The sequence below is a fragment of the Chiloscyllium plagiosum genome, unplaced genomic scaffold, assembly GCF_037043375.1.
Source record: "Chiloscyllium plagiosum isolate Xiang-an unplaced genomic scaffold, Cpla_swu_hap1 HiC_scaffold_11, whole genome shotgun sequence".
Classification (NCBI taxonomy): Eukaryota; Metazoa; Chordata; class Chondrichthyes; order Orectolobiformes; family Hemiscylliidae; genus Chiloscyllium; species Chiloscyllium plagiosum.
The window spans coordinates 28,178,523-28,300,418 of record NW_028270149.1 but is presented as its reverse complement, the minus strand read 5'-3'; the positions used below and the strand labels follow the sequence as shown (position 1 = coordinate 28,300,418).

General features: G+C 40.7%; 1 protein-coding gene across 3 annotated transcripts; it reads left to right on the top strand.

Annotated features, from left to right (window-relative positions):
- The first annotated feature begins 1,053 nt into the window (after window positions 1-1,053).
- Window positions 1,054-64,987, top strand: chrdl2 (chordin-like 2). Of its 3 annotated transcripts, none has more exons than XM_087991932.1 (13): window positions 1,054-1,494; window positions 1,816-2,072; window positions 2,697-2,857; window positions 4,949-5,061; window positions 6,424-6,520; window positions 15,885-16,030; window positions 26,887-26,980; window positions 30,440-30,507; window positions 42,541-42,715; window positions 47,343-47,537; window positions 50,470-50,652; window positions 59,378-59,476; window positions 64,325-64,987. In XM_087991932.1, the coding sequence occupies exons 3-13, from the start codon at window positions 2,752-2,754 to the stop codon at window positions 64,453-64,455; spliced, it is 1,407 nt and encodes a 468-aa protein (XP_087848058.1). In that variant the 5' UTR covers window positions 1,054-1,494; window positions 1,816-2,072; window positions 2,697-2,751; the 3' UTR covers window positions 64,456-64,987. The 3 variants fall into 3 exon arrangements, with proteins under 3 accessions (XP_087848058.1, XP_043560899.1, XP_043560900.1); XM_043704965.2 differs by having other exon boundaries at window positions 1,055-1,494; window positions 1,816-2,075; XM_043704964.2 differs by lacking the exon at window positions 1,816-2,072.
- The last annotated feature ends 56,909 nt before the right edge of the window (window positions 64,988-121,896 follow it).

Here is a 121,896-nt window from a genome sequence, read left to right as displayed (position 1 = left end):
ACCGGAGTTTCCAGGATTCAAGAAGCATTGAAAACAAAGCCTTTGACAGCATGTCTCTAAAAGTGACTGACGGTGTGCAACGTTTGGGAAAATTATTTGTTTCAATGGACCTCATTCTATTTACTAACCAGCTAGCAAATTGCAAAAGTCTGTTGTTAAATATATTCTTTTTCTGAAATTTACGTCCGGTAATGGGATTGTTGGTGCGTTCGGAAGTGACTCTGCCTCCCTCGCTTTCCCCGCAATGCTGACAAACTATTTAATACAGAGCCATGCCACAATTAGTCGAGTAGAATCGCTTTATTTTGTGCATGTCACAAATGAAATGGCTTTTGTCCAAGGCAGATAATGTTCGCAGAAACTGAGAACACAGTGGATTCCGTGTGAGGGGGGCCAGCAAAGACACAGGAGTTGTTGTTTCTTATTGCAGGCAACTCCGGGTACTAACCCCAACTTGCATCTGTTTCCTTATCCAGCTTAAATAACAGTTCTTAATGGCTTGACCAAAGTACGCTACACTGCATTTTGTTTTAAACAATTTATCATAAATTCCATTACCACTCTCCTAAGACGTGTTTTAGAACTTGCAATTTCGCTGGCTAACATTCTTTTATTCTCCGGGGTTCTCTGACACCAATTTAGCGTTCTGACGGTCAGTATTGAGTTGCACCAAGTTTGCCAAAGGACTGCAAGTTACTGCCTTCCTGGTGTGTGATGCGCCCTCACTGAGCATCCAATACGTGCCCAAGGCGTCTTGGTTGTTTGAAATCTCCGACTCAGATCACATATGCGAAGGAGGTTTGAAATAAGGGGGGAGGGGTGGGTGTGGGTGGAGAAGAAGGGAGAATCCCGTTAAAAGTCAGCCACCAGTTCCCCAAATGATTGATCCGCTCCAAATGGTTGTGCTGTGACCACGCTGTGTACAGCGGCGCTGGATCCACGCGGCCCACGCTGCAGACCCTGAGGCTGTCATAGGGGCAGCAGCCAGTGGGGGTCGCTGCTGAGTTACTCTGATCCCCTGCAGCAGATTGGAGCTCGGCCACCTGAGGGATTTCAGGAACGATAAGTTACACTTGGCAGAAAATGAAAGTGTGAACATTAAACACTGGGGCAGTGTCTGGTCATTAGACTGTCAGAGAGGCTTGGGGATATGACTTCATTGTCTGCATGTGTGCTGCCCAGAAATTCACACACGCACAGTCCTACACACAAGGTGCTCAATTTTCTGTTTGTTTTGTGTTAAGGGGTGGATTTTGAAGAAGACAATCGCTGATCTACCAAACTAGTTGGAACTGCACAGTTGAACTGATTCTTTGATCCGAGCTGCTGTGCCCCTGAGCAACTCGGGCATACCCCAGACCGTTTGAAAAACCTGCCGTCAGCCAGTACGGAGGACAGTGCATTGTATGAACGCGCTGTGTAACTGGACCGACTTCCCGGGCAGAAAGGGGACCAATAATAAGCGCCTAAACACTGCAGCGTCAACAGCTGCCGGTAAGTCATTCCTTCGTGTTAAAGGGATAAGGGTGCTCCGAGTTAAAATCATTATACTTGATTGTCAGTCTTGGAAACAAACTCGAACTCATGTGTAAACTCATTTGGTATTGTAATACAGTAGTTGGAGCTGTGATTGGTTAAAAAACCGTTTTCTTGACCAATATTCCAATATAGTTATTCCGAGGTACGAACGTTGGACAGTTATTCGTTACATGTGCATGCATGGCCATCATGTACTTTACCAGTATGTCACTTGTAGTCTTAGTATTGAGAAACTTGAGTTTCGAGTAGAAGTGATTTATTTCAAACCTTCGTCAGCTTTCGCCAGCAACATACCAAGAGTGTTGCCAGAAAATACTGGATGACATCTCCAGTAACTCAGGCGAAGTTGCATCAGGAATTAAAGGTCCTCACTCGTCCACTGGAAACAGACTTCAAAAATAGAATGGTCTTGTGCTAGTCAAGCCGATCAGTCAGAGAGTGATGGAAAATAGCAACTGCCCAATTAAAGAACTGGGATATCACATCTGAAAGAAAAACTGAACTATAGTCAATCAATCGGACAGGTTTTGAAGAAGGTAATTTTTAAAAAAATTTAAAACTGAATGAGTGCCAATTAATCCTGACGGGAAATCCTGCCTGAATATTATAGATAGCCACTGACAGTTGAACGTGTAAATGGGTATTAAAGTGATCTCACTTGGACGGTCAACAGTGAGTGTGTTTTTAAACGCAACACTGTCTCAACAGAGTCATTGTCAGGAATTACATTGAAAAGACATGGAATGCCTATTTCCTGACAAAATACTAATGCGTGAAATCCAAGGACGGTCTGCGCTGAGAGAGGGGTGCGATCATGTCTTTAACTTATTGTCGGATCAGTAGTTTGATGTTTTAACAGTCCAGTCAGAAGCAGAGCGTCCGCTTTTAAATATACCTTGAAACTTTCCAGCCCAGGATGGGGGAGGGGAGGGGAGGGGGGGAGCACGCCTTGAAGTGCCTGAGCGTAGGGACGTGTGTTTTAAAATATGCCGTGATTTATTTTGGAAGGGGAAAGTCAGGCGTGTTGGTGGAATTTGTTGCGCAGTCTGGCTGTATCTTCCGACCAAATTAAACAAAAGAGGAAGGAAGGGGGCTGCACCGCCGCGTTAATTCAAGTGACGTTTCCCCTTTTTTTTTTCCGCCGTTCAAAAACACAGCGCCCGTTTTGCTGAGCAGTTTCCGTGGAGACCTGGCCCCGAACTGTGCGGAAGGATGAGAGCGAGCTGGAGACTGACGGGCAGAGAAGGGGTCCGCCTGGTCCTTTACTGCGCGCTCATGTTGCTCAAGGTGGACGCGGGCAAACCCGAGCAGGGCAAGCGTAAGTGGGCAACTCGGTGCCCTGCTTAAAAGCAAATTACTGCGGATGCTGGAATCTGAAACCAAACGGGAAAATGCTGGAAAATCTCAGCAGGTCTGGCAGCATCTGGAAGGAGAGAAAAGAGCTGACGTTTCGAGTCTAAGTGACCCTTTGTCTGAGCTTTAACAAAGGGTCTGTTAGACTCGAAACGTCAGCTCTTATCTCTCCTTACAGATGCTGCCAGACCTGCTGAGATTTTCCAGCATTTTCTCTTTTGGTTTCGGTGCCCTGCTTCATCCCTTCACCGGGGAGGGATAGCAACTTCACTCCAACAGCAACAACACACAAGCACATGCAGGCGTGTCCTCGAAGCTGGGTTCATGTCCAGCGCACAGAACTCACCACCAACCGCGAACGGTTTATTTATTATTTCAAGGATTCCCATTTGTTATTCTTCCATCCTGCTCGGAGCCGGGCAGGCGGCTCCCAGAGCTACAGCACAGCGGAGAAGCTAATTGCTCATGTTGAACCCGGCCCCTGAGCCCTTTCCATCTGGGGGACGGGCTGCTCGACCCAAATAACCCGAACCCCATGCAAATGCCGCTCAAGCAATGTTCTTCAGCTCCTCCACAACCGCAGCTCCCTGCTCCTAATCTAACCCGGCCCTCTCCATCATCTCCTTCCAGAAACAAGGCTATCGATCCTAGTGGCCCGCCAAGGAATGAACTATTGCCCTTTCCAATCCTTGAGCCAAGCCTGGCGATTCTGCTGTGGGGCAAAACATGGACAATTGCCGCCCGGCTTATCTTCATTGACCGCTGAGCTCTATCACCGAAAGTGCAGAGCCGCCCAATTTCAATCACAGGTCACCTTTCTAGCCACAAACTACCATTGCTACTTTGCTTTATCACATGACCCTGCTTTAAACTGAGAACCCCGCCTGCGGTTTCCCATCACTGTGCACCCAGACCTGAATGATGGCTTTACCGGCTTTACCCAGGAGCACTGATTAACTTTCACTTCAATCTGACCCGGAGCCGATATAGTTTACTGCTAGCTCCGACCTCCATCTGAAAGAATCGCTGTAGTTCCTGCCAACCCTCTCCTCTACCGCGTGTTACACTAACTCTAACCCGAAACTAATGTCAAGAATTCTCCCTGTTCAAAGCCATTGCAGAATTTTGACGTTTGACACACAAGTGCCACTCAGTGTGAACGTGTTTTTTTTTGGGGGGGGGGGGGGGGGGGAGAAGGATGGTGTTCCAACATTGAAATCAGCAGATAAAGCTGGAAGTGTGCGGACTCTGACACGCTCTCTTCCTTTGAGAGCCAGTCTCGTCTAAGGGCTGAGTTGGACTGTACCAGTTTGTGGAAACAACCGGCCTTGGGTCAGGGCGGAGTGTTCGAAAAGCGGAATACTGCGGATGCCGTGTTTGTCGGGATTCCGCTCGGGTCTAACAGCGCTGGTTAGCTCCAGCTAACGTGTCCAGTCTGCAAATATAACTGCAATAATCGGCTGCTGATCGCTCAAAAACGGGGAAAACGAACTCCATTCCGGGGCAACTGAGCGGAGTCCATTGCATGTTCCCTAGCTGTGTGCGAGTTCCTATCCCTCCTTCATTTCAGATTTTTTTTTAAAAAAAAAGGTTATTTACGACAGAAAACATTCTAATCTTGTCCAATCGCTCGGGTAACCAAGGCCGGGCACTTCAATGTCTGGGCAGTTCAATGCTTCATCACACCTGCCTGGGCTGCCACATTTCACATTTGTATGACTTGGATATGTGTGTGGTTACAATGATGTGGAGGTGCCGGTGTTGGACTGGGGTGTACAACGTTAAAAACGGCACAACACCTGGTTATGATCCCAACAGGTTTATTTGGAAGCACTAGTTTTCGAAGCGCTGCTCCTGATGAGAGAGTGCTTCCAAATAAACCTGTTGAGACTATAACCTGGAGTTGTGTGGTTTTTAACTGCGTGTGGTTAGACACTAGATTCAGTCTGTGGAGATATCTCAGGCTGCTACCTTGTCATTCGACCTCTGTTAAATGAAAGGCAGCTATCACCAGGTCGGCTTGCTCACATTCCCGTTGTTGCATTTCCTTGAACAGAGTCCGACGCCTTTTGCGTGTTCCAGGATAAGAAGTATCGCTTGGGTGAGAGATGGCACCCTTACCTGGAGCCCTATGGATTCGTGTATTGTATAACCTGTCTCTGTTTGGAGGTATATTGGCATCATCATTTTCTTCTTTCAGTGTTTGCGATCCTGGGCGTAAATGTGTAAACCCAAGTGTGTAGAAAGTGTGTACGGCCAAACAGAACCATACTTGAGCTCTGTTGTGATAGAAATCCCGTGATCGTTACAAGCTTGGCGGTAACAGACAGCGTCCGAGTGCAGCTGCTGTTCAAACAGCGAAATGATACGGAGATACAATTCCGGCATATGTTGGTAGACTCGCTTTTAAAAATTGGAGTACCGAGAATCGTAACCCAAAACCTGGCCTCACCTCTTGACTGTGATCGCTTTTGGCGAAGTTAGAATTGATGGAACAGTGTTCGGAGCTCGATAGAGAGGTACTCCCCCCTCTCCCCCCTGTGTTCAAGGGTTCGGTAGGGTCAGTGATGAGGTGGAGGGGAAGGGTCAGTGATGAGGTGGAGGGGTAGGGTCAGTGATGGGCTGGAGGGGTAGGGTCATTGATGGGCTGGAGGGGTAGGGTCAGTGATGGGCTGGATGGGTAGGGGCAGTGATGGGATGGAGGGGTAGGGTGAGTGATGGGCTGGATGGGTAGGGGCAGTGATGGGATGGAGGGGTAGGGTGAGTGATGAGGTGGAGGGGTAGGGTCAGTGGTGAGGTGGAAGGATAGGGTCAGTGTTGGGATGGAGGGGTAGGGTCAGTGATGAGGTGGAGGGGTAGGGTCAGTGATGAGGTGGAGGGGTAGGGTCAGTGTTGGGAAGGAGGGGAAGGGTCAGTGATGAGGTGGAGGGGTAGGGTCAGTGATTAGGTGGAGGGGTAGGGTCAGTTATGAGGTGGAGGGGAAGGGTCAGTGATGAGGTGGAAGGGTACAGTCAGTGTTGGAATGGAGGGGTAGGGTTAGTGATGAGGTGGAGGGGAAGGGTCAGTGATGAAGTGGAAGGGTAGGGTCAGTGTTGGGATGGAGGGGTAGGGTCAGTGATGAGGAGGAGGGGAACGTTCTCCTCAGCAGTTTATCACTGCATCGGGAAATGCACTGCACAAACTTCATCGTGGTTAACTTTTCAAAGTTGACCATAAACAACAAAGTGAATGAGTCAGAGATGAAAATATTTACAGATAAGATGCGCTTTGAAAAAAAAATCAATTAGAAATGACCATATAAACGCTGCACTGGAGAAAGGTCCAGTTTTTAGAGGTTATATAGAGTCTTAGATGTAGCAAAATAAGATTACAAAATGGGTTTTTAATGACTGTGGGATGAGCACATTACTTCCTAACAATGATTCCTTGATGATAGTATAATGTAGATAGCCCAGCTCAAAGCTGTGTAAACTCTCTTCGGTGTAATGTCTGAATTTGTATTTATGACTGACAAAGGATTTAAATTTCCAGAATGGACACGTGGCCTGCAATCGAGTGAAATGCCCAAATATTCACTGCTCCAGCCCAGTGACAGTCCCACAGCAGTGCTGTCCTCACTGCGTGCCAGGTAAGGACACCGTCTGCCTCTTCTTCAGCATCTACTCGGTCAGAGGTGTTGGCGATTGCGGCAAGTAGTCTGATCCCTTATTTGATTTCATTTTATGGAATTTAGTTGGTGAGAGTTTGCCAATAACTTCCACAAGGAAACACTGGGTTTATTAGTTTCTCTTTTTTAAAAAAATCTGCTACACAAATTGAAGATGAACTAAGTCAAGCTGCAAACAGTTTCTGATGTATTTGATATGAAAGACTGCCTACATCCCTGGTCTGTCAGGGCATTAACAGCCTGATCTCTAGCCTCAGAATTTACATTGCAAGTTTTGACTGGTGCAAATGTACCACCAAAATTGAATTATTGTGTGTAGGTACATTTTCTCACACTTAGAATTTGCCTCCACCCATTGAACAATCTGGATTCTGTTAAAATGTTCGATGAACTGGTATAAATAACTACCTACTATATTCGTGCATTGAACATTTCAATTTTTGCTTCATTTTGACAGCAATCAAGCAAGGTCTAATGTGCAGCCTGAAAACTGCACAGATAGGTGCTAGTCCATATAGGCTAAAGTAAAATATAGCACGTATAATTAGCGCAGCATGGTGTCTCAGTGGTTAGCACTGTTGCCTCACATCACTAGGGTCCCAGGTTCGATTCCAGCCTCGTGCGACTGTCTGTGTGGAGTTTGCATATTCTCCCCGTGTCTGCGTGGGTATCCTTTGAGTGCTCCGGTTTCCTCCCACAGTCCAAAGATGTGCAGGTCAGGTGAATTGGTCATGCTGAATTGCCCATAGCGTGGTAAAAACAATGACCGCAGATGCTGGAAATCAGATTCTGGATTAGTGGTGCTGGAAGAGCACAGCAGTTCCTGGATGCTGCCTGAACTGCTGTGCTCTTCCAGCACCACTAATCCAGAATAGCGTGAGGTGCATTAGTCAGAGTGGAAATGGGTCTGGGTGGGTTACTCTTCGGAGGGTCGGTGAGGACTGGTTGGGCCGAAGGACCTTTTTCCACAATGTAGGGAATCTAATATAATCTAATCTAAATTGGATAATATATGAAGCACTTCCTTCCTTTCCTTCTCCATCGATTAAAAAAAAACTGCCGAAAATTATAGTTGCCTAGGAAAGTTTATCAGGTCGAATTTCTCATAGGTGAGCTAGCATTGTCATCTGAATTTTACTTCTTTAACTTTAATAAAAGGAACCAGGATATAGAGTTTTGAACATATCCCCCTGTGGCTGGCTTTTTATATGATCACAGAAAGACTGGACATTACTTAAACGAATGTAGAAAAATATTTCTGACTGTAGAATAACATTCAGTACGGCTATGGAAGGCATATTAGGAAATGAACACTCTCTTCTGACCAAGGTATCAGTTAAATTACCACTACCAGAAGATTCACCAAAGCCATATCAGAATGTCTCTTTGCAAAATCTACATTCACTAGCCCTATTATTTGTAGCTGGGTAAGTAGAGAATTTTGATTGGTACACCCATCTATCAAAGGATGAAAATCATTGCTGATAGATTGCTCATTATTCCGGTGGGTTTTTTTTTGAAGTAGGACATGAGTCAGTATTAAATACCTTTTTACAATTATTTAGTTAATCTGTCAGAAGATACGCATCATCAATACATTGTACACTGGGCTCCAAGCATATTGCTTTCCACAAACACAGTTACACATGTATATATAGACACATGTAAAGACACATAAGTTTCAACAAGTATTACTGATGGACATCAACCCTCCACCTCCTGAACTGTGTCCAAGTCCAGCACAAACTGATGCACTGAAAGTCAGTTCTGTCGAATGTTTCTCAGGATTTATTTTGGATGAGTTTCCATTGTTGCATTCACTGCTCAAGGTTGCTTCAGAATTAACTAAAATTGGGACAGACTACTTCTCTGTTTAAAAGAGCTCCTTGTTGCTGTATAACTTGGGGAACAATTTCTAGCAAGAATGTATAGAAAAGTAAAAACAAAAATCCAGAAGTTGCTGATGAACTCATAAGCTCCTGTGTAAGCTTTGCAAAAATAATATCTGCACTGCCCTGGCTTGCCATATGAATGTATTCAGTGATACAATGTTAAAACATTTGCATTGTAGATCAGGACTAAATTCCTTTGAACAGCCAGTTAAGTCTCAAACACCAACAGAAAACTAACTTTACAGGTATGAAATATCGCTACTTCAAATTTAATAAAATAAAAACTTCTTAAAACTAATCTCTTAATATAATCTCCCTTTAGATTATCAAATGAGGTACAGAAAACATCGAATTCACAATTCTAAATTATTTTTTCTGATTCTGACTCTTCACTGATTGGATAAATAGATATATTAGAATAAAATGGATGCTGAAACTATGAGACAAACAGAAAATGCTGGAAGTATTCCACAGTGTGGTGGCATTCCCTACAGAGAGGGAAACAGGTCATACTTTGGGTGAGAGCTCTTGTATAATTTTGATTGCCAATTTATATCATGAATTATGGTGCAATTTGATGGCTAGAAAAGTTCCAATACTTAAAAAAAATGTACAGGCTTATGAACATGAAACATATGACAGTACAGATAACAGAACAATGACGAAAACCATACAAGACTTTCTGCCACGATATCTCTAAATAAACAAGTATTTTAAGACGTATTGTATAAAATGTGCATGTTACAAAAGAAAACATCAATTATATCACACATCAAAGTTTATAAAAGAGTCACATTTATATATTATAACTTGTTGTAATGCAATTTTTTTCTTTTACTATAGCCATAGCTGTCTATATTATGATAGATTATAACACCGCTGATTGGGTACATTAACATGGCCTGTTAATATATGAAAATTTGTAACATCAATCCTAATGTGAAAACATGAATAGCAGAGTGAGATTGACAGATGTAATTTCCCAACTTATATTCAAAAACTTTCATTAGCTTTATATTTTTACCAATTCTTGGTGTTTCCAAAGTTTTCTGTTCCAGTTTTGAGGACAGATGGTGAAACAGGACAAGTTTTAAAGCAGATTTGAAGGTGTTGTTTGGTTGGTGGTCATTATTCTCATAATGGTAAAAAATTGCAAATTTCCAGTCTCCATGAACAGCCTAAATTAATAGCCTCTTTTGAAATTAATAATATGACCTATTAGATGTTTTCAGATGACAGCAAGTTTAATAGCTCCTTTGGAAAGAATGAAGTGGTGGTAAAATAGAGGTAACATAACTGAAAGCTTCTGCAGTACCTTTTCAAAATAATCTCAAATAGTGGCTCAGTTTTCAAACATACTCAGTATATCTGTGTATAGTGTTACAAAAGATATGAGTTTTATCTTTGAAGATTTAAAATATTTAAATTGTTTTTTTAAAAAAATCACATCGTAGAGAAGCAGTGTGTTCAAAAGGTAATCACAACAAACATCCATAAATGTAATATACTACACTATCCAGGCTTGTGGCTTTTGAGAGCCACATGCTGTTAATTAGCATAAATTCTTTGGGTGATCTGTGGTGCAAGCAAACAATTTAGGGCATAATACGTACTAGATAGTCAAGGCTTTCATATTTCTGCAGGGCAGGAAGTGTGAAGCTTGACAATACATCATATATTGCTTTATTCTGGTGCAAAATACTTATGATTTTTTATTAAATGCAGTATAATATATTAGTAATTAATAATGTGCTATATCATCAAAAATGGCATCATGTTTCGTAAGATTGCTTTATTTAAAAAGCTTAAATTCTTTTGGAACATTCTTCTGCTAAAGAGGCAATATTACCGGAAAATAATGTGGGCATGATGGATTGCCAGGGGGATCAAGGGATTATGAAGTGGGCAGGAAAGTGGAGTTGAGGTCCAAGATCAGCCATGATCATACTGAATGACAGAGCTAGCAGAACAGATCATATGAGGTAAAAACAATGACCTGCAGATGCTGGAAACCAGATTCTGGATTAGTGGTGCTGGAAGAGCACAGCAGTTCAGGCAGCATCCAAGGAGCTTCGAAATCGACGTTTCGGGCAAAAGCCCTTCATCAGGAATAAAGGCAGTGAGCATGGAGCATGGAGAGATAAGCTAGAGGAGGGTGGGGGTGGCCCACCCCCACCATCCTCTAGCTTATCTCTCCATGCTCCAGGCTCACTGCATTTATTCCTGATGAAGGGCTTTTGCCTGAAACGTCGATTTCGAAGCTCGTTGGATGCTGCCTGAACTGCTGTGCTCTTCCAGCACCACTAATCCAGAACAGATCATATGGCCTACTCTAGCTCCCTCTCTTGAGTTCATGCCCTCTAAATCCAAGAACAGAAGTGTGTTTGAATCAGCATGCTAAATACAATCAGTAGTCCACTAAATACAGTATCTACTCCCCACCCGTTCCTTACCGGCAATTATACCAGTGGTGAGAATAGCATTGAGCCACTTGTCTACCCGTTGCCAATTAAGGTACTTAAGTGGGAAGTTGATACCAACTTAAGAGTCTCATCCTGCCACGACTGCCATTTGACTGGCCATAAGAGAAGCCCCCAGCAAATGATCAGTTTGGCTGGCATGGAAGGGCAGTCATTCTTTAACCTGGCCCATTAGAGGGTTCCCAAGTTGTAACACTGTACGTTGCCCTCTTCTCATTGCCTCGCAAATTGCAACCCAAACCCCTCATTGACTTCCAAATACTTTCAAAGCTCCTACCCAGCTTGATTTACCTCATCAAGTGCAGAGCTTGCAGTAACAATTGTCTCCAATGTTCTACTCAGACAACAGAGCTGTCAGCCTCTAATCAAGGCCTTCTAGTCTAAGAGACAGAAAACTAGTTTCTACCCTGACTGCAGGTGTGACAGTATTTCCTTGGGCTATCCCCAAGGCCCTAACCTGTTAATCAAAATGGCAGAGAAACACAGCATCATAATTTATTTGCATGTGTGTAACTGCATATACCATGGAAATACATTGGTTGAACTGCAGGTACATGACACCATGTTAGGCTATGGTGATGATAGAGACTAAACTCAGAGAACAGGAAGATTGGGAACTTTCTATTATTGGATACAAGAAACAGATTGGAATAAAAAGAGGGTGGCAGTAAGAAACTATTATAGCCATGTAGAGGGGTGATGTAGTTGAGGAATCAAAAACAGAATTGATTTGCTTGCAATTAAAGGAGTAAAGAAGTCCTATTAGGCTACTGAATAGAGAATATGAACATCAAATTACAGAAAAATGCAAGAACTATTTAGCTGTAATGGAGGGCTTTAATTATTCCAGTATAAAGTAGGATAGTAACAGGTCATAGAATCATAGAGATGTACAGCACAGAAATACACCCTTTGGTCCAACTTGTCCATGCCAACCAGATATCCTAACCTAATCTAGTTCCATTTGCCAGCACTTGGCCCATCGAAACCCTTCCTCTTCATGTACCCATCCAGATGCCTTTTAAATGCTGTAATTGTACCAGCCTCCACCACTTGCTCTGGCAGCAATTTCCATACATGCACCACTCTCTGCGTGAAAACATTGCCTTTTAAGTCCCCTTTATATCTTTCCCCTCTCACACTAAACCTATGCCCTCTAGGTCTGAACTTCACCATTCCAGGAAAAGACTTTGCCTATTTACCCCAACCATGTCCCTCATGATTTGATAAACCTCTATAAAGGTTGACCCTCAGCCTGTGATGCTGCAGGGAAAACAGCCCCAGCCTCTCCCTATAGCTCAAATCCTCCAACCCTGGCAACATCCTTGTAAATCTTTTCTGAACCCTTTCAAATTTCACAACATCTTTCCAATAGGAAGGAGACCAGAATTGCACACAATATTCCAAAAGTAGCCGAACCAATGTCCTGTACAGCCGCAACATGACCTCCCAACTCCTATATGCAATGCCCTGTCCAATAGAGGAAAGCATACGAAATGCCTTCTTCACTATCCTATCTACCTGCGACTCCACTTTCAAGGAGCAATGATGTAGCAAGTGATTAGGATCCACAATAAAATATTTAGTATAATACTACCTCTATTTTTACTGCTACACTTCTCCACTTCTTCTCCACTGAAGACAAATGTAAAGGATTTATTGTTTCTCCAGTTTCAGTTTGAAAGACTGATTTATTGAATCTGCCTTTGCACTCTCATTGTACACTAAGAAGAAGATGTTGTTAGCAGTAAAACAGGAGGTAGTGTTATATTAAATAAATATTTAGTATGCAATGAGAGTACAAAGGCAGATTCAATCAATCAATCTTTCAAACTGAAACTGGAGAAACAACTGAAGAAGAAAGAATTTGCAGCATTACATAGAGAGACAGGGGCATGTAGGATTAGCGGAGTCACTCTTACAGTGGCCAGGCACAGATTTGATCAATTGTAACATTCTAAAAGGAGGAAGATTTCTTCAAAATGTGCATTACAGATATGTTGCCAATCCCATGAGGAAAGAAAGAGTGCTAAATGTGATTAAGACAATGGAGTGGATGAAGCATATTTCCAATGATTGACTATTTAGAAATAGTGATCCTAATATCATCAGATTTTGAATACTTATGAAAGAGAACAAAGAATTAAAAGTGCAAATCTTAACTAGTTAATTTCTGTGAATTAAAATGAGATCTAGCCCAGGTTTAATAGAGTCAAACTTTGGCATGCAGAACAGTATGAACAATGGGAAGCCTTCAAGGAAGAAATGTCTGATACAGTTGCAAAGTACTGTAGATGCTGGAAATTTGTAATGAAGTCAGAAAATATTGGAAATACTCATTGGATCAAGCAGTATCTGTGGAGAGAGAATCAATGTTTCAGGCTGACAATTACCCTTCATGAGAATGTCTCTGTTTTTATTGTCAGAATAGACATAAGCCTGCAAGTGGGAGAGGGATAACAGCTAAAAGCAGAGCTCCATGTATGATTAAAAATATAGAGATGAAAATGGAGTGATCAAAAAGGTTTATGACATTTTTGAGGTTGCTGGAAAATAAAAAAAGTAGACCTAGAAAAGAATAAGATGAGCAAAGGGGAAATGTAAGAAAGTGTAAACAAAAAAGGAGTCCAGATGTTGATTGTACACGTATGATCATTAAAAAGGTAGTCAGAGTCAAGGTAGGGCCAAGTAAGAGACAAAAAGGATTTCAAGTGAAGCAAAGAGTATGGCTGAGGTATTAAATAAATACCTTGCATCTGTCTTAAACAGCAGGATATTGCCAATGTAGCAGTAAAGGTGGATATTCTATCCATATTGGATATGATTAATTTTTCTAAAAGTAGGAACATAAAAGAATGGCAGCAACCAAAACAGAAAACTTATCCTGTCAAGTTACTGGTTATTGAATAAGTAAAGGTAGAAATGGAAGTTCTAGCCACAATCTTCCAATCATTCCTAGATTTGGTAATAGACCTAGAGGATTGCAGAATTTCAAATATGACACATTGGTTTATAAAATAATGGGTGATTAATCCAATAATTCCAAACCTGACAGCCTCATCTTGGTGGTGTGGGGAAAATGATATTAAGAAAATTGTCTGTACACAAATGCAAATCAGCACAGATTTGTTAAAGGTAAATCATTTTTAAAATAAACTTAATTGAATTCCTTAACAAAGAAATGTTGATTGAGAGATAACTGACTTTCCAAAAAGTATACTTAATATTACTTAAGCTTTATACAAGTTTAGTGATGGTAAAACACATTTACAAAATTGGCAAATATGCAGGAGAGGGAATGATATGGAGAATTAGGGACTTCAGGTGTTTGGGGAAGCTGTACTTCTGAAAGCAGAGAAGATTAAGAATAGCTTTAGAATCCCTATAATGTGGAAGCAGGCTATTTGACCCATCAATTCCACACAATTCTCCAAACAGTGTCCCACCTACCCTATCCCTGTATTCCATATGACTAATCCACCTAACTTACACATCTTTGGACTGTGGAATAAACCAGAGCATCCAGAGTAAAGTCAGGCAGACTAGTTGCCCAAGGGTGGGATTAAACCTGGTCCCTGGCACTGTGAGGCAGCAGAGCTAACCACTGAGCCACCATGCTGCCCTTTGATAGAGGACATTAAAAGTTGCAGGACTTTGATACAGAAACGCAGAAAATTATTTTCAAAGCATTAGAAAAGTCAGTAAGGCACAGATCTAAGGTAATAGAGAGAAAAATTAGAAGGGCTAAGATTTTAAAAAATATACCTATTTTCCCTGGTTCGGAATGCCTGGTTGGAATGGATTGAAGTAGATTTAATAATGACATTCCAAAGCCAGAACAGAAGAATGGGAGTTTTACCAAACAGCAGAGGGGCCCAATGGCCTCTTTGTGTTGTATCGTTCTGTAAGTCTGAACTGTTTTTAATGTAACATGAAAAGAATAGCGTGACGATTGAATCCAGAATAACATATGCTGTTGAGTCAACCTCTGTTTAAGTCTTGCTGCAAAGCTAGTAAAACCGTCACAAAGCGAATTAAGTAGAATAAATGTTGATTTTATAGTACTCTCGGTTTTAGGGGAGCGTGGATGTGTTTACATGTACTATTTTCGATGTCTATGTTTATTTGTTATCGAGGGCAGTATCTTGGTATCCATGTGTGGACGCCTGGCCCCAGGAGCTAGCTGAATGCACGTCACACAACAATCGTTTTGGCTTCTTGTAACTCGCCTGATTAGAAACACATTCCCTCAGTCCCCATATCTCTATCGCTACTTTAATAACTGGGCAGTGCACCGTGCAGCGAAGATACAGCACGAACTTCTCCAGTCACCTCCTGTCCGCCATGTATTCAGCGTATTGCAACGTCTGGCGGCGAATTCTGCTTATTGCAGCTCCTCGTCCATCTTCCCCCACCCCCTTTCCCGTCCCCCACAACCCCCCCCCCCCTAAAAAAAGCAAGATACCCCCGAGACTGTTCTACGATTTGTAAATAACAACGTGACCAGCGTTCTTCGAATTCTATCCTAAACTGAGATAGCAATCGGCCAGAAAAAAAGATGATGAATAAATTATAGATTAGATTAGATTCCCTACAGTATAGCTGCTGAAGGAAGCAATATGTCAAGTAAGTAGAGACTGTACTTAGTGATTGGTAAGTGTAAACTATGCATTGGTGTAGGTAAAGTCTAACATTACAATGTCCAAACTTCAAAAGTAATTCATTTTCTGTAAAACGCTGTGGTACAGCCTAAAGTCGCGAAAGGTGCTATATAAATGCAGGTTCTCTCACCTTTTAACATGCATCTGGCGCATTGTGCAGGTGCATTTTTTTTACATTCTGAACACAGTTGATAACATGAAGTATATATTCACTGCTATTTTCACTCCACTCGAAATGGCTTTCTGTAGACATTTGCTATTTTAAATGCCATTCCTCCCCTCTCCAATGCAGATGAGCATCATATTCCAGCAGCTGCTAAAATCGTTGGGAAATCCTGTGAATACAACGGCACCAGCTATCAGCATGGAGAGATGTTCGTGGCTGAGGGGCTATTTCTGTCTCGGCACCCAAACCAGTGTGCCCAATGCAGCTGTTCGGTAGGTACACAGTCTGCCAAGGACCATTAACAAAAACATGCCATACAAACCTTCAACCTCCTGGCCAGAGAGCTAACATTTCATGTAATTTCAAACATTTTTAAAGCCACATATAGGGTATTGTTAAGATTCATTCACAGGATGGGCACCTCACTGGCTACAGGTCAGTTTTTTTTTTTAACTGCCCATCGCTAATGGGCCTGGAGAAGGTGGTGAGGAGTTGCTTTAGTGAATGCTGCAGTTCTTGGGGTGAGTGAGTAAGGACAGCGATGGTGCTGTTAGGCAGATAGCTGCTGGGTTTTGGCCCAGTAATAGTGAAGGAATTGAGAGATAGTACCAAGTCAGGATGGTGTGTGGCTTGGAGAGGATGGTTTTCCAGCCATGGCATTCTAGGTGACTCTGGCAGTATCTGTGGAGTTTATACCATAAGACCATAAGAAATAGGAATGGTAGTAAGACCATTCGGCCCATCGCGTCCACTCCGCCATTCAATCATGGATGATGAGCACTTCAACGCCACTTACCCACACTCTCCCCATACCCCTTAACTCCTTGCGAGATTAAGAATTTATCAATTTCTGCCTTGACATTTAATGTCCCGGCCTCCACTGCGCTCTGTGGCATTGAATTCCACAGGCCCACCACTCTCTGGCTGAAGAAATGTCTCCTCATTTCCATTCTAAACTGACCCTCTCTAATTCTAAGGCTGTGCCCACAAGTCCTAGTATCTCCACCTGATGGAAACACCTTTAAGCCATGCATTATCTTGCAAGTTTCGATTAAATCTCCCCTCAACATTCTAAACTCTAATGAATACAATCCCAGGATCCTCAGCCATTCATCATATGTTAGGCCTACCATTCCAGGGATCAACCGTGTGAATCTCCGCTGAACACGCTCCAGTGCCAGTGTGTCCTCCCTGAGGTATGGGGCCCAAAACTGGTCAGAGTACTCTAAATGGGGCCTAATTAGAGCTTTATAAAGTCTCAGTAGCACATCACCACTTTTACATTCTAACCCTCAAGATAAATGACAACATTACATTTGCTTTCTTAATCACAGACTCAACCTGCAAGTCAACCTTTACAGAATCCTAGACTAGCACTCCCAGAAATTCCTTTGTACTTTGGCTTTATGAATTTTCTCACCGTTTATAAAATAGTCCACACCCATGTTCTTTTTTCCAAAGTGCAAGACCTCACATTTGCTCACATTGAAATTCATCAGCCATTTCTTGGACCATTCTCTTAAACTGGCTAAATCTTTCTGCAGCCTCCCCACCTCCTCAGAACTACCTGCCTGTCCACCTAACTTCATATAATTGGCAAACTTCATCAGAATGCCTCCAGTCTCTTCATTGAGATCATTTATATATAAAGTGAACAGCTGTGACCCCAACGCTGAACCCTGCGGGATACCGCTTATCTGCCATTCTGAAAAAGAACCTTTTATCCCAACTCTCTGCCTTCTGTCAGACAGCCAATCATCAATCCATGCCAGTAGCTCACCTTGAACACGAAGGGCCCTCACCTTACTCAGCAGTCTCCCGTGAGGGCCTTTTGGAAGTCTAGATAGATAACATCCACTGGGTTTCCCTGGTCTAACCTACTTGTTACCTCTTCAAAGAATTCTTACAGGTTTGTCAGGCATGACCTCCCCTTACTAAATCCATGCTGACTTGTTCTAATTCGACCCTGCACTTCCAAGATTTAGAAACCTCATCCTTAAAGATGGATTCTAGAATTGTATCTGCAGCGGAGATTAGGCTAATTGGCCTATAATTTTCCATCTTTAGTCTTGAACCTTTCTTGAACAAGGGGTTTACCACAGCGATTTTCCAAACATCTGGGACTTTCCCTGACTCCAGTAATTTTTGAAAGATTATAACCAACGCCTCTGCCATTTCTTCAGCCACCTCCCTCAGAAACCTAGGATGTAGCCCATCCAGGCCAGGAGACCTATCATTTTTTAGCCCTTTTAGCTTTCCAAGTACTTTCTCCTTTGTAATGGCCACCATGCTCAACTTTGCCCCTTGACTCTCCTTAATTGTTGGGATATTACTTATGCCTTCCACTGTGAAGACTGACACAAAGTATTTGTTTAGTTCTTCAGCTATTTCCTTATCTCCCATCACTAACCTTCCTGCATCAGTTTGGAGAGGTCCTACTTTTACCTCTCATTTGTTTCTTATGTATTGAAAGAAAGTTTTACTATCATTTCTAATATTACTGGCTAGCTTACCTTCATATTTGATTCTCCTTCTCCTTATTTCTCTTTGTTATCCTCTGTTTGTTTTATAGTCTTCCCAATCTTCTGACTTCCCAGTGCTCTTGGCCACTTTATAGGCTCTCTCTTTTTCTTTGATACATTTCCTGGGTTCCTTCGTCAGCCATGGTTGTCTAGTCACCCCCCACCACCGGGTAATCTTTCTTTTCTTTGGGGTGTTCCTCTGTATGGTGTCCTTAATTACACCAGAAAGTTCTGCCATTGTTGATCTACTGTCTGCCCCACTAGGCTCTGCTTCTAGTTGATTTTTGTCAGTTCCTCTTTCATGCCCCTGTAATTACCTTTATTTACCTGTAACACTATTACATCCGATTTTGCCTTCTCTCTTTTGAACTGCAGACTGAACTCTACCATATTATGATCGCTGCCTCCTAAGTGTTCCCTGACTTTAAGATCTTTTGTAAAGTCTGGCTCATTACACATAACTAAATCCAGAACAGTCTGCTCCCTTGTGGGCTCCATCACAAGCTGTTCCAAAAAGCCATCCTGTAAGCATTCCATGAATTCCTCTTTCTATGGATCCACCGGCAACATAATTCACCCAGTTCATTTGCATATTGGAGTCCCCCATGATCACCGTAATCTTGCCTTTCTGACACACCCTATCTATTTCCTGGTAAATCTTGCACCCCTGGTCCTGACCACTGCTGGGAGGTCTATACATAACTCCCATTATGTTTGTTTTGCCTTTGTGGTTCCTCAACTCCTCCCACACAGACTCCACATCACCTGACCCAATGTCATTTAGTGCCATAGATTTAAATTCACTCTTAACTAACAGAGCAACCCCTCTCCCTCTGCCCACCTTCCTGTCTTTTCGATAAGTTGTAAATCCTTGGATATTTAACTGCCAGTCCTGAACTCCCTGCAACCATGTCTCTGTGATGCCTACCACATCATATTCATTTATGATGATTTGTACTGTTAATTCATCTCCTTTGTTACGAATGTTTTGAGCATTCAGGCAAAGCACCTTAATGCTAATTTTCTTATCCTCATGATTTCCATCACCTCTACCTAAGTTATCCTTCCTTTTTGCTTCATTCCTAAGTTCGTCTGCCTCGAACTTAAACCTCACACACATGCTAACCTGCTGCTTATCTATCTACTTGATTCCATAGTCCCTGTTGCTTTCCTTTTCCCTTCCCCCCTGACTCAAGTTTAAAGTCCGAGTGACCACCCCATTTATCCTTTTTGCCAGAACACTGGTTCCAGATCGGTTCAGGTGGAGACCATCCCAATGGTACAGATTACCCCGGTTCCAAAACTGATGCCAGTAGCCCATGAAAGGGAATCCCTCTTTCCCACACCAATCTCTTAGCCATGTGTTTACTTCCCTAATATTCTTATCCCTATGCCAATTTGCACATGGCTCGGACAGTAATCCAGAGATTATGACTCTGGAGGACCTGTTCTTCAATTTCCTTCCTAGTGCTTGATACTCCCCACACAGGTCCTCTATACTAGTTTTGCCTATGTTGTTATTGCCAATGTGGACCACAACAACTGGATCCTTCCCCTCCCACTCCAGTATCCTTTCAAGCCATTCAGAGATGTCCTGCATCCTGGCACCGGGCAGGCAACACACCATGTGGGACTCCCGATCTGGCTCACAAGGGATACTATCTGTCCCTCTAATTATAGAATCCCCTATAACAACTACTTGTCGTTTTGCTCCCCCCCCCCCCTCCTTGAATGGCCTTCTGCACCATGGTGCCATGGTCAGCTGGCTCATCCTATCCACAGCTCTTTTCCTCATCCACACAAGGAACAAAAATCTCATATCTGTTGGACAAAGTCGAGGGCTAAGGCTCCTCCACTCCTGAACTCTCCACTCCACGTCTCTGTGATGCCTACCACATCATAATCATTTATGATGATTTGTGCTGTTAATTCATCTCCTTTGTTACGAATGCTTTGAGCATTCAGGTAAAGCACCTTAATGCTAATTTTCTAATCCTCATGATTTCCATGAGGATAAGAAAATTAGCATTAAGATGCTTTACCTGAATGCTCGAAGCATTCGTAACAAAGGAGAATAACAAGATGGCAGAGTACTGGGTCAATGGAAAGATTCTTGGTAGTGTGGATGTGTAGAGGGATCTTGGAGTCCATGAGCAAAGATCCCTGAAAGTTGCCACCCAGGTGGATAGTGTTGTTAAGAAGGAATATGGTGTGTTAGGTTTCATTGGTAGAGGGATTGAGTTCTGGAACCGCAATATCATGCTGCAACTATACAAAACACTAGTGCGGCCACACTTGGAATATTGTGTATAGTTCTGGTCACCCCATTACAGGAAGGATGTGAAGGCATTGGAAAAGGTGCAGAGGAGATTTACTAGGATGTTGCCAGGTCTGGAGGGAAGGTCTTATGAGGAAAGGCTGAGAGACTTGGGTCTGTTCTCATTGGAAAGAAGAAGGCTAAGGGGGGATTTGATAGAGACATACAAGATGATCAGAGGATTAGATAGGGTAGACAGTGAAAGACTTTTTCCTAAGATGATGATGTCAGCTTGTACGAGAGGGCATAACTACAAATTGAGGGGTGATAGCTTTAAGACAGATGTCAGAGGCAAGGTCTTTACGCAGAGAGTGGTAAGGGCGTGGAATGCCCTACCTGCTAAGGTCAACTCAGCCACATTAGGGAGATTTAAACAATCCTTAGATAAGCACATGGATGAGTTTGGGATAGTGTAGGGGGACAAGCTGAGAATAGTTCACAAGGTTATTGAGGGCCGAAGGGCCTGTTCTGTGCTGTATTGTTCGATGTTCTATAACTCAAAATCCCCCTACCTGCCTCACTTACAGTCCCACCCTGTTCCTGATCACTGACTGAATTTGAATTACCTAATCTACCGGGTGTGACTGCCTCCTGAAACAAAGTGTCTAGGGAATTCTGTCCCTCTCAAATGTGCCACAGTGCTTGAAACTCAGATTCCAGATCATCAGTTCTGATCCGGAGTTCTTCCAGCAACCAACAGTTGCTGCAGATGAGGTCACTGTCATTCACAATGGGATCAGCCAGCTCCCACATCATACAGCTGCAGCACATCACTTTTCCAGCCATCTCTACTTATTTAATTAATTTATACAAATTTATGAGTTAAACAATTGTTAGTACTTCCCTATGGTCTTGTTCAACTAACCAACCAATAGTAAACATTTAATCAATCACACGAAACACAAGAAATATCAGTTGAAAGTTAATGTTTCGAGTCCAGTTACCCTTCTCCAGAAGGTTGACACTGGTTTCTCTCCACAGATGCTGCCAGACCTGCTGAGTTTCTGCAGCAATTTATTTTTGCTATTGACCATCAGCATTCGCAGTTTTTGTTGTTTTATTATCTTTCTTGGCGGTGCAAGTTGCCGGTTTGCATTTGGAGAAGCCTAGGCAATTTATTGCAGTGACCTTAGTCATAAAGTACACGTCCAACAAAATAGTAAATTAGATCAGAATGATGAGCTTTATCCAGCTAACAGCACTACGACCAGTAAACGAAAGCACACACAGACACACACACACACAGTACTTTCTTAGTTCATAGGTCGATTGTCCTTCAAGTCAAAATATTACAAATAAGCCTGGCAGCTGTGCCTTTAAAGCATACCTGGCTGAGTTCACCCTCGGTAATTACATTGAAAAAACAACCATCTGAGTCTTGAACAACTGCGTCCCTTGTAGCTTTCCATAGCTTGAACTAACGGGATGTGAGTCTAGATAATGATTTTGTAAAACAAAATCGCATGAAAGCCTTACAGAAACTGCTGAATAGGCGGATTTCACTCGCAGGCTGAGCAATCCCTTGCAGCATTTTTTTTTTGACATGTCGAATGTTCGAGTCCCAGTACTATTCCCACAGTGAGGAGCCAAAACACACGTCGGCTTGTGGAAATTTATTTGCGAGATTGTTTTTCACTCGCTGTAGCGTCGGGAATGCCAAATTGATGGCGCCAAATTAATAGAAACATTTCATCTTCGCCAAGCTCTTAGGGCGGACATCACACAGTGCTCTCTTTTTATATTTACTTTTGCTCGAGAAAAATGAGGGTCTAAATTAACTCTGTTTACACCCAGACAAGCAATAGCGATCTAAAAGTACCTGGTGGGAGTTGATTTAATGAATAATCTTACCTTTTGGAAACGCAGAACATTTAACTGTTGTAGTGCCTGTTCATAGATTTTGCTTCAAATATACTATGTCTATGGTAATGTATCTTCTCGGATACCATTAATAGCACAACTTTAAAAATAGGCAAATAATATATATTTTAAATAAAAGGTTATTCTTAGAAAAAATGTTGGAACACTAGTATGTTCAGATTGGCTGGAAGATATGTTTTCCAACATCTCTGAGAATATGCTCTTCAGCAGACTGCATCTCTGTTTTGCTTAAGGTCAAACACTGCTTAAAAACACAGAACACAAATCCAGTTTCCGCACAGAAGTGTTACTCTTGTAAAAATTGAGAGGTTAAATACAACAATACATTTCTATGTGCTTGATGATAATCCAGTCATTTGAAAAACCCTCACTGTTTTGTGGCCCACGTGTACAATATTGTTTAATGGACTGTCAGTCAGTAAACAGAGTTGTGATTTCAGTTCACAATTACTTAATGAGTAACTAAAGCAGAATTTCTCATTAGTCCAAATAAAATCTAACACATTCTCTTCGATGAAACAATAGTCAAGTAGTATACTGGGAGCTGTCAATAATGGATTACAGATAATATTCTGCAGGCATGTTTGTCCTGGAATCTTCTTCATCCTTTCTTGAACTCTTACTGCAAGCACATCTCCTACACATCACTCCATTGACATGCTGATGTGTGAGCAGACTATTTCAATGTGGGAAGCCCATACCAACCCTTATATTCACTTCATTTGTGTCATTTTTACGCTTTGGAAACCAGTTATCTGATTCCTGATATCTTGCTTATTTTAGTGGTAGGGTGTAAAATTTCTAATTACTTCATTTTGTTTGGTGGGTGGGTGAATTAATTCTGTTAGGCCTGCTAGCAGTAACCTGGCAAATCAGAACCTGTCTGTGTTTTTTTTTGTGCCTCTTAAGTAGATTAATGGCTCCACAACGAATAAAGACTAGATATAAGTCTAGTTCTAGAAGGTGGATGTTGGGGTCTCTTGTGAAGGAGTAAAGCCCCTACCTTTAGACTAGGAAGCCCACTTTCCCCTGCCACCGCAGGAACTGTAAAACCTGTGCCCACACCTCCTCCCTCACCTCTATCCAAGGCCCTAAAGGAGCCTTCCACATCCATCAATGTTTTACCTGCACATCCACTCATATCATTTATTGTATCCGTTGCTCCCGATGCGGTCTCCTCTACATTGGGGAGACTGGGCGCCTCCTAGCAGAGCGCTTTAGGGAACATCTCCGAGACACCCACACCAATCAACCAAACCGCCCCGTGGCCCAACATTTCAACTCCCCTCCCACTCTGCCGAGGACATGGAGGTCCTGGGCCTCCTTCACCGCCGCTCCCTCACCACCAGACGCCTGGAGGAAGAACGCCTCATCTTCCGCCTTGGAACACTTCAACCCCAGGGCATCAATGTGGACTTCAACAGCTTCCTCATTTCCCCTTCCCCCACCTCAAGCTAGTTTCAAACTTCCAGCTCCGCACTGTCCCCTTCGCTTGTCTGGACTTGTCCGACCTGCCTAACTCCTTTTCCACCTATCCACTCCACCCTCTCCTCCCTGACCTATCACCTTCATCTCCTCCCCCACTCACCTATTGTACTCTATGCTACTTTCTCCCCACCCCCACCCTCCTCTAGCTTATCTCTCCACATTTCAGGCTCTCTGCCTTTATTCCTGATGAAGGGCTTTTGCCCGAAACATCGATTTTGCTGCTCGTCGGATGCTGCCTGAATTGCTGTGCTCTTCCAGCACCACTGATCCAGAGCCCAGATTCAGGTCCCACCTAATGATGTGTAATAATATCTCTGGATCGGTTGGTTAGGAAGTGGGCAGTTGTGGCAAACTCGTCTGAGCAGCACACTTGCAAAGCTCAATTTGCTGAGAAGCCATTTTTAGATTTTGACAGAATAATTTGTAAATATATGACAACTGAACTAAAACATTTCCTGTTATGCACATGATTGAGTTCTATATTTTGAATTTAGAAACAAAGTCCTGTTAAAGTGTGCATGATCTGGGTGAACAGATTGCATTGAAATCATATTTAAAAGTATTTATTACTAACCTCTAGGCTTTATTTTACTTGTTCTAACTTAAAAGACCCAGAATTTGACATATCTGTGTTTTCACTTGGGAATTTACACCACGAGACAACCTCTCTTACCAGCAGAAATAATAAATAAATAATTGCAGCAAAATCCGTGTTGAAATGATCCTCAGCCAGAATAAATAGACAGATTCATTGAATTGACTCTAGCTCACTGGGAGATATAATTGGTTACTACCTCATTATTTAAACTGCCCCAGCAGAGAGATTAAGATAACGTATAGTGAAAATAAATTAACAGAACTACAAATGCAAAGTAACTGTAACCAATTGTACATTTTTATGTAAATTAAAGCAGTAAGGCAGAAGAAATTTTTTTAAAAATTGTTTCAGTTTACTTCATTTTTGCTCAGCTTAGTAATTTTTTAATGTCAGTGCCAAAAAACAATTTAAGGAAATATCTGTTCATTTCAAGGTCACAGATCTCTGGAATATGATCAGGAACAGGACCCTTAGATGATTTATTTTCTCCACCACATTTGCAGGAAGAATAAGACCTGGACTGTTCTAGAACAGAAACCAACTACATTAACGGAGAGCAAAATCTAATCTAGGACCTTCTGGACTTGTATGGTTCAATAATAAAGATGTTGCCTTTACCCATCAGTGTATGAAGGGATTTTTTTAAAAAAACCCTCTTTTTTGTCATTTATGAGGGGTGGAAATAATTGTTGAAAAATAGAGAGCCAAACCTTCCATGACTTTCTTTTAATATGAGGAGATTTGATTGGAGCATGCTGGGCCGAATGACCTGATGGTGTGCTGTAAATAGTTTTTAATTATTTTGTCTGTCAAGTGCTGATAAACAATGAATATGGATTGGCATTTCTAAATATACAACTCTTCAACAATTTATAAATCACTCTGTCAAGTATTTAATGTGACAAACCACAACTCACAGAATGCTAAGACAAATGCTTCAACACATAATAAGGCAGAAAAAAAGTACCAAGAGAACTTTTTAAATTATGTAATGAACTACCAAAAAGTTGGTATACTAGTCAACATATTGCATAATATATAAGTCATGTAATTCCAATATGAGGGCTCTTTTGGTACAGTGGTAGTGTCCATATGCTTGGGTTCAAATCTCATCTACTCCAGAATTGTGCCATAACATATTTGAACATGTTGATTAAAAGTTTTTAAATTTTAAATTTACTATTTCAAAAAATGAACACAATACCATGTTTATGTATTTTATTTTTATGCATTTTATAATAGACGATTCTGACCTACAATATTTCTGGTTAATCACTCATGAGGAATACAAATACTAAACTACCAGATTATCTGATTGGTCAGTTACTTTTCTCTCCATCAATGAAAGTGTGACATAATTAATTTTCTTGGTACAAACCAAAGACTGAAATCCATTAGGCCAATTTTGGCAGAAAGAAAACTACATCTGTATTTTGAAATTAATTAACACGCTGTAATATTTTAATAATTTTGTAGTATAATCATAATCAATAGTATTTGCCAGTACTACAGAATGCCATGTGGCCCATCACACCTATTCTGATGTTTTGAAAAAGTGACCACTTAGGCCCAATTCTCTATTTCCCTGTAACTGTATTTTATTATCTTACATTGGAGTTGTAATTACTTCATTAGTGTAACCTTAAATGTATAGTACTGATATAAAAAGCTTTTATGAATAATACCAAATGATAATTTAATCACACCACACCTCTAAACAGGTTACTCACACACATACTTGTTATGTAATAATTCAGTTTTGTAGCTTATTTCTCTACTTCTGGCTTCTCTCCATATCGTCTAACTTTGCTAGATTTATGAAGGATGTTTTTAAGATTTTGACTGGCATAAAGACTGACATTTTTTTTGCCTTTTCTTTATCGTGAAGGATTTGATATCCAGGTTAACCCACACTCTTAGCACTGTACCCCTGTGCTCTAGAACATTTTGTTTTTATCATATCTGCTTTTATTGGTGTATTAAGGATCACATTCTTCAATTTTGTATACTTATAATTAGGCTCAATAATTCAAATTCAGCTTTCTTCTTTGTATTATGTGATTCATGTGCTATAATTCTGTGCGATTTTCTGTGAAAGTTGCAATTCAATGGTTTTCCAGATGTAGCAAAAAGAAGTATATTTAAATATTGAAATCTGGTTCATTTGGATTCAATGAACCAGTACACATGATGTTCATTAATACTAATGACAGTGAGTCAGTGTTTTAATAAAGTGTTTGTGTTGGAAATATGTTTTCATAAGATTGCAGGAATGCTCCTGTGGACTTGAAATGTTAATGGTTTCTTTTCTTTGATGTGAAGGAAGGAAATGTGTACTGTGGCTTGAGGACATGCCCAAAGCTGACCTGTCCATTCCCAATAACTGTTCCTGATTCTTGCTGCCAAGTTTGCAGAGGTAATTTAAAAGTCAATCTTTACATGCTTCTGAACACACACAGATAATATATAAATACTTAGTTCATTTTGTACTCAATTCAGAATGCAGCATTTGTTCAACTTTTGACATCTTGAGTCAGTGTCAAGCAGTTTCAGATCAGGTATGACATGTACCAGATGTGGAGTTATGTTCCCTCTACTTTGCCAGAACAGTCCTCAAGAGTAAATCTCAGTAAACCCAAATCCTCAAAATAAACAAATCTTTTTACGAATGTTAGCTCCCTGACTGAGATCAGTAGTTTAGTCCAAATTATTATCAAATTATGAGCAATTTGGAGTTGTAGATTTCTGCTCACCAGGAATGGACTTAAGATTAATCTCATTTCATGTCTTCCTTCATTTGATGTTCAAAGGGACATTATTATCAAAAAGTGTTTGTAATTAAAAAAAAATACATTTGAAGAACAGAAGCTACAATGTCACAAATCAAAACTATATCATAAGAATCTTGTGGTGGACCCCACTAGGGAACAAACAATACTGGATGTAGTGTTGTGCAATGAGGCAGACTTGACAAGGGAAATTAAGGTGAAGGAACATTTAGGAGGCAGTGATCATAATATGATTGAATTTACTGTGCAATGTGAGAGGGAGAAGATAGAATCAGAGGTAACAGCATTGCAGCTGAATAAAGGCAACGACAGAGGCAAGAGGGAGGACCTGGGTAGAATTTACTGGGAGAGGAGCCTAGCAGGAAATACACTGGAACAGCAATGGCAGTAGTTTCTGGGAGTAATTCAAGAGACACAGAGATTCATCCTTAGGAAGAAGAAGCATGACAGGGAGGATGAGGCAACCGTGGCTGACGAGGGAAGCCAGGGATAGCATAAAAGCAAAAGAGAGTGCATATAATGTGGAGAAGGGCAGTGGGAAACCAGAGGTTTGGGAAGCTTACAAAGACCAACAAAAAAAGAAATAAGGAGGGAGGAGATTAAATATGAGGGTAAGCTAGCCAGTAATATAAAGGAAGACCTTAAGAGTTTCTTTAAATACACAAAGAGCAAACGAGAGGCAAAAGTGCACATTGGGTTGCTGGAAAATGGTGTTGAAGAGTTAGTGTTAGGGAACAAAGAAATGGTTGAGAAACTGAATAATTCCATGTCAGTCTTCACAGTGGAAGACAAATAATATTCCAAAAATTCAAGAGAGTGAGTGGGCAGAACTGAATATGGTGACCATCATCAAGGAGAAGGTGCTAGAAAAATTGAAAGTGGATAAATAACCTGGACCAGATGGACTACCCCAGAGTTCTAAGGGAGATAGCTGAAGGGATAGTGGAGACATTAGTGGTGATCTTTCAGGAATTGCTAGAATCAGGGAGGGTCCCAAAGGACTGGAAAATCACTAACTTGACACCCCTGTTTAAAAAAGGAGTAAGGCATAAGACGGAAAATTGTAGACTGATTAGCATAACCTCGGTCGTGGGTAAGATCCTGGAATCCATTGTGAGGGATGAGATTTCTGAATACTTGGAAGTGCATGGTAAAATAGGGTAAAGTCAGTATGGTTTTGTCAAGGGGAGGTCATGCCTGACAAATCTGCTAGAATTCCTTGAGGAAGTAGCAACCAGCTTAGACCAAGGAGAGCCAATGGATGTTATCTACCTGGACTTCCAGAAGGCCTTTGACAAGGAGGCTACTGAGTAAGATAAGGGCCCATAGTGTCAGAGTCAAGGTGCTAGCATGGATAGAAGCTTGGCTGTCTGGCAGAAGGCAGAGAATGGGGACAAAAGGGTCTTTCTCAGGATGGCAGCCGATGACTAGTGGTGTTCTGCAAGGCTCCGTGTTGGGACCACAACTTTTCACTTTATACATTAACAATCTAGATGAAGGAACTGAGGGCATTCTGTTTCCAGATGATACAAAGATAGTTAGGGGGACAGGTATAATTGAGGAGGTAGGGAGGCTGCAGAAGGATTTGGACTGGTTAGGAGAGTGGGCAAAGAAGTAGCAGATAGAGTACAGTGTTGGAAAATGTGAGGTCATGCACTTTGGTAGGAGGAATAGAGGCATGAACTATTTTCTAAATGGGGAGAAAATTCAAAAGCCTGAAGCGCAAAGAGACTTGGGAGTTCTAGTCAAGGATTTTCTTAAGGTAAACTTGCAGCATGAGTCATTAGGAAGGAAGGCAAATGCAATGATGTCATTTATTTTGAGAGGACTTGAATGTACTTTTGAGGCTCTGGTCAAACCACATTTGGAGTATTGTGTGCAGTTTTGGGCCCCATACCTCTGCAAGGATGTATTGGCACTGGAGTGTGTTCAGTGGAGGTTAATGAGAATGGTTCCAGGAATGAAAAGCTTAACATATGAGGAATGTTTGAGGATTCTGGGCTATACTTGATGGAGTTTAAAAGGATGAGGGGGTAATCTAATTGAAGCTTACAAAACACTGAATAGCCCAGACAGAGTAGATGTTGGGAAGATGCTTTCATTGGTAGGAGAGGCTAGAACCCAAGGGCACAGCCTTAGAGTAAATGGAAGACCTTTTAAAATGGAGATAAGGAGAAACTTCTTCAGCCAGAGAGTGGTGAATCTATGGAATTCATTGCCACAGAAGGCTATGATGGCCAGGTCATAGAGTATATTTAAGGCTGAGATAGGGAGTTTCTTGATTGTCAAGGGGATCAAGGGTTACAGGGAGAAAGCGGGAGAATGGGGTTGAGAAACGTATCAGCCATGGTTGTATGGCTAAGCAGACTCGATGGGCTGAATGGCCTAATTTCTGCTTATGGTCTTAACATAAGAAATAGGAGCAGGAATTAGTCCTTTGTTCTTTCAAGCCTGCTCCACCATTCAATAAGATCGTAACTGATCTGATTATGGTCTTAATTGCCCTTTCCTGTCTGATCCTGTCCGGATCACAACAAAATCTGCCTAACCCTTCCTTGAATTTATGCAATGATCAATCTTCCAGTATCCACTGAGGAAAAAAAAAAATCCAATTACCCACTGACTGAAGAAATTGCTCCTTTTCTTCATAATTTGAAGCACCCTTATTTTCAAACACTGCAACTGATACTAGGTATCCCTAAATATGGAAACATCCTCACAGCCTCTACCCTGTCAATGTTATGTGTGCTACACTTAAAATGAACAGAAAAAGAGAGCTCTTGTCCATCTTCAAAAAAGTTTGGCAAAGACTTTTCCACAACCAAACTGGATCTGTAGGAAATATTTCTTATTAGTTTATTTGCTAAATATACAAATCGGGTAGCTGAAAATTTACAAAGGGCATTATAATAAAGTATTGGTGTCTAAAATATTTAATGAATTTTTCATCCAATGGTACTCATTGCTTCTGTCTGTTGAATGCTTTCCTTACAAGGCGGGACCATTTCCAGAAGAAATATGGTAACTAATGTTTACCCAAATATTCTAGTATGTTTCCCATTTCTGAACGTGTACATTGTTGACAGGAGAAGGAGACTCGTCGTGGGACACAGCAGGTGCAGAAATATTTCGGCCACCATCCAACAGGGAAGCAGTAAGTAACTGAATACAATTCCTAATATAATACTGGAGATGATGTTTCAAAATATGTTGAAATTAGGCGAGCAGGCTTTATTTCCTATGAAGCAGTACAAAAAACACGCAAAAGTCAGACATACAACTTTTTATTTTATTTAGCTACACCATAGTTTCACCTTCCAAGTCATTTATCTGAATAATTTGACAAACAAATGTAGTAAGCAGCCTACATAGAATGTCTTTGCATTGAATCAATGGCAAATTTTCTATTGATTTTTTTTTGTCTGGTTTTGATGTCACATGAAAATATTTTCACCATATTGTATCTGTTCTTGATTATCTCATTGACAATGTTTTTGGATTATTCTATGGTATATTGTGATTAATTGCTTTAATCCTCATGATTATAACCCATCAGCACAGCCACCATGCTCTTTGTCTACATATGTGAATATTTTGTAACTTCTTCCTACTAATCCAACCTTATCCCTCTTTGAACTTTTAACAACCCAAACTGGAAACATGTGTTGGGTACATTTCAGAACAGGTCACATCACCTCCTTCTTTCCTCCACTTCACCCTAAAGACACAGTCCTAAAATATAACAATCTTACAAAACAAATATAGGCAATATTTTACCATCATTCAATGACAACAAAAATGTTTTGCCAGCTGATTGTATTGTCCACACATTGATAGCCCAATAGATAAAAGTTTATTTTGTGCAATAACTCATTTCTATAGCACTCCTCAGATAAAATCACTTAAAAAGTATTTATAATGAGGGAGCCTGAAGCTTGTTGAGGAAGGGCCAGAAATTCTAGGGTTGAAGCAACATGGTTGAAGGCAAGGAATGTTCGAAAGTATTTGAAAGTAAGGTAGGAGATGACAGGTATTCAGGAACTACACAGTTCCAAGATCACTCCAGGGGCAAAATGAAGGGACTGGGCATAAATCATGGTACCAGTGAAGGGCACTAACAGTATAATGAGGTGACCAAAATATGGTGGAACAAAATTATGAAAGTGAAAGTGAACACTCAATATTCAATTACCTGCGTAGAAAGGACAAGTGGGATATATGGAACTTTGTTCCAGTGATGATTCTGCATATTTTGTAATTTATGCAGGGTAAAGTTTGTATAGAACAATGTTTAAAGGGTAAGTTGCAGGGTAGTAATGGTAAGGCTTAAGATTTTGCCAGAAGTAAATTGAAATGGCACAGGGAGGCTATGTTACAAAGGTGAATGAAGCAGTTTTATCAATGGAACTGCAAATGTAGATTCACGCAGTATGCCATGTTTGCATAGCACCAGATTTACCTGAGGCCACAGTTAGGGAGGTTAATGAAGTTGAGATTAGAGGGTTAGAGGAATGTGTTTCCAAAGAAAATTGTTTTTAGTTGATTGGTAGAAGACATTTTAATTTATTGTAAGCACAATTAACAAGATATAGAAGCAGTTTTGGAGTTGATCCAGAAAGCGAAAAGGTAAAGATGGATGTGAGCATAAATGTAAAATCTGATCTAGTGATGATCAAACATGATTAAATAGCGATGATTACACATGATATGATTGAAGAATAGAATATAATAATCTTGAAGAGGAGGAATCAAGGATATAGAGATGAGGCAGACCAGAGTGTGTATCTCAGCATAGGAAATAGAATAATCCAGAGATATTCTTGGATGTAAGTGAAATAAAGGGGAAACTGGTTTAAGGACAAGGATTAAGGACAATAGAATTGTTGAAAGTCTCAATTTTTAGAAGATAAATTGCAGAGCTGAGGAGACACAGATAATCACATGCAATAATTGGTTGACAGAAATTGTGTAGGAGAGACAGAGGAAAAGGGGAAACAGAAGAAAATCAGAATCAATAATGTGCGACAGGCAAATTGAAAAGGAGCGGGGGCTTGAATAATTGTGAAATTTAGAATAAAACTGATTGTAATTTAAACATACTGACAGCGAATGAACAGGTTAATAATGAATGAAAGATTAACAGATTTTGACAGACAGTGAAAGTAAGTGCAAAAAAAAGAACATTCTGTCAATACTCAACAGTTTTAGGAACATCTGTAGAACAGAGTTAAAGGCCCAAATTTTCAAAGAGTGTTGCAGACTCCACAGACCTTTAAAAATGTGGGGGAATCCCAAATCTGTAAATCTCAATTTAATTTCCAATGAATTCCATTTTTTTCCTGTTGGGAAAAGGCACGACTCCCGTGTGAGAGAAATTTGAACTCAGCAGGACCATTTGAATGAGGTGCAGAGTTTAAACAGACCTAATTTTCACCAACGTGAGGGGTGTAAGAGGGCATGGTGGTGAGTCAGGGTGCATGAATTGACATTGGAGCATGCATTTGGCATGGGGAGTAAGTAGGGTATGATAGAAGGTGTGGCATGAGCATTAGAGGGCCTGAAATTTCACCTGGCAATTGGACATATTTAAATCCATTTAAACAGTCTGTCTTGGCACTTGGAAAACCATGTGATCTAGTTTGATCTGTTTCTGGGAAGGTAGGCACAGCTCTATACTGCATACAGTTATTCAGGACGAAAGATCTCAGCATTTGGAGGAGTTTCTCCTGAAGCGAGTGCAGTGAGCAGGACTTGCACTGCCCATCTCAGGAGTAAATATTCAGGCTAGTGTTTCAGGTCATTTACCTATCATTAAACCCTGACCTGAAATGTTAGCTATGTTTGCGCCTCCAGATGCTGCCTGACCTGTTCACCAGAATTGTATTTTATTCAGATTTCCAACATTTGTTGTATGTTGCTTTTGTGTTAATAGCCTTCTGTATTTTCCCTCAATATTAAATATACTTTTCTGCATATTTTCTCATGTTGAAACTGGATTTTCTTTGCAACAAGATTAATCCAATCAAAATCTCCAAGTGATACAGAACAGTATTTGAGCTCCTAGCATTTTAAACTTAATAGTAGAAAATAATATTGAAATAACTAGGTTCCTTCATCTTGATTTTTAATTTTAAACAGAATCAAGCATTTGACTCAAAAGTGCAATAGCTGAAACTAATAAACAACGAAAAGGAGAAAAATGGAGACAGCGTCTGAACTTATTCAAGTTGAAGTCAGACAGACGTGCCAGTGCACCAAATTTAGAAGTAATGTAAGAATTGTTCAAACAGAAACTGTTCAAGCTCAGGTCAAGATTTTATTAAATCAAACATACTTTTGGCAGAATGCTTTGCGAACAAAAAAAAATCAAAATCTTTCATAAACAACGCTATGCGTACATGAATGTTCTGGTCTTACATCCCAGCACAAGTCACTGGGAAAACACAGTTTTAAACTAATGTTTACAAAATGAACAAATGATATTGAAATAAATTTAAACACTTGAAACACCAGCTTTCTGGCACGTTCTTAGTTTTGCACTGAACAGTTTAATGCTAAAAAGGGAAAGATTCGGTGAGTGCACAATTTTTTTTAACTGAGAAAGCTATGATAGTCACCAAGAAATCAAACTTAAATTTAGAATAAATGATTTTTAGCCAAATAGTGTGACTATGGAACTCACCATCACAGGCAGTACTTGTTGTGAATAGTTAAGATATATGTAAAGGAACAAAAAAAAGCAGTTGCTGGAGAAATTCAGCATATCTGTCAGCATCTGTGGGTAGAAAGCTGAGTTAACATTCCACGTCTGTTGATCCTTCATCAGAATCTAATCAGATCTAATCTAGTCAAATCCTAACATGATGCCATCTTGTACCAGTTCATAGTTTGACCCTTTCCCCTTTCAACAGCCATGCCAGTTTAACAATAGCCACTAGCTCCTAAGGACACAGGAGAAAAAAATAAAATCTTATTACGATCAAGTTCCTTTTTGCAGACTAAAGTCTTTTGAGAAAAAAACACTGTCACTCATTAAAAGGAATGTTGGCAGTTGTTGACGGATTTTCCACTTTTTGACAAGTCAAAACAGTTCTTGACAGTTTTTAATATTTCTTGATGATTGTTGACACTTCTTGATAGGACAGGGATTTTACAGGTTTGACCATTACAAGGAGTATATAATCTGTTGTACAGTTAACAATCTCAAAGAGTACTTGGATAGCCTCCCCACAACATCTAACATAGAGGTTCAATGTAATCTATGACCATATCTGCAGAGGTACTTCTGCTCAGCAAACAAGGTGCTCTTGCTTTCCAAAGCAAAGACATCTGTTTTTACCTGGTCTAATCGCCACATTCCAATTTTCAGACAGCAGGTATTCCAAAATCTGATTTGAGTGTAGGCAGCTGATCATTTAAATGGCCAGTTCCCTCTGTGACCCACGCATGCATTAACCACAGCCCATGTCCAATGCCATTCTAAATCCCATCCGTGAAAATGGGAAATGCCTGTTTTGATGGCCAGACATAGGATTTCCAGTGTCTTTCACATTGACCTTGTATGTTCTGATATATGTGTAAGTGCAAAGAAGCTGACTCTACTGAGCTCTGAAATGCTTAGGGCAGGCCATTCAAGTTTTGTCAGTAATACACCAGTCAGAAAGGAAATACACATTTTTATTGATGTATTGAGGCATATTAGCTGAGATACATAGAACACGTTATATTTTTGACACAATAGGCGGAAATTGGACTTTATTGCACGATTCTATTGGAGTAAAATTCATGTGATGAGAGTTAATTTTTAGAACCAAAATCTATTGCTCCTTAAAAGTCTGACAAAATATTGAATTGGATCTTTTTGTGGATACCCTGGTGGTCTCCTCAAACAGACATTAGGCTGCTTATAAATGTAACTGAGGGTCCACCATCTTTTTTGAGCTCTCTTTTGGGAAATTATCCAGCAATGAGTGAGGCAAGAGCTGTGCTTGATCTGCTTAAAATTCCCAAGTGGATGCTAACTTGTTTTAAGAAGCATTCAAAAATCACTCATGTGGAATAGGGAGGGGTGGAGTGTTTATCCTACTTCCCAGCCCCTGCAAGGCCACTGGAGTTCAGGCCCTTTGGAAAAATACTTTGCTCAGCCCAAACAGATTTGAACAGATCTAAATGCAAAGTTTCTTTTCCCTGCAGAGGCCTGAACTTAGCATGTCTACAGGTCCATTAGGGTCTGCATGGGCCAAACAAGAGTTTTTCCAAAGGCTCTGAATCGACCAATAGGATTAAGTATATCCGAAAACTAAAAATATTATTTAGGCCAAAAAACAAAAGGATTCCCAATGTGTTGCCATCTTTTTCTAACAGATAGAAGCATCATTAACTCACTCAAATAATAACAACCTGGATTTTATGGCGAGAGTGAAGAAGCAATGCCTAGTTTGCTGTAAGAGAAAACCTATCACAAAGGTTTAAGAAACTCTATCCTATTGATCTCTTCCATCCTTCGAATCTTTCCCCACCTGTAAAGGTTAGGTAGTGACCAGGTATAGCGAGATAATTAAAATACTCATAGTAGGCAAAACATAAACAAAATGATAGGAATTATAATTCCCTTTTTAATGACTTTACAGAACACAAATTGAAGATTGTGACATGCACATGGGAATATGGTAAACAGTGGAATATAATAATAACACTTAAAATGCCAAATATTTAGAAGTTATTTTTGTCTTTTATTTTATCCATGTAAGTAGTATTCTACATTGTTCATTTAAAAATGTTCTTCTGAGCGAAAGGGACTCCACACTGATAAAAAAAAAAAGTTGTCAACATCACAGAGGTAGTTTAGCAACAATTTTGACCTAGTATGTTGATAAAACCTCTCACATGTTCTTAACAAGATATATCGACAGCGGTTATTACAGCAAGAATATATGAGAAAAGTTCACATTAAATCAGAAACATTCCATAGGCTGCATCTATAAAGACAACAAAAGCCCACCTTATGTAGGAGCAGGATATTACTCACTGTGCCTTCAGATTTCTGATGTGTGGAGATGCTAGAAGTTGCTGTCAGTTTCAAAGAGTTCTAATGCCATGCGCTGAGTACTTACACTGGCAAATTCCTGGCCATTATATTAATGAGGCCCAATTTCATCATCCAAAAATTGTGTTAAGGTAATTACAACGTACCAACCTTTGACTTTGATTTATATTAGCATTATGCAGTTACTATTACATTTTGTGGTTAGACATTATTACATTACGTAATTGCAAATTGACTAAAAATGTTTTGTTAAATTTTCATACGGTGGAAATACATTTTCAATTCAAAACCTGAATTCAAATTGACATCTATTTGTGTTCCTATTGTCATTTAGTAGTATTATCTAATGTGGGACAGAAAGTAAACCAAACAACTATGGATGTTGGAAATCTGAATCAAAACAGAAATAGGTAGAGAAACTCAATGCATCTGGTAGCATCTGTGGAGAGACAGCCGAGTTAAGGTTTCAGGTCCAATGACCCTTTTTCAGAATTGTTTGTAACTGATTGTAGCATTTCGTTTTCTGCTTGGGAACCCTGCAAATTCTAGGATCAATATTGAGTTCAATAATTATAGGGCCTGAGTATCTTCTTCCACGTCCTTCCCCCAACCCTGAAACACCAGGCCTTGTCATCATGTGGGCTGCTGCCACAACCAACCCATTGTTTGATAATAATGATCCCCATTCGCACCTATTCATTGTCCCACGCTGACCTTTACCCAGTCCTTTGTCTGCACAACTGTTGTTCTCTCTCTCTGGGATCCAGCTCCACCTGTCATTTACTTCTACTCCCTTTCCCCACCCCATCTTCAGCATTTATACCAACCTTTACCTAACTACAGATAGCTCTGGAGAAGCATTATTGGACTTGAACTGTTAACTTTAATTTCTCACTGTAGATGTTCCTAGACATGCTGAATTTCTCCAACAATTTCTAATTTTGGGACAAAAACCTTGTTGTTGATTTTCTTTAGCTAAATGTCTTGTTAAAATTACTGCCTGTGCTGAGTTCAGATGACCATGTTACCCTGCAATGTCTACATTCTAACTCCATGGTTTATTTGTATTCATTCATGAACTGTGGTCTTCACAAGCTGCACTATCTTTTATTTTCATTCAGAGGATGTGGGCATCACTGGCTTGGCCAGCAATTATTGTCCATCCCTAAGGCAGCTAAAGTCAACCACATTGCTGTGGTTCTGGAGTCACATGTAGGCTAGACCAGATAAGAATGGCAGTTTCCATCCCTAAAGGATATCAGTGAACCAAATGGCTTTTCCCAAAAATCTACAATGGTCTCATGATTATCATTAATGGGAATATGTTGCTGGAAAAGCGCAGCAGGTCAGGCAGCATCTAGGGAACAGGAGAATCGACGTTTCGGGCATTAGCCCTTCTTCCTTGTGCCTGCTAATGCCCGAAACGTCGATTCTCCTGTTCCCTAGATGCTGCCTGACCTGCTGCGCTTTTCCAGCAACACATTTCCATCTCTGATCTCCAGCATCTGCAGACCCCACTTTCTCCTCATGATTATCATTAGACACTTAATCCCAGATTTTTATTGGATTCATCTGTTATAATAGGATTTGAACATTACTCTTTGGATTATTAATCCAGTGATAAAACCACTAAGCCATTGCCTCCCCATTGCCCTTGAGAAGGTAGTGATGACCTGCTTTTTGAGTAGACACAGTCTATTGGTGTTATACAGTTAGAGAGGGAGTTCCAGGATTTTGACCCAGTGATACTCAAGGAATTCCAACTCAGTATGATGACTGGCTTGGAAATTAACTTGCAGGTGATGGTGTTCCCATGTATCTGCTGTTCTTGTTTTTCTTGATGGTAATGCTCATGGTTTTGGAAGATGCTGTCGAAGGAGACTTGATATAAGATTTAGGACCAGAAGTAGGCCACTCAGCCCATTGAGTCTGCTCTGCCGTTCGATGAGATTATGACTCGTCTGATAATCCTTAATTCCACCTTTCTGCTCTTTCCGGAGAACCCTTGATTCTCTTACAGTTTAAAAATCTGTCTAACTGAGCCTTGAATATAATTAATGACCCAATCTCTATAGCCCTCTGCAGCAAAGAATTCCATAGTTTCCTTATTTTCTTGGAGAAGGAATTCCACCTTATTTCCATCATAAATGGGTGACCCTTTACTCTGAGATTATGCCCTCTGGTCCTGGACAAGGAGAAGCCAACATTTCTATATCTACCCTAAGAAATTTCTCTGTTTCAATAAAGTCATTCTTCTAAACTCCAGTAATGCAGTCCAATCTGATCAATATTTTTCATAGGACAATCCCTCATACCCAGGATCATACAGTGAACCTTCTCTGGACTGTATATCTTTCAATGTCTGCATATTTTTCCTTAGAAAAGTACACCAGAACTGTATACAGGATTCTAGGTCTTGCCTAACTAGCGTTTGAATAGTTTTAGCAAAATTTCCAAATTTTTATACTCTATTCCCTTTGAAATAAAAGGGCAACACTCCATTGGTCTTCCTTGTGCCTGCTGAATTTAAATGCCAGTTTTTAAAAATGATTTATGCACAAGAACTTCCAAATCCCTTCTTCAAATCTCTATTTGAATAATATTTAACTCCTGTATTACTCCTGCCAAAGTACCTTACATTTTCCAACTTTATATTCCAGTTGCAAAGGTTTTGCCTATTTGCTTAAGCTGTCTCTATCTCTTGCAATCTCTTGTGACATCCTCACCGCTCTCTTCCCACCTATTTTTGTGCCGAGTACAAACTTGGTTGTATTGTATCCACTTTTCTCATCCAAGTTAATAATATACATGTACATAATTGTGGCCTCAATGTTGATTTCTGTTGCACTCCAGTAGTTACAGGTTGCCATCCTGAAAATATCCCCTCACCCACCCCGCAACGTATGCCAACTCATTTTCTTCTTTTAGTTGGTGAATCCTGTATCCATGCTGATATACCATCTCCATCACTGTGAGCACCATATTATCAAGTAACCTGACAGAAATCCAAATATATTACATCCACTGCTTCCCCTTTATTTATCTTGCTTGTCACCTCCAATTCTAAGAATTTTTTGGCATGATTTTCCCTTTGTGAAGCCATGCTGGCTCTGCTTGTACATCTAAATGCTCTGCTATGACATTCTTTAAAATAAACTCTTAACATTTCCCAATAACAGATGTTAAGCCAACTGGCCTATTTAGTTAATTTATTTTAAAAAACTTTCCTTTTTAAACAAAGGTATTATATTGGAAGTTGTCCAATCCTGTGGTAGCTTTCCAGAATCTGAGGTTTCTTGAAAAATTGCTACCAATATATCCATGATTTCTGTAGCTATGTTTAAAATATGGGATGCATTCCACTAAGTCCAAGGGTTTTATTCATCTTTAGCCCCATTATTTTCCCACCCACTCTTTCTCTGGTGATAGTTATTGTATTTATTTCCTTTTCTCCTTTTGTCCTTTCATTATTTATCATTTTGGAATCTTATTAGTGTACTCTATTATGAAGACTGATGCTTATTGCACTGAAGTGTTTGTTCAACTCCACTGCCTTTCCTTGTTCTACATTGTTATTTCCCCAGACACGTTCTTCAAGGGGACTATATTTACTTTTTCCTGTCTCTTGCTTTTTATACATTTAGAGAGGCTCTTGCTGTCTGTTTGGATATTATTTGTTGGATTTCTGCAGGGTACCTTGTAAATGAACAAGCTACTGAGTGCAGGTGGCAAAAGGGATGAATGTTTGTTGATTTAGCATCAATCAGGCTGGCTGTTTTGTCATTGATGGTGTCAAGTTTCTTGAATGTTACTGGAGCTGCACTGATCCAGGCAAGTGGGGAGCATTTCATCCCACTGCTGATTCAGAGTCATAGAATCATAGTGATGTACAGCATTGAAATAGACCCTTCAGTCCAACTTGTCCATGCCGATCAGGTATCCCAACCTAATCTAGTTCCATTTGCCAGCACTTGGCCCTCTAAACCCTTCCAATTCATATACTCATCCAGATGCCTTTTAAAAGTTGCAATTGTACCAGCCTCCAGCACTTCCTCTGGCAGCTCATTCCATGCACGCACCACCTTCTGTGTGAAAATGTTGGCTCTTAGGTCCCTTTTATATCTCGCCCCTCTCACCCGAAACCTAAGCTCTCTAGTTCTGGAATCCCCAACCCCAAGGAAAAGACCTTTTCCATTCATCCTATCCATGCCCCTCATGATTTTATAATTTGGAGATGCCGGTGTTGGACTGGGGTGTACAAAGTTAAAAAATCACACAACACCAGGTTATAGTCCAACGGGTTTAATTGGAAGTACACTAGCTTTCGGAGCGACGCTCCTTCATCAGGTGATAGTATAAACCTCTATAATTGATTTTATAAACCTCTATAAGGTCACCCCTCAACCTATGATGCTCCAGGGAAAACAGCCCCAGCCTATTCAACCTCTCTGTATAGCTCATATCCTCCAACTCTGACAACATTGTTGTAAATCGTTTCTGAACCCTTTCAAGTTTCACAACATCCTTCCAGTAGGAAGGAGGCAAAATTGCACACAATATTCCAAAAGTGGCCTAAGCAACATCCTGTATACCCACAACATGACCTCCCAACCCTTATACTCAATGCCCTAACCAATAAAGGAAAGCATACCAAATACCTTCTTCACTATACTATCTACCTGCAACTTTCAAGGAGCTTTCAAGTGAACTAGCGCTCCAAGGTCTCTTTGTTTAGCAACACTCCCAAGGACCTTACCATTAAGTGTATACGTCCTGCTAAGATTTACTTTTCCAAAATGCAGCACCTCACAATTATCTAAATTAAACTCCATCTGCCACTCCTCAGCCCAATGGCCCATCTGATCAAGATCCTGTTGTAATCTGAGGTAACCCTCTTCACTGTCCACTACACCTGTAACTTTGGTATCATCTGCAAACTCACTAACTATACCTCTAATATTCATATCCAAATCATTTATTTAAATGATGAAAAGTAGTAGACCCAGCACCAATCCTTGTGGCACTCCAATGGTCACAGGCCTTCAGTCTGAAAAACAACCCTCCACCACCACCCTCTGTCTTCTTCCTTCAAGCAGTTCTGTATCCAAATGGCTAGTTTTTCCTGTATTCCATGTGATCTAACCTTGCTAACTGTCCCCCATGGAGAACCTTTTTGAACGCCTTGCCATATAGCTCACATCCACTGCTCTGCCCTCATCAGTCATCTTGCTGGTGGAGGAAAGGCTTTGGGTAACATGGAGTGAGATATCCACTGCAGGATTCCTATGTTTTGTAGCCACAACATTGATATAGCTCAACCAGTTCAGTTTCTGATTAAGGGTGGCTCCAGGATAATTATAGTGGGAGTTTCAGTGATAACAATTCTATTAAATGTTATGGGATTATGGTTCGATTCTCTCTTCTTGGAGATGCTCAATGTGTCTTACATGTCTTAAATACTACTTGTCAGTTTATTCAGCCCAAACCTGGATACAGTCCAGGTCTTGCTGCATTTGGTCTGGATTGCTCCAGTATTCAAAGAGGCACAAACAGTGCTGAACATTTTACAATTATCAGCGAGCATCCCAATTCTACCCTTGTGATGGAGGGAAGGTCAGTGATGAAGCAGCTGAAGCTGTTTGGGTGTAGGACACTGCACTGAAGAACTCCTGCAGAGCTCTACTAGAGCTGAGATTGACCTCAATCAACCACAGCCATTATACTTTGTGATAAGTATGACTCAACTAGTGGAGAGGATTTCCCCTGATTCCCCTTAACCCTTGTTTTACGAGGGCTCCATGATGCCACTCAGTCAAAAGTGAGGCTTTGATGTCACATTCATGCCATATTTCAGCAAAATCTCATGATCAGTAGAAGCAGAAAACACATGTCACAAAAAACTTGAAATAGTAACACTTGCCAGGTAACACACGGCCAGTCATTGGCCATTGAAAATCCATTGTGCAAAGAGCATGATTTTGAGGGAATATTGTAATGTTGAAAACTTAATAATGATACTAGGAAGAAATTGTTGCTTCACACTTGGAGCAGAATGTAATATGTAAAATCAGAACACTTTATTTGGTGTTTCAGGACAACATGCACATTTGAATTAATGGCATTCTAACTTTGTTCAAATAGAGACATTCATACCAGCGGACTCAATACGAATCATGGGGAGGTTCTGCAAGCTCTATTGCCAATTTACCCAGAATTTCCAACTCGAGGATTCATCAAGGCTTGCTAACAGATCCGCAACAAGGGTCTGGTACTATTGTGCAAATAGTGATTGACAATAAGCACAGACATGGCAGAGGTAATAAAATTTCACAAGTTAAGTGCTAAGCAATTGTTTTTGCATTATTGATGTTTTTAATTGAAGTCAACATATGTTGGTAAGTGAGAAACAACTAAAAGGACCATCAATGCTAATTCTATTAATTATATGATTCAGTCTTAATACTTCAACATTAGCAATGTAAGATCCTGAGGAGGAAGATGAAAAAAGTGTCCAACTTCATAAAAAGATATTAGCAAGCTCTTTCCAAACCCTATAGGATATTCAGGAAACCTTCAAAAAGAGAATGACATGGTCCCTATGGTAAACCCAAACCCTGCACACTAAATAGCACAAGGCCGTTAGTGCTCACTGGAAAACAGTTTAGTAATTGTAATCTAAATGCTGAAATATGGCATGAGTGTGATGGCCACTGCTTTTCAGCCATTGCATTACACACTCCATCCCCTTGTTGGACCTTGCAAAAGTCAAAGCTTTTCAAGAGGTGTTGGGACTTTAATACCACCTCTGGGACCCTGACTTTTAATTCTCACCCATACCGAGTGCCTATGCCATAAACCTTTTGAAAATGTTTGCTTTTTGTAGCTGTGTCATGTTTCTCCATTGGATAAATTGTTTTGAGCTTGATCATATTCGAAACATAGGAGCAGGAGTAGGTCATTAACCTCCTCGAGCTTTCTGTGCTATTCTAGGTCATGGCTCAGCACCTACCTCAAGGCCATATTCCCGTGCTATTGCCACATCCCTTGATGTCATAAGTAATGTGAAATATTTCAAGCACAGCCTTGATTATAATGATTGCTCTATGATTAATGTTCACTTACCATTAGGCTGTTAACTAAATCTGACTCATTGTTCATTATTAAATTTAATCTTGCTGACCACCCTGCATCGAAGGCCTGCTCACTTATTCTCTTTGCACTTTCTCACTTAACATCTGTCTGTATGCTGACAGCATTCATGCCTTACCATGCCATGCCTGCCTGCCTGAGGGCTATCAGTACTGCCATATTGACATGTTCTTTTGCGCAGATGCACAGACAGACTGCTTATTCTGTTTGTCAGTAAGGATCTATCCAGCAGAGCCTTGCTGTTGTACAGTACACTGAGATGTCAATCTAACACCCACTGCATTTGCCAGTTGCCTGCACAGCAAACACATTGCATGTTTATTCAACTAAATGGCTATATTGCAAAGTGAGTGAGGACTAGTCCTCAGTCTAGTCAAGTGGAGGATTTAGTCAATAGTGGTCCTGCCACTGTCAGTCATGGGCACAGTCCGCACAGAGTCCAGGGGTGTGGCCACTTGGGTCAGTCATGGTCAGGAGGCCGGTCTGACCACAGTTTGGGGAGTGGGCGATGGTTAGTCCTGTAAAGCCATCACGAGTTGTCAGGCGAAATCACATACCATCAGTCAGGGAGCGGCAAGGCAATGGTCTGTGGCTAAATTACTTGTTGACGTTGGTCAGAGGTCTGCAGTAAAGACTGTTAGGACAACTATGGGTCTGTGCATTGTTGTTGAGGAAGATACAAAGGTGGGCTGCAAAGGCAAATGTGGTTCACTGACTAAAAGAGGGTGGGAAAGTCAAGTTTGGGATTTGAAAAACAGAGGCATGTGTTGAGCTTGAGACAAGGATGGTGACAGTGGGAAAGCTTAAGGTAGAATTGGGGGGGAGTGGGGTGGAACAGCATTGGAGGGCATGGTAGGTCCATGAGAGGGGAATTAATGGCAGTAACCATCATTATATCAACAACCAGGTTTGGCATCATTATAATGTAATGGGGGCTCAGTTGAGGGTCAATTGGAAGCAAAGATCAAAGTGGTGGGTCTCCACATGGGATGAATGGATGGAAATGGGCTGTCAGGGTCATGCTAGTTAAAAGGGAAAATGGTAGCATCGAGTGTGTTGGAAGGGTGCCTGGCAACAAGCTCAGCCCAGTACTGATGGGGTCTACCGCAAGTTGCATTCCCTACCATCATTTGTCATTCTCTAGATGCTAGCAATAACTGGAAAATGTCTGACACAACACCAGAGTGGGCAGAGTTGCTGTCAATTTGAAAGGGAAAAGTGCAGGATCCATATCCACTGCATGCTAGGACATTGAAGGGGAAAATACTTGAAGCAGCTATTTGCAAGCTTTAGTTTATTTAATTTCCAAGCATTCCTCACCTATTTGCAATGCACAGAGTGAATGTACTTAGGTTCAAATGCTGGTCAAAGATAATTTGTACCATGTCATTGGTGCTTGCAAAATTAACATTGGTATCACAAGGATGCACCAGTTAGTGGCAATGACTTAAAACGAGACGACTGCTGTCCAAAAGGTTAAACTGCTGAAACCTTCAAAGGTGCTGTGGGAGGAGGGGAACATCACTTCATCATATGTCATGTAAGTATGACAGTGGACTTTACTGAACGTAATAACAAATTGAATGATTGATGTAGGTCTAGAATGGGAAAAGCATCAGACAGCAGGCACTCCCTTTCTAATATGATGTGTTGGTCATTCAGCTGGCATGGCACCTTCAACCAGGTTTGCATACATGCTATGACCAAGGCTGTGGTGGGACAGATGATAGGGCTGCTGAAGATACTGTTTGAACCAGTCTTGGGGGTTCTCTAATGTATATTTTACATAGTGTGCTGCAACATCCTGATGTGTTTTGCTCTTGGAACACAATTGGAGTAGGCAACAAGGTGATGCGCAAATGCTGAGGAGCTGGGAGAATGGAAGCAGGTTTCTGAGGAGGGCGATGAGGATATTGGGAAGGAGGAAGTCTTCTTATCCACGACAGTGTTCAGCATGCGAAATGGTCACCATCAATGCCAGTATTTGGTTTGCATTGTGGGGTTGAACTGCAGCCTGTATTCATTCTGTTTGTGTTTGAATTTGCTATCTGTAAATAAAAACTTATGTATGGGGTTATCCACTTGTTTGCCATATGATGGTTCCTTATTGGACAATGACAAGCTGCAAATCTGCATTGGGAATTAGGGACAGAGTATGATGACCTTGAGAGGGTATTTAGGTGGGATGTAGCTACAGTATGCTGTGGTGGCTAATCAGAGACTAGAGTGAGAGAATGGGGTTGTATGTCTGAGGGAGTGTTAGCCTATGTGCTATGAGCAGTGGCTGGTGTGCCCTTACATTGCTGGTGAGGAAGCAATGGCAGATTACCATTGGGTGCACAGTGGCCTTTTAAAGATGGTACTGGTACTGGTACCAGGAATACTGGTCTTTCAGCAATTTGGTTGAGTAGTGATTTGTTCTGGGAACAGAGCATGGTAAGATGGGCCTCAAGGTGGGCAAAAGGGCAGTATAGGGGCAGGATAGCAAATGAAATGAGTCTGGTAAGATCTGGTGGGAAACCTCAGTGGGCCCTGTGGCAAAAAAAATCCTCCAAACGTTCAAGAAAACAAACACTTACCCAAAAAAGTAAGATTCAGCTTTTTGTTTATTTGATTGATGTCTTGTAAAGCTAATTGATTCTCAATCTGTGTCAATTCTTTCTACCTGTTAAAAACAATATAAATCAATTTATTATGTTTGGTCGACTGATTCAGGACTTGTGTCAGCTAACTCTTGGGGTCTAGTTATGTCAGAACTATATTGAATACAGTTCAGACTGCCAACTACTAATGGAATGGAGCCACATTAATATATGCCCTTGTTTGTCAACAATGCCCTTGTTTGTAAAATTAATTCAGAGATCATTGTCACTTATTCATGGTTTATATATGTCATTGATGAGGCTGGTATCAATTGTCTACTCCAGTTGAAGAGGTGATGGTGAGTCACATTCTTGAACCACTGCAGTCAATGTGGTCTAAGTACACTCACTGTAGCTGTTAGGGTTATATCTGTCACTGAAAGACTAAAATAATGCAGTCATTGTAATTATCCTATTCTGAAGAAAACTATATGATTTGTTTCTGGCCAGCCATATGTCTGACATGCACAGAAACACATTAGCATGTTTAATAGACTCCAAACCAAACTACTGAAAAATCAATATGTGGAATTTCCTCTTGCTTGATAATGCTCGCTCCCCCATGGTGACACATTTATTGGGATTTAGATGCAGGTTGGCATGGAACCAAGGTATGTGCAAAGGTATTACTGAAATTTAACTGGCTGAAACCATGCAATTTACTGGCACAATTTATTCACATTGAATGTAAGTCAACTTTTACATTGTTTTGTCAACTAAATCTACATGACCAGTTAAGCACTGACTAGCAAAATCCTACTAATTGAATCAAACAGACTGGGATTAGGCAGAATTTCACCCATTTACCTCAAATTTAAAACTTTAATCTTTGCATTTACTCCTATTTTTGATTATAGTAATGTTTGCCTGTGAAAAAGTAGAGGACAGAGTTGCAGTAAGAATAATCCCTATAAATTATGAGCAGTCAGATCTCCAAAATGTGGGAAAAATCTACTGGCTTGAATAATTGAATCACATTAATTTTAGAGTGTATATTTAATTTGAAAATATACCAGGAAATACAGAAAATTATTTTATTGTGCAGATGCCAATGTTAATGCAAATTAACATTTAGTTAGAAACTTATAGAGCACCGTGTAAGACAATCAATTGCTATTCAGAAGATTAAGCTTCTTTTTCTTGCATCCTCAGTTTGTGTTTCAAATGGGAAAACCTACTCTCATGGAGAATCCTGGCATCCAGTCTTGCGTCTATTTGGACTAATGGAATGTGTGCTGTGTACTTGTAACATAAGCAAACAGGAGTGTAAGAAGATCCATTGTCCAGATCCCTACCCATGTAAATACCCACAGAAAATCAACGGAAAATGTTGCAAAGTTTGTCCAGGTAGAGATGTTTTCATCTAAGCTCTAATTGAAAGCTAATCATGTTTAGAAATTTGGAGAGGATTAGATTTGACAGTCTTGTATTATAGCAATACAGCTCAAATAAATAAATAGTTGCTTTGAATTTGCACATTGTCTCTTAAGACAATTTTTAAAATCTCAAGACTGCAATAGCTCTTTTCAATTGAAACTAACAATTCCATTTTATTATGTTTTTAATTCCCGTTCTTCTGCCTCTTGTATAACTCTAGATCATGCTAGTGTGTATTTTCATGGCTTTAGTAGTTAATGTTATTTTGTGAATGTATACAGAGAGTGTCAGAAAGCAATTTCTAAGGATGGCATCAAAACATTCTGTCCTTAAATAACATTTTTACATGTTATTTCCAAAATAACTTGCTGATTATTCATTGGGAAGGAAATCCTAAATGACAAAGTGAGGACTGCAGATGCTGGAGATCAGAGTCGAGAGTGTGGTGTTGGAAAAGTACAGCTGGTCAGGCATAAGCCCTTCATCAGTTCATCACCACACCCCATCTGTTCCTACGCTACATCGATGACTGTATTAGCACCACCTCGTGCTCCCATGAGGAGGTTGAACAGTTCATCAACTTAACTAACACCTTCCACCCCGACCTCAAATTCACCTGGACCATCTCGGAAACCTCCTTCCCCTTCCTGATCCTCTTCATCACCATCTCTGGCGATCGAGTAATCACAGACATATACTACAAGCCCACCAACTCCCACAGCTACCTAGACTACACCTCCTCCCACCCTACCTCCTGTAGAAACGCCATCCCTTATTCTCAATTCCTCCGCCTCCATTGCATATGTTCCCAGGATGACCTATTCCACCTCAAAAAGTCCCAGATGGCCTCCTTCTTCCACGATCGCAACTTGCCTTCCCACATGGTTGACGATGCCCTCCAGTGCATCTCCTCCACTTCATGCACCGCTGCCCTTGAACCCCACCCTTCCCAATGGAGCAAGGACAGAACCCCCCTGGTCCTCACCTTCCACTCCACAAACCTCCGTATACAACGCACCATGCTCCGCCACTTCTGCCACCTCCAAACAGACCCCACCACCAGAGACATATTTTCCTCCCCACCCCTATCAGGATTCCGTAAAGACTATACCGTCCATGACTCCCTCATCAGGTCCATACCCGCCACCCGCCCACACCCTACTTCTGACACCTTTCCCTGCGACCGCAGGAAGTGCAAAACCTGTGCTCGCACCACTCCCTCACCTCCATCCAAGGCCCCAAGGGATCCTTCCACATCCATCAGAAATTTACCTGTACCTCTACCAATGTCATCTACTGCATCTGTTGCACCGATGTGGTCTCCTCTACATTGGGGAGGCAGGATACCTTCTTGCGGATCATTTGAGAGAACACCTCTGGGACACCCGCACACACCAACCTCACCGCCCCGTGGTTGAACACTTCAACTCCCCCACTCACTCCATCAAGACCGTGCAGGTCCTGGGCCTCCTCCACCGCCAAACTGTTACCACCTGACACCTGGAGGAGGAATGCCTTGGGATCCTGTAACCACACGGGATAAATGTGGATTTAAACAGCTTCCTCATTTCCCCTTCCCCAACGTTATCTCAGTCCCAAGCCTCCAACTCGGCACCACCCTCCGGACCTGTCCATCACTCCCCCCTCTGACCAATCACCTTCTCCCTCACCTTCATCCAACTATCGCTTTCTGAGCTACCTTCCCCCAAACTCCACCCCCTCCTATTTATCTCTCAGCCCTGATCCACAAGTCTCTTTTCTGATGAAGGGCTTATGCCCGAAATGTCGATTCTCCTGCTCCTCGGATGCTGCCTGACCTGCTGTGCTTTTTCAGTACCACAGTCTTGTGTCTAATGGTAGAGCCCTACTAATAGGAATTTCCAGAATTTTCATAATCTGTTGCCTTAGTGTAACTGAATACATTTTACTTATCAACTGAGTCACCAACGATCTACTGTAACTGGTGACAGATATCAGTGCGGGATGCCTTAACTATTTGCTATCTCTTTTAATAACTTTGATGAAAGTACTGACAATGTAATAGCTAAATTTGCAGGTGACCCAGAAATAGGTACTGAAACAAATTGTGAGGAAGATACAAAGAATCTAGAATGGGATATTGATAGATTCAGTGAGTAGGAAGAATATTGGCAAAAGGGATATAATGTGAGAAAATTTGAGGTTACCCACTTTGGCAAGAACAGAAAGTCTGAAGATGTAAATATAGGGAAGCCTTGCTGCATCTATACCAGGCACTACTGAGACTGCACTAATATACTGTGTGACGTTGTGGACTCCTTACATAAGGAATTGCATTAGAAGCGGTTCAGAAAAGATTCCCTAGTCTGACCTCTGGGACGCAGGAGTTATCTTCTGAGAACAAGCAGATCAGACTATACTCAACGGAGTTTAGAAAAATAAGTGGTGATGTTATTGAAAAGTATAAAACTCTGAGGGAAGATTTTGAGAGAATGTTTCATCCTCTGGAGGAATCTAGGACTAGGAAATATGGTTAAAGATAAGGGATATCCCATTTAAGAGGAGGATTTTTGTTTCTCAGTGCATAGTTAGTCTTTGGAATTCTCATCCACAGAGAGTACTGGAGGCTAGCTATTGAATGTGCTCAAGGCTAAGATAGTTAGATTTTTGATTGACATGGGAATTAGGTTATGGGCAATAGGCATGAAAGTCATGTTAAGCACAATCAGATCAGCACTGATTGTGGAGCAGTTTTGATGGATGGAATAGTCTATACTTGCTCATCTGATCTAACGTCATTTGGATAACGCTACTAATTTCAATCAAGTAGCATTTAGGATTTAGCTGTCAGATATTTTTCAGGGAAAATAAAACTAGGGCTGACAGCCAATGCTATAATTAAAGACACATTTTCATTCCACAGCACCAGAAGTACCAGACTTTTCACAAGATGGCAGTAAGGAAGTAGGATGCGATGAAGAGACTGTTCTCGTTTATGAATCACTCTTGACCCAGGAAACAGATTCTCAGAAAAACAGCAAGAAAATTGCTATAGAGATTGATAATCTTCCAGATGTAGAAATCCATGTCTGGCCTCTAGTAAAAGGTGAGTTTTATGCACCACAATGTTAATAATTGTTACTTGTGCTAAAATATTGCCTTCACTCTTATTCAATTCATTTTATCTAGTTATCTGCTTATTTACCCATCTGTCTGAAGCCACTGGATACGGCAAAGACTTTGGACTCCAAGAATATTCCAGTAATAGTACTTATGAGACGTACACCTGAACTTGCCACACCCCTAGCCAGGATATTCCAGTAAAGCTAGAACACTGGCATCAATTCAGTAATATAGGAAATCGCCAAGCTATGTCCTGTGATAAAAAGCAGGCCAGATCCAACCATGCAAATTACAGGCCTACTCTTGATTATCATTAAAGGGACATTTAAGTGGAAGGTGCCATAAATTTTGTGATCAAGCAACACCTTATCAGTAATAACCTTCTCCCTAATGCTCAGTTTAGGTTTTGCCAGGGTCATGACAGGCATTAGAGTCTTAGGTCATACTTGGACAAAAGAACTTAACTCCAGAGGTGAGGTGAGAATGACCACCCTTGACATTAACACCACATTTGACTGAGTGTAGCACCAGGAATTCCTAGCAAAACTAGAGTCAATGGTAATTAGGGGAAATTAATTATCACTGGTTGGAGTCATACCTGACAATAGGAAGATGTTTCTGGTTGTTGGAGATGGGTCATCTCAACTCCAGGACATCTCTGCAGGAGTTCCTCAGGGCAGTTTCTTAGGCCCAACTATCTTCATCTACTTTGTGAATGACCTTCTCTCCATCATAAAGTCAGAAGTGGAGATTTTTGCTGATGATTGCTCAATATTCAGCATCTTTCATTTCTTCTTAGATACTGAAGCAGTCCATGTGTAAATGCAGCAAGCCCTGGACAATATCTAGATTTGGGCTGACAAGTGACAAGTATCATTTGTTCCACGCTAAATCTCAAAGCCAGATGAAAGGTATCCCAGGCTGTTGGGTGAGCAGAAAATAGCAGGGCATTGGCATTAGCATTCAATCCCTCTCTGGCTGCAAGAGAGGTACTAGAGGGTTGAAGGACAGCCAATGTGCTATTGTTACTCATGAAGGGAGAAAGAGATAAACTAGGAGACTACAGGCCAGTCTGTTTAATCTCAGTGATAAAGAAACTATTGGAAACAATTCTGAGGGACAGAGTTAATCTGCACTTGGAAAGCCGGGATTAAGCTAGAATAAATAACATGATTTTGTTAAGGGGAGATATGTTTGACTAACTTGACAGAAATTTTCAGTGAGGTAACCAGATGTCTAGATCAGGGTAGTACATATACTGCAGTCTAATTACACTACAGCAAGTCTTTTGATAAGGCCCTGCATGGGAGATTGATAGCAATGGAAAGAGCTCATGGGAACCAAGAAAATTTGGAAAATTCTATACAAAATTTGCTAAGTGGCAGGAAGCAGGGAGTGATGGTTGAGGGATATTTTTGAAACTGGAAGCCTGTATCCAGTGGAGTCCCACAGGGATCAGTTTTTAGACCCTTGCTATTTGTGGTATATATAAATGATTTAGATATGAATGTAGGAGGGTTGATCGGTAGGTTCACAGATGATACAAAAATTGGGGGGGGGGTGTAAATTGGGAGGAGGATAGCCTTAGATTACAGGAGATTACAATAGGTTGGTAAAATAGGCTGATAGTGGTAAATGGAATTCATTCTCAATAAGTGTGAGGTGATGTACTTGGGCAGGGCAAACAAGGCAAGATGATCATGATGTCCCTTAGAGAGAGAAGACTGAGGGCGGGGAGGCATGATTGAGATGTATAAAATTAAGATGGGCATAGATGGGGGACAGGATGAAACTTTTCCCATTGGTGGAGGGACCAGGAGGCATAGACGTAAGGTAAGGGGTAGGAGGTTTCGAGTGGATGTGAGGGTGCTGGGTTTCTGGAATTCACTACCTGTAAAGATGATAAAGATATAAACCCTTATACCAGAGGTATTGAGATGTAAACTTGCAATCAAGCAACACCTTATCAGCAATAACTTTTTCCCTAATGCTCAGTTTGGGTTTTGCCAAGGCCATGTCAGGCATTAGAGTCTTAGTTCATACTTGGACAAAAGAACTTAACTCCAGAGGTGAGGTGAGAATGACCGCCCTTGACATTAACACCACATTTGACTGAGTGTAGCACCAGGAATTCCTAGCAAAACTAGAGTCAATGGTAATTAGGGGAAATTAATTATCACTGGTTGGAGTCATACCTTACAATAGGCATACAAAACTATGGGCCATTAGAATATTTAGGTGGTTAGTTTTGACTTGGGCAAACCTGATGTGCCATCAGCAAGTAACCCCTCTATCTCCCCAAAGTCTGTCCTTCATCTACAAGATATAAGTTAGGATTGTGATTGAATATTGCTCACTTACATGGAAGTGTGCAGCTCCAATAACACTCAAGAAGCTTGATACCATCCAGGACAAAGCAGCCTGTTTGATTGGCACCACATCCACAAAGATTGACTCCAAGTGGTGTCTAAATTTAGCAAATAAATTGGCTAAATATTACACGTGAGGCCTGATGGTAGTGGTTGGGGAGGGGGTGGAATAATAGCTTTTGAGGGACAAGAACAGGCTGGAAGATTTCGATAAAATGTAGAAGAACACTCCTCCTTCCCCTGGCCCCACAGAAGTCTCCTGATGAAGGGCTTTTGCCCAAAACGTCGATTTTCTTGCTCCTCAGATACTGCCTGGCCTACTGTGCTTTTCTAGCACCACTCTAATCTTGACAGAAAGCTGATCCAGGCAAGTGAATGAAAATGTATTGCTTTCAAAGGTAAGTGCTCAGAGAATGCAAAGCACATGTCAGTACTATTTACCTGAGCATTACAAGGTTTAACTGGTAATGTTTAAGAGGATGGCAATAAGAAGCTTGGCTACCTTCATTATACAAAAAGTGAAATAGGCATAAAATGTACTTAGGGGTAAAAACAATGACTGCAGATGCTGGAAACCAGATTCTGGATTAGTGGTGCTGGAAGAGCACAGCAGTTCAGGCAGCATCCAAGGAGCTTCGAAAGTAACAGAGGTTAGCAAGCAATGTTCCATGGTTGGTGACAATTTATATTCATAACTTAATTTTTGGAATCAAAAGCACAATTTCTAAATCTGAAGATAACACCAGATTCAGGGTGGGATGCATTGTTAGCGGAAAACCAATGAAGTTTTACAAAAGTGTAAACAAATGTGAGCTTATATCTATTGGGAGAAATGAATAGGTTGAGTCTGTTTCCCTTGAAAATAGAAACCTGCTAGATGACCTTAAGGGAGGTCTTTGAAAATATGAATTGGATAGACACAAAAAGAATGTTTCCACTTAAAGGGAAGAGCAAAACTGAGGGGAGCTATCAACATACAATAGTCATCAAGAAACCAAAAAGGAAATAGAATGTGGAGGTCACTACCACAGAGAGTGGTTAAAGCTCATGGTATAATGAATTTAAGGGGAATCTAGATAAATTGGTCAGAAGTAATAAAGAAGGAGAAACTTACAAGTAAAATCAATTGGCAAGAGCTTCTTTAAATATATAAAAAGAAAGAGAGAAGCCAAGGTGAACATAGGTCCCTTAGAGGATGAAGGTGGGGAAATAATAATGGGGAACCATGAAATGACTGAGGAGTAAAATGAATAATTTGCATCAGCAGTCACTTTAGAATACACTAATAACATTCCAAAATTAGTAAATATTCAAGGGACAAAAGGAGGGGAGGAAATAAATACAATAGCTATCACTGGAGAAAAAGTGCCAGGGAAACGAATGGGGTGAAAGACTGATACAGTCCTTGGACCTGATGGGATGCATCCTTGGATATTGAAGGAAGTAGCTAAAGAGATAGTGGATGCTCTGGTAGCAATCTTCCAGGGATCCATTGATACTAAAAGAGTCCCAGAGGACTTGAAATCTGCTGATGTACACCTTCATTTAAAAAGGGAAGGAGACAAAAAAAAAAACAGATAATTTTAGATCAGTTAGCTTAATGTCCATTACTAGGAAAATGTTAGCGTTTATTTTATAGGATTTAATAATAGAGCATTTAGTATTTTATAATATGATCAAGCAAAATCAGCATGGTTTCATGAAGTGGAAATCATGCCTGACAAATTTGCTCAAATTCTTTGAGGCGTTAACAAGCAGAATAGATAAAGGGGTAGCAGTGGATGTCATATATTTGGAGTTTTAGAAGGTGTTTAGTAAGGGACCATACATTAGTCTACTTACTAAGATAAGTGCCTATAGTTTTAGAGGTAGTATGTTAGCATGGATTGAGAATTGGCTAATAGAAGACAGAAACTTGGGATACAACTATAAGACCATAGGAGGAAAAGTAAATCATTCAGTCCTGCTGAAATAGACATATTTTTAAATCAGTAAGGAATCCAGGGTTATAGGCAAAAGGGAGGAAAATGGAATTGAGGATTGTCAGATCACCCATGATCTCATTGAATGGTGGAGCAGACTCAATGGACTCAACAGGCTGCATCTACTCCTGTGTCTTATGGTCCTATGGACTTATAAGAAGATGGAAAATGGATAAGTTGGATGAGTGAAGAGAGGAGGAGCTTGGAGTGAGCATAAGTGCCAGCATGGACTGGTTGGGATTTTTTACAGGTTTCTGCGCTGTAATCCACTACCAAAATATAAAGGTTTGTTTGTTGCTTGAATTTGACAATTTGCTAACTTCCTGCTGGCCATTTCTTGAGCCTTTTAGCATCTGCAACTCCAGCTGTCCTCCAAAAAAAACCTTACTTGCTGTCACCTAACAGTTCCTCCAAGAAATAAACTGACAATCTGGAACAAAGTCACATTTTTCCTCAATATTTTGTTGGCTAAATGTTAACGAGGTCTGAATTTAAAAGGGATTTGGGAAACTTGAATGATTTGTTGGTCAGGCTCCATTGAGGTAGAAGCTTAGAAAAATAGGAGCAAGAGTAGGCCATTCAGCCCTTTGAGCCTGCTCACCCATTCTGTATTATCATGGCCGATCATCTGACTTCGTACTCTTTTCCCATTTCTGACCAGTATTGTTTGATTCCTATATATATCGCCTCCGTGAAAATGTTTTTTCTCCTCCATTTAATGTTTTGACCTCATTCACTTTCAATGGCAGAGGATTCCACAGGCTCACCACTCTCTGAGTGAAGAAATTTCTCCTCATCTCAGCCCTAAATGGCTTACCTCATACCCTGAGACAGTAGCCCTGGTACTGGATTCCCCAGTCATGGGAACATCCTTCCTGAGTTTACCCTGTTTAGTCATGTTAGAATTTTTTTCACTTCTGTGAGATCCTCCCTCACTCTTCTGAATATAGTCCTAACCAAAACAGTCACTCTTCATTGGTCAGAGCTGCCATCTCAGGTATTAGCCTGGTAAACCTCCATTGCACTCCCTCCATAGCCAGAACACCCTTTCTTCGATAAGGAAACCAAAACTGTACATAGTACTCCAAGTGTGGTCTCACCAAGGCCCTGTAGAATTGCAGCAAAATATCCCTGCTCCACGTTTGAATCTTCTTGCTATGAAAGCCAACATACCATTTGCCTTCTTCACTCCCTGTTGCACCTGTGTGCTTACTTTCAATGACTGGTATAGCATGCAGCTAATGGTCTTCCTGTTTGGCATCCAACTCAATTTCTTTACTCAATAACAGTGAAATACTCAGAGGTGAACAGATCATAATATCATTAAAAAAGTAAAGAATGATCAGACAGTTTGTGTCAGGAAAAGATACATTAGAGGCTAGATATTGTCAGGTGACAAGTATACAAGAACATTTCTTGTCAAGTTTCCCTTTTTTATAATTCCAAAACAACTTGCCATCATTTGAGCTTTATACAGAGTTATTGATTAACAAAGCAGATAAATCTGATATCAACAAATGAACTGAGATTCCTGTAGATAGCTCCAGATCATGAAAGAGACATTGCAGTTTAATGTGGGACTATCAAAGATTAAAATTGGCAGTTCCTGGAATAAAATGCATCTTTGAAAAATTGAAGGAATAAAATGTTGCTATTGTATTGTAGAGAATGGAAGATGAAGTGATTCAATTGTTGCTGTGGGGAAATTAGAGGTTGTGACCACTGGAACTGTGAGTTTGGAAGAAAATTGGTGAATATAGATTGAAAGTATCGACTAAAGATTGATAATCAGAGGAATCATCAACAAAGAAAAGATACATAATAGGAGAGAAAATAGAGAATGGATGGTAGAAGATATACCTCTCCCAGCCCCAGTAGTAAAACAAAAAGATGCAGAGGAACTACAGTAAGAGTGATCTAAGAATGTTTTTCATGAATATAAACATTGATATATGACTATATGATGGTTACATACCTAATACTGAAGAGCCAAAACCTTTCAAATATAGCCATTTGTTAATACTGAATTTGAGTATTACTGAAAAAAAGCATAATATGTTAAAGTTTTTCATTTTGCTGTCATCAAGACAATTCATAGGAATACAAATGTAAAAGGGAACAATCAGTTTATTCTATATGAGAATAGCATATTGATGTTTGACCTGCCTCTCAACATTTAACAAAGCCTTCCGTCATATACACATTGTTTTCAAAAAACCTTCAGTCATAAAACCCACTCAAAGATTTGAAGTTCTCTCAAGTTTTAGGTTTGTTATAAAAATAAACAAACTTCCCTTCAGTAATGACATCAAAGGTAGCTAGTCCTTCAGCAGCTTCTTTAATCTCGAGGGTGTGGTGCTGGAAAAGCACAGCAGGTCAGGCAGCATCCAAGGAGCAGGAAAATTGATGTTTCGGGCAAAAGCCCTCCATCAGGAATTTCAACTCTAATCTCCAGCATTTGCAGTCCTCACTTACACCTAGCTTCCTTAATCGGTTAATCCAAATGTGAATTCAGCCAACTCTTGTTGATATGAAACCTCTTGTAGTTTTTCGAATTCCAGCTAAGCATTCATAGTGAATACAGCTGTAATAAATGGTTTTGGGAATTGTCAACAATAAACTGTAATGAAACCACAGGAACAGATGGTCAAGATTAAGTTGTAACCAGATAGTTTGACAAGTGAAATAGTCCGACAGCCATTGTTTTAAAATCTGGTTCATAGCTTCTGCCTGAATTTCCCTTTAATTTGTAAAGATCTAGGGATTTAAATAACTTTAGAGCCTTGCATCAAAGAGTTTCATGACCACTCCATAAATTTATGACTTCCATACTGTTGGTTAAATTCCTTGAAATAGTGACAACTTTCGCTGTTTGAACTCAGCATTAAATTCTGCTGAGTTTACCTGCCTTGCTAAGCCTGGTTTTTGTTTGTGTGATTCTCTACTTGCTCACTTCCTACTGCTGGTGAAAATGAACCTGTTTGAAATGATCGGGACTTATGTATCCAGCCACTTGTAAAGGTCTCCGGAGTGTAGTGTCAGATTGGCAATGGTCTTCCAAATTATACTTCCACCTTTCACACCAAAATGCACTGAAAACCATTTTAGGTTGACTTGAGAATTGTTAAACTTAACATGGCATTTTGCACTTGTGAGATAAAAAGACATTAGTAGTTTAAGTTCAGACTATGTATGAAAATATGTAATCCTGAAGATTCCTCGCAGTGATATGCAACTGTTTTATTCCTGTAATTATAGCCAGACTATAAGAACCAGCGGATTGTACCAGCCAGAGAGAGTAATGCAATGCTCTTAGTCCAACAAGTATGCACTCAAATTATTTTTATGACCTCCTGAACAGCATCTCTGCAAAGAAAAGTGTTTGAAACGAACTCTTTCAACATACATAAATTTTCTTTTATAGTCTTGTTAAACCTTGGTAGTGAAAGATGGTGACATGCAATAAAGATATCATTCCACATTGTACCACCCTTTGGATAAGTTGCTAAATTAGTCATGTTAGTGGCAAACCTTGACATGTATCCTTAAAATAGATTTTTATCACTGTAATCAGGCTTAGTTAAGACTGTTTGATTCTGTACAATTTCCAATTTGCTTGAAATAGAACAGAAGATTACCTTCTGTTTTATTAGCCTTTAATGCAAAGTGCAAATTGAGAGCTGTTGTAGCTATGTTATACACCTTCTGCATTAACGATTTGTAAAACATGTCACCAAATGTGTAATCAAAGCACTCTGCTACAGAATGGAGTATTTATTTACATTGTTCCACAAGAGTTAATTTTGCATTAGAATGTACATGTGTTTCTCAGGAATTGAGCTTTACATTTGTTGAATGATGTATTTTATAACTGGAACTCAATGATTTCTAGTTCCACAGTTGAATCGGAGTATATGGTGGATTTGAGTAGGTTTGTGATTCAAAGGCTCAGTCATGTACCCAAATTCTACCTTGGCATCTCATAGAAATTGAGTTCAGTTAAGAATCTGGAATTGAAAGCTGGGCTTAGTGATGGGAATCATGACGCTACCATTGATTATTGTAAGAAAATACATGCTGTTCATGAATGTCCTTAAGGAAGGAAATCTGCCATTCCTTCCCAATCTCGCCTTTGTGTGACTCAAGATCTAACAGCAATATAGTTGAGTTTTTACTGTACTCTAAGATTCTGTAGGAAGCCAGTCAGCTCAAGGACAAGATGGATTGACCGCAAATCTAACATACATCCCATGAAATTATAAAAATAAATCAAAAGCAATTTTGAAAAGTAGATTTGTTTACATATTAACTCAGAAGTTAGAATCTTTAATATAGCATTCATTGTTTTCCATGGCAGGTGTTCTACACCATTTTCACGTGGAAAAAATATCAAGAAGAGACTTTGAAAAACAAGTTAACCTTGGATCTTTTAAACCACTCACACGGACTACTCAGAGTAAGTAATAACAGCTCAGGGCCTGCAATACACAACAACAATGGAATAAATAAATTATTTTCCTGCATGTGTCACACAAGAGAAGCAAAGTGGGATTGTGAAAAGAGACTGGCAGCTAATGTTAAAGGCAAAGTATTCTACAGAATCATAGAGATATACAGCATGGAAACAGACCCTTCAGTCCAACTCGTCCATGCCAACCAGATATCCTAAATAAATCTTGTCCCATTTGCCAACATATCACTCTAAACCCTTTCTATTCATATACCCATCCAGCCTTTTAAATGTTGTAATTGTATCAGCCTCCACAACTTCCACTGGCAGCTCATTCCATACATGCACCACCCTCTGCTTGAAAGATTTGCCCGTTAGATCCCTTTTAAATCTTATCATTCTCACCTTATACCTAGTTTTGGATTCCCGCACACTGGGGAAAAGACCTTGTCTATTTACCCTATCCTTGCCCATCATGATTTTATTAACCTCTATAAGGTCACCCCTCAGCCCCCGATGCTCAAGGGTATACAGCCCCAGTCTATTCAGCCTCTCCTTATAACTAAAACCCTCCAAGCCTGGCAATATCCTTGTAAATCTTTTCTTGTAGACAGAGATATAATGGTAAAAGGAGAGTAAAACTGATTAAGGACCAAATGGGGATTTAAATATGTTGTCATGAAGCTTGGCTTAGGTATTAAATAAATATTTTGTATTTGTCTTTACCAAGGAAGTGGATGCTACTCAGGCCTTGGTGATGGAGGAAGGACTTCAGTCACTGAAGGGTTCAAAATTGATAAGGAGGAGGTATTGGATAAGCTGTTGATGCTTAAGTTGACAAGGCCAGATGAGCTATATCCAAGGATATTGAAGGAAGTGTGAAAATTGTGGAGGCACAGCCATAATTTTGAAATGTTTATCAGAATCATGGGTTGGGAGATGGGCTCGTTCTGGAGTACTGGAGAATTGCAAACATTGTGTTGTTATTCAAAAAAGGGCAGAATGGTAAGGCTAGAAATTACAGACCACTAACTTTGGAAGTGGAAAATCTTCCAGAAACAATAATATAGGGTAAAATTAATGCCTCATGGACAACTTTGGAATAATTAAAAATAACCATCATGGATTTCTTAAAGGAAAGCTTGTTTAACCAACTTTCTTGGGTTTTTGAAGAGACAACTAAGAGTGTTGATGAGGGGGAATGCTGTTGACAGCATGTACATGAAAATGCAAAATGCATTTGGTACAGTGCCACACAACAGATTTGTGCCAAAGTTAGAAGTCATGGAATAAAAGTTATGGTAGCAACCTGGTGCAAAATTCGCTGAATGATAGGAAACAGAAACTAGTGGTTAATGAATATTTTTCATTCTTAGTAGAGTTAGCCATGGGATTAGAATTAAGACCCTTGATTTACCAATGGTTACTTTTGGTGTACAGGGGCAAAATTCAAAGTTTTTGGATGATATACAACATGGAAGCATTGTAAACTGTGAGGAGAACAGTGTAAAGTTCAAAAGGAGCAGGCACTTAGATGGCAGATGAAATACAATAGGTAAAAGTGTGAGATAAGATATTTTGGTAGCAAGAACATTGAAATACATTAAAAGAAAAGATACTATAAAGGTCATGCTGGAGCCAGATCTGGGTTTATAATGGCATAAGTCATTAAAAATAGCAGGTTAGATGGAGAGCAATTAGAAAAAGCATACAGTATCCTAAGTTTAAGTGTAAGAGCAAAGAGCTTAAGCTGAACTTTTTTAAGATACCAATTAGACCTCAGCTAGTGTATTTTGTACAGTTCAGCAAAGATATGAACACATTGGAGACAGTGCAGAAGAGGTTGACAAGAATAATTTCAAGAATGACAAATTTGAGTTATGAGGAATGATTGGAAAAGTTGGGACTGTTTATCTTGGAGAGGAGAAAAGTAAGAGGAGATTTGACAGAAGTCTTCAAAACCAATAGGGGTCAGAGTGGATAGGGCATATCTGTACCCACTCAAACCAGCTGAGAATGAGACAGCATACATTTAAAGTGAGTTGCAAATAAGGAAATATTATATGAGGAAATATGAGGTGAGGAAATACTTTTTCATACAGCGAGCAGGTAAGGTCTGAAGGTGTTGCATGCAAGTATAGCGGAGGCAGGTTCAATTGAGGGATTCAAAAGGGTATTGGATGATTATTTGAATAGAAACAATGTAATACAAAAAAAATGCAGAATGGCACTAAATCATGATGCTCATTCAGGGAGCAGGTACAGACACAATGGACCAAATGGCCTACTTCTGATTCATAATAATTCTATGGTACTATTGTGACAGGATTATGTTTTTTGATTTCCCAACACAGTCATCCGTATGGCTGTTCGTGAGTTGTCCATTTGTTTCTACAGTGTGATATATGAATGTGTATTGTGGACTGTAAACAATTCTGGAAAATCATATTAGGTTCTTGCATTCATCAACAAAAAAGTTGGACTCCATTATGTTGGCTTTCAAAAAAAGTGGTGGAGGGATCACTTTCCCTCCAACTCTTCATCTAAGTAATGAAGGTGGACTGTAAATTGCTGAAGTCCAGCACTGCCTGCCAACTAGAAACTGCTCTGTTTATGCCCACTGTCTATAGCTAATCCTCTATCTATGCTAATGTACAACCATCTCCATACATCCTGACCTTGCCTATTAAAAGATGCTGCAGCATCTTATTGAATGCCTTTTGGAATTCCTGATATACTACATCTACTTATTTGTTCTCCTTAATCTAACTTATTAGATGTGGACAAAAGAACTGAGGGCATTGTTACTAAGTTTGCAGATGACACAAAGATCACTCCAGGGACAGGTAGTGTTGATAAAAAGGGGAGGCTACAAAGGACTTGGACAGGCTGGAGAGTGGGCAAAGAAGTAGTAGATAGAATACAATGTGAGAAAGCATGAGGCTGTACATTTTGGTAGGAAGAATAGAGGTGTTGACTATATTTTAAAATGGGGAAAGGAGATTCCCAAGCATTTTCCGAACAATTGATATAGGGCTAGTTGGCCTGTAGTTCTCTATTTCCCTTCTCTCTTGAAAATGAATCTTTCAGTGTTGCTGTGGCAAACTGGCACTCCTCTCTCAAAAACATATGGGTGGATCTACAGCAAATGGACTGCCATGGTTCAAGAAGGCAACTCACCACGACCTTCTCATGAGCAACTAGGAATGGCCAAAAATTTCTGGCTTAGTCAGCAACGCCCACATCCCATAAATCAATAAAATATTGCCAACTTCCAATCTGATAAGAACATTCCCAAACCTAGGAATTTTGAAAAATCATAGCTAGTGGATTCACTATCACTGCAGCTCTATCTTTTACATACATGTAGCCCTTTGTGTCCAGGGATTTGTCAGTATTTAGCCCCTTCATTTCCTTCAAACTGTTTGACTCTATGCCAATTGCCACATGATTCAGATAACAATCCAGAGATTATGAAACAAACACATAAATTGTTGGGGAAACTCAGAAGGCATGGGAGCATCTATGGAGAGAAAACAGAGTTAGTGTTTTGGATCCAATGATGCTTCTTCAGAACTAATGGTACCTAGGAGGAGGTGATATATTTGATGAAGACTTAGGGTGGGACAGGATGGTAAAGGAGTAAGTGATAGGTGGGGACAGATCCCAGAGGGAAAGAAAGGCAGTTAGGCAGACAAAGGAACAGATATTGATAAGCCACGTGGAAAGAAAGGCTGATAATGAAGACCAAAAGTAGGTGAAATTAGATTGTCTGCGCTGAAAGCAGCGCATGAGATGACAGGACCTACGGTAGGAAACAAACATGGAATAGGGTATTGACGCCCTAAATTTATTGAACTCAGTGTTGAGTCCTGAAGGCTGCAGAGTCCCCAAGCAGAAAATGAGATATTGTTCTTTGAGCTTACACTGTATCTTGCTGGAGCAGTGTGACAGGCTCGAGACAGAAATGTTGACCCAGGAATTTAATGGTGTGTTGAAGTGGCAGGCAACTGGAAGCTCAGGGTGGTGTTTGCAGATAGAATGCAGGTGTTCAGCAAAGTGATTGCCCAGTCTGCATTCTGTCTTACCCAGTGTAGAGAAAACCACAATATGAACAGCTCCAGAGATTATGCTTGATGTTCTCCAATTTAATTTGCATCCTAACTCCTCAATTTCTCTGAATACATTATGAATTGTATTGATATTTGGCTTTCTGCTTGGGTCACAATTAGATCTTCCTCTTGCCACTGAAAACTCCTCTCCAACTGAAAGGAGATCTCATGGCATTGGACAGGCCACACAATCTTTGAAGTTTCTAGCTATGGCTGAGAGTCTGAGAACAGACTGTTATCAGCAAAGAACTGCATCAATTCAACCTGACTACAATACCCCCATCACTATCATATTCCTCTTTATTGCACCCACTTGAATGACGTTCTACATCGTGGTCCATGGCAAGTCTGTTTATCCTTCTAGCAGTCCTTCTCCTTGTCCACATATGTAGCAGAATTCTTGTACTTCTCAAACAATGTCAGGGCTAAGGCTACACCATCACTACATGCTGGTTTCCCATAGTGCCTGACTTCCAATCACCTCTCCTGTTCCAGACCGTTGACCACCTCTAAAGTTTTGCCTCATTTAATGGGCCTGTGTCTCCTGGAACACATAATCCTCCCTCTTCCTGATGCCTTGTAATATCCGTAACTTAGACTGTAGCTTAGCAACTCAGAGCTAAAGTTATGCAAATTTCAGGCATTCATTGTAGATGTAATTGTCTGAGACTGCAGTGTATATTCACTGAATGTTGCAGGAAAATACTGCATGTTATTCATTCCTCAAACACATATTTTCTAGGTCGATGGAAAATTTTTAAAGAGGGAGAAGCTCGAATCAGCCAGTTTTGTATGGACCAAGAGTGCAAAACAGAGTTGGAAGACTTGCTTAAGGTTTTACAGCTGAACAAGCCAGAAAAGGAGCACTGCTGAAGTGGGGAAGCTCGCGAGGTGGGGAGGTGGGGGGATAGTGTTGTCTGTGGTGAGGTACCATAATGTTAGAAGGGAAAATTCAGTTCATTGAAAACTGGTCTGTAGCTGGACTGCAGTGGGACTCTGGTGATGATTGAGAGCACCCCAAAACCAAAATGTATACAACAGAAAAATGAATAAAGAAAAATCACTGTGTTAGCTTTCTTTATTACAAGGAAGAGAGAGAAAAAAAAGTGCCTTCAGAGGCAATAAAGAATGGAGAGTGGTCCTAATGTGTATTTATTTGTATTATAAAACACTATTGAAATTACTTACATGATCTTAATTCTTAGGATGCAATTAGTCTGTCAATGTGTGAATAATATTCAAGTCACACATAATGCATACTTTGGTTTTATGTAAAATTTCTTTCTTCATCATATAAATCTGCGGAATATGTTGACATTACCCTTGAAGGTATTTGTACTTTATTTATGTACTGACAGTTCATTTTTCTTGAAACTAATAAAGTATAGCCAGTTGTATAACATTTTATTCCTTTGTCATCTATTTTCTAATGTCTATGGATTAACGGGAAACTGAATTTATCTTTATCTCCACACAATTATATATAAATGTCTCATGCATTCTTTTTTGTATCATTTTTAAAGCCAAAGCAGAAACAACCTGTAATGGATACTTAAAGATACATTCTGTTCCCAGGTCACCAATAATGTGTATCTTAGCATTTACGATGAAAGAATGAAGCTGTTCTTAGTACTGTTACTGTTCCCACAACTACATGCAATTCAGTGATGGTAGGGCTCATTAACAGCGCTATCAAGCAACTTACTTCGTACTAATCTGCTCACCGATTCTGTTTGGCCACTCACCTCAAGACCTCATTATAACCTTTGTTCAAGAATGGACAAAAGAGCTGAACTTCAGAAGTAAGCTGACTGTTGCTTTTAATATCAAGGCTGCATTTTACCGAATCTGAAATCAAGGGGCCCTCGCACAACTAGAGTGCTAAATTGCCCTGTTGCAACTATGGATGTGTAGGTTAGGTGGATTAGACATGGGAAATAGAGGGTTATGGTGATAGGGTAAGGGGCTGGGACTGGGTGGCATGCTATTCAGAGGGTCAGTGCAGACTCGATTGTCGAATGGCCTACTTCCGCACTATAGGGTTCTCTGATTCTAGAATCAATGAAAATCACAGCTGGTGGGATTCACACCTACCACAAAGGAAGATGGTTATGGTTGTTGAAGATCAGTCAGATTGGCTCCAGGACATCACTTCAGGTGTTCCTTAAGGCTTCAGAACACATCCATTGGTAAATTCTTAAACCAACAAACAGAAATTCAAGTGTTCCTGCCTGCAGTATGAGGCAAAGAGTTGACTGCTAGAGTAAAGCAAAAATGTTAGATATGATGCTGACAAGATCTTTAAGGGCAGCAGATCAACCATTACAATGTGAATTTGTAGATCAATAGCTAATATTTTGCCTAAGGGGGGAAAATAGCGAACTATATGTAACAATGCTCAAGAGCTTAAAATAGTTTGATGGAGATGAATAATGAACTGTATATTAAGTTACGGCTTTCCCATCACCAAATCACTGTGACCTTTTCTTCAAGCATTAAATGCCACCAGTAAAAACACCTGTGTTTACATGCAAAACCTATTATGGGCACTGCAAACTATCAAAAGTGATGGTGAGGGTAGGGCAAAAGGGAAGGAGCTAAATCAAAATGGAGTTGGAAGGAAACTAAAGCACTACCTACCCTTTGGTACACACCTCCCTCTAAAGGCATTGAGAGCATTTATGGATACTGCCTCCTCCCTCTACAAGGACATCCAGGCATGAACATTGCCACAGAAAAGGGGCAGACATTCAGTAGATTTACCCCCTCCATAGCCCGCTGTCTGGACCTGTTTATTTCCAGTTTGGCCAGGCCCAGGTGCAGACTCACAAGGAAGTCATCTGATCTGCCCATGTCCCAGTTGTCCAAAGATCAGGAGTGTCGGGTTGAAGTGCAACCAAATACACAATAAAAAAATGTTTCAAATAACTGAAAAGGGGTGCAATTGCCTACAACCAACATAAACATGTTTCACAGATTCCATAGCATTATAAAGTACACAGCTGGATTGGGAGTCCATAAACTGCTGGCATCTGGGAGGGTGTGCTTTATTTTTGGTTTTATATACTCCAAAGTGCTATCATGCACAAGCAAATGACTTTCCCACCACCAAAATCACCAGGACTTTTTTTCCTTTTAACTATCACCAGTGATCACCAATGTAGCCAGTCCAGTATTTACAAGCAAAGTCCATTATGGGAAATTCGGTGTCTGGTGTATTTATTTATTTTATCAGCTATTTCTAATCAATCTGTACAGTGATTTTGTCACACACCTCTGGACTTGAACCCTGGTCTCCTGGCTCAATTACTAGAACTGCACCATAAGAGTCCTCATCAGTATCTACTTTATAACATTCTCAGGTGATGAACTGCAACCTGGCAGGCAATTGCCTGTCATCAAGCTTACTCAACAAGCTACACAAGGAGATTAATTAGTGATTCCCCCCAACCAAAAAGGTGTTATCCATACAATCCCTACAGTATAGGGACAGGCCATTCAGCCCAATCAGTCCACACCAACCCTCTGAAGACCATCCCATCCAGAATCATTCCCCTACCTTATTCCTGTTACCCCTGCATTTCCCCATGGCTAACATACCTAACCTGCACATACCTGAACACTATGGGTAATTTAGCATGGCCAGTCCACCTAACTTGCATATCTTTGGAGCATGGGAGGAAACCAGAGTACCCAATGGAAACAGGAAGAACGTGCAAACTCCAACAGACAGTAGTGGAAGGGTGGAATCGAACCCAGGTTCCTGGCACTGTTAGCCACCATGCCACCCTGTCACACTGACAAAGGTGCGGAGCATCACTGTTCAACTTGTAAAAACAATGGTTCATTGTCTGATTAACCATGTCCTTTACTGAATGGTGCAAATGTGTAATATTCATCCAAGAACTAAACTCAATAGAGAAAGTTATGGCTTGTCATTTCAAGCATAAATATCCTTTTAGCTATGTAATATTGGGAGTTATTGTCAATCAACACTACTTAAAATTATTCACAAGTTTAAAGTCTGATTTCTTCAAATTTTAACTGTTAGAACTGTTCCTGGATCAAAATCACGAAGTTTTCTCTCCAGCAGCATTGTGGGTGTTCTGACACTATATGGACTGAAGCAGCTCATCACCATCACCTTCTCAAGGGCAACTAGGGATAGGCAATAAACGTTGTCCCATAAATTAATACAATTAAGGATGATAGCTTCAACAGGCTGACACCTCATTTTCAGGTATGCCTGGTATTTCCATTGATCTAAACTTCATTAGCCAATATTCAATCAAAATGCAGTCTATTTGACCTGACCTGAGTCCAGTTGGAAATAGAGGTTCAGGTCATTCACCTAGGACAGTGCACCATTTAAACTCTCCCCTTTGCAATTATAAAAAGTTGTGGTAATTCAAGCAGCATTGCTGACTTGAGAGACTTGCAACAGCAAGAATGACGACTTATACCTTCTAGCTGCGTATAGAAATAACAATCAGAAGATATCCAGTGCTGATCTCACTTACAGTCAGATGAAAAATATTGGCCCTCAATATCTTCATGAAAAGTGCTGGTCAAATTGTGGTTATGTTTGCTGCAATAATTTAAATCAGACTTATCACAAAAATGAATATGACAGCACTGTCATGAAAATGAAAATGTACTGTTTTTTCATACAATTTAGATAAGAACTGAACACATTTTCCAGAAAAGAGTTCCAATTTAATGAGAAGATATGAAGGGATAGAATGTTCTGCTTCTGCACATATCTCACATGTAACCTTATTGGTTAGAGGCTCTTAAAAACTATTTGTTTGTTGCCAACTATTTGATTTGCTTTCCGCTACTTTGACCCTTTAGGCTCTTTGTTGAGGATTTACAACACCTTTGGAAGTGATCTCTAATATTTCCAACACAATCTCATGGGCAGCTAGTCAAATGTAATAGTTTTTAGAGATAAAATAGCCCAGATCTCAAATTTATGATGCTAGTATGTTTGTTGTCCACTCTACCTTCTGTGACTCCTAGTTATACTTTCCACAGTTCCTTTCCCTCATTGTTCTATCAACTATTTTCAAGGATAAACTTTGCCCTTTTTGTTATGCTGTTTTGAAAATCCTTGTGACCTCGAATGAACTTCGGTATGTTGATTTTCATGTCTCCTGCCTCTGCCTGTCCACTACCATCATCTGTAGTCCTAAGAACAACAGAAATGCATTCCATCCAGAGGGGCATGTGCTAAGAGGTTAATGTTTCATGTTCAGGCAAATTTAAAAGAAGGATGCATTCTGCCAATTGGCAGTAAGGAGCTGAACTTAATAAGATACAGTTGCATGATATACAGGTTACAGAGCTGTACAAACTATGGGTTCAGCTTAGAGGGGCTTGTCTTCATTGACACTTTCTGCCTTGTCAGAGTCAAAAAGTCTGGCACAAGCACAGCAGGTCAGGTAGCATCAGAACAGCAGAAGAGTTCATGTTTCAGGCATAAGCCCTTCATCAGGAATGATCATACCTGATGAAGGGCTTATGCCTGAAATGTCGACTCTCCTACTCTTCGGATGTTGCCTGACCTACTGTGCTTTTCCAGTGCCACACTTTTCGGCTCTGACTCTCCAGCATCTGCAGTCCTCACTTTCTCTCACCTTCTGCCTTGTGCTCCACAGCTGGTGGCTACGAATGTCCAGATATCTGGAGCCCAAATTGCTTTCAGAGTGTAACATATTGTTGTAATCATAAGGGGAATGTGTGCTGCAGCTTTTCACACATTGCAGTAAGAATGCAGGTAGCCACAATTCGCAGTCACAATTTCGAAAGCATGCAGCCTTGGGAACACATGGTGGAACTAGAAAATAAATATTAAGAGGCAGGGGTGATCCCCAGATTCCATGTAAGAAAGCCAAGTTTAATTGAAAACAGAAACTACTTGTGTGAGAAATGGCATGGACATTTTACATTCCACCACAACATTGTTCAGCTTATTGAAGCAATCTTGTTCAACCCTAAAAGGAGACAAAGTACCTTGGATTTTTCATCCAGGGTGGAAACCCAGGGTCGAGATTATTTCTGCAATCCTGACTAGCCTCTGGGGATTATGGTCAATAATGATTAATGGTCAAGGGGGATGTTTGCCGTCCAAATTAAGAATGCCAAAAAGGCTCTTGAAGCCTTCCAACTTGAAAGAAGTAGCAGGCTGCAATTGAAAATGAGTAAGAGAGGGAGAACGTCAACATGGATGTCTCTCCCCCAATGTTACCATTCCCGCTTTAACCATCTCCCATCGCCTCTAGTTCAATTAATTTTCATGCCAGTGGTGTTGATTGATAATAATTACCACTTATTACAATGTTAAATGGTACTTATGCTTGAAATTACAAAGCAGAACCATCTGTTTTGAATCTAGTTTTGGTTCTACCAGGGCCACTCAGCTCCTAACTTCATTATGGCCTTGGTTCCAACCTGGACAGAAGAGTTGAATGCCAGAGGTGAGATTAGACTGACAGCTCTTGTCATCAAGAATGCATTCAAACAAGTGTGGCATCAAAGAGCTCTAGCAAAACTGGAATCAATGGGTTATTAGGGGCCAAATTCTCCGCAGTTTGGAGTCATACCTGACACACAGGAAGATGTTTGCGGTTATTGGAGGTCAGTCATCTCAGCTCCAGGACATTTCTGCAAGAGTTTCCCAGGTTAATGGCATAGGGCTAACCATCTGCAGCTGCATCATCAATGACCTTCCCTCCATCATAATGTCAGAAGTGGGGTTGTTCGCCTATGATTGCATAATGTTCAACACCACTCACGACTCCTCAGATACTGAAGCAGTCCATGATTGGGACAATATTCAGGTTTGGACTGACAAGTGGAAGTAACATTCACTCTACACAAATACCAGGCTATGACCATCACCAATTAGAAACAATCTAACTACTGCCCCTTGACATTCAATGGTATTTCCATCATTTAATTCTCCATTCTCACATCCTTGGGGTTACCATTCACCAAAAACTCAAATGGACCCCCATATAAACACATTGACTATGAGGACAGGTCAGAGGGTAGAATACAGTGGAGAGTAACTCACTGATTCCTGATGAAGGGTATTCACCCAAAACGTTGACTCTCCTACTCCACGGATGCTGCCTGACCTGCTGTGCTTTTCCAGGACCATACTCTCGACTCTAATCTCAAGCATATGCAGTCCTCACTGTAGCCTAGAGTAACACACTTGCTGACTCCCTAAAGCTTGTCTTTCACTCTATGAGGCACAAGTCAGGAGTTTATGGAATACTCCCCACTTGCCTAGATGGGTGCAGCTCCAAAAACACTCAAGAAGCTTAATGCCATCAGGACATAGCAGCCCGCTTGATTGGCACTCCATCCACAAGCATCTACTCCATCCCTCACTGACATTCAGGAGCAATGGTGTGTACAATCAACAAAATACACTTCAGAAATTCACCAAAGATCCTCAGATAGCACCTTGAAACCCATGACCACTATCCACCTCGAAGGACAAGGGAACACACCACCTGCAAGTTCCCCTCCAACCCACCCACCATCCTGACTTGGAAATATATCACCGTTCTTGGGTGGCATGGTGGCACAGTGGTTAGCACTGCTGCCTCACAGTGCCATGGACCTGGGTTCAATTCCCGCCTCGGGCAACTGTCTGTGTGGAGTTTGCACATTCTCCCCGTGTCTGCGTGGGTTTCCTCCGGGTGCTCCGGTTCCCTCTCACAGTCCAAAGATGTACAGGTTAGGTGAATTGGCCGTGCTAAATTGCCTGTAGTGTTAGGTGAAGGGGAATGAGTCTGGGTGAGTTGCTCTTCGGAGGGTCAGTGTGGACTTGTTGGGCCGAAGAGCCTGTTTCCACACAGTAAGTAATCTAATCTAATCTTTCACTATTGCTGAGTCAAAATCCTGGAATTACCTCCCTAACAGCATTGTCGGTCAACCTACAGTGGTTCAAGAAGGCAGTTCACCACCATCTTCTGAAGGGCAACTTTGGGATGGCCAATAAATGCTAGCCAGTCAGCAAGGCCTACATCCCAGAAATGAATAAAAAGTCTACATCTGACCTGCTGCATAAATACAGAAACATCACACTATTCAATTCATGTCAATGGTTATCCAAATGATGAAATGTCACTTACACAAAATTAATGGTACAGCAGTCCATCTTGGACAACAGCCTTTGTATATTTAATCAAGCAATCACATATCATCCAAAGTTTCTTATGGTCTTGTTAATTTGATGCATTTGACACTTTATTTTTATTTCAGTCCATAAAATCAGGGTCCTGTTTAAAAAACATAGTACATAGAACAATACAGCGCAGAACAGGCCTTTCGGCCCTCGATATTGCGCCAATCTGTGAACTACTCTAAGCTCATCTCGCTATACTATCCCATCATCATCCATGTGCTTATCCAAGGATTGTTTAAATCTCCCTGATGTAGTTGAGTTAACTACATTGGCAGGTAGGGCATTCCACGCCCTTACCACTCTCTGCGTAAAGAACCTGCCTCTGATATCTGTCTTAAATCTATCATCCTTCAATTTGTAGTTATGCCCCCTCATACAAGCTGACATCATCATCCTTGGAAAAGGACTTTCATTGTCTACCCTATCTAATCCTCTGATCATCTTGTATGTCTCTATCAAATCCCCTCTTAGCCTTCTTCTTTCCATTGAGAACAGACCCAAGTCTCTCAGCCTTTCCTCATAAGACCTTCCCTCCAGACCAGACAACATCCTGGTAAATCTCCTCTGCACCTTTTCCAATGCTTCCACATCCTTCCTGTAATGGGGTGACCAGAACTGTACACAATATTCCAAGTGCGGCTGCACTAATGTTTTGTATAGTCGCAGCATTACATTATGACTCCAGAACTGAATCCCTTTACCAATAAAACCTAACACACCATATGCTTTCTTAACAGCACTATCCATCTGGGTGGCAACTCTCAGGGTTCTATGTACATGAACTCCAAGGTCACTCTGCACACCCACACTACAAGAATCCTTCCATTGACCCAGTACTCTGCCTTCCTGTTATTCTTCCCAAAGTGCATCACCTCACATTTAGCTGCATTGAACTCCATTTGCCACCTCTCAGCCCAATTCTGCAGTTTTTCCAAGTTTCCCTGCAACATTCTTCCACACTGTCCACTACTCCACCGACTTTAGTGTCATCTGCAAACTTACTAACTCATCCAGCTATGCCTGCATCTAAGTCATGTATAAAAATGACAAACAGCAGTGGTCCCAAAACGGATCCTTGTGTCACACCACTCGTAACTGGACTCCAGGCTGAATATTTTCCATCAACCACCACTCACTGCCTTCTTACAGAAAGCCAGTTTCTAATCCAAACTGCTAAATCACCCTCAATCCCATGCCTCCAAATTTTTTCCAACAGCCTACCATGTGGAATCTTATCAAAGGCTTTACTGAAGTTCATGCACACCACGTCGACTGCCCTACCCTCATCCACATGCTTAGTCACCTTCTCAAAAAACTCAGTGAGGTTTGTGAGACATGACCTGCCCTTGACGAAACCATATTGATTATCTGAAATCAAATTGTTGCTTGCTAGATGATTATAAATCCTATCTCTTATTTATCCTATCCAAAACTTATCCTACAACAGACGTAAGGCTCACTGGTCTATGATTATCTGGGTCATCTCTACTGCCCTTCTTGAACAAGGTCACAACATTTGCAATCCTCCAGTCCTCTGGTACTAAACCTGTAAACAATGACGACTCAAATACCAAAGCCAGAGGTTCCTCCCTAGCTTCCCAGAGAATCCTCAGATAAATCCCATCTGGCCCAGGGGACTTGTCTACTTTCACTCCTTCTAGAATTGATAACACCTCTTCCTTACTAACCTCGATCCTTTCTAGCATAATATTTCATATCTTATTCTTCTTCTGAGTGAAAACCAATGAGAAATATTTGTTTAGCACCTCTCTGAACTCCACAGGCTCTACACACAATTTCCCACTTCTGTCTTTGACCGTCCCTATTCTTACTCTGGTCATCCTTTTCTTCCTCACCTCCCTATAGAAAGTTTTAGGGTTCTCCTTTGTTCTACCTGCTAAAGACTGCTCGTGTCCTCTCTTTGCTCTTCTTAACTCTCTCTTTAAATCCTTCATAGCTAATCTGTAACTCTCCATCGCCTCATCTGAACCATCTTGCCTCATCAACACATGCCTCCTTCTTCTTAACGAGAGATGCAATTTCTGCAGTAAACCTCAGTTCTCTTATCTTATCACTACCTCCCTGCCTGACAGTGACACACCCATCAAGGACACACAATACCTATTCTTTAAACCAGCTCCACATTTCGACTGTCCACATCCCCTGCATTTTGCTACCTCATTCTATGCCTCCTAAGTCTTGCCTAATCGCATTATAATTGCCCTTGCCCCATCAATAACTCTTGCCCTGTGGCATGTACTGAATTATGGTCACTGTCTCCAAAGTGCTCACCTACAACTAAATCAAACACCTAGCCTGCTTCATTACCCAAGCACCAGATCCAGCGCGGCCTCCCCTTTTGTTGGCCCTTCGACACACTGTGCCAGAAAACCCTCCTGTACACATTGGACAAAAACCTGATTCTTCTGATGTACTAAAGTTGCAGCATTTCCAGTCAATGTTGGGGAAGTTAAAGTCCCCCATAATGACCACCCTGTTCTTTTCACTGCTACTCAGAATAATTTTGCCAATCCTCTCCTCCACCTCCCTGGAACTCTGTGAAGGCCTATAGAGTCATAGAGTCATAGAGATGTACAGCATGGAAACAGATCCTTTGGTCCAACCTGTCCATGCTGACCAGATATCCCAACTCAATCTAGTCCCACCAGCCAGCACCCGGCCCATATCTCTCCAAACCCTTCCTATTCATATACCCATCCAAATGCCTCTTAAATGTTGCAATTGTACCAGCCTCCACCACATCCTCTGGCAGCTCACTCCATACACATACCACCCTCTGCGTGAAAAAGTTGCCCCTTAGGTCTCTTTTATATTTTTCCCCTGTCACCCTAAAGCTATGTCCTCTAGTTCTGGACTCCCCGACCCCAGGGAAAACACTTTGTCTATGTATCCTATCCATGCCCCTCATAATTTTGTAAACCTCGATAAGGTCACCCCTCAGCCTCCGACGTTCCAGGGAAAACAGACACAGCCTGTTCAGCCTCTCCCTGTAGCTCAGATCCTCCAACCCTGGCAACGTCCTTGTAAATCTTTTCTGAACCCTTTCAAGTTTCACAACATCTTTCCGATAGGAAGGAGACCAGAATTGCACGCAATATTCCAACAGTGGCCTAACCAATGTCCTGTACAGCCGCAACATGACCTCCCAACTCCTGTACTCAATACCCTGACCAATAAAGGAAAGCATACCAAACACCTTCTTCACTATCCTATCTACCTGCGACTCCACTTTCAAGGAGCTATGAACCTGCACTCCAAGGTCTCTTTGTTCAGCAAAACTCCCTAGGACCTTGCCATTAAGTGTATCAGTCCTGCTAAGATTTGCTTTCCCAAAATGCAGCACCTCACATTTATCTGAATTAAACTCCATCTGACACTTCTCAGCCCATTGGCCCATCAGGTCCAGATCCTGTTGTAATCTGAGGTAACCCTCTTCGCTGTCCACTACACCTCCAATTTTGGTGTCATCTGCAAACTTACTAACTGTACCTCTTATGTTCACATCCAAATCATTTATGTAAATAACAAAAAGTAGAGGGCCCAGCACCGATCCTTGTGGAACTCCACTGATCACAGGCCTCCAGTCTGAAAAACAAAGCTCCACCACTACCCTCTGTCTTCTACCTTTGAGCCTGTTCTGTATCCTAATGGCTAGTTCTCCCTGTATTCCATGAGATCGAACCTTGCTAATCAGTCTCCCATGGGGAACCTTGTTGAACACCTTACTGAAGTCCATATAGGTCACATCTACTGCTCTGCCCTCATCAATCTTCTTTGTTACTTCTTCAAAAAACTCAATCAAGTTTGTGAGACATGATTTCCCATGCACAAAGCCGTATTGACAATCCCGAATCAGTCTTTGCCTTTCCAAATACATGTACATCCTGTCCCTCAGGATTCCCTCCAACAACTTGCCCACCACACAGGTTCACCGGTCTATTGTTCCCTGGCTTGTCTTTACCGCCCTTCTTAAACAGTGGCACCACGTTTGCCAACCTCCAGTCTTCCGGCAACTCATCTGTGACTATCGATGATACAAATATCTCAGCAAAAGGCCCAGTGATCACTTCTCTAGCTTCCCACAGAGTTCTCAGGTACACCTGATCAGATCCTGGGGATTTATCCACCTTTAACCGTTTCAAGACATCCAGCACTTCCTCCTCTGTAATCTGGACATTTTGCAATAGATGTCACCATTTATTTCCCTACAGTCTATATCTTCCATATCCTTTTCCACAGTAAATACTGATACAAAATATTCATTTAGTATGTCCCCCATTTTCTGTGGCTCCACACAAAGGTTGATCTTTGAGGGGCCTTATTCTCTCCCGAGTTACCCTTTTGTCCTTAATATATTTGTAAAACCCCTTTGGATTTTCCTTAATTCTATTTGCCAAAGCTATCTCATGTCCCCGTTTTGCCCTCCTGATTTCCCTCTTAAGTATACTCCTACTTTCTTTATACTCTTCTAAGGATTCACTCGATCTATCCTGTCTGTACCTGACATATGCTTCCTTCTTTTTCTTAACCAAGCCCTCAATTTCTTTCTGGATCAGTGGTGCTGGAAGAGCACAGCAATTCAGGCAGCATCCGAAAAGCTTCGAAATCGACGTTTCGGGCAAAAGCCCTTCATCAGGAATAAAGGCAGAGAGCCTGAAGCGTGGAGAGATAAGCTAGAGGAGGGTGGGGGTGGGGATAGACTAGCATAAAGTACAATAGGTCAGTGGGGGAGGAGATGAAGGTGATAGGTCAGGGAGGAGAGGGTGGAGTGGATAGGTGGAAAAGGAGCTGGGCAGGTCGGACAAGTCAAAGGGATCGTGTTGCTGGAGGTTAGAAACTAGGATGAGGTGGGGGAAGGGGAAATGAGGAAGCTGTTGAAGTCCACATTGGTGCCCTGGGGTTGAAGTGTTCCGAGGCGGAAGATGAGGCGTTCTTCTTCCATGCGTCTGGTGGTGAGGGAACGGCGGTGGAGGAGGCCCAGCTCCTCCATATTCTCGGCAGAGTGGGAGGGGGAGTTGAAATGTTGAGCCACGGGGCGGTTTGGTTGATTGTTGCGGGTGTCTCGGAGATGTTCCCTAAAGCGCTCTGCTAGGAGGCGCCCAGTCTCCCCAATGTAGAGGAGACCGCATCGGGAGCAACGGATACAATAAATGATATGAGTGGATGTGCAGGTAAAACTTTGATGGATGTGGAAGGCTCCTTTAGGGCCTTGGATGGAGGTGAGGGAGGAGGTGTGGGCACAGGTTTTACAGTTCCTGCGGTGGCAGGGGAAAGTGCCAGGATGGGAGGGTGGGTCGTAGGGGGGCAAGAACCTGACCAGGTAGTCACGGAGGGAACGGTCTTTGCGGAAGGCGGAGAGGGGTGGAGAGGGAAATATATCCCTGGTGGTGGGGTCTGTTTGGAGGTGGTGGAAATGTCGGTGGATGATTTGGTTTATGCGAAGGTTGGTAGGGTGGAAGGTGAGCACCAGGGGCGTTCTGTCCTTGTTGCGGTTGGAGGGATTGGGTCTGAGGGCGGAGGTGCGGGATGTGGACGAGATGCATTGGAGGGCATCTTTAACCACGTGGGAAGGGAAATTGCGGTCTCTAAAGAAGGAGGCCATGTGGTGTGTTCTGTGGTGGAACTGCTCCTCCTGGGAGCAGATACGGCGAGGCAGAGGAATTGGGAATACGGGATGGCATTTTTGCAAGAGGTAGGGTGGGAAAAGGTGTAATCCAGGTAGCTGTGGGAATCGGTGGGTTTGTAGAAAATGTCAGTGTCAAGTCAGTCGTCACTGATGGAGATGGAGAGGTCCAGGAAGGGGAGGGAGGTGTCAGAGATGGTCCAGGTAAATTTAAGGTCAGGGTGGAATGTGTTGGTGAAGTTGATGAATTGCTCAACCTCCTCGCGGGAGCATGAGGTGGCGCCAATGCAGTCATCAATGTAGCGGAGGAAGAGGTGGGGAGTGGTGCCGGTGTAATTACGGAAGATCAACTGCTCTACGTAGCCAAAAAAGAGACAGGCATAGCTGGGGCCCATACGTGTGCCCATGGCTACCCCTTTGGTCTGGAGGAAGTGGGAGGATTCAAAGGAGAAATTGTTAAGGGTGAGGACCAGGTCGGCCAAACGAATGAGAGTGTCGGTGAGGGGTACTGTTGGGAACGTCTGGAGAGGAAAAAACGGAGGGCTTGGAGGCCCTGGTCATGGCGGATGGAGGTGTAGAGGGATTGGATATCCATGGTGAAGATGAGGCGTTGGGGGCCGGGGAAACGGAAGTCTTGGAGGAGGTGGAGGGCGTGGGTGGTGTCTCGAACATATGTGGGGAGTTCCTGGACTAGGGGGGATAGGACAGTGTCGAGGTAGGTAGAGTCATCCAGCATTCCCTATACCTACCAGCCTTCCCTTTCAAACTGACAGGAATATACTTTGTCTGGATTCTTGTTATCTCATTTCTGAAGGCTTCCCATTTTCTAGCCATCCTTTTACCTGCGAATATCTGCCTCCAATCAGCTTTTGAAAGTTCTTGCCTAATACCGTCAAAATTGGCCTTTCTCCAATTTAGAACTTCAACTTTTAGATCTGGTCTATCCTTTTCCATCACTATTTTAAAACGAATAGAATTATGGTCACTGGTCCCAAAGTGCTCCCCCACTGACACCTCAGTCACCTGCCCTGTCTTATTTCCCAAGAATAGGTCAAGTTTTGCACCTTCTCTAGTAGGTACATCCACATACTGAATCAGAAAATTGTCTTGTACACACTTAAGAAATTCCTCTCCATCTAAACCTTTAACACTATGGCAGCCCCAGTCGATGTTTGGAAAGTTAAAATCTCCAACCACAACTACCCTATTATTCTTACAGATAGCTGAGATCTCCTTACAAGTTTGTTTCTCAATTTCCCTCTGACTATTGGGGGGTCTATAATACAATCGCAATAAGGTGATCATCCCTTTCTTATTTCTCAGTTCCACCCAAATAACTTCTTTGGATGTATTTCCGGGAATATCCTCCCTTAGCACAGCTATAATGCTATCGCTTATCAAAAATAGCACTCCCCCTCCTCTTTTGCCTCCCTTTCTATCCTTCCTGTGGCATTTGTATCCTGGAACATTAAGCTGTCAGTCCTGCCCATCCCTGAGCCATGTTTCTGTAATTGCTGTGATATCCCAGTCCCATGTTCCTAACCATGCCCTGAGTTCATCTGCCTTCCCTGTTAGGTCCCTTGCATTGAAATAAATGCAGTTTAAGTTATTAGTCCTACCTTGTCCCTGCCTGCCCGACTCACTTCTGTTCTCAGCTGTACCCGTCTCAGATCGATCTCTTTCCTCACTATTTCCCTGGGTCCCACCACCCTACCTTACTAGTTTAAATCCTCCCAAGCAGTTCTAGCAAATTTCCCTGCCAGTATATTAGTCCCCTTCCAATTTAGGTGCAATCTGTCCTTCTTGTACAGGTCACTTCTACCCCAAAAGAGATTCCAATGATCCAAAGATGTGAATCCTTCTCCCATACACCAGCTCCTGAGCCATGCATTCATCTGCTCTATCCTCCTATTCCTGCCCTCACTAGCTCGTAGCACTGGGAGTAATCCAGATATTACTACCCTTGAGGACCTCCTTTTTAAATTTCTACCTAACTCTCCGTAATCTCCCTTCAGAGTCTCAAACTTTTCCCTTCCAATGTCGTTGATTCCAATGTGGACAATGACCTCCTGCTGGCCTTTCTCCCCCGTGAGAACATTCTGCACCCTCTCTGAGACATCCTTGATCCTGGCACCAGGGAAACAACACACCATTCTGCTTTTTCTCTGCTGGCCACAGAAACGTCTGTCTGTACCTCGGACTACAGAATCCCCAAACACAATTGATCTCTTGGAAGCCAATGTAACCCCGTTGCATTAGAGCCAGTCTCAATACCAGAAACTTGGCTGTTTGTGATATGTTCCTCTGAGAATCCACCACCCCCTACATTTTCCAAAACAACATACCTGTTTGAAATGGGTATGTCTACAAAAGACCTCTGCTCTAGCTGCCTATCTCTCTTACCCTTCCTGGAGTTAACCCATCTATGTGACTGTATCTGAGACTTTCCCCCCTTCCTATATCTGCCATCCATCACATACTGTTGCTGTTGCAAATTCCTCATCGCTTCGAACTGTCTCTCCAACCGATCCACTTGATCTGATAAAATTCGCATCTAACAGCATTTATGGCAGATATAATCCGCAGTAACCCTTAAACTCTCTTTAAACTCCCACATCTGACAAGAAGTACATATGACTGCAAAGGCCATTTTTGCTCCTTCACAATCTACCGACCCAGAAAATAACTCCGTCTTATTCCTCTACAAAACACTGCACCAGGTTAAATTAATAGCTATGGCTTATATTTTAAGTTTAATCAAGAGACTTATCTCCAAAAAAAATCAAGAAATAATCCACTGTACCCACTACTGCAGCCTTTCTCTTGTACAGACTTAAAACAACAATTATCTTATCTGATTCTGTGCTGTGAACTTTGCCAAACAGTTCTTCCAAGATTAGTTGTGAATTTCACTGTTTGTTAATTTTCCCAGATGCACTCCGATGTCCAGTGATACACGAATTCAAACAGCAAAGGCAGTAACTGTGCAGATTTTCTCTCTCTCCTGCACTGTCCTCACCATGTACTTCCTTTGTCTGCTCTTCTCCCTTTTAAAACTGCTGTTGTTCTAACTTTTTTTTCCAAAGTTCCAAAACAATGCAACAGCATATAAAACAGTAATTGCTGCTCCTGGAATTCGAGGAAATCGCCTCCAACACCTAAAATACCTCAAAAAAAGGAGCAGCTCTTACAGCCAGAAATGTTTATCGTCCTTCATCTTGGATTACCCAGAATCCCATCAAAGAACTCCCAGCAGTGTGACCTCTCCTCTCCTCTTTCTAACCTCAGCTCATACTACCCCAGTAAACAAGTCCTTGTCAAAAGTTCTTTCAGCCACTGTTATACTATCCTTGACTAACAAGGCCACACCTTCCCCTCTTTTACTAATTTGCCTGTTCTTAATGAAAGATCTAAACCCTGGAACCTGCAACATCCATTCCTGACGCTACTCTATCCATGTCTCCGAAAGGCCCACAACATCAAAGTCTGAGGTATCTATTCATGCTGCAAGCTCACCTATCTTATTTTGGATACTTCTGGCTTTGAAGTAGAGACACTTCAAACCAGTTTGCTGTCTGCCAGCACATTCCTGTGACCATAAAATCCTGACCATGCCCTCCCTACTCTCATCGTCCTATGCACTGGAACTACACCTCATAGTTTACATAGCTGAGTGTTTGTTCAAGTCAGAATTAAATATTTCTTGGCTGTATTTTCTATAGGACAAAAGGTATTCTGCTGGAAATTCCTCCTTTAAGCAAGACAATGAACCGATTTTATTTAATCTTTCAAGGAAGGTGTCATAGCCAGCATTTGTTGCACATCTTTCATTGCCCTTGAACTGAAATGTTTGCTAGGCCATTTCAGAGGGCATTTAAGAACATTACTGGAGTCACACTTAGGCCGGACCAGGTAAGGTCAGCAGATGTCCTTCTTCAAAGGACATTAGTGAACCATATGAGTGTTTACAATGATCCATTCATGGTCATCATTACTGAAATCAGTTTTCAGTTCAACTATTGATTTAATTCAGATTTCACCAGCTGCCATCATGGGTTTTGATACTTGTTCCTCGAACTTGAACCAAGATCACTCACCCAGTAATATTGCCACCACACCACCATCTCCACATCATAGTATTGCTGTTTTTTGGGATCTTGTTTTGTGCTTTCTTTTAACAGACATAACATCACAGAACATCAAAATTAGCCCTAGATATGCAAAGCACTTTGAGCTATTTCTGAGAGAAATTATCAAATGCAAATTGTTACTTTGCCTGGGCTACCTCTTTTGAAAATCTTCAAAGACAAAAGATATTATTGCAACAAAGGTCATTCAAATGATAAACTCCATTAACTCAAACTCTACACCAATAAATGCTAGTCGCAAAGTTATAGAAGTAGCAGCAAAGCAACAGTCAACATATCCTTTTAGATTGTAAACATAGTAGAGTAATTATTTAGTTTAATGCTAGCATTTCTGGCCATGAGTCAAAAGGTGCAGAGGTGCAGTGGTGTATGGAGTCTGGTTCTCCATTATATGTCTTATACTAACACCCAGTGTGATGCTTGTATATTGTTGTCTGTGGTTAATCCTCATTCAACACTAACCACTCCAAGCTGCTGATATAAAGGTGGCTATGGCCATGGAAGGAGTGTTGATGTTTCAGACTGTTCATCAGTCTAGCAATCTTTTCATTGCCTTACAATGATATTCAAGGTAAAAGTGTGAAAATCTGGAAAAAAACAAACAAAACAATATGATGCTGCTAAGGATACAATACATAGTCATTCTCCTGTACAATTTTTGTACGTGTATATAAAAGGAGAGGTGGTGAGTTCCAAATCAATTTGGCCCAGGCAGTACTTTGCTTCAGAGATTGAAGCCAAATTCTTGACTCAGCTCAAAGCTCGGCTTGACCTCGAAAATATCTGGCTCTTCCACCTCGAGTGATGACATCACTGAAATGTCAAAGGCATGTTTTTGGCAGTGGACTCGCTGCTAGCTGCTATGAAAACAAATTAATGGCTTAGAGTGTTACCACAGAATGTCGTGCAATTACTTTATTCATAACACATGTATTAATTTAAAACTGGTGGAATAAAAGCATTAATTACAGTGAATTACTGTTATATAAGTAATCTCAAATTGCGAAGAATAAATTTAGATTGAAGTTGAATTTAGGGTGACACATGTCAGTAATATGTAAATTATGCCTGCCAATCTTTTGCATTTTAAAATTACAATTTCAGACAATTGATTTTAGACTTGTTCAAGTTTAAGATTTAAATACGCACAATGGTATAAAATGTAGTAATTTTCCAATTTGTTATGCCACAAAAAGACAGAATATATCTTGCTTTGTGGTTTGTCCCTGTGATCACTGCAACTAGTTTCCAACTTTCTGCCTGTTGACAGCCAGTAAAAGCTGAATACGCCTATAAATTGTATGGCTTTAAACATCTCCTAATTAAGAGTTTCAAAAAGTGAATTCAACAGCACTCGAAAAATTGTTGTCTGGCCTTCCTCTCTCTCAAGAAATGATAACTGATTGTAATGAAGGAATCTAAAAGAAAAACATTCCTTCAAGTATCCATTTTTATAGACACAATTGGATATTGTACCAGGCTAAACGTGTCCTGTGTTATTCTTGCTTTGTTTCGAGGAGTCTAATCTAAGCCATAGTGGAGGTTGTGGCATTATAACTAGCTTCACAATTTGGGCTAGGCAAATAGTAACCTGTTCTGAATTACTACTCTGTCTTCCTGTCCAGAAGTGCACATACGTGGATGTAGAATAACCAACCACCAAAAAGTTACAAAATGTACCTGTCCAGATAAATATATGGAAAGTGGTATGGTCCTCACTGCTTACAGTGGGCACGTGAAATTCATCCATTATATGGCCAATATAACCTAACAGCCAAGATCCCAGAATTGGACAGCAAGACAGCAGTTAACTAGCTATTGGCTGACAACTGCCATTGCAACAGTGGTGAGTTTCCGGTAGAGGATTCACATTGCTCAGTCAGTATCTGAGCTGCCGTATAACTATAACAGTCTTTCATTGAGCAAGACCTGCAAAGGTATTAATGGCAACAACCAATCAAAAAAGGTCAAAATGTTTAAATCGAACATGTAAACAAAAAATATAAAGAAAAATTATTAAAATGAAGCAAATGCAGTTTTCAGTTTTTACATAGCTAATCTCTCCTTGAATATTTAAGAAGAAACCTATTCAAATGAATGTCTTTTAATCATGCGGTGAATTGCCTAAATGCTGGGAAATGTACATATATTTTCATTTCTAATTCTCACTGTTAACATCAAGCAATCCTAATTTGCATTGCTCAACTAAGTTTAATTTATTCCGCTTCCCTGCATGGCATCAAGTACAATTTAATATTAATGATATTTCTGCATAGGTTTAAAAATTTAACCCATATTCATGGTATAAAATCTTATTTGAAATTGTTTCCCCAAAACCTAAACACAAATGCCTTATTTTAAGAAATACTATAAGAAATAATATCAAATCTAATTGTCCAATTTACAGTTAAAGTAAATATTGGTAACAGAAACTATTCACATGCAACCAGCATGCAGATGTTACTGTGTAATTTGTCATTTGAGCTGTTTGTTTTTCATTCGACAGTGAATGTAGAAGCACAAGCAATTCAAGTTGCAGTAATTAAGTCAAGCAGCTTCAATCCACCACTTGATTTATATAATCTGTCCACAGTAATTAAAGTGCTTTAATGCCTTTTGGGATGACACAGATAAGAAGGGAGACAGAATTAAAAACCGGTCAGCCTAACATCAGTGATAAGAAAAGTAATGGAATTACAATGAAGAGAATGGAAGAATATCTAACAAAAAGAAATATAATAATCAGCAGGCATTTCAAATGGGGAAATCTTGCTTTACCAACCTTACTGAATAATTTGGCAATTTAACAGAGATGACAGGCAATGTTAATGCATCAGAAGTAATTTTTCTAAATGTTCAAAATATCTTTGAGAAGCTGCAATATAATTGACTGATACATAATGTTAGGGATAAGAACAGAGGTGACAAGTGACAGAATGGATTGCTATCTAGGTTTAAGATAGAAAGCAGAAAGCGGAGATTAAAGGTACCTATTCAGAGTGGCAAATGGTCTTCTATAAGGATTAATACTGAGATCTCTACACTTCAAAATTTGAACATAAAACATAGAACATTACAACGCAGTACAGGCCCCTCATCCCTTGATGATGCGCCAACCTGTGAAACCAATCTGAAGACCACCTAACCTACACTATTCCAATTTTATCCGTATGTGTATCCAATGACTATTTAAATGCCCTTAAAGTTGGCGAATCTACTACTGTTGCAGGTGGTGCATTCCATGCTCCTACTACTCTCTGAGTAAAGAAATGACCTCTGACACTTGACGATATCTATCACCCCTCAATTTAAAGCCATGCCCCTTCATGCTAGCCATCACCATCTGAGGAAACAAGTCCTCACTGTTCAACCTATCTAATCCTCTGATTATCTAATGTGTCTTTATTAAGTTACCTCTCAATCTTCTTCTCTCTAATGAAGACAGCCTAAAGTCCCTTAGCCTTTCCTCGTAAGATCTTCCCTCTATACCAGGCAACATTCTAGTAAATCTCCTCTGAACGCTTTCCAAAGCTTTCATATCTTTCCTATAATGCAGTGATCAGAACTGTATGCAATACTCTAAGTGCAGCCACATCAGATCTTTGTACATCTGCAGCATGACCCCATGTAACCGAAACTCTACTAATAAAAGCTAACATACTGTATGCCTTCTTAAGAATCCTAATAACCTGATTGGCAACTTTCAGGGATCTATGTACATGGACGCTGAGATCCCTCTGCTCATCTACGCTACCAAGAATCTTATCATTAGCCCAATACTCTGCATTCCTGTTACTCTTTCCAAAGTGAATCACCTCATACTTTTCCGCATTCAACTTCAATTGCACCTCTCAGCCAAGCTTTGCAGCTTATCGATGTCCCTCTGTAACCTACAACATCCTTCTGCTCTACCAACCTTCGTGTCATCTGTAAAATTACTAACCCATCCTTCTACGCCCTCATCCAGGTCGTTTATTAAAATGACAAACAGCAGTGGACCCAAAACAGATCTTTGCGGTATACCACTAATAACTTAACTCTAGGATGAACATTTCCCATCAACCATTGCCCTCTGTCTTCTTTCACTGAGCCACTTTCAGATCCAAACTGCTAAATCACCCTCAATCCCATGCCTCCATATTTTGTACAATAGCCTACTGTGGGGAACCTTATCAAAAGCCTTACTGAAATCCATATATATCACATCAACTGCTTTATCCTCATATACCTGTTTGGTCACCTTCTCAAAGAATTCAATAAGGTTTGTGAGGCACAAACTACCCTCCACAAAACTGTGTTGACTATCCCTAATCAGCTTATTCCTTTCCAGGTGATTATAAATCCTATCTCTTATAACCTTTTCCAACACTTTACCCACAACCAAAGTAAGGCTCACTGGTTTATAATTCTTAGGGTTGTCTCTACTCCCGTTCTTGAAGAAGAGAACAACATTTGCAATCCTCCAGTCTTCTGGTACTATTCCTGTAGGCAATGACGACATAAAGATCAAAGCCAAAGCTCAGCAATCTCCTTCCTGGCTTCCCAGAGAATCTTGGGATACATCCCATCTGGCCCAGGGGTCTTATCTATTTTTACACTTTCAGAATTGCTAACACCACCTCCCTGTGAACCTCAATCTCATCTAGTCTAATAGCCTGTATCTCAGCATTCTCCTAGACAACATTGTCTTTTTCGAGTGTGAATACTGATGAAAAATATTCATTTAGCACTTTCCTATCTCCTCTGACTCCACAGACAACTTCCAACTATCCTTGATTGGCCCTAATCTTATTCTAGTCATTCTTTTATTCCTGACATGTCTATAGAAAGCCTTAGGGTTTTCCTTGATCTTGTCCGCCAACGACTTCTCATGTCCCCTCCTGGCTCTTCTTAACTCTTTCTTTAGGTCTTTCCTAGCTAACCTGTAACTCTCAAGCAATAGCTGTTCCTTGAGTAAGTTCCACATTTCAATTGTGCCCATCTACTGCAGTTTCCTTCCCCATCTTATGCATCCTAAATCTTGCCTAATTGCATTGTAATTGTTTTTCCCTCAGCTATAACACCTGACCTGCGGTATATACCTATCCTTTCCATTGTTAAAGGAAACACAACCAAATTGTGGTCACGATCACCAAAGTGCCCACCTACCTCCAAATCTAACACCTGCCTGTGTTCTTTACCCAATATCAAATCTAATGTGGCCTCATCTCTTGTTATCCTGTCTACATACTGTGTCAGGAAACCTTCCTGCACACATTGTACAAAAACTGTCCCATCTAAAGTATTTGAACTATAGTATTCCCAGTCAATATTTGGAAAGGTAAATTCCCTCATAACAACTTCCCTGTCACTCTCGCTCCTATTGATAATTATCTTTGCTATCCTTTAGCAATTTAGATTTTTGAAGTCTAAATTTCTAAAATCACAGATTACATCAGTTTAAGGGGTTTTGCATATTGAGGAGTTCTGCAACAAATTACAGGAGGACATTAGTAGACATGCAGAATGATTAAATAGTTGGTAAATTACATTGAATATAGACATATATAAACGTGTGGCAGGAAGAAGGGAAGAAATTCATTTATCATTCGAAAGATATGAGTCTGGGTGGTGTAGGTGAGCAAAGGGACCTCAGAGTAGAAATACAGAAATGGCTGAAAGTTATGTCACAGGTTAGCAGTGCTATAAAGAAATCTAATCCATCACTAGGCTTTATTCCAAGGGGGATTGAATTGAGATGTAGGGAGGTTATGTTAAACCTGTTGCAAAATTGTGGTTAGACAAGACTTAAAGTTAGAGTCACAGAGATGTACAGCATGGAAACAGACCCTTCGGTCCAACATGTCCATGCTGACCAGATATCCCAACTCAATCTAGTCCCACCTGCCAGCACCCGGCCATATCCCTCCAAACCCTTCCTATTCATATACCCAACTAAATGCCTCTTAAATGTTGCAATTGTACCAGCCTCCACCACATCCTCTGGCAGCTCACTCCATACACATACCACCCTCTGCGTAAAAAAGTTGCCCCTTAGGTCTCTTTTATATCTTTCCCCTCTCACCCTAAATCTATATCCTCTAGTTCTGGACTCCCCGACCCCAGGAAAACACTTTGTCTATTTATCCTATCCATGCCCCTCATAATTTTGTAAACCTCGATAAGGTCACCCCTCAGCTTCCGACGCTCCAGGGAAAACAGACACAGCCTGTTCAGCCTCTCCCTATAGCTCAAATCCTCCAACCCTGGCAACATCCTTGTAAATCTTTTCTGAACCCTATCAAGTTTCACAACATCTTTCTGATAGGAAGGAGACCAGAATTGCACGCAATATTCCAACAGTGGCCTAACCAATGTCCTGTACAGCCGCAACATGACCTCCCAACTCCTGTACTCAATACTCTGACCAATAAAGGAAAGCATACCAAACACCTTCTTCACTATCCTATCTACCTGCGACTCCACTTTCAAGGAGCTATGAACCTGCACTCCAAGGTCTCTTTGTTCAGCAACACTCCCTCGGACCTTACCATTAAGTGTATAAGTCCTGCTAAGATTTGCTTTCCCAAAATGCAGCACCTCACATTTATCTGAATTAAACTCCATCTGACACTTCTCAGCCACTGGTCCAGATCCTGTTGTAATCTGAGGTAACCCTCTTCGCTGTCCACTACATCTCCAATTTTGGCGTCACCTGCAAACTTACTAACTGTACCTCTTATGCTCACATCCAAATCATTTATGTAAATAACAAAAGGTAAAGGGCCCAGCACCGATCCTTGTGGCACTCCACTATTCACAGGCCTCCAGTCTGAAAAACAACCCTCCATCACCACCCTCTGTCTTCTACCTTTGAGCCTGTTCTGTATCCTAATGGCTAGTTCTCCCTGTATTCCATGAGATCGAACCTTGCTAATCAGTCTCCCATGGGGAACCTTGTCAAACACCTTACTGAAGTCCATATAGATCAAATCTACTGCTCTGCCCTCATCAATCTTCTTTGTTACTTCTTCAAAAAACTCAATCAAGCTTGTGAGACATGATTTCCCATGCACAAAGCCATGTTGACTATCCCGAATCAGTCCTTGCCTTTCCAAATACATGTACATCCTGTCCCTCAGGATTCCCTCCAACAACTTACCCACTACTGAGTTCAGGCTCACCGGTCTATCGTTCCCTGGCTTGTCTTTACCGCCCTTCTTAAACAGTGGCACCACGTTTGCCAACCTCCAGTCTTCCGGCACGTCACTTGTGACTATCGATGATACAAATATCTCAGCAAGAGGCCCAGCAATCACTTCTCCAGCTTCCCACAGAGTTCTCGGGTACACCTGATCAGGTCCTGGGGATTTATCCACTTTAAACATCCAGCATTTCCTCCTCTAACGTCTAATCACTACTTTATAAATATGAAATAGAGACATTGGTGAGAATGTTTAGAAAGCTTATGGGCAAAATACCAGAAATGCCTATCAGAAAAGGATGAAGAGCCTGGGTACTCTTTATTGTGTAAAAAAAACTGAGGAAGATCTAATGGAGGTCTTGATGGAGTCGAGACTGAGAGAACATTTTCACTTTAGAGGTAGAGTATAATTGGAGGCCATCAGTGTAAGGCTACCACCAAAGAAAAAAGGCAATTCAGATAAATGTATTAACTAAAAGGTGGTGAGAATATGCAATGTGGAGCTCATTACCAAAGGACGTACTGGAAAGAATAGTATAGATGCATTAAAAGATAAGCTAGGCTCTTACTCTCCCCTGAAAGGATTTGGGAGCTAGGTAGAGGAATGGATAAGTTGCAAACCCTGTGACAGGCAGTCAGCATCACCGAGAGAAACAGGCCAGGTGAGGATCCTGTGACAGGCAGTCAGCATCACTGAAACAAGTAGGCAAGGTGATGACTTGCGGCAGGTAGTCAGCATCACAGAGAAGAGTAAACTAAATGCAGACTTGAGATAGGCAGCAAGCATCATTGAGAGGAATGGGTGAGCTGAGAACCATCACAGAGAAGTAGGTAGGCAGACTGCTGGTGGACCTGAGTGGGACAGAACGTAAACTAGAATAAAATATTTCTAGTGTATACTTAAATAGGAGTAAGGGTAAAATAAAACTAAAATTGTATTCTAAATATTCTTTTTAGTTAAGTTATGTTAGGGGAACTCAGTTCCATGATTTGCATACTGTGCACTATCTGGAAATTCCTAGATGCTCTGGCAGTCTGGAAGACCATACATACAGGAGCTGCCTCCAGCTAGAACAATATGAACTCTGGGTTTTAAAGTTTGAGCAGCAACCAGAGCAATATGATGCATTCATGAGACTGAGAGGTTTGTTTCAGAATGAGGTCACTCCCGGAATGAGGCTTATGGAAGTGCAGCTGAGCAATGGGTGACCAGAGCATGAGAGAATCCTCTGAGTGCTTCAGTCTTGGAAAACAGTGAGAGTAATGTAGACACCAGTCAGAACCAAGGCAATGGCATGGTGGGTGATTCGACTGCTGTGGGGAGGCAATAGTGGTAAGGGATTCGTTAGTTCAGGGTATAACAGCTATAGAAGTGACTCTGGGATGGTATTGTTGGACCAGTGGCATGGGGAGAGAGAAATGAGGACCTGCAGGAAGACTTTAATGAAATTGAAAAGCAGGACTTCAAAAGGTAGTAATCTTCAGATTAATCTCGATGGCACGCAATAGTGAGTATAGGAATAGAAAATCTGTTGCTGGAGAGACGGTGCAGGACTTGGGGGCTTAATATTCCTGACAGATTCCAGCTCTTTCTGTAGGAGGTGGGAACTGTACAACTTGGAATGGTTAGATCTACACAGAAATGGGACCAACATCTTCGTGGTGTAGTTTGCAAATACTGTTGGGGCAGGTTTAAACTAGATTGCTAGGGGAGTGGGATCTTGACTAGTAGGAAAGCTGAGAAGAAATTAGAAGTTAAAATGTGAGTAAGTGAGTCTGGAAAGCCAGGAAACAAAGGCTAGAATTGAGTTTAGCAAAGTAAAATGGAAACAAAAATAGAAATTGTTGGAAAAGCTCAGCAGGTCTGACAGCATCTGTGGAGAGAAATCAGGGTTAACATTTTGGATCAAGTGACCCCTCCTCAGAAATGGGGAAGAGTCACTCGATCTGAAATGTTAACTCTGATTTCTCTCCATTGATGCTGCTAGACCTGCTGAGATTTTCCAGCAATTTCTATTTTTATTTCTGATTTACAGGATTCGCAGTTCCTTTGGATTTTATAAAGCTAAATGGAACATATTTTAATGCAGGAAGCCTGAGGAATAAGATAAATGAGAAGAAGTTACTGATAGGCATTTAGGAGTATGATAGTACCAAGATTTGGCTGAAAGATGGGCAGGATTGACAGCTCAACATTTTTGGTTGTAGGATATTGTGATGAGATAGAGAGGGTGATACATAGGGTGACAGGAAAGGGTGATAGGAGATGGTCATATGACAGGGTGATGGAGAAGGTAATAGAGACGGTGTTGGAGAGGGTGTTAAAAGAGGATGATAGGGTATTGGAAGAGGGTGATAGAAGAGTGTTATAGGAGAGGGTGATAGAGAAGGTATAGAAGAGGGTGACAGAGAGGGTAATATAGAGAGGGTGTTAGAAGAGGAGGAGGTATGGTCACAATGTTAATCCAGCAATCAATAGTAGCAAGGAGGAGGGATGGTATCTTGGAAGGATCATAAAATAAAGCTTCTTGAGTAGAAGTTGAAAACACAAAAAATGATAAAAAGGCAGTTGGGTGTGTCCCACAGCTCTACAAACAGATAGAGGATCAGACATGTATTATTTCAAAGAAGTGTAAGGATCAGAAGGCAATAACAATTGGGAAGTTTAGCTCAGTATGAACTGGGACAGTTTCATTGTGCAAGATCAGGAGGGAACTAAATAGTTAAATTGCTTCAACTTGAATATTTTTAGAAAGGTCAACAAGGCAAAGGGCCAGTTCTGAATCTAAATGAGCTCAGGCAGGTGGAAGAAATATTAATAAGGTAGCATTTCGGAGATAGTGACCATGACTCAATTAGAAATAGGATAGTTGTGGAAAAGCATAAAGATGGGCCAGAAACAAAAAAAATCTTTACTGGAGAATGGTTTATTTTACTAAGATAGACAGGGAGCAGTTATTTGCAGATAAAAGTATGCCAAAGCAGTGAGAGGCATTCAAGGAGGAATTGGCAAGAGTACAGGTCACCTATGTTCCTGTCGAAACAAAGTGTAGGAGCATGACGGAAAGATCCTGGGTGTCAAGTGACGTAAGGATTCGGATTAAGAGAAAAAAATCTTATGGCCTATACTGAAGGCTCAATATGACAGAATCCCTAGAGGAAAATAGCAGGTCATAGTCTAACAGGTGTAGTTGGAAGCATTAGCTTTTAGATTGCTGCTCCTTCATCAGCTGAAAGCTAGTGCTTCAAATAAACCTGTTGGACTATAGCCTGGTGTTGTTTGATTTTTAACTTTGCAGCACCCTATTTTTATCTAAATCAAACTCCATTTGCCACTCTTCTGCCCATTGGCTCATCTGATCAAGATACCATTGTACTCTGAGGCAACCTTCTTCACTGTTCACCACAGTTTAACTTTGGTGCTGGGCAGTTATTAGAAAAAACTTTGAGGAACAGACTATATCTACACTTGGAGATACTGTGATGAATCAGAGATACTTAGTGTAGACTTGTTAAAGGGAGGCTGGGTCTTATAAATTTTATAATCAGTAGTGTTGATGAGTGCATTGCATTTGATATGTTCTATTTAAACTTTAGTAAAGCTCTTGATAAACTCAAGGCAGACTGGTCAAGAAATTAAGAGCACATGGGATCCAATACAAAGTGGCATATTGGATCCATCGGCTGAGAAGCAGGAAGGAAAATGATAATGATAAAGGGATATTTCTGTGACTGGTGCTCTGTTTACAGTGAGGCTTTGCAGGGCTTAGTGCTGTGGCCCTTGCTGTTTGTGGTGTACATTAATGATTTGGGTTTAAAGGAAGCTTACTAATTTGAGAAATTCATGGATAACATAAAAATTGGTGGGGTGATAAATGGTGAGAATGATAGGATAATCTGCAGGGGGATATCAATGGACTGCTTAGATGGGTAGTGTGGTGGAAAATGGAACTCCACCCAGAAAAGTGCAAAGTAATGTACTTGGGAGCACGAACAAGGCAAGGGATACACTATAAATGGAAGGACCCTAGAAGGTACTGAAGATCAGAGGGAAATTGGTTTACATATCTACAGATCTCTGAAGATAGCCAGACAGATAAGGTGATTAAATGGGCATATGGGATACTGGCCTTTATTAACCAAGGTATAGAACACAAGTACAAAAGGTTATGCTAGAATTGCATAAAATGCATGTCATGACACATTGGGAGTACTGCATGCAAGTCTGGTCAGCACATTATAGAAAGGACATGATTGCATTAGAGAGGTGCAGAGGGGATTTACCAGAATGCTGCAGGCTGGAGGGTCTGCGCAATGATGAAATCTTGGATAGACTTTGGTAGCTTTCCTTGAGAAGGTTGAGATGAACCCTGATAATATGAGGAGTCAATAGGAAGCAAGTTTTTCCTGTTAGTAGATGAGTCAATAACCAGGGGCATAGATTTAACCTAAGGTGTAGAAAGCTCAGAGGAGAGATTTATTTTCACCATGGATGATGGAGTCATATTTGTTAACTAGCATGAACACAATTGTACAAATGCTGCAAGTATCTATGTGCCAAGACAATAATAGGACAGAGAAGGAATAGAAAATTTCAGTGGCAGGTTCAAATGAGGAAAGATGGAAAGATCCTTAAATCAATTACAAATTCTGCAATGGATTGTTCAGACCAAATGGCTTGTTTCTGTGTTTTATGTCCTATGTATGTAATCTTGTGTACACTATGCTTTTAAACTGCATTCCAAGATTAAATTCCCGTTCTTAGATAAACACTTGCTATCCTTCATAAAATTCTACTGCCTGTCTCCAAAGTCATACCAAGTCTTGCTCCTTTGTCCCTCTTGTGTTCATGAACCTACATTAGCACCAGATCAAACATAGGCTTGTTTTAAAATCTCACTTTTACTTTTAAATCACTCCAGGGCCTCACTCATCCCTACCTCTGTTAGTTTTTTCTGCCCTATATCCCTTCAAAGTGCTGTGCTCCACTCGAGCATAATCACTTCAATCATTAGTGCCTGTGTCTTTTGTTAATTTAGCCCTTAGCTCTGCAATTCCCTCCCTAAACCTCACTGCCTCTCTCTCAATGCATTCCTGCTTTAATACACTCATTAATAATTACCTCTTTCACTAGGCTTTTACTCATCTAACCCAAGGTCTCATAATGTGATGTGGTGTCAAGTCTTGTTTTATATGCATTTAAGTGTCACCTCCCTTCCCACCTTTCTTCAAGGAGACATTTAAAACAAGTTTCCCCGTCAAGTCTGACTGCCTATGCCAACCATATTCATGCATGGGTTGTGTGTCATCAGGCTCAATCAAGATCTTAACAAGTTCAATTAAGACTTAATTACTTTTTTAATACCCATGGTTGCCCTGTGAAATTCTAGCAGCAGTCCATCCTCCATATTATGAGAGGAAGCTTGGGGTTGGCAGAACAGTGATAGACTGGGAAATCCTATCGATTTTACATGCCACTCACCCCACCAGACCGGACAAGAGCATGTAACATCCAGCCCACAATGTAAATATAGGCAAGTTGTGTCTGTTGATTGCTTGCTCATTTTTTTTTCAATTTACCCTTCAGACTCTCATGAAGCCTGCTGAATGCTTTAAGAATGTGACTGAAGCATGCTTGAGACTTTCAGCCTCTCAGTATAACATGAGGTTCAGCGCTCCTACTTCAGCCTGATTTTGATACTGTCACCCTCAGCATGAAATGATTGTGCAACTATTGATGTCAACTCTCTTCCCCCCACCACCACTAACTGAGCCTTCCTTCTCATTTGCTGCTAACCACACTTATTTTATAATGTGGAGGTGCCAGTGCTGGACTGGGGTGGACAAGGTTAGAAGTCACACAACATCACGTTACCCCTTCGTCAGGTGTAGGAGCAGCACTCCAAAACCTTGTGATTTCAAATAAACCTGTTGGATCATAATCTGGTGTCATAAGACTTTTGACTTTCATTCTGTTCAGACAATAGCAAAGAATTTTCCTTTTAAAAAAATATTAAAACAATCAAGGAGGCCCTGACAAACTGTGCAGACCCAAATGAAAAATGTAAACTCGTATCATGATATTCGTTAACTGTAGTGAGAAAAAAAGCAACATATTAAATCATTGTAGAATAATGAATGATGGAGAAAACTTCAATTCCAGCCAGCAACACCTTTTAATTACATATCCTTAAGACTGGCCCCTCTCGCCAACATTCCATCTGCTTCTCACTTACTGCTTTTAACATTTTAGAAATCTGAAAAATATTGACCCACTGCACTAATTTTACCATGTTAGGGAATATTTTGAATATTTTGGGATTTAATTTTTATGAGTTCTCTTTATTACAAGGACAATGTGTGCTGAACAACCATTTTAGTCAATGCAATGAGCACACTAGGAAGTAAAACTGATTGAAATGTGATATCAAAAATCAACATAACTCATTAAAGAATGTTGTCTCTTGGAGGTGATTCAAGAATTGAATAAAAATTATTAACAGACTGTATTAATATATTAGGGATGGTCAGTCAGGTATTGTAATACAGTAGTTGTATTTACTGAAGTTGCAGTTTTAGCATTTTGGGTTCCATTGAAATTTGAGAATTCAATTTCAATTTATGGAAATAAAAAGATGTTGTGATTAAAGAAACCAGGAAATATGCTGAATGATCTGAAAACCCAACTGGTTTAGTAATGTCTTTTATGGAAATAAATCTGCTATCCTTTATTAAGAGGTGATTGTATCTTCACATTGTTATGACCAGAGGCGGATTGGTGAAAAGACTTCCCTATGATTCCACTCTTAATTTGACCATAATAAGGCTTTTGCTTTAGAATTTAGAGAGCATACATGTTGCCAATTCTGTAAGTCTCCCACTATTTACCTTTTGAGGCTATGAAGAAGTTATTTAGTCAGGTTACCTTAGGTTAAACAAAGTACAGGATAAGTTTATTGAGCTAACAAAGTCTAAGTAGTGTGGCACCATTATTAGAGTCAAACACATTCATCTGGATTTGCATACAGACATTACTATAGGATAGGCTTACAAGGAGGTAAAAACAATGACTGCAGATGCTGGAAACCAGATTCTGGATTAGTGGTGCTGGAAGAGCACAGCAGTTCAGGCAGCATCCGAGGAGCTTCGAAATCAACGTTTCGGGCAAAAGCCCTTCATCAGGAATAAAGGCAGAGAGCCTGAAGCGTGGAGAGATAAGCTAGAGGAGGGTGGGGGTGGGGAGAAAGTAGCATAGAGTACAATGGGTGAGTGGGGGAGACCCTTCATGAAAATTGAGGCAATATAGTCAAAGTTAGCTGTACCTTGATCTTTATTTGCAGAATTCAACATTGTTCCCCTTAGTTCATTGTCCTCATTGATGCAGCTGTATGTAGCAGAATTCCATGCTTTAAAAGATTTCTGTTCACAGTTGATTTCCTGTGGCTGATGGTCACTTTTGCAGAATTGCTTTCAAAGACAGAAGGAGAGCCTACAGCTTCTTAGCCTTTCTTCGTACAGGATTGCCTTAAGGGTCCTTGAAGCACTTTGCTCATTTGTATATATCCGAGTTCTTTTCTGCAGCAGTTGTTTACAGAATTGCAGAATCAAAGAACCATTATGGTGCAGAAGGTGGCCATTCAGCCCATCATGGCTGCATCAGCTCTCCAAATGAACATTATAACCTAGTGCTGTTCTTCTGCTTTTCCCTGTAACCTTACACATCGTTTCTATTCAAATAATCATCTTGGATGCCTCAATTAAGCCTGCCTCCACTACACTTGCAGGAAATACATTTGGAATATTCCAGACCTCAACTACATGCGAAGTGAATGTTTTTTTCTCATATCTCATTTACTTCTTTTGCAAGTTGCTTTAAATCTGTGCCCTGTAATTCTTGATCCTTTTATGAATGAGAACAGTTCTATAAAACTTCTGTTTTCTTTCTCTGCAGAGCTGCCAGACCTGCTGAGTTTTTCCAGGAATTTCTGTTTTTGTTTCAGATTTCCAGAATCTGGTTGGGACAGATTGATATTGATTAAGAACAACTTTAGATCTCAAAACTGGATTACAATAAAGTTCTGTGAGCTAGTAGCATCAGAAAATTTGTTACATCTACAATGTGTAAACTCACAGTTCAACAGATTCCTTACTCTTTAATGACCATCACCCCAGATGACCAACAATAAAAAGTATAAAACAACATGCCAAGAACAACATCTGGACACACCTAAAAATGAGGAGCCAATCTGGTGAAGTTACATCACAAAACCACACGCATTCTGAACAGGATAAAAAGGATTCTATAGAGAGAGAGATAAGTGGTCCCAAAAAAATCAGTGCAAAACATTGCAGTTACATTGTGGTTGAATGGTGATTAACCAATTAATAGGAAACAGAAACATAAAAGATAGCAGCAGGGAGAGGCCATTTAGCCCTCTGACCCTACTCTGCTGTTCATCACAATCATGGCTGATTGTCCAATGCAATAGCCTACTCCTGCTTTCTCCCCATAATCTTTGATCCCATTCACCCCAAGTGCTATATCTAGTTGCCTCTTAAAGACATTCAATGTTTTGACATCAACTACTTCCTGTGATAATGAATTCCACAGGCCCACCACTCTTAAGGTGAAGAAATGTCTCCTCATCTCTGTACTAAATGGTCCACTCCAAATCTTGAGACTGTGACCCCTGGTCCTAGACGCAACCACCAATGGGAACATCCTCCCAGCATCTACCCTGTCTAGTCCAGTTAGGATGTTTAAGTCTCTATGAGATCCCCCTCATTCGTCTGAACTCCAGCAAAAACAATCCTAACCTAGTCAATCTCTCCTCATACGTCAGTCCCACCATCCTTGGAATTAGTCTGGTTAATCTTTATTGCACTCCCTCGAGAGCAAGAGCATCCTTCCTCAGAAGAAGACCAAAACTGCACACAATATTCTAGGTTTGGCCTCACCAAGGCCCAGTATAACTGCAGCAACACATCCCTGCCCCTATACTTGAAACCTCTCGCAATGAAGGCCAACACACCATTTGCCTTCTTTACGCCTGCTGCACCTTTAGTGACTGGTGCACAAGGACAGTCCCCTCTTCCAATTTATAGCCATTCAGGCAGTTTTCTGCCTTCTTGTTTTTGATTCCAAAGTGAATAACCTCACATTTATCCATATTATACTGCATCTGCCATTGATTTGCCCACTCACCAACAATTTTAGATCATAGGTGAAAGCGAGGACTGCAGATACTGGAGATTAGAGTCAGGAGTGTGGCGCTGGAAGAGCGCAGCAAGTCAGGCAGCAACCAAGGAGTAGGAAAATCAACATTTCGGGCATTATGCACGAAACGTTAATTTTCCTGCTCCTCGGATGCTGCCTGACTTGCTGTGCTTTTCCAGCAGCAAACTCTTGACTCTACTCTGGATTATCCTCATCATAGTTCATCCTCCCACCCAACTTGGCATCATCTGCAAACTCTGAACTGTTATATTTTGTTCCCTCATCCAAGTCAATAATAAATGTTGTGAATCACGCGGGTCCTAACACCGATCTCTTTGGCACCCCAATAGTTTCTGCCTGCCAATTTGAAAAGGACACATTAATTTCTAGTCTTTTTTTCCCTCCCTGCAACCAGTTTTCTATACACTTCACCTAATCCCGTGCATTTTAATCTTGCACAATGATCTCTTATGCTGGACTTTATCAAATGCTTTCTGAAAGTCCAAATATACCAGTGGAGTCAATCTTTATGTTCCCTGCAAGCTTACTTTCATACGGTCTTTTCTCCTTCTTAATCAATTCCTAGAGCCTTCTTTGCCGAATTCTGAACTGCTCCCGATCCTCAGATCTATTATTTTTCTTGGCCAATCTGTAAGCTTCTTCCTTGGATCGGATACTATTTCTAATATCCTTTGAAATCCATGGATCATCCCTCTTACCCATTTTGCTTTTGTGCCAGACAGGAATAAACAGTTTTTGCAGTTCTCCTATATATTTCTTGAATGTTTGCCATTGCCTAGCCCCTGTTATCCCTTTAAGTAACCTTCCCCAATCTATCAAGGAAAGGGAAGCCCTGTGACTATACATTTCAATGATAGTGGAGTTCAACATAGGAATGCAAAGATAAGACAGAAGTAATCACAAACATCTTCAGTTAAATCAGAATGGCACAGGACCATAGAAACATGGCAAGTCACACACACCCTTAAATCTTAGATCATAATCAATCTTCACACCCACTTCTGTACCCACATCTGGCTCAGCATTCACTGTATTTTGTGGTAGAGAGTTCAAGTTTTCCCAACTCTTTCTGTGAATATAAAAGGTTAATAATAACGGAGTTACTAACTTTAGAGGTCATCCTGAAATGCTGTAATTTGAATAACTTCCATGTTTAATAAAGTGAGCAATGACAGTCAGTAATTAGTGATGTGATCATGATAAGTGATCATGAAATAATGTGATTGCTGAATTGTTACTTCTGATAAGTGGCCTAGTGGTAAAGTCACTGATTTAGTAATCCAGAACCAGAGGTTAATATTTTGTAAATTTCCATTATGGCAGAGGCTGAAATTTGAAATCAATGAAAATCTAGTATAAACAGCTAATCTAATGGCAATGGTGCAAAATTGTTGATTGTGATGAAAAACAGATCTGATTCATTAATGCCCTCTAGGGACCAAAATCTACAATCCTTACATGTGGGCTACATGTGACTCCAGACCTTCAGCAATGCTGTTGACTCTTAACTCCACTTTGAACAATTTGGGATGGGCAACAAATGCTGGTCTAGCTAGTAATGCTCCAGTCCTGTGAACAAGTAAAAAAAAAGACTGTTAAGTGCATTATAAAGTAGAAATATCTGCAGTCTGTATTGGAATAGATTATCCATTGAATAAAGTTCTATTCTGTATTGTACAACATTAAAATCCTAGTCCAGTGTGAAGTCCAGAGCTAATAGTTCAAACTCTTCCAATGTCTTTCATTCACTTTTTACAAATCATTCAGCCATCTGTTTGGCTGCCTGCAAGCAAGTTTTTTTATTGCCTTTAAAAGTACTAATGGGTTCTAAACTGCATTGTTCATTTATTCAACTCTACTGGCCAATTTAAGTTCAGAGGTGTTGACAGATATCAAATTCTTATCATTATACTTGACTGGGGAAAAGCATTGGAAAGCAAGTTCCACTATCGCCAGTGTTGTCACAAAACTTAAACATTTTATTAAAGTATGAAAGATGCTTAACTTGCGTTCTGATAGACCCTGGTTAATAGAAAACATGGACCAGGTTTCTCTTTTTACAAATAAATAGATCTTAATCCCAGGTAAACAACTATCAACCATCAACATACAACTCTACTAATCAAAACTCTCACTCCCTTCAAAAACCCTACGCACATATATAGATAGGCACAAAAATACTGGCATAATGAATGGAGGAGAACAATACTGATAAAATCATTTAGTGGCACCAGTTCTCAGGATTTGTTAAAGGAGTCCCTTTTGTTTCCCAAGTCCATTAGTTCTTTTAGCTTTTCCTTCAGGTTTTTCCACTTCTTCACATGAGCAGAGCGACTGATTCACAAATTCACAAGTCTCTGACTCATTGGTTAAAAGCAACAAATTAAATCAATGGGTGGGAGAAAGTCATAGTGATTATAATGAGATCAACTAGGTGGACCTCAGAGTACAACTTTTCTAATTGGTGCTGTTAATCTGGTCCCATTAGGGAGCCCTGGCTGACTGACAAAAACAGGAATGTCTGAGATTTTGTTCACTCTGAGAGCTAGCTCTGAGAAAGCCGAATCAGTGTCAAGGACTTTCCACATGTCAATAAAGGGTGACTTGGTGACGGGATACCGGCTTCTATGGAGTTATTTCAAAAACAACTGACTTTCTTTGGCTTCAGGTATTTTACTGGAGAGGGGGACACACCACCATCCCTTTCCAGAGATATGAGTACCTCTCACTGTAACGTTCAAACCCAAAAGCTGTTCAGCTATTCAGGAACCAAAAAGCTGGCGCTGATGAAGAGTCATCTAGACTTGAAACATTAGCTTGCTTTCTCTCCATGGATGCTGCCTGACACACTGTGATTGCCAGCATTTTTTGTTTTCACCAAAGAATTGTCATTAGTCTGGTGATCTCTAGATCCAAGACTGGTCATGATTGCACAGAGCAATCAGTTGTACAATTGCTTGGAATTTGCTTTGAACTCTGATTGTTCTGGCCTAAAAGAAATAGCATCTGTATGGGTATACATGAGAGAAAGAGATCTGTTCCAAATGGTTCAAGTATTCAGAGAATTTTAAAGTTAGAGTGGCATTCTTAAAATTTAAATTAATCAGACAGCCTTAAAAAGTGATCTCTATATATGTCATTATCAAATCCAAATTGTCTTATCCAACCAGTCTCATTCCATTTTGCTCTGCTCTGTCAGCAAATTTACCATTTATGTTTTTTTGAAAGGGTTTTGTATTAATGCTATATTTGCAATTTAAATTGTATTATTGATTTGATGGGAATTATTCTGTTGAAAAGAACAGAGGTTTTGCACCTATTGTTTTGTTCTAAAGGGAGGCTACTGAAATTTAAGGCATTTCAAAAAGTTACTAAGAAAAATGTCTTTTTTTCAATTGAATCCAAGACGGTGAATCAGCGAGTGGTAAAGTTAGAATGTTGTTCAAATAAGGATATCAGACTAAATAATTCAATTTAGAGTAACATTTCCCAAAGGGAAATTGGTAGTCATTATGTAGACATAAAAATGAAACTGGCAGAAAAGAGGTAAAAAGTAACATCAATTGGAAGAAATAAACTGGACTTTTTAGTTCATCTCAACTGTGATCACATGTAGCCACTATATAAACATTGTTTTAATAACAGCACACCTTATGTTCATTTATATAAAATGTTATAAATTGCACACATTTCCCAAAACATATTTATGATTCAGTTAATTTGAAATACACATTACCCATCATGATTGTTTTATTGTGATATTAAAAGAATCAGTAGGCATTATGTTCCAATTACTGAATCTATAAATGTTCTATAAATACAAGACAGATTTATTAATATGATATAACTCTCACACTGTTGGAAGCAGGCCATTTTAGACTATTTCAAAAGCAGATATACTATCCAACAACTTTGCAAAATATGACAACTTTGCAAAATAAACTTCCAGGTTGCTGGAATATATGCTGAAAATGTATTGCTGGAAGAAGGGCTTATGCCCGAAACGTCGATTCTCCTGTTCCTTGGATGCTGCCTGACCTGCTGTGCTTTTCCAGCAACACATTTTCAGCTCTGATCTCTAGCATCTGCAGTCCTCACTTTCTGCTGGAATATATGTGCAGTAATAATTTATATAATATAGCTTGACTCCCCATCTTTTTGAAAATAGATTCAGAACGTAAAATAGAAAATAATTCTGTTGGTGCCTTGCTGTCAAAATAGGCTTTGTTTGTTTTTGCAGTATAATGTGTAAATTAGAGGGAAGGCAGCGATGATGTAGTGAGATTGTCATTGAGCAAGTAATCTAGAGACCCACTTACATTCAAATACCACCTGAGCAGATAGTGAAACTTGAATTTCAAGAAGGCTTGGCATTAAAGGTCTAATAATGACCATGAAATTCATACTAGTTCGCTAATATCCTTGTAGAGGCAAATCTGCCATCATTTTTGTCTCTACCATTCGCTGGTCTGGCCAATCTGAGGAACCCCCTACCCACTGCAATATACTACTTATTAACTGTTCTCTGCCATAGCCCTGCAAGCCATTCAAAATGGTAAAGAAAAATTAAAGGAGTGAAACCGGACAGACAAATTAACCTCTGAGGGACTAGCAATAAAATTGAGAGAGCTGTTCACTGATTAGTCAAGCAACACCCTGATATAATGATAATCAAAGAATTGTGCCTTACTGACGACTTCCTAGACACCACCATCATTGAGTATGCTCTCATCCAGCAGTGGTGCTGTAATTGCCCTGGGTGTTCTCAACGTTAACTCCAATCCACATTAAATGTTATGACATGGGGTCAAGCAGGCGTAAGGAAACCTCCTGCTGGTTACTAAGTACCATCCCCACCTCGGGTCAGTTGATGAATCAGTAACCTCATTGTTCACAATATATATATATTAATGATTTAGAAGAGGGAACTAAATATTATATATTCAAGTCAGCAGGTAACACAAAGCTGGGTAGGAGGGTAAACTATGAGGAGGATACAGACATGCTGCAGTGTGATGTGGACAAGTTGAATGAGTGGATAAATGCATGGCTGATGAAGTAAGAAAGTGGGTAAATGTGAGATCAACTATTTTTGTTGAAAAATCAAAAAAAGCAGATTATCATCTCAATGGCAATAGATGGGGAAAGGGGAAGTGTAATGACAGCTGGGTATCCTTGCATATGAGTCGCTAAAAGTTAGAAAACAAATGGTACTTTGGTCTTTGTAGTGAGAGAATTCGAATACAGGAGTAGGGATAAACTACTCAATTGCTCTGAAAATCCTCAGATACTGATCTGTTTGTGAAGGTGGAATGTACTCATCTCCATGTATGGGACACTGGTTTAGACAGGCTGGCTGATGGAAATTGATAGTTTTATGTTTGATGAGGTGCAGGAGGAGCTGTGGCCTGCTGATGGTGTTCAGCAGTTAGCTCATCAACCTCAAGTCTTCAGCCAGAAGTGCTAAGTAGATGATCCGTCTCGGCCATTCCAGTGGTCTCATGTGATATCAAAAGACAGTTCGAGACATTGGATACTGCAAAGGCTATGGACCCTGACAATATTCTGGCAAAAGTACTGGCGACTTGTGCTGCAGAACTTGTTACTACCCAAGCCAAGTTCTTCCAGTACAGTTACAATATTGGCATCTACCCGACAATGTAGAAAATTGACCAAGTGTATTCTTGACACAAAAAGCAGGAAAAATTCAATCCAGTCGATTCGTAAAGTAGTAGAAAGTTTCATCAATGTTATCAAGCAGTACCTGCTCAGCAATAACTTGCTTAGTGCCGCATAGAGTCAATCAGCTCCTGACCTTGTTCCAGCCTTGGTTCAAACAGGGACAAAAGAGCTGAATTCCAGAGAAGAGGTGAAAGTGACAGCCCTTGCCATCAAGGTCATATTTGACCAAGCGTGTCATCAAGGAGGCCTAGCAAAATCGTAATCAATGACATCAGGGGGCAAGCTCTTCACTGGTTGGAGTCATAGCTGGCACATAGGAAGATGAGGTTGGTTTTTGGAGGTCAGTCATCTCAGTTCCAGGATATGTCTGCAGGAGTTCCTCAGGGGAGTGCCCTAGGCCCAACTGTCTTCTGCTGCTTCATCAATGACCTTCCCTCTATCATAAGGTCAGAAGTGGGATTGGTCGTTGATGATTGCACAATATTCAGCACCATTTACAACTCCACAGATACTGAAGCAGTCCATGTTCAAATGCCACAAGATCTGGGAAATATCCAGGCTTGGACTGACAAGTAGCAAGTAACATTCATGCCACATAAATGCCAGGTGATGACCTTCTCCAATCTAATCACCACTCCTTGATGGTGTTACCATCACTGAATCTCACACTACCAACATCATTGGAGTTACCATTGACCAGAAACTCAGCTGGACTTGCTACATAAACACAATAACTACAAGAGCAGGTCTGAGGCTCAGAATACTGTGTCAAGTAACTCACCTCCTGACTCCCCAAGGCCTGTCCATCATCCTCAAGACACAAGTCAGGAGTGTGATGGAATACTTCCCACTTGCCTGGATAGATGCAGCTCCAACAACACTCAAAAAGCTTGACACAATCAGGACAAAGCAGCCCACTTGATTGGCATTACATCCACAAGCATTCACTTCTTCCACCACCGACACTCGGTAGCAGTGGTGTGTATTATCTATAGAATGCATGGCAGAAATTCATCAAAGATCCTCACACAGCACTCTCCTAACCCATAATTACTTCCATCTAGAGGGACCAGGGCAGCAGATATGTAGGAGCACGACCACCTGACTTGTAACTATGTGACCACTCATTCACTGTCACTAGAATTCCCTCCCTAATGGCATTGTGGGTCAACCTACAGCATGTGGACTGCAACAGTTCAAGAAGGTAGCTCATCATCACTGTCTCAATGTCAACTAGGGATGGGCAATAAATACTGGCCACCCAGAAATTCCCCATTCTCATGAGTGTACTAATAAAATAATGGCTGTGAATCAGATCATCATAAGCCTCCATTGTATGTATCTTTCTTTTTTGGTTTCTAGTCCAGGTGCCTGATGTTGCTGCCCTGCCTCCTCCTTCACATCCTCTTTATCAAAGCGGTGCTACTCTTCCCAATGATGTGTGGATGTAAGACGCCATCTCTCTGCTGCACCAGGTTGTACGGGGTGCAGCAGCTGACAATGATTGTGGAAACCCTCATTGTCTTATATTGCAGAACTCTTATAGAAGAACCCAGAGAACAGAATCATATCTTGAGCAAGTGCTCTGTCTATCTTTAGCTTAGGGTGAGCCATGGGAAGGTTTCGTACTGGTCCTCACTTCAGGACCAGGATTCCCCTCCAGAATTAGTAGGCATGTCTTGAAAGGACAGCCCTAGTCACTGAGGATCAATCTGTGGAGGAGTTGAGAGGTCTATGAAGGACTGGAATAACTGTGGCATCTGGGAGTGCTGAAGTAAATATGTATCATTAGCATTCCCTGGAAATTGGGCACATAGCTGCAGGATTCACTTTGAATGACTTTTGACAATTGGATATTTATGGAATAGAAGTTATTTGTGCTGTTGAAGGCTGCAGGGTGGTCCATTGGAGATTTGATGGCCACATCGATGCTATCTATTATGCCCATCACATGTGGAAAACCTGCAGGTGACCCGAAGACAGCATACTTCTCAACTTCTCAGGAATAGCGAGGGATCACATATCCTCTCCAGCCTTCTTACTAGCACACTGGTCATCTTCCTAATTCAGTAGTGTGTGGTTGCCTGGGATATTCTCAACATATCTCTGGTAGATCCTTTAATGATCTGGAGGTGTAGGAATTCAACACACATGGTGATTTCTGTCAACATGGGTGTAGATGCCCATCCAGTCCCATTGCACACAGGCTGTCATTTGACATCCATGTAAAGTTCAGTGACAGAGATGTACTCTTCTCTGGCACTGCTGCTGCAACAGCTGCAGATTGACTTGAACAACTTCTGAAGATTCTGGAATAGAGAGCATGTTTCTGTCAACCTTTCTTACATTGCAATCCCCAGTAGCATCTTGGTGCAAGCTGCTCCATTAGCTGCTCCTGTGGGCCCAAGAATGGAGGCTGTAGGGACTGGCATAACCTTCTTCTGCGGTTATCTTCCAACACTCTTGGATCCTGGAGATCTGTTTGCATGTGAACCATCTTTAGAAGACGCTCCATGCTGTCCTTGGAGGAAATGTCCAGCAATTTCCCCTTCAGCCTCGTTCAGCTGCCCTTGTTTTGTGCAGCTTTGTCCCTCAGCTACACTGCTGCACTGTCTCTTGAAGCTTGCTCCTGTCATCCTCCCGCTGAATGTAGCTGCAGAATGGTTGACCTTGCTGACAGAGTCCGAGACCCCACCTGGAAACCACCGCTGTTGTATTCTCAGGAACCCATGGCTTTGATGCCTGTTCACTGATGGTTAAATTAACAAGGCACATTTGATTCCATGAAGTAGCAGACCTTTTCAACAATTTGTGTGTAGCATTTTCATCTCTATACTTTCCAGTCACCTGCATGACTTGGCCCTCAGTTCCCGACACAGAGTCTCCAAGGTGCACTGTCTCGTGTGATGCAACAACCATTGGCAGATTTTAAAGAAATTCAACAAGCAAAAAAGTATTAATGGACTCTGTCAACACATATCCCCAACAGACTGGAACTTCCTTTCAAGAGATTAGCTGGTTATTTCGCTTATGGTCTTCTTCCACTGAATAAATAATGGAATGTTGGATAAATCTGCAACTTAGATTCTGGTAGATGAATGCCTTATTGTGTTGTGAGTACAACTTTTTTTTGAGTCTATATCCAAGAGTTGCTTTTGAGCAGGCAGCTATTTTGAAGCTGTTGGCAATCTTATGAATGTTTTGCAGGTTGGCATGTGTTTGTGTGTCAGCTCAAGGATGAAGCAGTTGACGGTCATCTCCTATGAATTGCTATTATTGTTACGTTTTTATTTTCTCAGCTTCTCACTCTAAATATTTTTCACTTCCAAGTTTCAGACTACTTAAACAGGTGAGCTTATTACAAGAATTTCAGAAAAAGCATTTTCAATTGCCCAGATATTTAAAGTAAGTCAGTTGTATGGCCAAGAATTAAATCTATTTCAGTCGCTACTTTATCTCATGAGTTCGTATTATCTTTGCTTCAGAAAGTGCCGCAGTAACTTTATTTTTATTTACTCCTGGGATGTGGGCATTGCTGACGTGGCCAAAATTTATTGCCCATCCCTAGTTGCCCTTGTGAACATGTTGGTGAGTTCACTAATTAGAAACAGGACAAATGAATATAGTTGTAGCATGTATGTTTACAGATTTGGAAAGCTTCACCAAATCATTAGAATGGTAGAAAGTAATAATAACAAGAGCAAAATACTCCAGATGCTGGAGATACAGTTATAGAGTCAGAGAGTCATGCAGCATGAATACAAACCCATCAGTTCAACTTGTTTGGGCCAAGTAGACATCCCGTTTGTCAGCATTTGGCCTTATCCCTCTAAACCCTTCCTATTCATATACCCATTCTGATGCCTCTTAATTGTTGTAATTGTACCAGCCTCAACTACTTCCTCTGGCAGTTTGTTACATATATGCAAAACTTTCTATATGGAAAGGTTACCTCTCAGGTCCTTTTTAGATCTTTCCCTTCTCACCTTAAAACTAAAGCCTCTACTTTGGACTCCCGCACCACCCACCCCCCCCCCCCCCCCCCCCCCACCCTCGGAAAAAGACCTTGGCATTTCACCCTATCCATGTCACTCATGATTTTATAAATCTCTATAAGATCACCCCTCAGCCTCCAACGCTCCAGGGAAAAAAAACCCAGCCTATTCAGCCTCTCCCTATAACTCAAAGCCTCCAATCCTGTCAATATCCTTGTAAATTTCTTCTGCACCATCTCAAGTTTAACAGCATTCTTCCTAATAGAAGGGTGAGCAGAATTGTACACAGTATTCTAAAAGTGGCCTCACTAACGTCCTCTACAGCTGCAACATGACATCCCAACTCCTACAATCAATGTTCTGACTAAAGAAGGCAAGCTTGCCAAATGCCTTCTTCACCACCCTGTCTTCCTGTGACCCCACTTTTAAGTAACGATGCACCTACACCCTTAGGTCTCTTTGTTCAGTCACACTCACCAGGGCCCTTCCATTAACTGTATAAGTCCTATTCTGGTTTGTCTTACCAAAATGCATTGCATTACGTTTATCTAAATTAAACTCTATTTGCCATTCCATGGCACATTGGCCCATCTGATCAAGGTCCTGTTGCACAATGAGATAATCTTCTTCATTACTGTTACACTACCAATTTTCATGTCATCTGCAAACTTATTAAACATGACCCCAATATTCACATCCAAATCATTTATATAAATGACAAAAAGCTGCTGCCCAGCACCAATCTTTGTGGCATACCACTGGTCACAGATCTCCAGTCTGAAAACCAACACTCTGTCTCCTACCTTCAAGCCAATTTTGTGTCCAATTGGCTAGCTCCCCTGGTTCCCATGTGATCTAACCTTGCTACACAGTCTACTATGTGGAACTTGGTCGAATGCTTTGCTGAAGTCCATATCGACGACATCTACTGCTCTGCCTTTATCAATCTTCTTTTCTGAAATTAAAAAAGAAACGCAAGTCCTGCAGAAACTCAGTAGGCACAGCACTATCTGTGTAACAGCTAGTACTTGGACTCTAATATGATGCTTCTTCAGGATAAAATAAAAAATAGTTTGTGACTGCTGCATCAAGTTATATTTGGGTCTCTGTAGTTCTACTGTTGTCTGCCATAACTTCAGTGTGAGAAATGTCGAAATGAGGATTCCAACATTAAGAGGGATCCATGAGACAGTGAGGACTAGCTGATTTGTAAGTGTGAAACCAAGAAGTGCAGGACAGAAGTTGCACCCAGTGTGAAAAAGAGGGAGAAGTAGAAATAATAATTTAGCTCCTCCCCACAGCATCTCCACATCCTGTTAGCTGCCAAGTTTCCTATGCCCCAGGAAACCCAATCAGCTAATGGTAAAGCTGAAATCCGGGGAGAAAAAGGAGGCAGTCAGCCTCATCAAAGTATTTAAATGAGTGGTCTACTTCCAGAGATGGGCAGACCTAAGACAGGTTAGGTTCACAGTTGAAACATTTTGCACTTCTCCTTCCAGTCCAAGTTTAAGGATTAAAATTCTGTTCAGAGTTTACACTGTTTTTGCACTGTTATACTGAGTTTCTGAGGCATTCTGCCAGAGCTACAACGGTGAGTGGCAAAATCATCTGAGTAGCTCACCCTGCCCTCTTTGTTTGGACCAGTTCATCTCTCTATTGTCTGTGGAAGTTATATAGTATGATTTCCTATGAAGACTTTAGATGTATTCACTGATTTCAGTAAGACTTACCTTCAAAATGTGACCTGGTGCCAAGCAACAACTTTTTCTTAAATGCATATCAATTTAATGAAAAAGGTCTGTCCATTTGAGCACATAAAATTTAATATCTAATAAAACTTCACATTCTACTGATTAAGAAAACAAGGTATTTTCTGACATCATGCTTTTGGCGGGCAATATTGTGCATTTGAAGCACTTGCCAAAACTTTGGACTGCTTCCTGTGCATTATTTAAATTTATGGCTTTATAATTGATTATCACAAATGTCTCCAATATGTGTGCCAGGTGGATGAGACTTCTTGCCAGGACAGTTAAGTTGGGTAACCACCACGGTATGTGTTTGAGTATGGTCATGATGTTACACATTACTTCTCAATTTCTTGTATTTTGCACTGAAAATGTATCAGCCATATGACATATCTGCCCCAACATAAGCAACTAAACTCTAGTTGCACACAATTAATGGAAATTCAACTGTGTGTGCCTGAAGACCATTGAGTGTTTAATTACACACAGTCACTGGTTAATTTTGGAAAGAACTTTAACTTTCTTTGAATACATTTGGCTTAAAATTTCCTGCAACTGCTTGGCCTGTCACAATCATTCTTGGTCAGCCACTGTAGGTGGATGGCAAACATATCTGAAAATTGCAAAAGACTGTGGCTGTTGTAAACTGGCTGGGATCTGGACTGCATTACTCTAAAGGGCAGAACGTCTGATTGCGTGAATGACTTTGCAACATCTTGGCCATTAGTTTTAGGACATTACTTACAGTCCCTTACAAATATATCAGCTCTGAGCATATCAAATACATAAATGAATGGTACTCCCCTGGGAGATGCTGAGATGTAAAGGAAGAGATGATACCTCCAAGGGTAAAAGTACCTGAGCAGAAATATCATACTTTGACTGTTTTGTGATGAAGAGGTCGCTATTTGTTCTGGCTGCAGGTTTTTCCATTATTAGTTTGCACACATGTTCCTCATCACTGAAGGAGGTCTACCAGCCAAAAATATAGCTGCAACAAAATGATTTTCGAACACTGCAAGGTGTGGATGTGAAACCATTTGTTCCTGCAGAATCTACACTTGAACAGGGCAAGGGCAAGGTGACAAGAACAAACAACCTATATTAGGACAGAACAAATTTGAAGCAGTTTGCTAACATAAAGAGATAGTTAAAATTTGATCTCTTTGGGCTTCAACACTATCTAAGTTGCACATCATAAATATACATTGCTACTCTCATGACAATTCACACCACTTAGCATATGTCTGAATCACCATCAAACTGATATTTATTTCTGCAGTTGCTTTGCATTATATTGGTGGTGGGTTGCAGCTAGTAATTTGTAGTAACAGCTGCAACTCAGAATGTGGCTTGGTTGTCACAATAAATGGCATTGTAATTCTCTAATGTTATTGACCACATTATCTAGCAACCCACATAATTTCATTCTATATTATTTCAATGCTATTACACTTTTGATGCTAGATCTTTCAATATTGTTTTAGTTTCAAAATCATACATTTAAACGCTACAGGTACGTAAGTCTATTTCTTATCCTTTTTTGCAAATAAATGACTCTGTGAATTGCTAAATATTTACCATAAATTGTTCACTGTTTTAGTATTTCCTGTCTTCTAAAATAATGACAGGACTTTTGTGCTGATTTTAGTGCAAAACTCTTCACCATAGTTGGTCCAGTAAAAATAATCAGATGCTTAGAATAAACTTTTCAAGTAAAAAGGTATTATTTTCATTCATTTGTGGCAAAGGAGACAAAAATCTTTGAAGTTGACTCAATAACATCTTATTGGCTTTAAGCATGAAAATCTTGATCTAAGTAGTGCATTTTTAAAGTTAAGTGACTCGCCAGCAACAAATTCATAGTCAAATAATTTACCTTTGAGTCCTGATGTGAGTCAAGCCCAAGTATGTTACATATGGGAATAAGGTTCCTGGCACAAAAAAAAAGTCCATGAATACTTGCTCAGTTCCTTTGCATATTTGAGAAAAATATTTTCCATGAAATTATAAAGATGTAATTATGGCACTGAAAAAAGTCAATAGAATGAACTAGTTAAGTTCCAGACTATTGTTCCAAGTCTGAACCCAGAAGGTTAATGTTACAAATAATGTCCTCTGTTACTCAACTAAGAATTTGTTTCTGTGAACCTTCTAGAGATTGCTGCCCGCTGGGTGCTGCGTGCTTGGCACTAAGCTGACATTGCACCATAATGCAAAGTCAGTTCATTCGAATCCTATGATGGCAGATGGTAGAATTGGAATTCAATAAAAATCTGGAATTAAGAGTCTAATTTTAACCACGAAACCATTGCTGTTTGTCAGAAAAACCTGTCTCATTCACTAATGTCCTTTAGGGAAGGAAATCTGTTATCCTTACCTGGTCTAGCCTAAATGGGATCCCAGACTCATAACAATGTGCTTGACTTTTAACTGCCCTCTGTGCAATTAAGGATGAGTAATAAATGCTGCTCAAGTCAGAGACACCTACATCCTGCGAATGAATAAAAAATACCCCAAGATATTCTGCTTCACCTAGGAGGTTGTTCAAGTTTGTTGATAAAGGGTGCATGAATCTGAAGCAGTTAATACTAAGTTGGGCTTAAGCACTACCTGAATTGATGATGGCATACAGATTTTTGGGAGATCAGCTTTAGCTGTCAAAGGAATAAGATTGATCATCCAGGTCCTTTTCATGGTCTCTGTAACAATGGGCTGATTCTTACCGTTTTTGGCTAAGGCTGAGTTGCATTAGGGCATCTGGAGGATCTTTTACCATGAGACAGAGTGAATTTTCTTACCACATCTTACTAAACGTGCCTCATTAACTACTTACCCTGAGTCATGGCATCCATGACGTCTGATTCTGGGTCTATATTACTAAACCAAAAAACAACAACATCCCTGGTCTTTCCCTAGCCTCTGTGTCTAAAAGTGAATGAGTTGGTCAGTGATATGTGTGGCAGGGGGATACACAGCAAACAGAGGGGCAATAAATTTGGATGGTCAGGGACTAGGGAGCCCACAGGTCTGTGTCCTGAACACTGTGTGCCTCTACGTGTAACATTCTTTCTCTTTAAAAGGTTGCAGCCCTCCCCTTCAGGTCAAGACACTGACACCTCTCACTTCATGTGTGCCGCAACTATTTTCCTTTTCATGCACATTTTTGTTAACCAGCAGGATATAGGGCAACAATGAACCCTCCTTGGTCAATGCCATTCTCTGGCATGCCTATCAGGATAGTGACCCCCTTATCATTTCTGGCATTCTTCTGTGCCATCAATGGTTCCTTGATCTCCTTCCATCAATACTGCTCTTCCTCAGGAAGACCCTGAAGAGGGAATGGATATGCCCATGCCCTTTATGCTTTTTCCTTTTCCTGTGCATTTCTGGCATCCTACCTTCCATTTTCCTCTCTATATTTTGGGAGAAGCTGCCACTGCTCCCTTGTGTTCCTAGCAGAATGCTCCTGTCTGTCAGTACAGTCAGCTATATGAAGCCAATGTTATCATGTTATCTATGTCTGACTCTAAGCCACACCATGCAGCAGATCACTCCTCACATGCAAAGCACAGAAAGTTAGATAGTAATCTATTCGGGGAAGATGTTTTCAATGGAAATATGAGACACTAGATAGAATACAAATATTATTTATCTTGCCTATGAAGCCAATGCCCCTATCCCCATCCCACATTAAGAGATGCGTTACATACCTCTCCACTGCCTCTCATTAATGCTTCCATTTTAATACTCCTTTTGCCATTTTATAGCAAAGGACTCCATTCCCCATTCCTCCTTCCTCCACACATTGACTCTCAGTGTAAATGCATGGCAAAGTTAGCGTTGAACTCTGACATTTTTGTCACCACTTTAACCAAGCAGGCCTCCGTAGCCGGTTGGTTCTGTGTACCATTCATAAAATTCGGAACCCTCTGTAAAATTGAAGAAAATTGGAATGCAAAATCCCCTAATTGATATGCCATTAAGCAAAGGTCTGGACTTCACACTATAAATGTGTCCTGGCTGCATTTTTAATGCCATTCCAACCACTGCATCTACTTTGGCAATCAAACTCTTTCTTTCCCTCCTTCCCTCATATGTTTCTTTCATTTGTTCCTCTGATTCCACTGTTACCCAGGCCCATTGTTGCTTTTATCTAATCCACACTCTCTGTGTCTCTCGTTATTTATTCTCACATTTACTTTCTCTATACATCTCTCACTCCCTCACCTTATCTTTCTCCCATCCACTATCTCTTTCTCCCACCTTTTTTTTCTCTGCTTCCGAACCCATCTTTTTCTCATCTCTTATTTTTTCAGAAGGCTCTCCTTTTCTCATTATACCAACCTTAATAAAACTGAACGGCTCTTTAGTTCATGAATCTGACCATTGGCTCCATTCTAGAAAGTTTCATCTGGCACCTTTCCTGCAACAGAGTCCAATATTGCTAAGGGTTATTGTTTGTCACAGTAGCAGTTGTGTCATGTGCAAAATTAAATGGAAACCTTTGCAAGTATTGTTTGCAGTTCTGGTCACCACACTATAGAAAGGATGTGGAGGCTTTGGAGAGGATGAGAAAATCGTTTTGTCTGGACTGGAGTGTATTAGCAATAATGTGAGGTTGGACAAACTTGGATTGTTTTTGCTCCGAGCATCAGACGCTGAGGGGGGTAACCTGATAGAATTTTTTAAATTATGAGAGACATGGATAGGGTGGATAGTTGGAGTCTTTTTCCTATCATGGAAATATCAAATGCTAGTACGATAGGTTTAAGGTGAGAGAGTGGAGATTAGATTAGATTACTTACAGTATGGAAACAGGCCCTTCGGCCCAACAAGTCCATACCGACCCTCCGAAGAGCAACTCACCCAGACCCATTTTCCTACATTTACCCTGTCACCTAACACTATGGGCAATTTAGCATGGCCAATTCACCTAACCTGCACATTTTTGGACTGTGGGAGGAAACTGGAGCACCTGGAGGGAACCCACGCAGACATGGGGAGAATGTGCAAACTCCACACAGACAGTTGCCTGAGGCAGGAATTGAACCCGGGTTTCTGGCGCTGTGAGGCAGCAGTGCTAACCACTGTGCCACCATGCCGCCCATGAGATCTTGGAGGCAAGCTTTTTCCACAGAAGCTAGAAGGTGCCTGGAATGCTCTGCCAAGTAGATGCGATAGCAACATCCAAGAGGCATTTAGACAGACTCAAGAACAGGCAGGAAACATGAAGGCAGATGGGATTTGTTTAGAATGGTAACCATAGTCAGAGCAGACACGGTGGGCTGAAGGACCCATTCCTGTCCTGTACTGTTCTGTGTTCCGTGTTCAAATCAAATTCCATAGGTTTGTCAAAGGGCATCTTGCATCAACTCCATTTCTAATTGTTTGCTTATATTGATTGGGGTTACCTTCATTTGAAGTATTTGAAGTATATCCAAGTGAACAGCAAAAGTTGCAAAATGTTCAAAATCATCACCTTACTGTTGGAATAATTGCATTTTTCATAGGGAGAATTCAACAAGATGTTAATCAATGATTAACAACTGAACAAAACAATATTGTATTGTATCATGGAACTGATGCTTCCAGCTTTCATGGTAAGATTGTTATGTTGCGATCTAATGAGTACTAGCAGCTGTGCAACATTAAATATCTGATTGAAAAAAATTGTTCAGGAAAACTCAAATACAATAAACCACAGCTATGCATTAATAATAAAAACAAAGAAAATGGCAAAAAATAAATGTTCTTAAATCATTGGCTTTAAACTCCTGCCAGCATTAACTCAGCCCTGAACACAATGATGAGTGAAAGGAGAGCCAAGGCATAGTGATGGTCAATTTTTGTATTTAAATATGTCACATTTCAGAAATATGAAACTGCATCACACAACACATCAAAGACTTGGATGTACTGAGGCTGAGTGGCTGTGATGTAATTCTCTGATGTGGTAAGGCAATATGGTCAGTACTTTCCTAATTTAAGTATGTATCATCTTGCTTCCTGTTATCAATATTAGTTCTTCACAGCAATCTTTTTTAACCCTGAACAAGACATCTATGTATCATAAAGTGAATTTAAAATGTATAAAGATACACAAGATAATCAAATGGTTAGTGCTTCTGTAACCAATTACCCTTTGTGGATAATATTAAATACATGAATTGGCCTAATGAATTATAACCAATTCTCCAATCTCCCCATTAAATGCTAAAAAAGAAGAATATAGGTGCAATGTTTACTTCCACCTTGACATAAAAAGTAAATGAGATTAATTTAACTATTACATTTCTGGACATAGGATTACAATTAAATCTCCAGTGAAATCCAAGGGTTTAATTCTTGCTTGAAATCAGGCAAGTGTAATTTTTGTTGAGTTTCGTGGAGGATACCTTTGCAATAACTCCACCATCAATGCCTGTGGAAGCACTATGTACCGTCTACAAGATGCTCACCAAGGTCCTTTAGACAACACTTTCTACACCCCTTACTTCTATCACCTAGAAGGAAAATGGCAGCAGATACATGAGAGCACCACAACTGCAAGTTATTCTCCAAGCCAGATACAATAGAAGTATTTTGTTCATGGTAATAGGTCAACATCCTGAAACTCACCGCCTGTGAGTGCACCGACACCACATAGACTGTAACAATTCTAAAGACTGCTCATCACCACCTTCTCAAGGACAATTAGGGGTGGGCAATAGAGGCTGGCCTAGCTAGCAATGCCCACATCTTACGAACTATTTTTATAAAACACTAAGAAAACCAAAATGAAATTAAAACAAGATGTGCTGGGAAAACTCAGCAGGTCTGGCAGTGACCTGTAGAGACAGAAAGAGAGTCAATATTTCGAGTCCAGTTCCAAAGGAGAGGCATTGGACTTGGAATAGGACAGTTCTTTTGAGGACACTGCAGTGAAAATAAATTACTTTTATTAGATTAGATTAGATTAGATTACAATGTGGAAACAGGCCCTTCGGCCCAACAAGTCCACACCGACCCGCCGAAGCGAAACCCACCCATACCCCTACATTTACCCCTTACCTAACACTACGGGCAATTTAGCATGGCCAATTCACCTGACCCTGCACATCTTTTGGACTGTGGGAGGAAACCGGAGCACCCGGAGGGAACCCACGCAGACACGGGGAGAACGTGCAAACTCCACACAGTCAGTCGCCTGAGCCGGGAATTGAACCCGGGTCTCAGGCGCTGTGAGGCAGCAGTGCTAACCACTGTGCCACCGTGCCGCCCCCGAATCAAGTGTTAGCTATTTAATCCAGCCACAATATATAAAGGGTAAAATTGTTGTTACTTCTCTTCTTTTTTTGCTGTGACGACTGTGCTTTCTGCCCAAATCACCGAGTAATAATGTAATTGAATGTCTCAGCAGCAGTTTGATTCAAATATATCAGAGATTTCCCTGGTAACCTGCTATTGCCAAGAAGCTGTATCTTCAGAAATAGAAAACCTCTTCCATATCTGTTCCCAGTACAATTCCTGAGTACTTCACAGGCATTTCCTTTGAGATGTCAGAGCAAATTTCAGGTTGGAGCTGCAAGTCTGAACATTCTGTCAGGGCTCAGGAAACTGTGCTATTGGGAGCCGTGCTTTTGTCTTTAACAAATCTATGCTACCTTTCCTTAATTAATCCAGACCTGTTCAACTTACTGTAAATTTATATTCTAAGAACTTTTCCAGCACTAGCCTGCAGTAGATGGCGTTGTCTATAATTTCTTTTGAACAAGTATGTGACTTTTGCAGTCCTTCAGTCCTCTGTGTCTTAGGTTTGCAATATTATACCCAGTGCTTTTGTAATTTCCTCATTTACTTCCCTCAGTATTCTATAGATGTATCATATCTGGCCCTGAGGACTGACTAGCTTTTAGCACAGTCAGTCTTTCCAATGCCTCCATTGTATCAATGTTTATCACATCATGTCTCTCAACGACCTCCTCTTTCATTATGGCTTTGGCAGTAACTGATACAGAGGCAAAGACAACATTAAGTACCCTAGCCTTGTGTTTCTATGTGTAGACTCTTTTTAGTTCCTAATTGATCCTACCCTTCTCTTTCTATGTTTTGACTATTGAAATGTCCATACAAGACTTGTGGATTCTTTTTAAAGTTAGTTGCCAGTCTGTTCTTATACTCTTCCTTTGCCCTCTTATTTCCATTTTCAATTTCCCTCTGAACAGTTTTTATTCAGACAGTTTTTCATTTGTATTATCAATCTGACATCTGTCAATTGCATCCTTTAACTGTTTCATCTTACATGATCTCTTTTGACTTGAACAGACCTCTTACTTTGAAGTAACAACAATTTGACCCTTTATATTTTGTGGCTGGATTTAATAGCTAACACTTGATTAAAACAATTTATTTTCACTGCAGTGTCCTCAAAGAACTGTCCTGTTCCAAATTCAGTGTCTTCTTTCAAACTGGTCTTGAAATATTGACTCTTTTTCTCTCTCTAAAGATCTCCTCCTATGAATAGACCTTGACCTTATAGCTCAGAGTGGCCCATTGTTCAATTGCAGTTTTGCCAGCCACCTTTGATTCCAGTTTACCTTGTCCAAATCAGACCTCACAGCATTGAAATTGGCCCTCTTTCAAGTAAACATTTTTACTCGACCTTGCTTGTTTTCCTTTTCAATAGCTAATCTAAAATTTATAATACTGTCATCATGGTTCTTAATTTTATTTTCCCAACTTACACTTAACCTCCCAGACCCAGATCTGGCAATGCATCCTTTATCATTGGGCTAGGAACATGCTAAGCAGGAACATTCTCCAAAAATCACTTCTGAAACTCTTCCTCCTTTTTGCTTTTAACAATATTATAGTTCCAGTAATTGAAGTCTCCCATTACCACTATTCCATAATTCTTGAACCTCTCTGTAATTTTTATGAAAATTTGCTTCTCTATATTTTTCTATTAGTTGGTTGCCCACAGAATACACCCTGTTCTTTAATAACATAATAATTCACCAGTGTATCTAAATAAATCCAAGATTTCATTTTCTTCCAGCTGAAATGCTTCTAGCTCAAATTCCAAACCAGCTTTGCTGTGTAAAGTTCCTTTTACATTGCAGAAATTTATGAATTATTTGTGTAATTTACTACTATTGTGCATTCTATCTGGATTACATGGTTATGGAAGCACCTATGATGCTAGACCACTTGATGAATCTGTAACAAATTGTCTCTTGTTGTAGATATCAGTCTTCAAAACTAGTGTAAGTGTAGGTTTATAACATTGATGTTTTTGAGTGAGGCAGTTTGATAGCAAGATTGTGATGTGAATGGACTGCCGCATATAGGCCACCATAAACCCTTGACATACCCATCTGCAACACATTTACATAACTGAGTTTCTTAAATATAAAGTTACTAAATGAATCATTGGCTAAATGTCACAGTGTTTGAGAGGTTTCTGGATTGTCATCTCCTAAACATAGTGCAGCAATATTAGACCGTTAAGGACAATGGATAATGTAGAAAAAAAAAATTTTTGCATGTCAGATCATTTCTTGGAATATTAGGATCAGTACAATTAATAAAGAGGGCGTGCAATTGTTGTATTGATTTGACAGAATATCCTGCTAAAGTTATATGTAGTGTTCTAAATAGCGTGTTTTGAGAAAATTTGTAGCTCAGGTTGAGGTTCTGAATGTAGGTTTTTTCACTGAGCTGGAAGGTTCATTTTATGACATTTCGTTACCATACTAGGTAACATCTTCAGCGAGCCTCCAGATGAAGTGCTGCTAATGATTCCTGCTTTCTATTTATATGTTTGTGTTTCTTTGGGTTTGTGACATAATTTCCTGTGGTGATGTCATTTCCTATGGTGATGTCATTTCCTGTTCTTTTTCTCAGGGGGTGGTAAACCTCCCCTTAACACTCCACTAGTTAAATGAATAGCAGAGCAAAACAGCCGCAGAATGCTTAGAGAAATGATTAATGATGCCCACAACAGACTCCGTAAATACAACCGAGAAATTTTGCATTAAAGATCTTTACTCACTCATGCAACAGACCAAGAATGGACAGACACAGTACAACAAGCCATAGATATTAGACAGTGACAAACACAGAAAATAAAAAAACTAGATCTTCAAAAAAAATTAGACAAACTTACACAAAGTAACAACACTGACAACACAGAAGCATGCATAAAAAACTTATCAGACCGACCCATAACAGACACTGAAAAAGCTGTCTTAGTAAGAGGGTTAAGTTACAACTTTCAGGATGCTGAAGCATTAGAAACAACACTGAAAGACAACCAACTTATAGAAGAAACCCAGCAAACTATCAGACAGGTAGTTGCACCAACATTAAGCAGAAAAAAGGAAGGAAACACACTCAATATACAAGAAAGTAAAGCACTAGAAGGACTAAAAAATATTTTAAAATTGTTATTCTACCTGCAGACAAAGGATGCTTGACAGTCATTTTAAACCAAAGAGACTACATTGAAAAAGTGAACACACTACTTGCAGATACCAACACTTAACAACAAGTGGCGATAAATCCGACCCATAACTAGAGAACCGAATCACAGCCCTATTCAAAACACTTCAGAAATCTGGAGAAATAAATAAGACTGACTTGCAAAAAATGAAACCAGATGGATCCAACACACCACGCTTCTATGGATTACTGAAAATTCACAAACCAGGAGCCCCCCTCAGGCCCATAGTCTCGCTACCTGAAACACCAACTTACAGATTTGCCAATGAGCTACACCAAAGACTAAAACACTTAGTAGAAGACTCACGCCACTCCATCCATCCACCCAAGAATTTCTCAAGACCATCAAAGGCACTAAGGTAGAAGAGGATGAAATAATAGTTTCCTTTGATGTAACAGCCCTGTTCACATCAATCAGCATCAACCTGGCCAAGGAAACATTGACTACATTATTAGAAGACCCAAAGACACATACACCAAACACCACCAACGTCATCAGCAAGGGCAGTATCGTCAAGCTAGTGAACGTATGCCTTACCACCCACTCACCTTCAACAACAAAACCTACAGAAAAGCCAAAGAATACCCATGGGATCTCCGATATCAGGGTTCTTAGCAGAGACAGTAATGCAGAGACTTGAACAAATAGCTTTGCTAACCATCCAACCCAAACTTTAGGTCCACTACATGGATGACACCTTTGTCATCACTAAACGAAACAAATTAGAGGAAACCTTCAAGCCGATTAATAATATCCTGACTAGCAGAAAATTCACTAAAGAATAGGAAAACAACAACAAACTGCCATTCCTAGATGTCACAGTAGAGCGAACAGCCAATAGGGAACTTCAAACCAGTGTCTACAGGATACAACACATATGGACCAAATATTGAACTACAGAAGCAATCACCCCAACACCCACAAACAAAGCTGCATCAGAACATTATTTCAATGAGGCACCACACACTGCAGCACAGAGGAACTATGCGGAGCAGAGGAAAATCACCTCTACAGCGTATTCAAAAAAACGGGTACCCAATGAACACAGTCCGCAGATTTCTCAGCAACAAACCCAAACAAGCAGACAAAACATGTCCAGAAACCCTCGCCACTTTTCTCTACATCAAAGACATCTCGGAAATGACTGCCAGACTACTCAGACATCTTGGCATCATGGTAGCTCACAAACACACCAACACACTAAAACAGCAAATAATGAACTTGAAAGACCCTATACAGACAACAAACAAAACTAATATCATTTACAAAAGACTGTGCAAGGACTGTAACAAACACTACATTGGACAAACAGGCAGAAAACCAGCCACCAGGATACATGAACATCAACTAGCCACAAAACAACATGACCCTCTCTCACTCTTACATACAGATGAGGAAGGACACCACTTCGACTGGGATAACACCTCCATCCTATGGCAAGCCAAACAGAAACACGAGAATTCCTATACGCATGGCATTCCAACCGGAACTCTATCAACCAAACACACTGACTTGGACCTGATTTACCACACCCTGAGAAAATGAACCGGAACTGACATCACCACAGGAAATGGCATCGCCAACCCAACGAAACCCAAACATATAAATAGAAAGCAGGAATCATTGGCAGTGCTTTGTCCAGAGGCTCACTGAAAATGTTTCCTAGTATGGTGATGAAATGTCTGAAAATGAACCTCCAGCTCAGCAAGCAAACTTATATCCAGTGTTCTAAATGTATTTATTTGGTACGAAGGTTAATTTAAGTTCAACACCTATGGATTTCAGAAGATGGGTTGATGATGTCTGAAGAATTGAAGCCAAGAATCTGCTGATCAGATTATTAGAAGAATATCTCTAATTACTCAGCTCATGTAAAAGCCAACCCTAGATCAGTGCTCAACTAGTATATATCAGTATATATTACCACATTGAATGGTAAAAATCAAATAGGAATCCAACAGCTTGCTGATTATATGGCTTACTCACC

What these genes read in the sequence shown, in the direction of transcription:
- chrdl2 (XM_043704964.2), top strand. Translation starts at nt 2,752, where the DNA reads ATGAGAGCGAGCTGGAGACTGACGGGCAGAGAAGGGGTCCGCCTGGTC. An exon ending in CAAACCCGAGCAGGGCAAGC is followed by an intron (nt 2,858 to 4,948) that starts GTAAGTGGGCAA and finishes TTCCTTGAACAG; the next exon opens with AGTCCGACGCCTTTTGCGTG. An exon ending in TTGCTGCCAAGTTTGCAGAG is followed by an intron (nt 26,981 to 30,439) that starts GTAATTTAAAAG and finishes CATTGTTGACAG; the next exon opens with GAGAAGGAGACTCGTCGTGG.